This window comes from Salmo trutta, chromosome 27 (genome assembly GCF_901001165.1).
Source record: "Salmo trutta chromosome 27, fSalTru1.1, whole genome shotgun sequence".
In the NCBI taxonomy this organism is placed as follows: Eukaryota; Metazoa; Chordata; class Actinopteri; order Salmoniformes; family Salmonidae; genus Salmo; species Salmo trutta.
This window is the reverse complement of record NC_042983.1, coordinates 26,579,103-26,719,458: the sequence shown is the minus strand read 5'-3', so window position 1 is coordinate 26,719,458 and position 140,356 is coordinate 26,579,103. Positions and strand designations below refer to the sequence as shown.

General features: G+C 42.3%; 6 protein-coding genes and 2 pseudogenes across 10 annotated transcripts; 3 read left to right on the top strand and 5 right to left on the bottom strand.

Moving 5' to 3' along the window:
• The first annotated feature begins 13,539 nt into the window (after positions 1 to 13,539).
• On the top strand, positions 13,540 to 21,656 carry LOC115164085 (4-hydroxybenzoate polyprenyltransferase, mitochondrial-like; annotated as a pseudogene).
• Positions 21,657 to 33,157: 11,501 nt separating this feature from the next.
• Positions 33,158 to 50,476, top strand: LOC115164750 (glycine dehydrogenase (decarboxylating), mitochondrial). The gene is made up of 25 exons (XM_029717514.1): positions 33,158 to 33,551; positions 33,722 to 33,800; positions 35,996 to 36,131; positions 36,685 to 36,849; positions 37,337 to 37,414; positions 37,511 to 37,658; positions 37,863 to 38,059; positions 38,269 to 38,365; positions 39,325 to 39,430; positions 39,617 to 39,756; positions 40,124 to 40,204; positions 40,329 to 40,426; positions 42,229 to 42,313; positions 42,455 to 42,496; positions 42,830 to 42,972; positions 43,396 to 43,471; positions 44,444 to 44,569; positions 44,779 to 44,928; positions 46,539 to 46,651; positions 46,879 to 47,020; positions 47,482 to 47,593; positions 48,218 to 48,313; positions 48,469 to 48,641; positions 49,100 to 49,180; positions 49,341 to 50,476. Exons 1-25 carry the CDS (start codon positions 33,267 to 33,269, stop codon positions 49,479 to 49,481), a joined length of 3,090 nt encoding a protein of 1,029 aa, XP_029573374.1. The 5' UTR covers positions 33,158 to 33,266; the 3' UTR covers positions 49,482 to 50,476.
• On the bottom strand, positions 50,405 to 56,476 carry zgc:114041 (MFS_MCT7 domain-containing protein). 3 transcript variants are annotated; one of them, XM_029717515.1, is made up of 5 exons: positions 56,357 to 56,476; positions 53,637 to 53,861; positions 53,281 to 53,424; positions 52,102 to 52,890; positions 50,405 to 51,951 (listed from the first exon to the last, which is right to left on the bottom strand). In XM_029717515.1, the coding sequence occupies exons 2-5, from the start codon at positions 53,830 to 53,832 to the stop codon at positions 51,743 to 51,745; spliced, it is 1,338 nt and encodes a 445-aa protein (XP_029573375.1). In that variant the 5' UTR covers positions 53,833 to 53,861; positions 56,357 to 56,476; the 3' UTR covers positions 50,405 to 51,742. The 3 variants fall into 3 exon arrangements, with proteins under 3 accessions (XP_029573375.1, XP_029573376.1, XP_029573377.1); XM_029717516.1 differs by having other exon boundaries at positions 53,637 to 53,750; positions 56,357 to 56,472; XM_029717517.1 differs by having other exon boundaries at positions 53,637 to 53,717; positions 56,357 to 56,472.
• Positions 56,477 to 61,431: 4,955 nt separating this feature from the next.
• Positions 61,432 to 102,005, bottom strand: jak2b (Janus kinase 2b). Its single transcript, XM_029717509.1, has 24 exons — positions 100,415 to 102,005; positions 98,166 to 98,411; positions 92,689 to 92,812; positions 92,449 to 92,566; positions 84,732 to 84,877; positions 84,154 to 84,445; positions 83,298 to 83,417; positions 81,972 to 82,129; positions 81,752 to 81,863; positions 81,388 to 81,574; positions 80,607 to 80,731; positions 80,284 to 80,418; positions 79,948 to 80,035; positions 79,314 to 79,441; positions 78,961 to 79,099; positions 78,515 to 78,666; positions 78,227 to 78,377; positions 77,740 to 77,876; positions 77,324 to 77,513; positions 74,318 to 74,442; positions 73,917 to 74,089; positions 69,178 to 69,295; positions 62,367 to 62,480; positions 61,432 to 62,101 (listed from the first exon to the last, which is right to left on the bottom strand). Exons 2-24 carry the CDS (start codon positions 98,395 to 98,397, stop codon positions 61,994 to 61,996), a joined length of 3,372 nt encoding a protein of 1,123 aa, XP_029573369.1. The 5' UTR covers positions 98,398 to 98,411; positions 100,415 to 102,005; the 3' UTR covers positions 61,432 to 61,993.
• Positions 102,006 to 102,445: 440 nt separating this feature from the next.
• lcn15 (lipocalin 15) lies at positions 102,446 to 104,835 on the bottom strand. The gene is made up of 7 exons (XM_029717513.1): positions 104,672 to 104,835; positions 103,958 to 104,097; positions 103,587 to 103,663; positions 103,131 to 103,241; positions 102,910 to 103,011; positions 102,717 to 102,742; positions 102,446 to 102,608 (listed from the first exon to the last, which is right to left on the bottom strand). Exons 1-6 carry the CDS (start codon positions 104,762 to 104,764, stop codon positions 102,717 to 102,719), a joined length of 549 nt encoding a protein of 182 aa, XP_029573373.1. The 5' UTR covers positions 104,765 to 104,835; the 3' UTR covers positions 102,446 to 102,608.
• A 919-nt stretch (positions 104,836 to 105,754) lies between these two features.
• Positions 105,755 to 119,992, bottom strand: slc2a8 (solute carrier family 2 member 8). Of its 2 annotated transcripts, XM_029717511.1 has the most exons (10): positions 119,622 to 119,992; positions 119,263 to 119,425; positions 118,834 to 119,040; positions 118,489 to 118,588; positions 117,511 to 117,722; positions 116,954 to 117,103; positions 112,481 to 112,589; positions 111,815 to 111,982; positions 107,078 to 107,223; positions 105,755 to 106,732 (listed from the first exon to the last, which is right to left on the bottom strand). In XM_029717511.1, the coding sequence occupies exons 1-10, from the start codon at positions 119,708 to 119,710 to the stop codon at positions 106,589 to 106,591; spliced, it is 1,488 nt and encodes a 495-aa protein (XP_029573371.1). In that variant the 5' UTR covers positions 119,711 to 119,992; the 3' UTR covers positions 105,755 to 106,588. The 2 variants fall into 2 exon arrangements, with proteins under 2 accessions (XP_029573371.1, XP_029573372.1); XM_029717512.1 differs by lacking the exon at positions 116,954 to 117,103.
• Positions 119,993 to 121,044: 1,052 nt separating this feature from the next.
• LOC115164746 (tetratricopeptide repeat protein 16) lies at positions 121,045 to 129,035 on the top strand. Of its 2 annotated transcripts, none has more exons than XM_029717508.1 (12): positions 121,045 to 121,542; positions 123,230 to 123,320; positions 123,542 to 123,631; positions 123,824 to 123,924; positions 124,509 to 124,638; positions 124,872 to 125,086; positions 125,311 to 125,603; positions 126,202 to 126,343; positions 126,861 to 127,026; positions 127,380 to 127,516; positions 127,907 to 128,066; positions 128,314 to 129,035. In XM_029717508.1, the coding sequence occupies exons 1-12, from the start codon at positions 121,331 to 121,333 to the stop codon at positions 128,479 to 128,481; spliced, it is 1,905 nt and encodes a 634-aa protein (XP_029573368.1). In that variant the 5' UTR covers positions 121,045 to 121,330; the 3' UTR covers positions 128,482 to 129,035. The 2 variants fall into 2 exon arrangements, with proteins under 2 accessions (XP_029573368.1, XP_029573367.1); XM_029717507.1 differs by having other exon boundaries at positions 123,488 to 123,631.
• A 1,957-nt stretch (positions 129,036 to 130,992) lies between these two features.
• On the bottom strand, positions 130,993 to 138,445 carry LOC115164084 (protein myomaker-like; annotated as a pseudogene).
• Between the last annotated feature and the right edge of the window lie 1,911 nt (positions 138,446 to 140,356).

Below are 140,356 nucleotides of genomic sequence, written 5' to 3'. Positions count from 1 at the left end.
CACCACGCTGTCTGTGTGGGTGGACCATTTCAGTTTGTCCGTGATGTGTACGCCGAGGAACTTAAAACGTTCCACCTTCTCCACTACTGCCCCATCGATGTGGATGGGGGGGTGCTCCCTCTGCTGTTTCCTGAAGTCCACGATAATTTCCTTTGTTTTGTTGACGTTGAGTGAGAGGTTTTTTTCCTGACACCACACTCTGAGGGCCCTCACCTCCTCCCTGTAGGCTGTCTTGTCGTTTTTGGTAACCAGGCCTACCACTGTAGTGTCGTCTGCAAACTTGATGTTTGAGTTGGAAGCGTGCATGGCCACGCAGTCATGGGTGAACAGGGAGTACAGGAGAGGGCTGAGAGTGCACCCTTGTGGGGCCCCAGTGTTGAGGATCAGCGGGGTGGAGATGTTGTTTCCTACCTTCACCACCTGGGGGCGGGCCGTCAGAAAGTCCAGGACCCAGTTGCACAGGGCGAGGTCGAGACCCAAGGTCTTGAGCTTAATGACGAGTTTGGAAGGTACTATGGTGTTAAATGCTGAGCTGTAGTCAATAAACAGCATTCTTACATAGGTATTCCTCTTGTCCAGATGGGATAGGGCAGTGTGCAGTGTGGTTGGTTTTCTTTTTGTAATCCGTAATTGACTGTAGACCCTGCCACATACGTCTCGTGTTTGAGCCGTTGAATTGCGACTCTACTTTGTCTCTAATCTGATGCTTTGCTTGTTTGATTGCCTTGCGGAAGGAATAGCTGCACTGTTTGTATTCGGTCGTGTTTCCAATCACCTTGCCATGATTAAAAGCGGTGGTTCGCGCTTTCAGTTTTGCGCCAAAGCTGCCATCAATCCACGGTTTCTGGTTAGGGAAAGTTTTAATGGTCACAGAGGGTACGACATCTTCGATGCACTTGCTAATAAACTCGCTCACCGAGTCAGCGTATACATCAATGTTATTGTCTGAGGCTATCCTAAACATATCCCAGTCCATGTGACCGAAGGAATCTTGAAGCGTGGAATCCGATTGGTCAGACCAGCGTTGTATTGACCTGAGCACAGGCGTTTCCTGTTTAAGTTTCTGTCTAGGATCAACAAAATGGAGTCATGGTCAGATTTGCCAAAGGCAGAGCAGGGGAGGGCTTTGTATGCGTCGCGAAAGTTTGAGTAGCAATGAACCGGAAAGCTACCAGCTCTCTTTGCGCATTTGATATGCTGATAGAATTTAGGAAGTATGGTTCTTAGTTTAACTTTGTTAAAATCCACAGCTACAATAAATGCAGCCTCAGGATGTATGGTTTCCAGTTACATAGAGTCCAGTGAAGTTCTTTCAGGGCCGATGAGGGATCTGCTTGGGGGGGATATACATGGCTGTGACTATAATCGAAGAGAATTCTCCTGGAAGATAATGCGGTCGGCATTTGATTGTAAGGAATTCTAGGTCGGGTGAACAAAAGGACTTGAGTTCCTGTATGTTGTTGTGATTACACCATGAGTCATTAATCATAAGGCATACACCCTCGCCCTTCTTACCAGAGATGTTTGTTTCTGTCGGCGCGATGCATGAAGAAACCGGGTGGCTGTACCGACTCCGATAACATATCCCGAGTGAGCCATGTCTCTATGAAGCAGAGAATGTTACAATCTCTGATGTCTCTTGCTTCAATATATCCACATAATTTCCATTCCTCATGATGCCATCTATTTTGTGAAGTGCTCCAGTCCCTCCTGCAGCAAAGCACCCCCACAACATGATGCTGCCACCCCTGTCCTTCACGGTTGGGAGGGTGTTCTTCGGCTTGCAAGCGTCCCCCTTTTTTCTCCAAACATAACGAGGGTCATTATGGCCAAATATAATTATTTTTGTTTCATCAGACCAGAGGACATTTCCCCAAAAAGTACGTCCCCATGTGCAGTTTCAAAACCGTAGTCTGGCTTTTTTAAGGAGGTTTTGGAGCAGTGGCTTCTTCCTTGCTGAGCGGCCTTTCAGGTTATGTCGATATAGGACTCGTTTTTACTGTGGATATAGATACTTTGTACCTGTTTCCTCCAGCATCTTCACAAGGTCCTTTGCTGTTGTTCTGGGATTGATTTGCATTTTTCGCACCAAAGTACGTTCATCTCTAGGAGACAGAACACGTCTCCTTCCTGAGCGGTATGACGGCTGCGTGGTCCCATGGTGTTTATACTTGCGTACTATTGTTTGTACAGATGAACATGGTACCTTCAGGCATTTGGAAATTGCTCCCAAGGATGAACCAGACTTGTGGAGGTCTACAATTTTTTTTCTGGGGTCTTGGCTGATTTCTTTTGATTTTCCCATGATGTCAAGCAGAGGCACTGCGTTTGAAGGTAGACCTTGAAATACATCAACAGGTATACCTCCAGTTGACTCAAATGATGAAAATTTGCCTATCAGAAGCTTCTAAAGCCATGACATAATTTTCTGTAATTTTCCAAGCTGTTTAAAGGCACAGTCAAATTAGTGTATGTAAACTTCTAAACCACTGGAATTGTGATACAGTGAATTATAAGTGAAATAATCTGTCTGTAAACAATTATTGGAAAAATTACTTGTGTCATGCACAAAGTAGATGTCCTAACCAACTTGCAAAAACTATAGTTTGTTTACAATAAATTTGTGGAGTGGTTGAAAAACTAGTTTTAATGACTCCAACCTAAGTGTATTTGCATATGTTATGGTCTTGTGAAGGCTGGCTGAATTCTGGCAAAGAGTATGTTATTTTATCTCAGCATGTCTACAGATTGTCCCTTCTCCCGGTTTTTGTTTAGTTGGAAATGTTGATACTGGAGACTGTTGTCAGAAGAAACTGTAACCAAGCATTTATAGTGGCTTAGAAATGCATTGCAGATAATTGTAATGTTGGTTATCCTCCCACAATGTTACAATGGATGGCAGAAATGTCAAGTTATGTATCACCAGATTTGATTTATTACAAGATTAAGGGTAAACTGGGCAACTTTCATAACGTCTGGATGCCTTATATGGAATACAGGAAGACAAAAGGAGTCTGTATTGAAAACATGTCATTGTCAGGGGAGATATCTTTTTAGGCAATCCCTAGCTGCTGGGCTGCTCAGTCCTGGTCCTGGGGGTCAGCCATCCTGTGGGTTGTCCCTCTGCCCTTGGTCTAACACATCCGAAACCAATGTTTCACCAAGATCCTAAAGCTGAGTGGGGTGTGTTGGGTTGGGGCACTGGACCCCGAGGGACAGGACGGGGTGATCCAGCTAAATTGTGTGCAAGTTAAAAGAGCTACAGTACTATTAGGCCTGTGACATGAACTATACTGAAAAAATATATAAACACAACATGCAACAATTTGAAAGATTTTGCTGAGTTTCAGTTCATAAAAGGAAATAAGTCAATTTAAATAATTTCATTAGGCCCTAATCTATGGATTTCACATGACTGGGCAGGGGTGCAGCCATGGGTGGGCAATCAGAATGAGTTTTCCAGGCAATCAGAATGAGTTTTCCCCCACAAAAGGGCTTTATTACAGACAGAAATACTCCTCAGCGCCCACTCCCAACCTCAGATGATCCCGCAGGTGAAGAAACCGGATGTGGAGGTCCTGGTCTTGCGTGGTTACACGTGGTCTGCGATTGTGAATTGGACAGACTGCCAAATTCTTTAAAATGACGTTGGAGGTGGCTTATGGTAGACAAATAAAAATTGAATTATCTGGCAACAGCTCTGGTCGACATTCCTGCAGTCATCATGACAATTGCACGTTTCCTCAAAACTTGAGACATCTGTGGCATTGTGTTGTGTGACAAAACTGCACATTTTAAATGGTCTTTTTATTGATCCCAGCACAAGGTGCACCTGTGTAATGATCATACTGTTTAATCAGCTTCTTGATATGCCACACCTGGATGGATTATCTTGACAAAATGCTCACTAACAGGGATGTAAACAAATTTGTGCACAAAATTTGACAGAAATAAGCTTTTTGTGCATATGGAAAATGTATGTGATTTTGTATTTTAGCTCATGAAACATGGGACCATCACTTGTTACGTATTGCATTTATATTTTTGTTCAGTGTATATGGAGGATTTTTTGTTTCTGTGTGTTAATGTATTTGAGGTGTATGTGTCTTTGTTTTTTTTGTTTGTTTCTACTTTTGTTTCCAAACCTTTCCCTTGGGAAGGTGAGAAGGAAATTGTGTCGGGAGAGAGTTGAGTTATGTACTAGACTGGTGGGGGTCGGGCGTGCAGGCGGCTCGAGCTGGATGGGTGATCTGGCTAAAACTTGATATAGTGGATATCTTAATAAAGACAATCTAAAGTCTTAGTATTTTTTAAAGAGTTGTTCATTTGTTAGGTTATTACTCCCATTGATGGACTGGAAAACCAACTAAATATGGTCACAGGTCACAGTGCCGTCTCCAATGACCACACTGTTTTCTCCTAATGCTAGCTGCAATGCAGTCATCCACGACAGGTATCTGCCGACAGCACCCCTTGGGATAAAGACGTTTCGAAACCTCTTGGTGCAGAATCTGAACCAAGGAAATATTACGATATCTCGTCACATTCAATCAGCAAACCTGATTGACCATTCTTTTCATGATTTCAAGCCAGCAGTCTCTGTGAATGAGCAACTTCCCTCCTTCTTGGAGTCGTGCAATGCTGTAGTTGAGATGAATTTCTCTTGTCCTTCAGACACTTCCGCAAGCACTGCGGCCGTCTCAGCAATAAAAACATTGACGTACAGAGTGTACTCTGCTTCCGATGATACATTTCCCACTTTGTGGGGGACTGAAACCCCTTACAATGACACTAACGGTATCAGTCCCGCAACTGACCTGATGACTCCCACTGGTGAAACGCTGTGTGATATCGAAGACAGATATCCTTGTCTCAGTTCACAGGTACTGGAGAGGTTGCCACACAAGGATGCTGTGGTGACTGACAGGCCTCGACAGCCACTGAGTGTTTTGAAGCACAAACACCAGGAGATTTGGTTGAAAGGTTACAGCCAATCTAATAACAATGCGGCTGCTGACAACTCGTACAAAGGGTCCGACCTTTTCGTTTGTGCCTCTGATACCAACACCAACTGCTGGTGGGGGGGAATACTAGCCCAGACCCATGACGAGCCTCATCAAGACCGGTGGGGGGGTCGAGACTAGGTGCAACACTGTACGAGGCCGCCAGAGCAGGAAAAATGTAGTTGTAAACTTCCCCACGAGAACAGAGAGGAGCGGACAGGCCCCTCGACGGGGATAACCTTAGAACACATCTAAGATATCACTGAGGTGTACCACACTGGTCGTAAAAGAAGTCCAGTGGACTTTCCACCTCCAAAACAAATGGCAACAATAAGTATTGCTTGCCATGTGTAGTTTCAACTACAATGCAACTAGTAAAATGCTCTAATCATGTGTTCCAGTAGGATAACATTTCAGAATAAATAAGTAGGATAACTGGTCCCCTTGAGCACCAGTACCAATGCCAGCACAGTCAGTCCAGCCACAATCAGTAAGAAGGTAAGAGACCTCACAAGTCAAATTGCTATTGATGACAGCAACAGAGGAGTTAGTAGTCACTCAGATTGCAACACGTGGAAGGGAATCTCCAAATCTCCAAAACACTCTTCTGATGGTTAACACACATGCCTCTAATAAATAGAATCCCTGAATAGTCATGAACCATGATCACACCATGTACGACTGGTTGGTTCAGTGCTTATAGAGTACTTCCGTCGTGAGGTTAGCTTCCCGTGGATAACATAGCTATGAAATAGACTCCTTCATACCTATTGCCACTACAATGGTGTAAGACACATTGACGTGTAGTAAAACTACTACAGGTCCCATTAACCTGTTTGGGATAGGGGGCAGTATTTTCACGGCCGGATAAAAAACCTACCCGATTTAATCTGGTTACTACTCCTGCCCAGAAACGAGAATATGCATATAATTAGTAGATTTGGATAGAAAACACTCTAAAGTTTCTAAAACTGTTTGAACGGTGTCTGTGAGTATAACAGAACTCATATGGCAGGCCAAAACCTGAGAAGATTCTATACAGGATGTGCTCTGTCTGACAATTTGTTCTCCTTCTAGGGCATCTCTATCAAAAATACAGCATCTCTGCTGTAACGTGACATTTTCTAAGGCTTTCATTGGCTCTCAGAAGGCGCCAGAAAGTGGAATGAGAGCTCCAGTCTCTGGGCGAAAAACAGCAGGAGTTTTTGTGAGTGGTCCTGCTGAGAACAATGACACTGGAGCGCGCGTGCACGAGACGACTCCATGTTTTTCTTTCAGTGTTTGAACGAATACAACGTCGCCCGGTTGGAATATTATCGCTATTTTACGAGAAAAATAGCATAAAAATTTATTTTAAACAGCGTTTGACATGCTTCGAAGTACGGTAATGGAATATTTAGACATTTTTTTCACGAAATGCGCCCGCGCGTCACCCTTTGGATAGTGACCTCAACGCACGAACAAAACGGAGCTATTTGAATATAACTATGGATTATTTCGAACCAAAACAACATTTGTTGTTGAAGTAGAAGTCCTGGGAGTGCATTCTGAAGAAGAACAGCAAAGGTAATCCAATTTTTCTTATAGTAAATCTGAGTTTGGTGAGGGCCAAACTTGGTGGGTGTCAAATTAGCTAGCCATGATGGCCGGGCTACGTACTCAGAATATTGCAAAATGTGCTTTCACCGAAAAGCTATTTTAAAATCTGACACCGCGATTGCATAAAGGAGTTCTGTATCTATAATTCTTAAAATAATTGTTATGTTTTTTGTCAACGTTTATCATGAGTAATTTAGTAAATTCACCGGAAGTTTGCGGTGGGTAAGCTAGTTCTGAACATCACATGCTAATGTAAAAAGCAGTTTTTTTATATAAATATGAACTTGATTGAACAAAACATGCATGTATTGTATAACATAATGTCCTAGGAGTGTCATCTGATGAAGATCATCAAAGGTTAGTGCTGCATTTAGCTGTGGTTTTGGTTTTTGTGACATATATGCTTGCTTTGAAAATAGCAGTGTGATTATTTTTGGGAGGGTACTCTCCTGACATAATCTAATGTTTTGCTTTCGTTGTAAAGCCTTTTTGAAATCAGACAATGTGGTTAGATAAAGGAGAGTCTTGTCTTTAAAATGGTGTAAAATAGTCATATGTTTGAGAAATGTAAGTTTTTGAGGTATTTGTATTTCGCGCCACGCTATACCATTGGATATTGGTGAGGCGTCTGTCCCTAACAGGTTTTAACATAGGTCTTGAGGTTGACATCAATTCTTCCTAACCTCCAGGCATTGACATGGAAATGATCTAATGACGTCAGACTCATCCTGAACAGGTTGCAGCCTACCAGAATACTTGGTTTTCCTTCCCTTGGCATGTGCGCATATGTAAGGATAAACGCACAAGTACAACAGAACATTTAATGAGGGTTTATGCTAGGATCACTTAAGGAGTCCAAGCCAAATACCAGCCTTAGTAAAGTTGAACATTTACCCTGAGGCCTTTGACTCTACAGCTACAGTACTCACCAGTTTGTCCCCAGAGGTCCATAGGTTATCCCTTTAGACTGTCCGAAGCTAGATGCCTTACAGCTGTAGACTTATCATGTAGTTATCAACTTAGGATGGTGCCCTAAGCCACACACTACCAAGTAGGAACGCCCTAGATATGACATTAGACAATGCCATGATAGGGTCATTTTGCCAAGACTGTGGATGCATATGGAATACAGTCCCATTAGATGATTAAGGTGTTGTAACTATATTTTGTATATCTTTTCTTTATGCTTTTATTCATTTTTTTGTTCCATTGTCTTTGACACTTAGGAAGTGATAGAGCCATAAACACAATACAACCATCAGTTAGTGCCACAACGCATTTGGGGAAGAAACGTAATTATATATTTTGTGAGTGTGTGCGTTAACATCTTCCTAAGTTACTGCCCAGATCTACCAGCCTGGATGACCAGACGACGGGTCCGGAACGGTGATCCCCAACCCGGACATCCGCTGCCCATTCTTGTGGTGGAAGAAAGCCTACCAGGGTAAACCACCAGAGGGGGGCCGCAACGTCCCCCGGTTTTATGACTAAACAACCAGATCATAAATACCTTGCAGAAACTCCGCTTTTGGCTCTACAGTATTGTGAATGGAATGTCTGAGTGTTACACAGAGAGACTGTGTCGCCAAAACTTCAACATCAAAAGATTGGACATTAAATAAACATTAGTTTTGAAATCCAAACGTTTGGAATGGTTGGTGGGGATCCCAAACAATAATCGTGTCATATCATTTAGTATTTTGTGATGTCATTAAGGATGGTATTGTCACGACTGTTTAAATGATCGGACCAAAATGCAGCGTCTGTTTCGTTCCACATATTTATTAGACTGTGAAACTTAATGCAATACCAAAATAAACTGAAGGACAAAACAACAAACCGTGACGCAGGAGGAACAAACAATACTCACAAAATATATCACCCACAAAAACAGGTGGGACAAACATCAACTTAAATATGACCTCCAATTAGAGACAACGACAACCGGCTGCCTCTAATTGGAGGTCAAGCCAAACAAAAACCAACATAGAAATACAAAACTAGAAACTGAACATAGAAATACAAAAACAGACAAACACCCCCTGTCACGCCCTGACCTACTCTACCATAGAAAATAACAACTTACTATGGTCAGGACGTGACAGGTATATCATGATAACTGTAACTCAGAGTGTACACGTCCGAGTTACCAGGTTTGCATCGAAATGTTGTATAAAATAAATGATTAATAACCCTTTCATGCGTGAGTTCCAAATATCTCTAACAATCGAAACAGCGTGAGTTTTTTATGCACGTGATGTTAGAACGTTCTCTCCATTCCAGAATATGATTGCTACGCAACAGTACATTTAATCCGCGCTGGCCTCAAACCAAAGTACACAGCCTGTTTTTATTTTTAGGCTGTTTTCAACTTGTCAATTTCTAATTATTTTCTAACAAGTTTTTTATTTTCTAAGAACAGTTTGAATTGAGGTGTGTTCCGCCTCATTCATTCACATAAAAGTAGTCATTTTTACTTTTGCCAACCAATTAATTGCGGACCAAATCTCCCGTCCTGCACACACGTGTTTACATTTTCTGTCTGTTGCCTGCATCGCAGTCAAAGTTGTTTTTGATACCAATAATAACTTTGGAAATGTGTGCGTTTCTATCAAAGTAAGTGCCTTATTATGTTAAAATAGTTTCTGTATGTCGTGTTATACCGTTTCTACTGTAGCTCACAGTATGTAAGTCGCTCTGGATAAGAGCGTCTGCTAAATGACGTAAATGTAAATGTATGTATGGAGCATAATATATTTGTGTATATTCTTTATAACCGTGGACACGCGAGGTAACATTACTCATTTCATAACCTTTATGGTGTTATATTCAATCGTACTTATGTAGCTAGCTACATTATTCTATTAGCTCTGTAAAACAATGCTAATTGCGTCAGAAGTATTGACTTGTTGTATTTTGAAGCTACCCTGGAGAAATTAAAAAATATATTCTAATACTCTTGGTCATTTTCTGAGTGCATTCCACAAAGCTGTTTATCATGTCCGCCTTATCCACTGCCCCCATTTTGAGGTTATAGTCAAGCATGCAGTCTGGTTTGATTTTTCTCTCTCCCGTCAGGTGGTCCACCTTCCCTATGGCCAACATGGTTGCTGTATGGACAGTGGAGAGGACATGGATGTCTCGTTTGTCATGCCACTTTACTGCCAGCTGTTGACATTTCTTATTTTGAATAACGGGTCATTTAGGATGGCAGTAGCATTGTTGATGAAATGCAGTCATAGCAGCAGAACTAGGAAGCAGTCTTGGGAAAAGAGGGTGGCAAAGAAGGGAGTTGCAAACATAGGATCTGTGCTCCAGTATTCTCTTAGGGAGTTCTTCTTTACCCACCCCATGAGAAGGACTGTCACCAGGAAGGTATACATTTCACTAATTATGGTTGTCCCCCCCTGGCTCTCTCTTCTCCTGTAGCTCCAAGGCATAGCGATTGGTCTCTGCTATGTCTCCCACCAGCTCCTCTGTCCAGAAACAACTTGAAGCACTCTGCCTCAGATGGAAATGGAAAGGGCCATTGCAGTCCAGACTGGGACTCATCAAAGCAAACAGCGGGGCCAGGAGGGGTGAAATGGCTGGCAGCCTTCCAGCTACCACAGAACTCCTATACTTCCTCCACTATCGGTCTGCCTCCATCAGCACCAGCATCTTCAAAGGGAACTAGGACTTTGTCAGTGGACAATGGGTCCTCAGATTCAGGGTTCTCAATGGCTTGGGGCAGCTCCCCACTGTCACTGTCAGAATCTGATTCCTGACTTTCAGACTCATTGTCAGAATTTCTTTAAATCTCCAGAATTTCCACATTTGTGAGATGTCTCCTTTTGAAAGACATTGATAATGCTACAGCTTAGCTCACTCGCTACATACATAAAAAACAACACTGAATGGTTCAGAGTGGGAGTGAGAGGTTACGTGATTGACTGCCTGCACGCGCCATTTGTATCAATAAATCACTATCAGAAAATGTTTTGTGTGGCAATTATTGATATATTTACTGTTTTATTCATGTTTTCCAATTACCGGTGATAAATCATGCATTCCAATGATTAGATTGTAATGGGCACATAGTATGTGTGTAAAATACTTTTTTGAAGGTTGTACTGATTATGAGCTAAGCTAATTTCAGCTATGTGTGGAGCCATGTTTGTTGACATACAATGCATTCTGTGTTTCACGTAATCGTCTGTCGGACCAAAGATGCTATAACAAAATTAGGTGAGTGAATGGTGGAATGTGAACGATGGTAGATGACACACCCCTTCAACATGCATACTATAAACAGACCAAACTCATCTTGTCTTCTCTTATCTTTGGTTTCTGTGAGGGAAAAAAGCATAGCTGCGCGCTGAAACTAATCATCTCGGATTACTTTTTGGATTACTTTTGAAACTAATCATCTCGGATTACTTTCTAGAAAGTATTTTACTAAATTATTTTGATGAATGGTGAGCTCACCCGTGATGTGATTAATTATACATATTAATTGCTATTAGCTAATTCATATTGTAGTTTATGTCATCCGACAGTCAGAAAATATGACCGCTTGTGTTGCGTCAATCTTTCCTCAGTTAGCGCTAGGACAAATGTAGCCTACATTTTTCCGGTTTGGATGATAGTGTTATGCTATAGATACTTCTGTGAATATCTGAACATTGCATCCAAAAATAAACTGCTCACATTCTGGACATAACTTTGTAAGAACTGTGTTTGTGTAAATAGTTTCTGAAAAAAGTGTGGCCAGCTCAATTGCTGATTGTTGTGTCATTCGAAACTGGCCGTTCTAAATAAGCATTCTAAATAAGCGTTCTAATCACACGGGTGTGATCGTACGCTTCAGGGACCACTGTAGAACGATCACACCCGTGTGATGGTACGTGTGAAAGGGTTAAGTATAAGAATACTTTTGTGAAGATAACAATGTGATTTTAGCCTTCTATATGAGATTATTGTTGTCATATAAAGTTTTATCAAGTCAAGAAAAGAAGAACAGTTCCCTATCGCTACTGTGTGGTACACCTCTGATGTATCCATTCTAACAACAACTCTGAGACAAAGAAGCCTACAACTAAGGACATTGTGACCTCTTGTGGACAACCAGAGACTTACATTGAACCACTTCCCATAGACCAGTGGTTCCCAAACTTTTTATAGTCCCGTACCCCTTCAAACATTCAACCTCCAGCTGCGTACCCCCTCTAGCACCAGGGTCAGCGCACTCTCAAATGTCATTTTTTGCAATCATTGTAAGCCTGCCACACACACTATACAATACATTTATTAAACATAAGAATGAGTGTGAGTTTTTGCCGCAACCCGGCTCGTGGGAAGTGACAAAGAGCTCTTATAGGACCAGGGCACAAATAATATAATAATAATAATTAATACTTTTGATCTTTATTTAGCGATCTTACAAATAAAACCTTATTTGTTCAACAAACATGGTGAATAACTCACCACAGGTTAATGAGAAGGGTGTGCTTGAAAGGATGCACATAACTCTGCAATGTTGGGTTATATTGGAGAGTCTCAGTCTTAAATCATTTTCCACACACAGTCTGTGTCTGTATTTAGTTGTCATAATAGTGAGGGCAGAGAATCCACTCTCACATAGGTACGTGGTTGCAAAGGGCATCAGTGTCTTAACAGCGCAATTTGCCAAGGCAAGAAACTCTGAGCACAGCCCTAAATCTGGCAGTGGCTTCTGATTAAATTGCATTTTCACAGAACCGCTTGTTGCAATTTCGATGGACTGGAGGCAGGGCATAAAAAGGATAATGAATCCAGTTGTTTGTGTCGCCCATTTTGGGAAAGTACCTGCGTAATTGTGCACCCAGCTCACTCAGGTGCTTCGCTATATCACATTTGACATTGTCTGTAAGCTGAGTTTGTTGAGTTTATTTTATTTTTACAGGGACAGTGCACATTAATCAACGTTTCAGTAAAAGTGCCAGTTTTAGCCAGCCGGCTAATTTTCAACCGCAGTCCCTGGGCAGGTTATTAAAAACAATTACAATACAGACAATCATTCAGCAGTGAGCACATGCAGAGCAACATAGGACAAGCAAGACAGCATACAGACAGAGCAACATAGAACAAAAAGCAACAAGACAAAATCCATAAAAGCAACAAAGTGTTTCCACACCTCACAAGCTACAGACAACATGGAAAGCGGCATGGAAAGCTTGAGATCATTTGCACACAAAAAATCATACACTGATGGAAAGACATGTGTGTTGTCCTTGTTAATGCAGACAGAAAAGAGCTCCAACTTCTTAATCATAGCCTCAATTTTGTCCAGCACATTTAAGATAGTTGCGGAGAGTCCCCGTAATCCTAGATTCAGATCATTCAGGTGAGAAAAAACATCACCCAGATAGACCAGTTGTGTGAGAAACTCGTCATCATGCAAGCGGTCAGACATGTGAAAATTATGGTCAGTTAACACAACTTTAAGCTTGTCTCTCAATTAAAAAAAAATGTGTCAGTAATTTGCCCCTTGATAACCAGCGCACTTCTGTATGTTGTAAAAGCGTTACATGGTTGCTGCCCATATCATTGCATAATGCAGAAAATATATGAGAGTTCAGGGGCCTTGCTTTAACAAAGTTAACCATTTTTTCACTGTGGTGTCCAAAACGTCTTTCAAGCTGTCAGGCATTCCCTTGGCAGCAAGAGCATCTCGGTGGATGCTGTAGTGTACCCAAGTGGTGTCAGGAGCAACTGCTTAAATGCGCATTACCACTCCACTATGTCTCTTTGTCATGGCTTTTGTGCCATCAGTACAGATACCAACAAATCTTGACCACCAAAGTTAATTTGATGTCACAAAGCTGTCCAGTACTTTAAAAATATCCTCTCATGTTGTCCTGATTTCCAGTGGTTTGCAGAAGAGGATGTCTTCCTTAATTGACCCCCCATAAACGTAATGGACATATACCAGGAGCTGTACCAGGCCCACCAAGTCTGTTGACTCATCCAGTTAGCACGCATATAATTCACTGGCTTGTATGTGAAGCTGTAATTGTTTCAAAACATCTCCTGCCATGTCACTGATGCATTGTGAAACAGTGTTGTTTGATGAAGGCATTGTCTGTATAGTTTTTTGGCCTTTTACCCCAGCATTGTCCCAGCCATATCCGCGGCAGCAGGAAGAATTAAGTCCTCCACAATCGTATGGGGCTTGCCTATCCTAGCCACTCGGTAACTCACCATATAAGAAGCTTCTAGCTTCTCCTTATTAATGGCATCTGTTGCTTTTATACATGTATTACTACTCAAAAGTTGTCTGCCTGACCATACTGCCTGCCCCTGAGCCTGCCTGCCATCCTGTTCCTTTTCCCCACTACTTTGGATTATCAACCCCTGCCTGCCTTGACCTGTCGTTTGCCTGCCCCTGTTGCTGTAATAAACATTGTTACTTCGACACAGTCTGCATCTAGGTCTTACCTTCAAACCTGATACATATTCCTATGAGCATAGCTTCCACATGTATGTACAATAAGTCTACTCTCTTTGTCTCTCCCTCTCTTTCTTTCCTCACCCCCTTTCCATTGTGTAACAAGCCGTCATATCGGGTTAGTCCACTAGGGACCTTTCTTTGCATTATGTTAGTAATCAATATAACCTATACCGTGTGTGTGTGTTTATGTAATCCTGTGTGATTATTTAGTTAGTTAGTAAATAAATAATTAAGCCAATTTTTGTACCGCTGATTCATCACTTAGGCTAGGGTTTGTGCAGATTTACGAGGTCAACGACGTTCAGAATGAGACTGATATGAGGAAATGATTAATTGATGATTGGTATGATATCAATATTTTCGGATATATTCTTGAGTTAATTTGGGAAATGGTAACTCATTAAACAAACTTCTCCCATGGTGCCCCAGATTCCTAATGAGTTAATTGTTACATGATTAATTTAATTGGGTAATAATTAAACATAGGAGGTAACTATTTGATGAATAGCAGTCATCACATTAATGGTAGTCACGTCACGACAAAGGACAAAGATAATCCAATATTTTTGGTAAGAAGGAGCAAGCAAGCAGACAATGCCACACTTGCTAAGTGTTTTTTGACATTTGCAATCCACAATGAATGTCCTTTCCATACATCAATGGCCCTTTTGGGGGCCCTAAGCAAGATTTGGTCATCCCGTTACTAATTTGCCATGAGGTGGAGAGAAACCTTTTCAATTTTAAAGCAACTTTCCTGCAATTCAATACATTTTGCATTGACTTATGCCTTGTTTATATGATATCTGTGTGAGAGTGACTAATAAAATCAATGGGGGCCCCATGTAGGTCAGGGCCCCTGGGCACATGCCTTGTGTGCCTGATCGGCAGTGGTGTGGTGGGGGCATACCCTGTATCAATTATGTAGTACAATAGAAATATACAAAAATGTATATTCACGTGAGCCGCACGCAAAGCCTAGTTTCAACAGAATAGCATCTGCAGGCAGCAAAAACAGGCAGCTCTCAACTGGTTGTCGCATGGAGCAGCTCACAGAACAACATCAGTAGCCAGTAGGGTAGGTAGGAAAGCAACCTTGTCTCAGAGCATTTATGTACAGTGCATTCAGAAAGTATTCAGACCCCTTCCATTTTTCCACATTTTGTAAAATGTTTTCCTCATTAATCTATACACAATACCCCAAAATGACAAAGCGAAAACAGGTTTAAAGAACATTTTGGGAATTTATTACAATTAAAAAATAGATACCTTATTTACATAAGTATTCAGACCCTTTGCTATGAGACTCCAAATTGAGCTCAGGTACATCCTGTTTCCATTGATCATCCTTGAGATGTTTCTACAACTTGATTGGAGTCCACCTGTGGTAAATTCAATTGATTGGACATGATTTGGAAAGGCACACACCTGTCTAATTAAGGTCCCACAGTTGACAGTGCATGTCAGGGCAAAAACCAAGCCATGAGCAATCGGGGGAGAAGGGCCTTGGTCAGGGACGTGACCAAGAATCCGGTCACTCTGACAGAGTTCCAGTGTTCCACTGTGGAGATGGGAGAACCTTCCAGAAGAACAACCATCTCTGCAGCACTCCACCAATCAGGCCTTTATGGTAGAGTGGCCAGACGGAAGCCACTCCTCAGTAGAAGGCACATGACAGCCCGCTTGGAGTTTGCCAAAAGGCACCTAAAGGACTCTCAGACCATGAGAAACAAGATTCTCTGCTCTGATGAAACCTAGATTGAACTCTTTGGCCTGAATGCCAAACATCACGTCTGAAGGAAACCTGCCACCATCCCTACGGTGAAGCATGGTGGTAGCATCATGCTGTGGGGATGTTTTTTTAGCTGAGACTAGTCAGGATCGAGGCAAAGATGAACAGAGCAAAGTACAGAGAGGTCCTTGATGAAAACCTGCTCCAGAGCGCACAGACTGTGGCGAAGGTTCACCTTCCAACAGGACAATGACACTAAGCACACAGCCAAGACAACGCAGGAGTGGCTTCGAGACAAGTCTCTGAATGTCCTTCAGTGGCCCAGCCAGAGCCCGGACTTGAACACGATTGAACATCTCTGGAGAGACCTGAAAATAGCTGCGCAGCAATGCTCCCCATCCAACCTGACAGAACTTGAGAGGATCTGCAGAGAAGAATGGGTGAATCTCCCCAAATACAGATGTGCAGAGCTTGTAGCGTCACACCCAAGAAGACTCGAGGCTGTAATCGCTGCCAAATGTGCTTCAACAAAGTACTGCGCAAAGGGTCTGAATACTTATGTAAATGTGATATTTCCGTTTTTTATTATTATTATACATCAGAATGTTAAATGTGCAACCAGAGGGAAAACAATTCTAGACCACCTTTACTCCACACACCTTTACTCCGTACAAAGCTCTCCCTCACCCTCATTTGGGAAATCTGACCATAACTCTTTCCTCCTGATTCCTGCTTACAAGCAACAATTAAAGCAGGAAGCACCAGTGACTCAGTCTATAAAAAAGTGGTCAGATGAAGCAGATGATAAACTACAAGACTGTTTTGCTAGCACAGACTGGAATATGTTCCGGGATTCTTCCGATGGCATTGAGGAGTACACCACATCAGTCACTGGCTTAATCAATAAGTGCATCGAGGACGTCGTCCCCACAGTGACTGTATGTACATGGATTACAGGCAGCATTCACACTGAGCTAAAGGGTAGAGCTGCCACTTTCAAGGAGCGGGACTTTAACCCGGAAGCTTATAAGAAATCCCGCTATGCCCTCTGACGATCTATCAAACAGGCAAAGCATCAATACAGGACTAATATCGAATCGTACTACACCGGCTCCGACGCTCGTCAGATGTGGCAGGGCTTGCAAACTATTACAGACTACAAAGGGAAGCACTGCCGAGAGCTGCCCAGTGACACGAGCCTACCAGACGAGCTAAATAACTTCTATGCTCGCTTCGAGGCAAGTAACACTGAAACATGCATGAGAGCATCAACTGTTCCGGATGACTGTGTGATCACGCTCTCTGCAGCCGATGTGAGTAAGACCTTTAAATAGGTCAACATTCACAAGGCCGCTGGTCCAGATGGATTACCAGGACGTGTACTCCGAGCATGTGCTAATCAACTGGCAAGTGTCTTCACTGACATTTTCAACCTCTCCCTGTCGGAGTCTGTAATACCAACATGTTTCAAGCAGACCACCATAGTCCCTGTGCCCAAGAACACTAAGCAATCCTAAATGACTACCGACCCGTAGCACTCACATCTGTAGCCATGAAATGCTTTGAAAGGCTGGTCATGGCTCACATCAACACCATTATCCCAGAAACCCTAGACCCACTCCAATTTGCATACCGCACCAACAGATCCACAGATGATGCACTCTCTATTGCACTCCATACTGCCCTTTCCCACCTGGACATAAGGAACACCTATGTGAGAATGCTATTCATTGACTACAGCTCAGCGTTCAACACAATAGTGCCCTGGAAGCTCATCACTAAGCTAAGGACCCTGGGACTAAACACCTCCCTCTGCAACTGGATCCTGGACTTCCTGACAGGCCACCTCCAGGTGGTGAGGATAGGTAACAACACATCCGCCATGCTGATCCTCAACACGTGGGCCCCTCAGGGGTGCATCCGCAGTCCCCTCCTGTTCTCCCTGTTCACTCATGACTGCACGGCCAGGCACGACTCCAACACCATTAAGTTTGCCGGCGACACAACAGTGGTAAGTCTGATCACCGACAACGATGAGACAGCCTATAGGGAGGAGGTCAGAGACCTGACCATGTGGTACAAGGACAACAACCTCTCCCTCAACGTGATCAAGACAAAGGAGATGATTGTGGACTACAGGAAAAGGAGGACCGAGCATGCCCCCATTCTAATCGACAGGCTGTAGAGGAGCAGGTTGAGAGCTTCAAGTTCCTTGGCATCCACATCACCAACAAACTAACATGGTCCAACCACACCAAGACAGTTGTGAAGAGTGCACAACAAAACCTATTCTCCCTCAGGAGACTGAAAAACTTTGGCATGGGTTCTCAGATCCTCAAAAGGTTCTACAGCTGCACCATCGAAAGCATCCTGACTGGTTGCATCTCTGCCTGGTTGCATCTCTGCCTGGCATGGCAACTGTTCGGCCTCCGACCGCAAGGCACTCCAGAGGGTAGTGCGTACGGCCCAATACATCACCAGGGCCAAACTTCCTGCCATCTAGGAAGGCCCCAAAAAATTCAAAGACGGCAAGCGGTACCAGAGCGCCAAGTCTAAGTCCAAGAGGCTTCTAAACAGCTTCTACCCCCAAGCCATAAGACTCCTGAACAGCTCATAAAATGGCTACCCAGACTATTTTTATTGCCCCCCCCCCACGCCGCTGCTACTCTCTGTTATTATCTATGCATAGCCACTTTAATAACTCTACCTACATGTACAGAATTACCTCAATTACCTCGACACCGGTGCCCCCTGCACATTGACACATTGACTCTGTACTGGTACCCCCTGTATATAGCCCGCTATTGTTATTTACTGCTGCTCTTGAATTATTTGTTATTCTTTTCTCTTACTTTTTTAGGGATTTTATTAAAACTGCATTGTTGGTTAAGGGCTTGTAAGTAAGCATTTCACTGTGTGTAGATTGATGAGGAAAAATAACAATTTAATACATTTTAGAATAAGGCTGTAAAGTAACAAAATGTGGAAAAGTCAAGGGGTCGGAATACTTTCTGAATGCACTGTAAATGCGAGACCCTCCATTTAGTATGGAAAGGGAAAGGGGGATACCTAGTCAGTTGTACAACTGAATGCCTTCAACTCAAATGTGTCTTCTGCATTTAACCCTCTGAATCAGAGGTGCGGGGGGCTGCCTTAATCGACATCCACGTCGGGTATGTTATGTTTTGTATGTTATGTATTCATTTGTGGATAGCCATCACCCACTTCGTATAATATGTTATGAATTAGAATTCGTATTATATGTTATGCATTTGCAAAACGTACAATGTATTACAAAATTGCAAATTGTACAATATGGTATGAATTTGCAAAATGTATCATATGTTAGGAATTCTAGCTAGGTGGCTAAATTTAGCTAGGCTAGGGGTTAGGGTTAAGGTTGGGGTTAAGTTTAGGAGTTAGGTTAAAGGGTTAAGTTTAGGGTTAGCTTTAGGGGAAGGTTTATCTAAAAGGGTTAAGGTTAGGGTTAGGGGAGGGTTAACTAAAAGGGTTAAGGTTAGGGTTAAGAGAAGGGTTAGCTAACATGCTAAGTAGTTGCTAAGTAGCTAAAAAGTAGTAAGTAGTTGAAAATTGCTAATTGCAAAAGTTGTCTTCAATGAGATTCGAACTTGCAACATTTGGGTTGCTAGACGTTCACGTGATACGCGTGATACATTTACAATGTTACGTCTAGTTTATGAGACCAGGTTGGTTGATTGGGTGGACATGTCAGTTCATGCTGCAAGAGCTCTGTTAGGTTGGAGGACGTCCTCTGGAAGCTGTCATAATTACTGTGTATGTCTATGGAAGGGGGTGAGAACCATGAGCCTCCTAGGTTTTGTATTGAAGTCAATGTACCCAGAGGAGGACGGAAACTAGCCGTCCTCCGGGTACACCATTATGCTACCCCTGAGAGTGCTTTGAGGCTACTGTAGACCTTCATTGCAAAACAGTGTGTTTTAATAAATTATTTGTTGGCGTGAATATATTTAGTATAGTTTTATCAAAAAATAATTACTTTTTTATTGTTTCATTATTATTATTATTACTTTTATTCACTGAGGAGGATGGTCCACCCATTCCTCCACTGATGAGCCTCCACTGGTGTAAATACTTTCTGAAGGCACTGTAGGTATTACAGACTGGGTCAGGGAGAGGTTTAAAATATCAGTGAAGACATTTGCCAGCTGGTTAGCACATGCTCTGAGTATGTGTCCTGGTAAACTGTCTAAATGTTTAAAGAATAAACTGACATGGAAATGTACAAAATCAGAGGACTTAATTGAAAGACTTTGACTGTATATAAATGTTTTTGCTTCGTCTTTGTTTTGCAGGTTGCCAGGACAGCTACTCGGCCCCTTGCTGCAGAGAAAATATCTTAGATGCAGGCCCTATTCTTCTTGGGAGGTCAGCGTTTTCTGGTACTGGGGGTCCTACTTTGCCTCAATTATTACATGTACATTCCCCGTTGACACTGAAGAACATATTAGCCAGCTGTGAAAGACTTCTCTAGATTTAAATCTAGGCTAGATTGTGAAAGTGCACATCGTAATCGTGACTGGAGTGCTGTCTTGTCTAAGAGCAGAACACAGCAAATTAAAACCAGTTATGTGATGACATTTAATTTTCCTGTTCACAGCATAGCACTTGGAGCTGCTTCCCTATCTCAGGTAGTCACATATCCACTAATGAAGAGCATCACCTACTGGCCACAGCTTGTATTGGGTCTGTCTTTGAAAACATTAATCTGCATTGCTTCAATTGTCACAAATACTAGCATCGCCTTTGCAATAGAGAGTAAAATAAATGAGTAGCCTTGCCTTGTGCGAGCCAGAACGGCTCATAGGAGCAAGAGCGCATTTATAAGTACACCCTCTGGACAGGACGCTAGTCTATCGCAGGGCCATACCCTCAATCTATTCTCTTAATGCTGAGTGATAGAACTCCCATCTTTACAGTCTTTGGTATGACTCAGTCAGGGATCGAACTCACAACCTTCCAATCACAGGGTGGACACTGACCACAAGGCCACTGAAGACTGACCTTCAATTGGGGAGAACTGCTTGGTTGGTCAGCTGTCATTGGCTCCTGTAACTGGTCGGTGTGCCTACTATTGTATTTCTCGGGAGTGGTGTGGACATCCATTTATGACACCATCTATGCCCATCAGGTATTAGGTGTACACTTGTGCTATGACTGTCATGTTGTGCCTATTTAACATTGCTATTACAAATGTTTGTACTTCCTCAGTTCATGCGGTTTGTTGAAGAATATTCTAGATTGTTCTATGAATGACAACTTTTTATAATGTGTGCATTGCATTCCTTCCTACTGTCACCGGGACAAAGATGACGATATCAGAGTAGGGGTCAAGTCTACAGCATTGAGGTTCCAGGAGCACACCAACCCTCGGCTCAGTGGGTTCATGATGGCCATGATGTTAAGGCTGGTTGTGGCTGGGTTCAACGCAGAACAGACTCTGCCTTACTATGCAACACTGTCCACTGTGGCTATTCACCTCCCATATCAGGTGGGGGTATATTTGATATGCTATGTGCTAACATTTCAGTTTTTGGCCATGGTTATGTTGACATTTTACACAGAACCCTCAACTGAAATCAATCCACAATACCCGTTAGTGACAATGCATCCCAACAATTATTTTCATTTTATGTGACTAATTGTGATGCTTTTGTTTTTAATTGGGTATATTTACACATTGGACATCAACAAACCAGAGGACTGCTGAAAGAAATTTATTTCAATCAGAAACCTTGGACTACTCTCGTTCTTGGGAATAGTCTGTGTAAATGTGTGGAAAGAAAGAAGATACACTTTATTTCCAAGTGTTTGATACCACTCCATTCACTCCATTCCAGCCATTATGATGAGCCGTCCTCCCCTAACCAGCTTCCTGTGAGTAATACACCACCCATTATTTTGTCTTTACTCTATTAGGCGTTGTCTCTCAATAAAGCTCATATTGGGCAATACTTTTTGTGGCTTTAAGATCTCTTGCTTCTAGGAAAATCAAGGTCAAGAACAACCAATCAACCCTATAATTCTAACAGCCCTATAATAATTTATAATAAAATTATTATAAAATCAGTTTGTACAATCTGCTGACCCTCGGCTGGTAGATGCATTCAACAAGGTACAGCGCCTTCAGAAAGTATTCACACCCTTTGAAGCTGAAAAGTCTTGAGTCAGTAAGTATTCAACCCGTTTGTTACGGCAAGCCTAAACAAGTACAGGAGGAAACATTTTATTTATTTATTTATTTTCACCTTTATTTAACCAGGTAGGCAAGTTGAGAACAAGTTCTCATTTACAATTGCGACCTGGCCAAGATAAAGCAAAGCAGTTCGACAACATACAAAACACAGAGTTACACATGGAGTAAAACAACATACAGTCAATAATACAGTAGAAAAATAAGTCTATATACAATGTGAGCAAATGAGGGGAAATAAGGGAGGTAAAGGCAAAAAAAGGCCAGGGTGGCAAATTAAATACAATATCGCAAGTAAAACACTGGAATGGTAGATTTGTAGTGGAAGAAAGTGCAAAGTAGAAATAGAAATAATGGGGTGCAAAGGAGCTAAATAAATAAATAAATACAGTAGGGTAGTTGTTTGGGCTAAATTATAGATGGGCTATGTACAGGTGCAGTGATCTGTGAGCTGCTCTGACAGCTGGTGCTTAAAGCTGATGATGATTTTAAAACAGTTACAGAGTTTAATGGCTGCGATAGGAGATAACTGAGGATGGATCAACAACATTGTAGTTACTCCACAATACTATCCTAAATAACAAAGTGAAAAGAAGGAAGCCTGTACATAATACAAATATTTCAAAAGATGCATCCTGTTTGCTAAAAAGTAACACTGCAAAAAATGTGGCAAAGAAATTATTTAACTTTTATGTTTGTGGCAAATCACACAACATATCACTGAGTACCACTCTTCATATTTTCAAGCATGGTGTTGGCTGCATAATGCTATGGGTATGCTTGTCATTGGCAAGGACTAAGAAGTTATTTAGGATAAAAAATACACATAATAGAGCTAAGCACAGGTTCTGTGTGTAGATAATTTACAAAAAAATATATTTTAATTACACTTTGTAATATAACAAAACATGCAAAAAGTCAAGGGGTGTGAATACTTTCAAATAATATTTTATTGGTCACATATAGATGGTTAGCAGATGTTATTGCGAGTGTAGCAAAATGCTTGTGCTTCTAGTTCCGACACTGTAGCAATATCTAACAAGTAATATCTAACAATTCCACAACAAATACCTAATACACACAAATTTAAGTAAAGGAACAATAATATATAAATATAAATATATGGATGAGCAATGTCAGAGCGGAATAGGCTAAGATGCAATAGATAGTATAGATTACAGTATGTACATATGAGATGAGTAATGCAAGATATTTAAACATTATTAAAGTGACATTATTAAAGTATGATCTGAAGTATGATAACAACTGCTCCAAAATAATCAAATGTTTGCACTCTGCCAGAGCACAACACCTTCCCTTCAGTCCTAAAAACAAAGAAGCATTAGCACTGTTGAGCAAAAGTGGTGTGCTTTTAACATCAAGGACTACGAATAACATCAATCAAATAATTTTACAGCAACATTTTTAAACCCAGATGTTAGGATTATTCTTCATCTTGTCATAAACTGAAGATGAATAGAACATTAAGAAGAGGAAAAACACCAGTGTATGTCCGACCCAACATTCTCAAAGAGGAAGTACTTCGAAGCTCGACTGCAATAACAACACACGCCATGACCATCTGAGTACTTACCCAACCCAGATAGGTGCACACCAATATCCTCCTAGTAGACGTGAGCTTTGGCTTTAAGTACTTGTACAGTATCTTCGGAAAGTATTCAGACCCCTTGACTTTCCACATTTTGTTGGGTTACAGCCTTATTCTAAAATTGATTAAATAGTTTTCCCCCTCATCAATCTACACACAATACCCCATAATGACAAAGCAAAATCAGATTCAGATTTTTTAGCTAATTTATCAAAAATAAACTGAAATATCACATTTACATAAGTATTCAGACCCTTTACTTAGTACTTTGTTGAAGCACCTTTGGCAGCGATTACAGCGTTGAGTCTTCTTGGGTATGATGCTACAAGCTTGGCATAACTGTATTTGGGGAGTTTCTCCCATTCCTCTCTGCAGATCCTCTCAAGCTCTGTCATGTTGGATGGGGAGCTTTGCTGTACATCTATTTCATATCTCTCCAGAGATGGTCGATCGTGTTCAAGTCCGGGCTCTGGCTGGGCCACTCAAGGACATTCAGAGACTTGTCTCGAAGCCACTCCTACGTTGTCTTGGCTGTATGCTTACGGTCGTTGTCCTGTTGGAAAGTGAACCTTCGCCCCAGTCTGAGGTCCTGAGCGCTCTGGAGCAGGTTTTCATCTAGGATCTCTCTGTACTTTGCTCCGTTCATCTTTGCCTTGATCCTGACTAGTCTCCCTAGTCCCTGCCACTGAAAACATCCCCACAGCATGATGCTGCTACTACCATGCTTCACCGTAGGGATGGTGCCAGGTTTCCTCCAGACATGGAGCTTGGTATTCAGGCCAAAGAGTTCAATCTTGGTTTCATCAGACCAGAGAATCTTGTTTCTCATGGTCTGAGAGTCTTTAGAGTCTCATGTGCCTTTTACTGAGGAGTGGATTGCGTCTGGTCACTCTACCATAAAGGCCTGATTGGTGGAGTGCTGCAGAGATGGTTGTCCTTCTGGAAGTTTCTCCTATCTCCACAGAGAAACTAGAGCTCTGTCAGAGTGACCATCGGGTTCTTGGTCACCTCCCTGACCAAGACCCTTCTCCCCCGATTGCTCAGTTTGGCCGGGGCGACCAGCTCTAGGAAATGTCTTGGTGGTTCCAAACTTCTTCCATTTAAGAATGATGGAGGCCACTCTGTTCTTGGGACCTTCAATGCTGCAGAAATGTGTTGGTAGCCTTCCCCAGATCTGTGCCTCAACACAATCCTGTCTCTGCAATCTACGGTCAATTCCTTCGACCTCATGGCTTGGTTTGTGACATGCACTGTCAACTGTGGGACATTATTTAGACAGGCGTGTGACTTTCCAAATCATGTCCAATCAATTGAATTTACCACAGGTGGACTCCAATCATATTGTAGAAACATCTCAAGGATGATCAATGGAAACAGGATGCACCTGAGCTCAATTTGGAGTCTCATAGCAAAGGGTCTGGATACTTATGTAAATAAGGTATTTCTGTTTTTATTTTTAAGAAATGTGAAAACATTTCTAACAACTTGTTTTTGCTTTGTTATTATGGGGTATTGTGTGTAGATTGCTAAGGATTTTTTATTTTATTAAATCCATTTTAGAATAATGCTGTAACGTACACAAAATATAGAAAAAGTCAAGGGGTCTGAATACTTTCCAAAGGCACTGTATAACTGGTAGTCTGCTCTCGCAGTTTCAGTCCAGACAAGAATCCCCACAAACTGACCGATATGTAAGCCATGCCACCAGGTTGAAAACCCAAACGTCATTACCAGCAGAGCAGTTTTTCTTCTTTGGAAAACCAGCCTACGTAGCAATGTGGCTGTCGTACCATTCCACCGACAGGCAAATTCAGACACCTGGAAGGACATCTCTGTGGTCCAGAGATCTCCATCAGACAGGCCGCTCCAGTTTGTGCCATCCTCCCTGGCCCTCCCCATGAACCCAAGCCCAGCAGCATTATTCAGACTGATCCTCCAGTGGGAGTAATATCTGATCCTCAATACCACAGCACCTTAAATTACATTTTGGGGGAAAAAGCCAGCTCGGCTCCTTCACTCATTGAATCAGATGGCTCATTCATCACAAAGCCCACTGATATTGCAAACTACTTTAATAACTTTTACATTGGCAAGATAAGCAAACTTATGGATGACATGCCAGCAACAAACGCTGACACAACACATCCAAGTATATTGAACCAAATTATGAAAGACAAGAATTGTACTTTTGAATTCTGTAAAGTCAGTGTGGAGGAGGTGAAACAGTTATTGTTGTCTATCAACAATGACAAGCCACCGGGGTCTGACAATCTGGATGGAAAATAACTGAGGATAATAGCAGACGATATTGTCACATCTTCAATTTAAGCCTACTAAAAAGTGTGTGCCCTCAGGCCTGGAGGGAAGCTAAAGTCATTCTGCAACCTAAGAATAGTAAAGCCCCCTTTACTGGCTCAAATAGCCGACCAATCAGCATGTTATCAACCCTTAGTAAACTTCTGGCAAAAATTGTGTTTGACCAGATACAATGCTATTTCTGAGTAAACAAATTGACAACAGAATTTCAGCATGCTTATAGGGAAGGACACTCAACAAGCACAGCACTTACAAAAATGACTGATGATTGGCTGAGAGAAATTGATGATAAAATGATTGTGGGGGCTGTCTTGTTAGACTTCAGTTTAGCTTTTGACATTATCGATCATAGTCTGCTGCTGGAAAAACGTATGTGTTATGGCTTTGCACCCCCTGCTATAATGTGGATAAAGAGTTACTTGTCTAACAGAATACAGAGGATGTTCTTTAATGGAAGCTTCTCAAATATAATCCAGTTAGAATCAAGAAATCCCCAGGGTAGCTGTTTAGGCCCCTTGCTTTTTTCAATTTTTACTAACTGACTTTGAGTAAAGCCAGAGTGTCTATGTATGAGGATGACTCAACACTATACACATCAGCTACTACAGAGACTGTAATGACTGCAACACTCAACAAAGAGCTGCAGTTAGTTTCAGAGTGGGTGGCAAGGAATAAGTTAGCCCTAAATATTTCTAAAAATAAAAGCATTGTATTTGGAACAAAACACTCACTACACCCTAAATCTTAACTAAATCTTGTAATAAATAATTTGGAAATTGAGAAAGTTGAGATTACTAAACTGCTTGGAGTAACCCTAGATTGTAAACTGTCATGGTCAAAACATATTGATTCAGTAGTAGCTAAGATGGGGAGAAGTCTGTCTATAATAAAGCGATGCTCTGCCTTCTTAATAACTACACTATCAACAAGGCAGGTCCTACAGGCCCTAGTTTTGTTGCACCTTGACTACTGTTCAGTCATGTGGTCAGGTGCCACAAAAAAGGACTTAGAAAAATTGCAATTGGCTCAGAACAGGGCAGCACAGCTGGTCCTTGGATGTACACCAAGAGCTAATATTAATAATATGCATGTCAATCTCTCCTGGCTGAAAGTGGAGGAGAGATTGACTTCATCACTACTTTTATTTATGAGAGGTATTGGCATGTTGAATGCACCGAGCTGTCTGTCTAAACTACTGGCACACAGCTCGGACACCCATGCATACCCCACAAGACATGCCACAAGAGGTCTCTTCACAGTCCCCAAGTCCAGAACAGACTACAGGAGGCACGCAGTACTACATAGAGCCATGACTACATGGAACTCTATTCCACATCAAGTAACACACAATAACATACACACTATACATACACATGGATTTAGTACTGTACATATGTGGAAATGGTGGAGTAGGGGCCTGAGGGCACACAGTGTGTTGTGAAATCTGTGAATGTATTGTAATGTTTTTAAAATTGTATAAACTGCCTTAATTTTGCTGGACCCCAGGAAGAGTAGCTGCTGCTTTGTCAGCAAGGCCCCATATCCATAGGACATCAGTGAGGACATTTTTGGAGTTGGAGACAGACAAACTCGAGGCATTGTCTCTCAGGAGACGAGTGAGATAGTTCCTATCCCAGTCCAGATATAACACCTGAAAGACCTTGTAGGAGATAACGCCCAGAGGCTGGGGAGGAGGGCTGATGGCTATCTGCTCTACAAAATATACAAATTGGTCAAATGAGGACAGGGGCCGCCGAGCAAGGCAGTGAAGTTGAGGGCATAGCTGATAAGTGGTAGAAAGACCCGGCCCCAGCATTGTGACTGAGTCATTAATGCCACTCTGCCTGTAAGTCCTGTAGGTCCACTGACACGGAGGTTACTCACTGGGTGAGCAGCATCAAGAAAGACACTGATAGGAGAAGCCTGACTGAAAATCTAAGTAAAGCAGTTTGAGATAAAGTTTCCACATGTACAGTGCCTTGCAAAAGTATTCATCACACTTGGCGTTTTTCCTATTTTGTTGCATTACAACCTGTAATTTAAATGGATTTTTATTTGGCTTTCATGTAATGGACATACACAAAATAGTCTAAATTGATGAAGTGAAATGAAAAAAATATATATATATATATTTTAAAAAATTCAAAGAAATTCTAAACGGAAAAGTGGTGCGTGCATATGGATTCACCCCCTTTGCTATGAAGCCCTAAATAAGATCTGGTGCAACCAATTACCTTCAGAAGTCACATAATTAGTTAAATAAAGTCTATCTATGTGCAATCAAATCAAAGTTTATTTGTCACGTGCGCCGAATACAACAGGTGTTGTGCTTACAACAGTGAAATGCTTACTTACAGGCTCTAACCAATAGCGCAAAAAAGGTGTTAGGTGAACAATAGGTAAATAAAGAAATAAAACAACAGTAAAAAGACAGGCAATATACAGTAGCGAGGCTATAAAAGTAGCGAGGCTACATACAGACACCGGTTAGTCAAGCTGATTGAGGTAGTATGTACATGTAGATATGGTTAAATTGACTTTGCATATATGATGAACAGAGAGTAGCAGTAGCGTAAAAGAGGGGTTGGCGGGTGGTGGGTGGTGGGACACAATGCAGATAGCCCAGTTAGCCAATGTGCGGGAGCACTGGTTGGTCGGCACAATTGAGATAGTATGTACATGAATTTTTAGTTAAAGTGACTATGCATATATGATAAACAGAGAGTAGCATCAGCATAAAAAAAGGGATTGGGGGGGGCACACAATGCAAATAGTAGCCATTTGATTACCTGTTCAGGAGTCTTATGGCTTGGGGGTAAAAACTGTTGAGAAGCCTTTTTGTCCTAGACTTGGCACTCCGGTACCGCTTGCCATGCGGAAGTAGAGAGAACAGTCTATGACTGGGGTGGCTGGGGTCTTTGACAATTTTTAGGTCCTTCCTCTGACACCGCCTGGTGTAGAGGTCCTAGATGGCAGGCAGCTTTGCCCCAGTGATGTACTGGGCCGTACGCACTACCCTCTGTCGTGCCTTGCGGTCAGAGGCCGAGCAATTGCCGTACCAGGCAGTGATGCAACCAGTCAGGATGCTCTCGATGTTGCAGCTGTAGAACCTTTTGAGGATCTCAGGACCCATGCCAAATCTTTTTAGTTTCCTGAGGGGGAATAGGCTTTGTCGTGCCCTCTTCACGACTGTCTTGGTGTGTTTGGACCATTCTAGTTTGTTGTTGATGTGGACACCAAGGAACTTGAAGCTCTCAACCTGCTCCACTACAGCCCCGTCGATGAGAATGGGGGCATGCTCGGTCCTCCTTTTCCTGTAGTCCACAATCATGTCCTTAGTCTTAGTTACGTTGAGGGATAGGTTGTTATTCTGGCACCACCACCTCCTCCCTATAGGCTGTCTCGTCGTTGTCGGTGATTAGGCCTACAACTGTTGTGTCATCTGCAAACTTAATGATGGTGTTGGAGTCGTGTCTGGCCATGCAGTCGTGGGTGAACAGGGAGTACAAGAGGGGACTGAGCATGCACCCCTGTGGAGCTCCAGTGTTGAGGATCAGCGTGGCAGATGTGTTGCTACTTACCCTCACCACCTGGGGGGGGGGTCAGGAAGTCCAGGATCCAGTTGCAGAGGGAGGTGGTTAGTCCCAGGATCCTTAGCTTAGTGATGAGCTTTGAGGGCACTATGGTGTTGAACGCTGAGCTGTAGTCAATGAATAACATTCTCACATAAGTGTTCCTTTTGTCCAGGTGGGAAAGGGCAGTGTGGAGTGCAATAGAGATTGCATCATCTGTGGATCTGTTTGGGCGGTATGCAAATTGGAGTGGGTCTAGGGTTTCTAGGATAATGGTGTTGATGTGAGCCATTATCAACCTTTCAAAGCATTTCATGGCTACGGACGTGAGTGCTACGGGTTGGTAGTCATTTAGGCAGGTTGCCTTTGTGTTCTTGGGCACAGGAACTATGGTGGTCTGCTTGAAACATGTTGGTATTACAGACTCAATCAGGGACATGTTGAAAATGTCAGTGAAGACACCTGCCAGTTGGTCAGCACATGCTCGGAGCACATGTCCTGGTAATCCATCTGGCCACGTAGCCTTGTGTATGTTGACCTGTTTAAAGGTCTTACGTCGGCTACGGAGAGCGTGATCACACAGTCGCCCGGAACAGCTGATGCTCTCATGCATGCATCAGTGTTGCTTGCCTCGAAGCAAGCATAGAAGTGATTTAGCTCGTCTGGCAGTCACTGGGCACCTGTTCTGAAAGGCCCCAGAGTCTGCAACACCACTAAGCAAGGGGCACAACCAAGCAAGCTGCACCATGAAGACCAAGGAGCTCTCCAAACAGGTCAGGGACAAAGTTGTGGAGAAGTACAGATCAGGGTTGGGTTATAAAAAAATATCTGAAACTGAACATCCCATAGAGCACCATTAAATCCATTATTAAAAAATTGTAAGAATATGGCACCACAAACCAAACCTGCCAAGAGAGAGCCGCCCACCAAAACTCACGGACCAGGCAAGGAGGACATTAATCAGAGGCAACAAAGAGACCAAAGATAACCCTGAAGGAGCTGCAAAGCTCCACAGCAGAGATTGGAGTATCTGTCCATAGGACCACTTTAATCTGTACACTCCACAGAGCTGGGCATTACGGAAGAGTGGCCAGAAAAAAAGCCATTGCTTCGAGAAAAAAATCAGCAAACACGTTTGGTGTTCGCCAAGAGGCATGTGGGATACTACCCAAACATATGGAAGAAGGTACTCTGGTCAGATGAGACAAAAATGTAGCTTTTTGGCCATCAAGGAAAACGCTGTCTGGCGCAAACCCAACACCTCTCATCACCCCCAGAACACCCTCCCCACAGTGAAGCATGGTGGTGGCAGCATCGTGTTGTGGGGATGTTTTTCATCGGCAGGGACTGGAAAACGGGCCAGAATTGAAGGAATCATGGATGCCGCTAAATACAGATAAATTCTTGAGGGAAACCTGGCGTATCTACAAAGTATTGACTTTGGGGGGGGGGTGAATAGTTATGCACGCTCAAGTTTTCAGTTTTTTTGTCTTATTTCGTGTTTGTTCACAACAACAAAAAATATTTTCCATCTTCAAAGTGGTAGGCATGTTGTGTAAATCAAATGACACAAACCCCACAAAAATCAATTTTAATTCCAGGTTGTAAGGCAACAAAATAGGAAAAATGCCAAGGGGGGTGAATACTTTTGAGGGACCATATATATGGTTTCTTGGGTTGACTGTCTCTTGATGGACATTCTACCTGTGTCTGGCATGAAAATAATTCTCATTGTTTACTGATAAGCAAGCAGTATATTTGAGCCAAGGGCACCTGAGTGGCACAGCGGTCTAAGGCACTGCATCTCAGTGCAAGAGGTGTCACTACAGTCCTTGGTTCAAATCCAGGCTGTATCAGGCCAGCATCCCGGAGTTGCCTCTTCACTGTTGACATTGAGACTGGTGTTTTGCAGGTACTATTTAATGAAGCTGCTAGTTGAGGACTTGTGAGGAATCTGTTTCTCAAACTAGACATTCTAATGTACTTGTCCTCTTGCTCAGTTGTGCACCGGGGCCTCCCACTCCTCTTTCTATTCTGGTTAGAGACAGTTTGCGCTGTTTTGTGAAGGGAGTAGTACACAACTTTGTACGAGATCTTCAGTTTCTTGGCAATTTCTCGCATGGAATAGCCTTCATTTCTCAGAACAAGAATAGACTGACAAGTTTCAGGAGAAAGTTCTTTGTTTTTGGCCATTTTGAGCCTATAATCGAACCCACAAATGCTGATGCTCCAGATACTCAACTAGTCTAAAGCCCAGTTTTATTGCTTCTTTAAATCAGAACAACAGTTTTCAGCTGTGCTAACATAATTGCAAAAGGGTTTTCTAATTATCAATTAGCCTTTTAAAATGATAAACTTGGATTAGCTAACACAACGTGCCATTGGAACACAGGAGTGATGGTTGCTGATAATGGGCCTCTGTACGCCTATGTCGACATTCCATAAAAAATCTGCCGTTTCCAGCTACAATAGTCATTTACAACATTAACAATGTCTACACTGTATTTCTGATCAATTTGTTGTTATTTTAATGGACAAAATAATTAGCTTTTCTTTCAAAAACAAAGACATTTCTAAGTGACCCCAAACTTTTGAACGGTACTGTATATTTTAGGCTATTTATATCGAAAATTGGTATAAACTGTATGTATAATTATATGATAATATTTTAAGCTGACTATAATTCACTTACAACATTTCTGATACATCACATGCCATACTTTTATTTTCCTGCATAAGTACAAGCAGGGAATGCATCCCCTATGGCTCTAATGCCATTGATTCCAATTAGACTGGTTTTGGATTTCTCCCTGACAAAGATTTTCACCCATTCGGGATGATATAACCCCTCTAGTAATTTAATAGGATCTCTATGGTGCAAGCAGCCTCCATTCTCAGTTAATCTGTGCTCAAAGTATTTTATAATTGCTTAATTTAGAAACATTATTGCAAAGATGTCAACAATACTGAATATGGTCCAGATTGCCAAAAAGGCAGTAAGAGGCTTGGCTTCAATGTGACCTCCATTCTAAAACAACATTCGATGTTACCTTTCTTACCCCTTCACAATTTCTGTCATGGCAGGCACTATCCATCAGGCAAGATAGTTCCATCATTTTATTGCTTTCAACAAATATTGAAAATAACTGGATAATTAAGGTACCCTACATCAACCAGCATAATAAAACATGCCTCCTGGTGGCCCTGTGAATATTACCCAAGGATGGCACATTACAAAATAATGGAAATAAAATAATTGAGATAAAGATGTAAAACACACATTTTGTACCTAATGGGATTGCACTGTTTACTTACTTAGACGATTCCCCTACACATGCACAAGCATACTGCATTGGCATGTCGTTTCGAGCGCTCTTGCTATGGTCGTAAGCATGTAATACATTTGAATTAATACAAAACACAGCATCTTCGCTCCAACTGACAGCTAACTGGCGGGAGATGATGGTCGCCGGATACAAACAGCGGATTCGTTTTATTTACAGTGGGCGGGCACGTGAGAAAGTTCACTGCAGCTGTTTGACTGGGGCTCGTCAGCGCGTCAGCGACCTTTCTCTTATCGATTGGTTCGTTCTTTTTTAAGGGGCAGGCGTATAAACTAAGCAGTTTGAAGTAGATGGCAGAGACTTTTGGTGAAATCACATCTCTGAGGGTTTCAGTTGAGGTCGGAAGCGTGAAGGATTTCTTTGAATAGCTTTTTGTTTTAGTGAGTTAAAAATGCAAAGCTGTGCAAAGTCTTGGGGGATCCTATTCGCCAAATCGGTGAATTCACATGCACCTTGCAGACATATATCTGGTAAAAGCCGAATCTTTGGGAAACTACAGACTAGAATCCAAAACCGCAATGCTTTTGTAACTGTCCGCGGTCTTCGGACGTCTGCAGTCTATGCTTCTTCCAGACAGATAGACAGAATACTGCCGAGACACGATGATTTTGCAGAGAGACATATTGGTCCAGGCGAAAGGGAGAAAAGGGAGATGCTGGATGTTCTTGGACTTGAGGTAAGATTGATAAACATTTGGATAGAGAATTGATAGGACAGAAAGTAGGCTAATGTGTCGATCTAATGAATTGCAGGCGCTCTTGCATGTTTCTTGTCATAAACAGCTGAACTTTCAACAATGTATATAGTTTTAGTGCGTTTTTTTGTGATCTATACATTGTTTTTCAGTCAATCGCCCAGTTGATAGAAGATACAGTTCCAGAATCCATCCGTATTCAAAGAAGTATGAAAATGGATGATCCTCTCTGTAAGTTTATCTTCTTTCCATCATCTTTAACAGCACATGTTATTGTTGAGTCTGCCTATTTTGCTGGTCTGAGTTTTCTTTTAACATTGTAAATCAAGCCAAGCAAGCGACTGGCTGAAATGTAGGTTGCACTCCTATTGTGAAGCCCTCTTCACCGTTAAGTCTTCCTTTGAACATATTTGGAGTTGTTTTTGCGGAACTCAACGAGCAGCACCAATCTCCTGTTCGGAAGCCGATGCTAATAGGATGGCAATTGGAGTGTAAAGTTCAGCCTTGAGCTCCTGTCCCAAGTCCAGTTCAATCTGGTTATAGCCGTTAACATTACATCACAGACGAATGACATGTGCAAACGTGCTTCATGGAATTCCTAATATGGTTAATTTGATGGGTTTTGGTATTCTTACTTTAATACATATTTTTTTTTTACATTTAATAATAGATAGACGGATTTTCAATCGATTAAGAGAATTAGGAGACTTTTTAAATGTCTTACTATCAATAATAGTTTATTGTCTACAAAACACTTACTAGGCACATTTCCCTGGCAAACCCCTGCATAATTCCACCAGAGACAGACATCTCATACTGTTATCACTTGAGATTTACAAGGCTATAAACATATGACTAATGTCAGTACATTGTATTACTAATTTACCTTGTTCTGTGTAATGGATTGCATTTATTAAAATCATTGTTCTAAAGAAACTGACAATATTGACATAATATACGATATTTAATTAAGCAAAGTAATTTGAAAACAGACAAAAGTATTGCTGATGACAATTTTCATCGAAGGCACATCAAAGATGATTCTTATTTTGCCAATATTCTCACCAGTCCACATTGATGCATTCTTACCAGTGATCCATCTCTACAATAATCAATGTAATACAAACTACTCGTTTTGGGGTGTCAATGTCATGTATTGAAACTCTCAGCTGTCAAAATCCCTAGTATTATTGCTGCAGAATTTTCTGTTTTGCATCAGTTACATGAGTCATTGTTTTCACTATCCTGATATTCCAGCAGTGCTCAACATGGTGAGAGGAATAAGTAATTCAATTGCTAATGAAGGCTTGGCCTAGTGTACTCAAATACCACTGTACTACTTACTGATCAGATGCTATAAAATAACACTTATCTGTTATTTGGGGAGTTTCCAACATTATTGTTATGCAAAATGATTGACTTAATATTCACAATGCTTAATAAGAAGGTCGAGGGGGGTTCTAAGACCACCCTCGGTCACTCCTTTCTGTCTTGTTCCATTATGTAGCTAACCATGCTGAAGGAACAAACTGGAGGCCATACTGCTTTTTGCTTGTTCAGCTTTTAGGAGGGGGGGGGCTTGGTTTGCAAAGCCAGCAAGGGATTCTCTTCACAACAATAGATGTGCTGGATGGTTCTGAATCAGGCTTTTCTGATGCTTTGAGGAACTTTGGGACCATGGGAAAGCTGTCCTCTCTAACGAAATGTTTAGCTCCACAGTAGCCCCCCCCCACACTAAACCACTGGCCTCCACTACTGATAATGCTTTCACTTGTTTTGTTATTAGTTGTCAGATTTCCAAACAGCCTTCTCTTGTGCAGCGGAGTCATAAAGCAGTACATTTAAAAAAATGGATTTACAGTTAAATTCTTTGTGCCACCTAAACTCAAACTGCAAATGTTCACCGTTTTCTGATCGTGTGGTGGTATACCCCATTAGAAATCACCAGAGAAATGCTCATCCTGATTATGAGAGTACTTTTGGGCACTTGATTCAGAGGGGTAGTATTGTCTATTCCTTGCTGAGGGCGTTGCTAAGCAGTGACGGAATGCCTGAGGAATTCCAGTGTCTAGGTGTGTATTGGCTGATCTCCCCTACAGCACTGGAGAATTAGGCTAGATTACTAACCTTTGGGAAAGGGCCCATATGGTACAATAGATAGAAATATGATGCACAAATGGAAGTGCATTCTACACGCACAGAAATGTTGTATACAGTTCACACAGAACACGACACAGTGACGTGGAGTACACAAAGCTGTTTACTGTAATTTCCTTTCCACTCCATTTTGACAGTGAATCTGATGCTATATGATGTTACTGCCCATTTTGTTTGAGTGGTTTGTTCAGAAAATGTATGGGTATAATTGTTTAATGCACTTTTTCCTCAAATATATGTGATGCCAATTGTGATTTCTCTTTCTGCAGGTGAGAATGAAGTCTTGGAGCATCTCCAAAAGATTGCATCAAAGAACAAGGTGTGGAGGTCTTATATTGGAATGGGCTACTACAACTGCTCAGTGCCTCCAGTTATACAGAGAAACCTTCTGGAGAATTCAGGATGGTAATGGTCACTTTGGTACAAATACACAAAAACAAAAGAGTTGTGATGTGTTCTGCATCTAGCCAAGTTGTCTCCATCAGTAGGGCAAGATGCTGTATATTTGATTGTGCACTCAAGGTGCATATATGTATGGGCTTCTGCTTGTCATTAAAGCACTAATTGCTACATTGCAGAAAAACGTGCCGCTAATCAAATACATCTTTTGACTTGAGGCTCAAGTTTCCAGTTTAGGTTTGCACTGCATTAAATGACATCCTCACATGTGGGATCTTGGGATATGTTTTTTGTCCGACTTAAAACAAGACAGCACTGACTTTTTCTTTATTTTCATAAACTTCCACCCACTTCACCCTAGTATCTTGATTCCTTGAAAAACTGTTTGGTTTTTCTGTGTATTGTAATACATTCTTACATTTAAACAAATATTTTTGTCATTTACCCAGAGCGATTAGTGCATTCATCTTAAGATGGCTAGGTGAGACAACCACATATCACAGTCGTAGCAGGTACATGTAATCTGTAATCATTTCTCTGTGTCTCCTGTTCTCCTCAGGGTGACACAGTACACCCCCTATCAGCCTGAGGTGGCTCAGGGTCGCCTGGAGAGTCTGCTCAACTACCAGACCATGATCTGTGACATCACGGGCATGGCTGTGGCCAACGCCTCTCTGCTGGATGAGGCGACAGCCGCCGCTGAGGCCATGCAGCTCTGCCATAGGTGAGGGGAGAATAAACATAAGAGAAATAGTGGCTGACCATTAAAGGGTAGTTACTTTAGTATAGTTAATGTAAAGGATCTAGTTATAGTCTATAAATAAGGCCCAGAGTTTCTCCTGGTGAGGTTACTTTTTCAGGAAAAACTCCTGGCCCTACACATGTTAAAGTTGCACTATGATTCCTAAAATTGTAATAATTTGCAGAATTTGTGACAAAACAAGCAAGTATAGTGTAGAGAATCATCGTTCCATCTAAACCGCTGTGAAATGTTTTCCATAACCAAAAGGATTGTTTGAAGCTGGTGTACAAAACTTAGTTAAAGACGCTAAAACAAAACGTAAGAACGGGAAGCATAGAAATAGTTCGCATTGAACAGATCTACGGCTTCTTAGACTTGCTTTCAATGAGACTGACAGATATATAACTCAATTTCTATGTGGATTTGGTCAGGCTGCCCAAAAAGTTGTTTGTTGTTATGTTCCCTACAGACAGAACAAGAGAAGGACGTTCTACATCGACTCACGATGCCACCCTCAGACGATTGCTGTGGTGCAGACCAGAGCCAAGTACGGACATCCTTCAAAGCTTCACTCGGACCAAGGTTAGAACTGTGTACTAAAAGCAGCATCCTCATTATGGGTGCTCTGATTGTTGACCAACAGCTACATCGGGGTCAAGACGGTGCTGAAGCTGCCTCATGAGATGGACTTCAGTGGGAAGGATGTGAGCGGTGTGCTGTTCCAGTATCCAGACACCGACGGCAGAGTGGAGGATTTCACTGCGCTGGTGGACCGTGCTCACAAGGGAGGGGTAAGAGAGCTGCCACAGCTGACATTGGTAGTAATGGTTTATTAACCTAGGATGCTATCTGAAAGTAAATTGTGGGTTGGGGTTTGGTTGTTATTTTGGATTTGTTGCTCCTCGTTTGGTAGGAAAGGACCCTTTATTATGTGGTGATTCCAGTTTGGTACCGAAGTGACTTGTTTGAAGACTCCCCGTCTCTCATCCCTGTAGGCTCTGGCTTGCTGTGCCACCGACCTGCTGGCCCTGTGTGTGCTGCGCCCCCCTGGAGAGTTTGGGGTGGACATCGCCCTTGGCAGCTCCCAGAGGTTCGGAGTACCACTCTGCTACGGTGGTCCCCACGCTGCCTTCTTCTCTGTCAAAGAAAACCTGGTCAGGATGATGCCTGGCAGGATGGTGGGAGTGACCAGGTGAGGGCCCTTAAGATTCACATTGGCCCTTTTCAGAATGGAAGTCAGGTCTCTTGAGATTGTAAAATGTTGGGCTTTATAAACAACATGTTGATTGACTTTATATAATTCTTGCTCACAGTGGAAAAGACTGAATTATACAGAATGCACATGTACATAAAGACTATCTCGATGCACATTGGTTTGAAATGTCCCTTGTTCGTCTGCAGGGATGCAGCTGGTAAGGAGGTGTACCGTCTGGCTCTGCAGACCAGAGAGCAGCACATACGTAGAGACAAGGCCACCAGCAACATCTGTACTGCACAGGTACTGTACACCCCCCTGCTGTACACCCCCCCCCCCAATACCGACACGCTGTACACCCCCCCCAATACCGACACGCTGTACACCCCCCCCCCCAATACCGACACGCTGTACACCCCCCCCTAATACCGACACGCTGTACACCCCCACCCCCCAATTCCGACACGCTGTACACCCCCACCCCCCAATTCCGACACGCTGTACACCCCCACCCCCCAATTCCGACACGCTGTACACCCCCACCCCCCAATTCCGACACGCTGTACACCCCCCCCCAATACCGACACGCTGTACACCCCCCCCCCCAATACCGACACGCTGTACACCCCCCCCCCCAATACCGACACGCCGTACAGCCCCCCCCCCCCCAATACCGACACGCTGTACACCCCGCCCCAATACCGACACGCTGTACACCCCCCCCCCAATACCGACACGCTGTACACCCCCCCAATACCGACACGCTGTACACCCCCCCCAATACCGACACGCTGTACACCCCCGCCCCCAATACCGACACGCTGTACACCCCCGCCCCCAATACCGACACGCTGTACACACCCCCCCCAATACCGACACGCTGTACACCCCCGCCCCCAATACCGACACGCTGTACACCCCCGCCCCCAATACCGACACGCTGTACACACCCCCCCCAATACCGACACGCCGTACACACCCCCGCCCCCAATACCGACACGCCGTACACCCCCGCCCCCAATACCGACACGCCGTACACCCCCCCCCCCCCCCCCCCAATACCGACACGCTGTACACACCCCAATACCGACACGCTGTACACCCCCCCCCCCAGAACAGGATTGTTACCTTAGTGTATTCAACTCTTATGAAAGTTTGTTTGTGTAAAAAAAAATGTCAATGTAGTGGTTGTCTTCATTAATATTTTTAAAACATTTTATTTAAAGGAAAGTTTCTCACCTTCAAATGTATCTGTCTTTCAGGCTCTGCTGGCCAACATGGCAGCCATGTTTGGGGTGTATCATGGACCCCAGGGCTTAAAGCACATTGCTGAGAGGACACACAATGCTGCACTGATACTGGCTGAAGGTATGTCCTCCGACACCCTGACTGCACAGGTCCATTTTTACGATCAATCAATGGTTAGCAAATTTCAACCAAAAGTGTGCATTGAGAAAGACAATGGTAACATTGCTTATTTTCAGATGATTTACAAATGTGTTCTTAGATTTTTTTATTTTTTTTGAAATGCCTCTCTCCCTCCTTTTGTATCAGGTCTGAAGCGGGCCGGACACAGGCTGCACAGTGAGATGTTCTTCGACACGCTGAAGGTTGGCTGCAGTGTGGCAGCCAAGGACATCCTGGAGAGGGCTGTCCAAAGGGAGATCAATCTGCGTGTCTACAGTGATGGAGTGGTGAGTAGTAACAGATACAGTTTGGGAACAAATTACATACACATCCACCCAGAGTTATTACATGTGCTTTATTGACAACATTTGACCCTTAGAATACATTGTCATTAAAGCACACAGAAGCATAGATACACTCATATTAAGACTCCCTCCATAGAGCTCCACAGTGGCGGTGTCATAACCTAGCAGTCAAACAGGGAAATGGTTCCAATTGTTTTTGTAACATTCATTTTTCCCATAGGGGATTTTAGAAACACTTAAAATAAGGGCTGTGTTTCATTTAGGCTTACCCTGGCGGGATGTTTTGATAACCATGTAAATCTCTCGGACAAGGTGACTTTTGGTTGAAATGATTTATTTCTTTACCTAGTTAGGTGTGTCTCTGGATGAGACCGTGACGGAGAGAGACTTGGACGATCTGCTCTGGGTCTTTGGATGTGAATCCTCAGCGGTACGATTGCTTTCAATGGAAAAATATTATGCATATATTCAGCATTGCTTTCTTAAGCGAGTGCAAAGGTCCATCTTGAAGCCATAGGACAAATATCAAATTTCATTTAAATCTCAATTTACAGGAGCTGATTGCTGAGAAGATGGGTGAAAGGGTGAAAGGCATTATGGGTAGTCCTTTCAAGAGGACCAGCAAGTACCTCATTCACACAGTCTTCAACAGGTTGGTCTGTTTGTATCTGCCACATATTACAATATTTACCGTAATAAGGATGAGCTTGTTATGCCATAACTGTTGATGACTTGTGTTCTTAGTGATCATCGTATTATCAGTATAATGACACCAGACTGGTGAGAGACATTAGCTGATGTTCCGTGATTATTAATTGTCTTTGTTGTCCCAAACTCCAATTGATGCTTGGTAGAATAATTCCTTGCACTGATAGCATAAGGTTGTTACGCATACAGTACCAGTAGAAAGTTTGGACGCACCTACTCATTCAAGGGTTTTTCTTTATTTGACTATTTCCTACATTGTAGAATAATAGTGAAGACATCAAAACTATGAAATAACACATATGGAATCATGTAAACAAAAAAGTGTTAAACAAAAATATATTTTAGATTCTTCAAAGTAGCCACCCTTTGCTTTGACAGCTTTGCACACTCTTGGCATTCTCTCAACCAGCTTCACCTGGAATGCTTTTCCAACAGTTCCCATATATACTGAGCACTTGTTGGCTACTTTTCCTTCAGTCTGCGGTCCAACTCATCCCAAACCATCTCAATTGGGTTGAGGTCAGCTGATTGTTGTGGCCAGGTCATCTGATGCAGCACTCACTCTCCTTCTTGGTCAATGCTGTGGGAGCCATGCTGGTTAAGTGTGCCTTGAATTCTAAATAAATCACAGACAGTGTCACCAGCAAAGCACCATCACACCTCCTCCTCCATGCTTCACGGTGGGAACTACACATGCAGAGATCATCTGTTCACTTACTCTGCTTCTCACCAAGACAAGGCGGTTGAAACCAAAAATCTTGGACTCATCAGCAAATTTGGACTCATCAGACCAAAGGACAGATTTCCACCGGTCTAATGTCCATTGCTCATCTTTCTTGGCCCAAGCAAGTATCTTCTTCTTATTGGTGTCCTTTAGTAGGGGTTTCTTTGCAGCAGTTTGGCCATGAAGGCCTGATTTCACGCAGTTTCCTCTGAACAGTTGCTGTTGAAATGTGTCTGTTACTTGAACTCTGAAGAATTTATTTGGGCTGCAATTTCTGAGGCCGGTAACTCTAATGAACGTATCCTCTGCAGCAGAGGTAACTCTGGGTCTTCCTTTCCTGTGGCGGGCCTCATGAGAGCCAGTTTTATCTTAGCGCTTGATGGTTTGTGCGACTGCACTTGAAGAAACTTTCAAAGTTCTTGACATTTTCCAGATTGACTGACTGTGTCTTAAAGTAATGATTTACTGTCGTTTCTCTTTGCTTATTTGAGCTGTTCTTACCATAATATGGACTTGGTCTTTTACCAAATAGGGCTATCTTCTGTATACCACCCCTACCTTGTCACAACACAACTGATTGGCTCAAACGCATTAAGAAGGAAAGAAATTCCACAAATGAACAAGGCACACCTGTTAATTGAAATGCATTCCAGGTGACTACCTCATGAAGCTGGTTGAGAGAATGCCAAGAGGGTGCAAAGTTGTCATCAAGACAAAGGGTGGCTACTTTGAAGAATCTCAAATATAAAATATTTTAATTTGTTTCACACTTTTTTTTTTTTTTTGGTTACTACATGATTCCATGTGTTATTTCACAGTTTTGATGTCTTCACTATTATTCTACAATGTAGAAAATAGTAAAAATAAAGAAACCCTGGATTTGGTAGGTGCCAACTTTTGACTGGTACTGTATACGGGACAATACAGGGTTTAAGCACTAAGGTTTTTAAAGTAAAATAACACATTAGGCCTAAAACGTATCTTTATAATCTTGATTCACTCCTATTCTTCATCCCATGCAGTTACCATTCGGAGACCAACATTGTGCGCTACATGAAACGCTTGGAGAACAAGGACATCTCTCTGGTTCACAGCATGATCCCACTGGTGAGTTATGGGAAAGCAAAGAAGAAATGTTTTACTTTGGAGCTTTTTTTTTACATGGTCTGAATTCTAAAAACCTACGAACTACTGAAAAGATTTCTCAGCCATCGGCATTTGTAATATCCATTTTGTTTTCCATGTCAGGGTTCCTGCACAATGAAGCTAAACAGTTCTTCAGAGCTCATGGTGAGTGAATATCAGGGTTGGGGTCAATTCGGTTAGAAGGCAGTCAATTCAGGAAGTACTGAGATTGAACCAATAATTAAAGGGCTTTAGCTTGCAATGGTTTCCCAATAAACTTAAAAGCTATTTATTCTAAAAGTTTCCATTTTTAAATTCAAATCAGTTCCTGAATTGACTCTTCGATTTGAATTGACCCCAACCCTGATTAATGAATCTTTTCTTTCACCTCCTTGTGGTGGAGTGAAAAACACTAGCTTACCTTATGACTTGTAAGGACATCGCTGACTGTCATTTCCCATATTTCTCCCTTTGTTCTCTCTTTCCCAATGTTTTTAGCCCATCACCTGGAAGGAGTTTGCCAACCTTCACCCCTTCTGCCCCCTGGACCAGGCTGAGGGTTATCAGCAGCTCTTCAGGCAGCTGGAGAAGGACCTCTGTGAGGTGACTGGCTATGACAAGATCTCCTTCCAACCCAACAGGTAAGCCCCTCACCGACAGCAATATTCAGTCTGGGGTATTCATGACCAACTGGGATTTCAGTTTCCCAGACTCCTCATCCGAGCGTGATTTCCCTGTCGCCCTCTGTTACACATATCACATTGTCCAGTTGATTAATTTTACTCGATCATATAACTGTCAGTTTGTGGCTGATAACTATGGTTCCAAGTCCCCCACTTATCAGTATAAATGGGGTTGATGAATAGCACGTCGTGCTACATTGGCCTGGAAAGATAGCGGCCTGGTTGTTCAACTCTTATTCCATGCTTTTCCTTTACAGTTACTATGACGCTCATATAGACTAACCTTTGAACTCGGCACGTTTGCTTATGCTGAGACTTCACTTGGAGCATGTGTCTGTGAGCATGTCTGGTACATTAAGACTGTATAACCTCGTCTTTCAGTGGCGCTCAGGGAGAATACGCTGGCCTCGCGGCCATCAAAGCCTACCTGAACTCTAAAGGAGAGGCCCATAGAACAGTAAGTATGGTTCTGATTAAACTAAACACATCTTTGCTAGCACACATGCTAGGCCCTGTAGAGTCAAAATAACCCACCCTTGGTTAATTGTTATAACATTATATCAAAGTATATGTTGGGGTTTGCGTACTACAAATGACCATAATTCATTTTCAGTCTGAATGATTTCTGCCGTCACCCATTTCCATGTAAACAACCTGTATGTAATACATGATACTTAGACCCACCTACAATCATTTATCACATGTAAGGCCATAAAGGGACTTGTTTTAAGTACAATCACTTGTTTGTCAACAGACAGAGCTTTTCCAATACAATGTCTGAAGAAGAGGGTTGTTGGATACTTCTACAGGAACTTTGAAAGGCCCCAAGTGTCACAATGTGCTGGGTTGAAGTGGCTTGAGTACATCCGGTGATGGGAATATGATAGAATAGTGACCGAAGATAAGACTGCCGTTAATCTCCATAAGTAGCTTTCCAGTTTTATAATTTAGCCTTTATTTTTGAACTGTCATAAGCACTTCTTTGATAGTGACATGAGCTCTTGAAACAGTCAAGGTCCACAGTTGTGCAAATAAGGGACAGAAAATACCACACTGTCTGGAAGTTACTTGATTCCAAGATCCCATATTTGGTGTTTTTTGTGAACTGCAAGTCATGGGCAAAATAGATTGAGCTCGGTTTGTTTTTCCTGTTGGGGGGGGGGGGGAATGTAAACGTTACCCAACAAACACACAGGTCTTGGTGACCTTGTGTGACAATATTGCAAAATGTCAAAATAAGTCTCCTTAATAAAGGGATAAAATAAATTGAAGACCTATTTTCAATCATGTTTGATGTCAATTGGAGATTTGCGCTTCGAAATCTTAAGACTGTGATTGCATATCTAATGGTTGACTTGTTTAGGCCTAATTCTCTCTTTTACTTTGATGGTCTGAGTGTAACTGTTTCTGATATTTTCCTTTTGCTCAGGTTTGTCTGATTCCCAAGTCAGCCCATGGTACCAACCCGGCCAGTGCCCAGATGGCTGGCATGAAGGTGCAGGTGGTGGAGGTGGACAAGGATGGCAACATTGACATGGCAAATCTCAAGGCACTGGTAAGAGCTGGTTGGAGTGATTCTGCTAAGCTTACTGTTAGAGTAGCCTTTCAGTCTAACCAGCCACACTAAAATATCATTGTGAACATGATGGCCCGACAGTCAGGTCACTCACTATGTACTGGTAGTGTAATTGGCGGTCAATTACCCCCACTTAAAAGTGGACGGTTATGTTGCAGACACAGACTAACACATTATTCCCCTCTCAGGTGGACAAACACAAGACTAACCTGGCAGCCATGATGATCACGTACCCCTCCACCTTCGGTGTGTTTGAGGAGAGCATTGATGATGTCTGCAATCTCATCCACCAGAACGGAGGACAGGTCTACCTGGACGGTGCTAATATGAACGCACAGGTGCGAGAAGAGTATAAACTGTTGAAAGACCTTTTTTGGGGGGAAAAAAACAAATTGGGTTGCTTATCCAGATGTTAATTGAATCATGGACCCATTATTTTAATATTGAGTCATATTACAGAAGTGTATTTGAAAGACCCTTATGAAAGTATATATATTTTTGTTTTACAAGTGTCTCAGGGATTACACTATTCTACAGCGTACGGTTGAATATTTTCAGTATTTTACAAATGTTCCGTCCTGAGAATAAATCACTTTTCTCTCCGGGTAAGCCAGTATTTCCCGCCAAAACAGGAAGTGCCATTCTAAAGCATAAATACACTACATGGCCAAAAGTATGTGGACATCCCTTCAAATTAGTGGATTTGGCTATTTCAGCCACATCTGTTGCTGACCGGTGTATAAAATTGAGCACACAGCCATGTAATCTCCATAGACAAACATTGGCAGTAGAATGGCCATACTGAAGAGCTCTGTGACTTTCAACATGGCACCATCATTGGATGCCACCTTTCCAACAAGTCAGTTCGTCCAACTTCTGCCCTGCTAGAGCTGCTCCGGTCAACTGTAAGTGCTGTTATTGTGAAGTGGAAACGTCTAAGAGGAACAACGGCTCAGCTGCAAAGTGGTAAACCAAACAAGCTCCCAGAACGGGACCACCGAGTGTGAGTGTGTGTGTGTGTGTGTGTGTGTGTGTGTGTAGAGTGTAAAACAAATGTCTGTCCTCGGTTGCAACATTCGGTACTTAGTTACAAACTGCCTCTGGAAGCAATGTGAGCAGAAGAACTGTTCGTCGGGTGCTTCATGGAATGGGTTTCCATGGCCGAGCAGCCACACAAGCCTAAGATCACCATGTGCAATGCCAAGAGTCTGCTGGAGTGGTGTAAAGCTCGCTGCCATTGGACTCTGGTTTGGCGGATGCCAGGAGAACGCTACCTGATGCATAGTGCCAACTGTAAAGTTCGGAGGAATAATGGCCTGGGGCTGTTTTTCATGGTTCGGGCTAGGCCCCTTAGTTCCAGTGAAGGGAAATCTTAATGCTACGTTAAACAATGACATTCTAGTGAATTCTGTGCTTCCAACTTTGTGGCAACAGTTTGGGGTAGGACGTTTCAGCATGACAATGCCCACGTGCACAAAGTGAAGTCCATACAGAAATGGTTTGTCAATCGGCGTGGAAGAACTTGACTGACCTGCACAGAGCCCTGACCTCAACCCCATCGAACATCTTTGGGATGAATTGGACCTCAAATGCCCGACCTCAAATGCTCTTGTGGCTGAATGGAAGCAAGTCCCTGCATGTTCCAACATCTTGTGGAAAGCCTTCCCAGAAGAGTGGAGGCTGTTATATCAGCAAAGGTGGGACCAACTCCATATTAATGCCTATGATTTTTGGAATGGGATGTTCCATGAGCAGGTGTCCACATCATTTTGGTCGTGTAGTGTATTTGAGCTATTCAATTTGATTATTTTTTTAACACAGGTCTAATGCATTTTACCCCCAGAGTACAGTAGCGCCCTCTTCTGCAGATGAGTAACTTTGGAGAATTGCCTTTCTACCACATTGTCATCACCGCTCTCTCCTACCTGCTCTGCTCTCTACTCTACAGGTGGGCCTGTGTCGTCCTGGTGACTATGGATCTGACGTCTCTCACTTGAACCTCCACAAGACTTTCTGTATCCCCCACGGAGGCGGAGGACCAGGGATGGGACCTATTGGAGTGTAAGTGACAAACTGGATAGTTTCCCTCAAATGCACATTGGTGGGCAAAGCACAAACTCAAACTGCCCAAAGCAAATCTAGAACTGGCAAAATCCATTATAAATGTGGAGTTTTTATCCTGATCAGGAAACACTACTCTCAGTAAGTATTAGTGCAAAAAAAACACAATTTAAAAAGTGGATAAGTAATTACTTTTGACTTTAAATCGAGTTGTGTATGATAAACAGGAAGGAGCACCTCGCCCCATTCCTGCCTAGCCACCCAGTGGTCTTAATGTCAGCTGGCAACATGTCCAGCTCCCTGGGCACCATCAGTGCTGCCCCCTGGGGCTCCAGTGCCATCCTGCCCATCTCCTGGGCTTACATCAAGGTCAGTACTACATCTATCCTATGAGCAGGTTGACGTTTGTCATGAATATTGGCTTGGAGGAAGAACTGAGTGGTATCTGCTAGATTGGCCAGATGCAAAGTCAATATTGGCTATATTGTGAAAATGTAATGGAAACCAAAATGTGTTTTTTGGTCTTAATTTAAGGTTAGGCATCAGGATTAGCATGGTGGTTAATGTTAGGTTTAAAATCAGACTCTATGACTTTGTGGCTATGCTAGCTTGTGACCACTGCAGAGCTGCCTCCAGTACACAAGACATTACATGCATCCTATGGTTCAGTGCCATGGAATTTCAATAATGATAGATTTGTTAGAATAGTGTTATTCAGGATACTCAAATTGTCTTTCTAGGCAAATGCAGAGAGAAAACATGCAACTAAAGCAGCGACATCAGTTGAGTACATGTCGATATAGACCCTGACCTTGTATCCTACTGTGTAGATGATGGGAGCCAAGGGGCTGGTTCACGCCACAGAGGTGGCTATCCTGAATGCCAACTATATGGCCAAGAGACTGGAGAGCCACTACAAAATCCTCTTCAAAGGCAGGAAAGGTGAGTGGTAATTCCTATTCACCCCGTTTTACAGCGTTTTCCAAACTAGGGGTCATGACCTTGTCGGATTTCCTGATTTGAAGATGGGGTCACGAGAAACTAATGCGCCATTTAGTTCATAGAACCACGGGTACATGAGTGACCTTTGATATCCGGTAAAAGCGGTCGGGACAAACCGAGCGGTCTGTTTTACTTCCTACAAATGTGGCTCACATTTTTGAACAGTTGGAGCTATAAGCTATTATGACCCCATTCCTGAAAGCTAAGACTCGCAGGAACACGTACGTGTCTTTTTCCCTCTAAGACGAGCACAAGCTGCACAGGACTTAAAACAAGAGTGGACAGGACCAGTCACTAAATCTGACTGGAGGGAAAAAGAACACCATCACTGAAAGCAATGATCTTTTCTACACAGAAGATCATACAATTATTGCCAGATGCTTTTCTTAGATTTTGTTCCTGAACTTCAATACCTTTGCATCTGTCACTTGGAACCATATTCCATTTGTAATGGACGGTCACACTCCCAAATTTTGCTTTTGATTACATCACTTTGTAAAGTCCTTCAGTAATTAGCCAACACTAGCAAAATGTTGCTTTAACACTGATTGTTTTGGTCCACAGGCTTTTGTGCTCATGAATTTATTTTGGATGTGAGGCCATTCAAGAAGTCCGCAAACATTGAAGCGGTGGATGTGGCGAAAAGGCTACAGGATTACGGTGAGCTGGAACATACTGCATTAACAGATAGTTGGGCACTGCTGAAAAGTCAACATGGTCCACTTGTCTCTTACTCTAAGTAAAAAAATGAGAAGTTTTATTATTGAATTTCCTCGTGAGCCTTCTCATCCCCCTGTGTTTCTAACCTTGGTCAGGTTTCCATGCCCCCACCATGTCGTGGCCCGTGGCAGGAACCCTGATGATCGAGCCCACTGAGTCGGAGGACAAGGCAGAGATGGACCGCTTCTGTGACTCGCTGATGGGAATCAGACAGGAAATAGCAGATATTGAGGAAGGCAGGATGGATGCCCGCATTAACCCATTGAAGGTACGCCACTGGCCTGACTCAGACAACTAACAAATTGTGTCAAGCCATGCAATCAGCTACATACAGTGGTCATTAAACTCATTGCAATTTTACTAAGTCAAATCGGTGTTAGTTTCAACTTAACTGTTTTGTGTTGTTGACATCCTCTGAGGAAAAGGCAAGCATTTTTTAAACTGTCTGTTTGAGATGGGGTTTCTGAAGTGTAATTATTTTTTAATGTATGCTTTGGCCACATACGAGAATAGGATGAGTCAACATTATTTGGAGTGGAGTATGAACTTTAAAAGCAAGATTTTCACTAGACGGTTTAAGAAATACCACTGTGATATGGACAACCTTTTATTATAGTGTTATTGAGCATAAATCTGTTTTTAGTGGTAGCACCTAAAATGTAGCACGAGTTGCTGTATGTCACCAGAACAGCTAAAATAGGTGTTCACTGGGGTCTGTGTCCACAGATGGCACCTCACTCCCTGGCAAGCATCACCTCCTCTACCTGGGACAGGCCCTACTCCAGGGAGTATGCTGCTTTCCCCCTGGTGAGTCTTCCCTCTGGAAAACATCACACTACCAACTCCATTAAAAATGTATTTTCATGCAAATGTCAACATGTTTACATCAGCGTTAGCAAAATCTTTACACATTACTCTTTCTAATAACAAATTGTAAGCAAGGTAAACTCGCTTTCCCCATTTCCAGCCATTCGTGAGGCCTGAGACCAAATTCTGGCCATCCATCTCCAGGATTGACGACATCTACGGTGACCAGCACCTGGTCTGCACCTGCCCCCCCATGGACGTGTATGAGTCACCATACGAGGAGAAGAGAGCTTCCTCATGACAAACGCCTCCGTTATACCAGTCATCACACTTCCAAATTCAGAAAATCCATTGAGTTGTATCGTACACTGTAGTTTCTGTATTTCAATGTGCCTCGACTCTTTTCTGTTGTACAAATAGTTGCCTTGACTTCCTTCATGTTTTTATGCTCTAAAGTAGCGGATCGGACTGACACGTAGATCAAGTTGTAGGGTTTTGTTAATATTTGCTCTGTTCTGTGCATGAAAGTGTATTTTGACACATTTGCCTAATCACTTATGCTAGTCTTGATAAGAATTATGGATAGTTTTAATCTTAAGGAAAATAGTTGTATTAAACATTGTCAATCTTTTCCACATAAGGAAATACTGCCATCTAGATGTGAATGTTAAACACCAATAACTTTCTCACATGATTTGTTTTGAGACACTAATACATTGACATTTATCTCCAAAACAGAGACTAAAGTGATGTTCATCGAACTAAATTGGGCTTTAAGTATTAGTTCAAAGAATGACTTCAGTTCTCTGCCTATGGACATGGCATGAGAACCCCGTTCCTTTTAATCCTATTAGGTGATCATCTTTGCTTAGCCTCACTGTACAACTGGAACAGTTGTGGGTGCATGACTTAAGTGCTGTGGTGAATATCAATGTAAAGATTGTTAGACCCAAAATAGACAACTTGTAAGATCTACAGCCTGTATGCGTGATTAAATTACACATCGACTTGTGGTTTTTGCAGCTCGATATGAAGAGCATCAGTTCTGGTCACACACCATTGTTCTCACAAATGACTAGCATCTGCCTTGGTCTGGTTAGTGTAATTATGGTAGCAAATCAACTTAAGGAGCAGGGGAGAGCGATTGTTCCCTAGACAATTGACTTGTGCCCATTGGGATGAAAGGTGCAGGTTTGTGCCATTGTATAGCCACCACACATTCAATGCCTTAATTTTTTATTCATTCAATAAATTGCAAAAATAAACATGTAATGCACTTTGATGGGTGCAAAATTACCCTTTTTGTCTTACATTTGGATGGGGGGGGAATTTAGTCTAGACAATGTAACGCAGCTGCGTGGGATGTTGGATTTTAAAGTCTGGTGGTTTCATTGCAGCCAATGGCAGAGTCCTTGATAACACAAGGAGCCAGTTGTGGATTGGATAGCTCTAGAACTCAGAAAATGCCAAAAAACACTGGAAGGTGTCAGCTAGCACACATCTGCCCCTAGTAATGCTACTCAAGTAGAAAGAATGGTACCGGAGAGAGCAGGGCTTGGGTACTGCCAGAGTTCTAAACAAAATAAATGCTGTGCCTGTAGTCTCACTAATTATGTGCCATCTTCAGAGGAGCTAGAGGTTGTAATGGACTAAATGGAACGGTATCAAACATGGTAGCTGTTCAATTTATTCCAGTCATTACAATGAGCCCGTCCTCTAACTCCTACCAGCCACCTCTGCTCTGCCGTTGACCCATTTTGGTGAAGGAAGATTTAAAAGCTACAGAAGACATTCAGCTTTTGAAACAGACTGATCATTATTTCAGAAACATCATTATCAGGGGAGGACTAAATGGTGTGGCAACAGCTGACAACCTTTGATGTGGATGGGAGGAACTTGCACAGCCATTAAGCTTAACATATTTGAATAGTCTTTATTGAAAAAAAAAGGGAAAAAAAAGTAATATAGATAAGGCACTGGTGACATGTAAAGTGCTGAGCCACAGCTCCAGTACTAGATTGCCATGGGTAATATTCTATTGTGTAAAAGGGGGATAAATAACATTGATTTATCATTAACCCTATAGCACATGACATTCGAGTTAATGTATGGGTAAAGCGGTACATCGAAATACTTAACTTTACTCACATTATGTGCCTAAGCATAGGTGTTAGCATGTCTAACCAAAAAAACATTTAAAATATAGGTAAAATACATGCATTGCACCAGAGATTAAAACAAAATACCTGTATGAACATTAGTTATACTGTATGCCAAGTATATAAGACAATTGCAAGACAAATCAGTGACCATTCAAATACATAATGGTAGGCATTAAAAGTGATAAAAACTACTGTACAACCTAGTCAAACATATGTAAACCGGGAACTTTACAAATGGTGAATGACCAGGTATAATGTCAACACCCTCCATTACTTACTCCTGTGACGCAGCTTAATATAGATAAAACCCTGACTAGGCGATACAAGCTCAGAATGAAGCCATCCCAAGAGCTCATGAACTGCAAACATTTACTGCCATATCCCCTGAAACAGAGTAACATTATTTGCAGTTGCTCTCACTAACAACCAGCTTCACTCCCATCTTGTAGGCAAAGGCCTGAGTGGCCTCTAGCTTGGTGTCACTGGGAGAGGCCTTCTTCCGCTCGACAAGTCGATCCACCAGCACCACAAACACACCAGATATGATGAGAACCAATCCAGACAGGTAGAAGCATGCACCAAAGTCTTTGTCCAGGTCAACCAGCCAACCTGTGCAAAGAGAAGAAATTTGAGCCCACAAACTGCTGCCCTGGATGAATAAACCAGTAGCTTCACTGATTAAAAGCTTAGTTCATTCAAAGTGAAAATGGGTGCAATTCAGTTAGTGCATGTCAACATTGTAATTTCACCCCATCTCACCTGCAGCAGGTGGACCAATGAATCCCCCGATACTTCTAAAAAGCATGAAGAGTCCCAGGCCGCTGTCGAACCCCTCCAGGCCCACTATGTCCACAATAGACATCACATGGATGGCTACAACGCAGCCAAACAGAAAACCGTAGAGCGAGGAGAAGACCAGAAGGACCGAGTAGTCCTTGCCAATGGGCAGCAGCAGTAGCACTACTCCCAACATGGTGACCACCATTGTCAGCAGCTGTAGGTTCCTCACCAGCCTCAGATTGGCCAGCCAACCACAGGCCAGCCGACCAAGCAAGTCAGCCAATGCCAGCACAGACAGGATGGATGCCGCCCAGTAGTTCTTCAATCCCAGGCTGGTGGCATAGGGAACCACGAATAGAGGTGGGATGAAAAATCCTGCAGCAGCGAAAATGGCAAACAGGATGTAGAGCAGAAATTCTGGTTTCCTTAGCAACGTCCACTGGAAGCTTAGCTTCTTTGGTATCGGGTCATCAGCAGCTTTGGAGTCCTGGTGGTTGTCCTTATTTGGCTTGGTGGGATTATGGGGTTTGGATTCAAGAGGTCTCATGAGGGCTCCACAGACGCAGATGTTGAGCTGAAGGCTCCCTATGACGAGCAGAGCTCCCTGCCAGGTGTAGACCTCGATGAGCCACTGGAAGAAAGGACTGAACACCATGGCGAAAACACACTCCCCAGAGCTGGCTATGGCGTACGCTATGGGACGCCACTTCAGGAAGTAGTGGCTCACTATGCTGTTGGCTGGTAACCAGGAAAATGAAAGTCCCAAACCTAAAAATAAAGTGAAGATAAATCTTGGCTCTGTGTTGGTCTGTTACTAAATGTAATACATTATACATGTGTATGTGCTCAAATTTAATGAGCCAATATAGCTAATCAATAACTACACCAAGTTGTTCAGTTACAATGTGTTCTGGTTGGGGTCACAAGGTAAAATTCATCAGGATTGTTTACCCTCAGTGATGACCATTTCAGTTCTATTTCTCAAACTTCCGAAATAGAAAATCACTCGAGGTAATGCCTTTTGTTCTCCTCTGATTATTTTAACTGTACTGGTACAGTAGGTTTTATGGGCTGGTGATCGTTGTCTCCTGTGATTGGTCATTGACAACAAAAAATACATAAACTTATTTTTTCCACTTGGGGAGCCCTCAACCCTACCTTGCAGTACACCTATGCTGAGGTACATCCATGGAAGACTGAGGTCGAGAGAAGCCAGGATCATCCCTGAAGCAGTGAGGAGCCCTCCCATCATGATGACTGCCCTCTGGGTACAGTGCATGCTCAGGACACTGGCGACTGGGGCTGAGGTGAGGAGACAAATCATTACAGGAATCAGAGTGGATTCTAGTGGTTACTACAACAAAATGTCAACCTTGTCTCTAGTTGCTTGAGCATGAAACCCATGTTTGTTTTTGGCCAACTTATAACGCTCTATAACCATGCAACACATTTCAGTTGAATAATGAAATGGAAGTTAAACTGCAATGTAAACAAGACAAGTTGCCCTCACTTACCTCCCAAGTGAAACATGACTATCATAGTGGAGGTGACCCATGAGGTGGTGCTGGTGAGGACTCCAAAGTGCTTCTGGATCTCTAGGAAGAATAGGCCGAAGTTCTTAAGGACGCCTGTAGTGAGGCCCATGATAAAGAAGGCTGAGGTGACCACCACCCATCCATAGCCCCCATCAGGGGGGCCACCTGCCTTCATACCAGGGTTCTGCGTCACAGCTCTACAGCCTTCGAAGAACATATGTACAGTAGGCACATGTTCACTGCTGCAATGTGGTCAGTAAATGGGTGGTTCTACCACTTTATTTTGACATGGTCATAAAGAGCACATGTTCAACTTAATAAAAAACAAATATTGCACCCCCCCCCAAAAAAACACTATAGATATTAAATGAAGTGCCTTTTTTAATATAAACAGGCTTTCAAAATGCAATATTTGTGGACAATTTCTACTTAATGTCAAAGGCAAGCAAAAGGCACTCATTTCGTGGACCCAAATACACTTAGTTGCAACCTGGTCTCAGAGCATTTTGTATTATTCTGTATGTAAATCCAAGATGCTCCATTAACCTCTCTCTTGGGGAGGTGGGACGTTAGCTAATTCAAAGTTGTCAAACATACGACTATTTTACACCATTTTAAAGATACACCTCTCCTTAATGTAACCACATTGTCCGATTTCAAAAAGGCTTTACGGCGAAAGCATAAAGTTAGATCATGTTAGGACAGTTCCAACACAAGAAAAACCAAACAGCCATTTTCCTAGCAAGGACAGGCATCACAAAAACCAGAAAACCAGCTAAAATTATGCACTAACCTTTGACGATGATCTTCAGATGACACTCCTAGGACATCATGTTACACAATACATGCATTTTTTGTTCGATCAAGTTGATATTTATATCCAAAAATAGCATTTTACATTGGCACGTGATGTTCAGAAAATATTTTGCCTCCAATACTGCTGGTGAATCAGCACAACAATTTACAAAAATACTCATCATAAACGTTGATAAAATATTAAACTGTTATTCAAAGAATTATAGATGAACATCTCCTTTATGCAACCGCTGTGACAGATTTAAAAAAAGCTTCACGGGGAAAGCACACTTTGCAATAATCTGAGTACTGCGCTCAGAAAAAGACATCAAGCAATACAGATACCCGCCATTTTGGAGTCATCTAAAATCATAAATAGCATTACAAATATTCACTTACCTTTGATGATCTTCATCAGAAGGCACTTTCCAGGAATCCCAGGTCCACAATAAATGTTGTTTTGTTCGATAAAGTCCATAATTTATGTCCAAATACCTCGTTGTTTGCGCGTTCAGTAAGCTATTCCAAGTGTAGGAAGCGCAGCCAAAATGTCACGACAAAAAGTAAAAAAATATATATATTTACGTTGGTTCAAACATGTCAAACGTTGTATAGCATCAATCTTTAGGGCCTTTTTAACTTAAAACTTCAATAATATTCCAACCGGACGATTTCAATGTCTTGAAAAACGTTTTGGAACACAGCTACCCCTTACGTGAACACGCGCCAATGAACTCATGTGCTTTCCTGAGTCAACAACTTCCAACTTCCTTTGTTCGCTCTCTGTTCACCATAGACGCCTCAAACAACTTTCTAAAGACTGTTGACATCTAGTGGAAGCCTTAGGAAGTGCAAAATGAACCCTAAGTCACTGTGTTAGCTAGGCTAGGATTTAGGGTTAAGTTTAAGAAATGGGTGACGGGTTAGCTAAAAGGGTTAAAGTTAAGGGAAGGGTTAGCTAACATGCTAAGTAGTTGAAAAGTTGCTAATTTGCTCAAATGCTAAAGTTGTATGTCATGTGCTTCGAACTCGCAACCTTTGGGTAGCTAGACTTTTTCGTATATGTCCAACCCTCCTTTTGTTTATGCCTTAAGTAACCATCTGTCTTAAAACCTCTCTTGGGTAGGGGGCAGTATTTTCACAGCTGGATGAAAAACGTACCCAAATTAAACGGCCTACTACTCGGGCCCAGGAACTAGAATATGCATATTATTAGTAGATTTGGATAGAAAACACTCTGAAGTTTCTAAAACTGTTTGAATGATGTCTGTGAGTATAACAGAACTCATATGGCAGGCAAAAACCTGAGAAAAATCCAACCAGGAAGTGGGAAATCTGGTTCTTGTAGTCTTTTCAAGTCATTGCCTATCTAACATTAGGGAGGTTGCTAACGTTAGTCCCCTAACTAGAATTAGTAACATATGTTTAGCAAATTCCTAACATATTGTACGTTTTGCAAATTCCTAACATGTTGACTGTCTGATTTACGTACAGAATCATACGAAATGCTCCGAGACCAGGTTGACAGCGAGTAGGTAACACTTTCTTAGAGCCTCAGCTTGTCTGCCTTAATGTATTTCTGAGCATGATGACAGTTTCTGAATTTCTGACTAGAAAGTCGTGTCTATTGGCGCTCTAAACTCAGCTTCTCGGTCGTTCAAGCGAATGACCGCACGTAGTGGACCTGCACTGCAAACAATGCAATGACAATCCGCACCACATGTGATACAATGCATCGATCGACAATATCTATTCTTCTTCGCAATGAGATAACAGCAGTTACTGCACTTGCATCATGTCTAGTCATTCTGACTTTTTTTATGTCTAAATTGACAGTATTTATCCTGCTAACTGTTCTGAGAACTCAACGCAAGGATGGAATAAAGAAATGGAGTATCACTCACGACTGGATCGTAGCCTTCTCACTTCGTGCTCTTCTCCTCCTGGTTTATTGGGAGATATTGCTGTTCTCTTCTACTGGCCATATCGTAATTTCTATTTCAGCGCGGGGAGGTCTTCTATATATACATGTCGGAGTTGGACACTCCTCTTCTAGCTCATGCTCATTATGTAAGTCGCGACCAATCATGTATATAAACCCTGGATCGCTGATGCTTTGTATTGGCCAATGAGAGGCTTTGGTCACAACTAATTTATTTGTATTTAACATGTATTTAACTAGGCAAGTCAGTTTAGAACAAATTCTTATTTTACAGCCTACCCCAGCCAAACCCTCCCCTAAAGTGGATGACGCTGGGACAATTGTGCTTTGCCTTATGGGTCTCCCAATCACGGCTGGGATCGAACCAGGGTCTGTAGTGACGCCTCTAGCACAGAGATGCAGTGTCGTTGACAATATGTTAGGTTGGTTGTATCCTACAACATAACCATCGTAGACCACTAAAATGTGCAGTCAAAATTAAGCATGACTGTCAATACTGGAATGGAATGGACCAAGACCCCCAATTGATTAAATCATGCGTGTATGCTTAGTCAATGGTGTATGCCAACATGGAGAGAACCCCATCATTAATGGTGTAATATGCCCTTGCCTTGCGAATCGGGCATGTTCATCATTACATAATTGGCTGAAGGAAATTAATGATGAATATTAGGGCAAACTAGTCCATTTACAACATCTGACAGCCCTTTTCAACTGTCCATGCCCCATCTGTTTGGTATCTCAACAGGTTTCCTGCTCTCTGCACAGGAGAAGGAACCATTGAAGAGTGTAGACGGTACTACTACATAGTAATGTTTGATTCACTGTTTTCACGACGTATGCCAACTCCCACTTCTTCCTCTCACTAGGGTGCATGTGCTCTGAAAGGGATTGGTTTTCCCCTGAGCTGATCCTTTAAAAACAGAGAACATGGTTGAGTGTGAGAATGCAAGTCAATGTAACACATTTTCCAGAGTTGGATAGTAATAAAATGCATTTCCACAGCAGAAGCAAATACACTCCATACATTTTTGGACAGTGAGCACTTCTAAAAAATGTGGCTCTATACTCCAGCATTTTGTATTTAAGATAATGTTTCATATAGGCGACAGTATAGAATGTCAGGTTTTATTTGAGAGTACTTTGAGACATACAGTGGGTATAGAAAGAATGTTCACCTTTAGTTGCCTTACAGCCTGAAATGAAAACTCATAAAATCAGACTTTTTCCAGCTTTATTTTCACATGAACCATCTTCCCATTTTCAACTTCCTGACAGAGGGCTGCAGGTTCTCCTCAAGAATCTGTGGGTATTTTGCACTGTCCATTTTACACTGTCCATCACCCTGACAAGTGCTCCAGTTCCTGCTAAAGAGAAACACCCCCATAACAGGATACTGCCACCGTCTGGCTTTACTGTAGGCATGATGTTCTTTGGGTGTAAAGACCTATTGGGATTTTGCCAGAAAGTTCAATTTTGAACCCTTTGCCACAGCCTCAGAATCTACAATGTGTTTTTTGGCAAAGCTCAAATGAGACTTGATATGGCTTTTTCTGAGTGTTTTTTTTCTTGCCACCCTCCCATAGAAGCCAGATTTGTGGAGCTTGTGATATTGTGGTCACATGCACACATTGACTAGTGTTTGCCAAACAGGCCTGAAGCTCCTTCAAAGTCGACATTGACTTCTTGGCAGCCTCTCTGATCAGTTTCCTTCTTTCCCAGTCATCCAGTTTGTAGGGACGGCCTGATCTATGCAGGGTCTGGGTGGTGCCATATACCTTCCACTTCTTAATAATGGTCGTAACTGTGCTCTGAGGGATAGACAAAGCCTTCAAAATCTTTTCATATCCATCCCGACTCGTGCCTTTCACAACTTTATCTCGTAGATCTTTTGAAAGTACCTTTCCACCCATAGTGGATTCTTTGCTTTGAATTGCACTACTAAGCAATGGAGTCCTCTATGAACACTCTGCTTTTATTCTGAACGAATCAAAGTCACTACAATTGGTCACAGATGGAAGCCAATTAGCTTGATTTGTGATCTGGAAGGTGGTTGGTTATACCTCAGCATGTTTGCAATTACAATTCTAAGGGGGGGTCACCTATCCAAATAGAGTATTTTACTATTTTACTTTTAATTATTTTTCATTTTTTAGAAAGAAAAATGTACTTGGATATTGTGGGCTACTGTCTGTAAATAATTGTATGTGTTTTCATTTCAGGCTGTAAGGCTACAACAAAAGGTGAACATTTTGAAAGGGGGTGGTGACTTTCTATACCCATTGTATTCGTTTTACTGTTTAGAAATGAAAACACTATGTATCTAGTCCCCCCATCTGGACAAATTCCCTTAGTGTATTAAAGTAGTCAAAAGTGTAGTATTTCTTGCACGCAAGAACTACATCAAGCTTGTGACTCTACAAACTTTTTGGATGAATTTGCAGTTGTTTTGGATTATGTTTTTCCCAACAGGAACTGAATGGTGAATAATGTCTTGCGCCATTTTGTAGTCTACATTCATCCTAATTAGAAAAATCATGAATGAATCATTCAGTCATATCCTTGAAGAAACATTAAGTGGATGCTACCATGATTATGGATAATCATAAATCAATCGTGAATGTATGAGTGAGAAGGTTACAGAGGCACAAAGATCATACTCCCCAAAAAATGCTTATCTCCCGTTATTGGTAATTGTGAGAGGGTAGCATTTTGTTGTAGCCTCTGAATGGCATCATTAGTCATGATTTTTCTTATCAGGATTAATTTAGAAGTGTTCAGAAACATCTTATCAACTCAATTAGAAATAAAATTACTCTAGTCATCATTCAGTTGGGCAAAACATAATCCAAAACACAACCAAAACAAACTGCTTGATTAGATAAGCGTTCAACCACCTGAGTCAATACATGTTAGATTCACATTTGGAAGAGATTACAGCTGTGAGTCTGTCTCTAAGAGCTTTGCACGTCTGGATTGTACAATATTTTGCCCATTATTAATTTTTAAATACTTCAAGCTCTGTCAAGTTGGTTGTTGATCATTGCTAGACAGCCATTTTCAAGTCTTACCATACATTTTCAAGCCAATTTAAGTCAAAACTGTAACTAGGCCACTCAGGAACATTCAACATCGTCTTGGTAAGCAACTCCAGTGTATATTTGGCATTGTGCTTTAGGTTATTTTCCTGCTGAAAGTTGAATGTCTCCAAGTGTCTGTTGGAAAGCAGACTGAACCAGTTTTCCTCTAGGATTTTGCCTGTGCTTAGGTCAATTCCATTTATTTTTATCCTAAACAACCTACCTTGTCCTTTCAAATGACAAGCATACCCATAACATGATACAGCCACCATCATGTTTGGAAATACTGAGCGGTACTCAGTGATGTTGTGTTGGATTTGCCCCAAAATAATGCTTTTTATTCAAGAACAAGTGTATTTCTTTCCCACAGTTTTTGCAGTATTACTTTAGTACCTTATTGAAAACAGGATGCATGCTTTGAATGTTTTTTATTCTGTACATGCTTTCTTCTTTTCACCCTGTCATTTAAATTAGTATTGTGGAGTAACTACAATGTTGTTGATCCATCTTCAGTTTTATATCACAGCCATTTAAGTTTTTAACGGTTTTAAAATCACCATTGGCCTCATCCCTGAGTGGTTTCCTTCCTCTCCGGCAACTGAGTTAGGAAGGACGCTTGTATCTTTGTAGTGACTGGGTGTATTGATACACCATGCAAAGTGTAATTAATAACTTCCCCATGCTCAAATGGGTATTCAATGTCTGCTTTTTATTTTAACCGATCTACCAATAGGTGACCTTTGTAAGGCATTGGAAAACCTCCCTGGTCTTCTTGGTTGAATGCGTGCTTGGGACCAACAGATAATTGTATGTGTGGGGTAGAGAGATGGGGTAGTCATTCAAAAATCATGTTAAACACTATTATTGCACACAGAGTGGGTCCATGCAAATTATGTAACTTGCTATGCACATTTTTATTCCTGAACTTATTTTGGCTTGCCATAACAAAGAGGTTGAATACTAATTGACTCAAGACATTCCAGCTTTTCATTTTTAATTAATTTGTAAAAATGTCTAAAAACATAATTCCACTTTGACATTATGGGGTATTGTGTGTAGATTAGTGACACACAATCTCAATTTAATCATCCATTTAAATTCAGGCTGTAACAAAATGTTGAAAAAGTCAAGGTGTGTGAATACTTTCTGAAGGCACTGTATGTATGAAAATACCCTCAAATAAGATCTGACATTCTGTACTGTCGCTTCATATGAAACATTTGATCTCAAATCCAAAGTATAAAGTATGGAGTATAAAGCCAAATAAAAAAAAAGTTATTCAATGTCCAAATACATATGGAGGGGAATGCATGTAGACACATTTTAACAAATAGAAGAATCTGTCATAATCTTTGAAAATGTCAGTAAACTTGTACCTGGGTTTATTCACTGACCAGTTGTGACCCCTGGATTTGATACACTAGTTTGTAACACTCCCATTTTGTAATGACGTGGGGAGAAAATGCATGAGATGTTGCAATAATAAAGTAGCTCTAGGAAAAAGAAAGTATCTCTAGGAACTTAAAGGCAAGTAGTGTCAAATATTTGAAAGGGATTGTGTAGGACTATGCACCATAATGTCTTGATAGAGTTCAATGTTAGCTGACAAACCCAACTAGTGAAATTGAAGAGCTCATGTCACACTAAGATTATACTGATAGTGTGACCAAATACAAATGAAAGAGATTAGTCTTGTGATTTGAGGAGTGATATGATATGAGTGGCCTGTTTGGTTGAAGGGATATTTTTAGAATGGACATGGGATATGGAAGGAATGAGTGTCACACACACTCTCAACTACTGTTGAACTATCCTCAAGCATAGTTCTGCCTGTGTACAAAATATCAGAACAGTCCTATAATCTGTACTGACCTTGAACATAATATTATTGACTGTAAGGCCAGCAGAAAAAGTTACTGACCCCACTAATGGGTTTTTGAAAGACATTCTACAACCCTTTTTCATATGTCATTAATATATATTTTAATCTTACAACACCTGCTTCACAATGGAATTTTAAATCAATGGATTTTTAAATCTCTAAATGTACTTCATTTACACTGACTTCTTGTCTAACATTTCAAATACAGACTGCAGTGTATTCATTTCATTTTATAAAATTATAAAATCCTCTTGACATATGTACACCAATATATGTATATACATACATAAAACGACACAAATAAAAAGAAGAAACATTCCGTTCCATCAGTCCAGCATACTTTCATTTTTCAGATGGGGGGACAGAAAGGTGAAGGCTAGCCCTGCTAGCTTAGAAAACAAAGGGCTGGAGAAGAAAAAAACACACACTCAAGAAAAATGAGACCTTGTTTGATACAAGTGTCTCTATAGTGTCCTGGTAGAAGATCTTGTTCTCAGTCCAATCTATTGCCACACTGCAAAACGACAGGGCCGGGGGGGGGCGGTCACACACACACACACACACACACACACACACACGGCAACCAAGTGAATGCAGAAAAACAGTCTCTTAGCAGAGGGGCACTTAGGGTGTTTGTCTACGTCTCCTTGCTGTCACGGAACAGGTCGACACGCAGGGCCAGCTCCTTGAAGGAGGGCCGCAAGCATGGGTCTTTGTCCCAGCATTCCTGCATTATCTCATGCATCTGAGAGAAAGAACCAAAGATATGTTTATTTGGGATGGTCACAACAGGTAGCCTTCCTATGGTATATATTAATTGAAATCTGATTGTAACATAAACATGTTACCATTCACTCACATTGCTCAGTTAAGGTACTACGTTAACTGTGGAAACCGCAACCCCTCTTTTATACATGTTATGACACTGTATCATTAAGGAAGGCAAACACACTATAAAGACTGAACAATGCAATACAAAATGGACATAATGACTAGAACCCAGCCCTTACCTCCATGGGACAGCCCACAGGTTGAGGCAGCCTGCTGCCTGACTTGAGGAGCTCAATGAGATGATAGACAATCAGCTGGCCCTTCTTGTCATTACCCATCATGCCCATGAACATCTGAGGATGTGGAGAAAGGATGGTTGGTCAGGTGTGAAGTACAAATGATCAAACACGTATATGTAAACTAGGTCAGTGTAATGCAAGAAGTGCAGGGATGTTTGCAGTTTTTTTAGGTCTCTATTGCACACATACAGTATACTTTCCTTTATGTGCAGGCTCATGTGTATACAAGTAGACTCAAGTAGAGTCTGTGACAATGTGCCTTAACATACAGTGCCTTCAGAAAGTATTCACACTCCTTACATTTTTTCTTATTTGATGGTGTTACAAATTAGGATTAAAATGGATTTCATTGTAATTTTTGGTCAATGATCTACACAAAATACTCTAATGCCAAAATAAAAAAAAATGCTAATATTTATAAAAAATGTATGAAAAATAAACACTTATATATCTTGATTAGATAAGTATACACCCCCCTGAGACAATACATGTTAGAATCCCCTTTGGCAGTAATTACAGCTGTGAGTTTTTTGGGGGTAAATCTCTTAAGAGCTTTGCACACCTGGATTGTACAATATTAAAATTATTTAAGCTCTGTCAAGTTGGTTGATAATCATACCTTGACAGCCATTTTCAAGTATTGCTATAGAGTTTCAAGCCGATTTCGGTCAAAACTGTAGCTTGGTCACTCAGGAACATTCAATATCGTCTCGGTAAGCAACCAGTGTAGATTTGGACTTGTGCTTTAGGTTATTGTCCCGCAGAAAGGTGTAATTTTCTCCAAATGTTGTCACGTCCTGACCAGTAATAGGGGTTATTTGTTATTGTAGTTTGGTCAGGACATGGCAGAGGGTATTTGTTTTATGTGGTTCGGGGTGGTGGTGTGTTTAGTAGGGTATTTGATTTATGTATTCCGGGGGTTTTTGGGCACTGTTATATGTTAGTGTATTTCTATGTTTTGTTAATTGGGGTTGGACTCTCAATTGGAGGCAGGTGTTTTCTAGTTGGCTCTGATTGAGAGTCCTATATATAGGTGTGTGTTTGAGTACTTTGTGGGAGATTGTTCTGTGTATAGCCTTGTGCCTTACCAGCCTGTGAATAGTCGTTGTGTTTTCTTTGTATACGTGTTTATTTTGGTTCTCCTTCTTGTACGATTATAATAAAGAAGATGAGTGCACATTTCCTGGCTGCATTTTGGTCTAAATCCGACGACAGCCGTTACAAATGTGTTGGAATTAATTAGACGGAACCAGGTTTTCCTCTAGGATTTTGCCCGTGCTTAGCTGTATTCCATTTCTTTCTATCCTAAAAAACTCCCTAGTCCTTGCCATGACGAGCATACCCTTAACATGATGCAGCCACCACCATGCTTGAAAATATGAAGAGTGGTACTCAGTGATGTGTTGGATTTTCCCCAAATATAACGCTTTGTATTCAGGACCAAAATAATTTTGTTGCCACAATTTTTGCAGTATTACTTAAGTGCCTTGTTGCAAACAGGATGCATGTTTTGGAAAATGTGTATTCTGTGCAGGCATCCTTCTCTTCACTCTGTCATTTAAGTTAGTATTGAAGCACCTTTTTTTGGGGGGGGGGGCTTTATACTCTATACTTTGGATTTGAGATCAAATGTTTCATATGAAGCGACAGTATAGAATGTCAGATCTTATTGAGAAATCAATGTATATCCATCCTTTTTTTTGTTGTTGGTGGATCAGCTTTAATATTGCGGAAAGATTGTAGCTTCCATCAATGTAATTGTCTGCATCATTTCCAATCCCTGATATATTTTGGGGGTAAATACATACATAACATACAGTTGAAGTCGTAAGTTTACATACACTTAGGTTGGAGTCATTAAAACTCATTTTTCAACCACTCCACAAATTTCTTGTTAACAAACTATAGTTTTGGCAAGTTGGATAGGACATCTACTTTGTGCATGACACAAGTCATTTTTCCAACAATTGTTTACAGACAGATTATTTCACTTATAATTCACTGTATCACAATTCCAGTGGGTCAGTACTGAACCTTTGTGCCAAGGGGAATGAATACTTTTGAAGGCACTGTATATGTATGTACAGTTGAAGTTGGAAGTTTACATACACCCTAGCCAAATGCATTTAAAACTCAGTTTTTCACAATCCTTGAAATGTAATCCTACTAAAAATTCCCTGTTTTAGGTCCGTTAGGATCACTACTTTATTTTAAGAATGTGAAATGTCAGAATAATAGTAGAGAAAATGAATTATTTCAGCTTTTATTTCTTTCATCACATTCCCAGTGGGTCATAAGTTTACATACACTCAATTAGTATTTGGTAGCATTGCCTTTAAATTGTTTAACTTGGGTCAAACGTTTTGGGTAGCCTTGCACAAGCTTCCCACAATAAGTTTGAATTTTGGCCCATTCCTCCTGACAGAGCTGGTGTAACTGACTCAGGTTTGTAGGCGTCCTTGCTCGCACACGCTTTTTCAGTTCTGCCCACAAATTCTCTATGGGATTCAGGTCAGGGCTTTGTGATGGCCACTCCAACACCTTGACTTTGTTGTCCTTTAGCCATTTTGCCACAACTTTTAGGTTATGCTTGGGGTCATTGTCCATTGACCCATTTGCGACCAAGCTTTAACTGCCTGACTGATGTCTTGAGATGTTGCTTCAATATATCCACTTAATTGTCCTTCCTCATGAAGCCATCTATTTTGTGAAGTGCACCAGTCCCTCCTGCAGCCACCCCCATGCTTCACGGTTGGGAGGGTGTTCTTCGGCTTGCAAGCCTCCCCCTTTTTCCTCCAAACATAACAATGGTCATTATGGCCCAACAGTTCTATTTTTGTTTCATCAGACCAGAGGACATTTCTCCAAAAAGTACGATCTTTGTCTCCATGTGCAGTTGCAAACCGTAGTCTGGCTTTTTATGGCAGTTTTGGAGCAGTGGCTTCTTCCTTGCTGAGCGGCCTTTCAGGTTATGTCGACATAGGACTCGTTTTACTGTGGATATAGATACTTCATCCCAAGGATGAACCAGACGTGTGGAGGTCCACAATGTTTTTTCTGAGGTCTTGGCTGATTTCTTTTGATTTTCCCATGATGTCAAGCAAAGAGGCACTGAGTTTGAAGGTAGGCCTTGAAATACATCCACAGGTACATCTCCAGTTGACTCAAATGATGTCAATTAGCCTATCAGAAGCTTCTAAAGCCATTACATAATTTTCTGGAATTTTCCAAGCTGTTTAAAGGCACAGTCAACTTGGTGTATGTAAACTTCTGACCCACTGGAATTGTGATACAGTGAATTATAAGTGAAATAATCTGTCTGTAAACAATTATTGGAAAAATTACTTGTGTCATGCACAAAGTAGATGTCCTAACCAACTTGCAAAAACTGTAGTTTGTTAACGATACATTTGTGGAGTGGTTGAAAAACGAGTTGTAATGACTCCAACCTAAGTGTATGTAAACTTCCGACTTCAACTGTGTGTGTGTGTGTGTGTGTGTGTGTGTGTGTATATATATTTATATATATATATATATATATATATATATATATATATATATATATATATATATATATATATATATATATATATAAAAAAAACACATTCTATTGGTTGCAAGAATTTTGTATAATTTAAATTGAAAAATCTGAAGTTTTGAATCCGGCATGGTTTTGCGTGTAAATTCATAAACCATGTGCCATGGAATCGGTACATTGAAAATCACTTCCCAACTATTTTGCAATGTATATGGCACAGCTGTTTTTTGGTCCTGAAATGAAACTGGTATATATTTTTATTTATCACAATTTTCTTTAACCATTTTTGGTCTTTAATGCAGGGCCGACAGACAGGTTTAACTTTTCCCCCACTCCACTTGCTGCTTCCATTTTTGCGGTAATGCTGCTATTAGTTGGTTGTAATTTTGGGTAGAGCAGACATTTCCTATATGTCTGTGTTAGCTGCATGTGTGACATAACTCCACCAGTTGTATTTATGATATAATTTATTATCCTTTTTTAAAATCTAAAAATACTTTTAAATGTTTTTTTATCAAATAGTATATTTGAGTTTAACCACAATATTTGTTGTATTATTTGTTCTGTCTTTTCAGGTGGATTTAAACTGAAATTGAAAACAACTTTCTAAGGCTTGTTTAAAAAAATAACGATATTTTGGATATTATTTTGTTTTCAAATAACTGAAAGTGAGCAGCTGTAATCTGAATAAAGTGAAAAAGGCCATTTTTGAACATGGGGTGAGACATTCTTACTAATTTACTAGAGAACCATTTCATATTTAAGTATAACTTTTGTATGACTGATGCCTTCAGTGAGATATCTAATGCTTTAATATTTAATGATTTCTGCCCTCCGAATTCATATTCATTATATAAATAGGCCCCTTTAATTTTGTCTGGCTTGCCATTCCAAATAAAATTGAATATTCTTTGTTCATATAATTTAAAAAGCAGGTCACTAGGTGTAGGCAAAACCATAAGGAAATAGGTAAACTGTGAAATGACTAGAGTTAATCAGGATGATTTTTTCCCCACAAATAAACAGGCATTTTCCTTTCCATGGTAGCAAGATCTTATCTATTTTTTCTAACTTTCTATAAAAATGTATTGGAGTGAGAATTTCTTTCTTTCGGGATATGTATACCGAGTATGTCCACGTCCCCATCAGACCATTTTATTGGTAAACTACACGGTAATGTAAAAGTTAATTTTTTTTTGTGATCCAATACGTAATATTCACTTATCATAATTCACTTATCATTATTTGGTTTTAATCCAGAGAGGTTAGAAAAGGTATCTAGATCCTCTATGAGGCTGTGGAGGGATTCTAATGGTGGTTTTAAAAGAAAACATGAATCTTCAGCATACAATGACACCTTTGTTTTTAAGCCATGGATTTATAATCCCTTAAAATTAGATCCAACAATAATATTAACAGCTAACATTTCGATGGCAATAATAAATAGATATGCCGATAGTGGACAACCTTGTTTAACCCCTCTTGACAGTTAAACTTTCTGAGATGTAGTCATTATTTACTATTTTACACCTAGGGTTACTATATACATATACTAGAAACTTTAACCCATTTTATAAAGATATTCTCTTTATATTCCAGGCATTTACATATAAACTCCCGTCCTACTTTATAAAAATACTTTTCATAGTCAGCTATGAAAACCAGGCCTGGTTTCCCCGATATTTCATAGTGTTCTATTGTTTCCAGTGCTTGTCTTATATTATCTCCAATGTATCGTCCATGTAAAAAAACTGTCTGATTTGCATGAATAATATCTGACAAAACCTTTTAAATTCTATGCGCCAAGCATTTAGTTAGAATTTTTGTATCACAACACTGAAGTGTAAGAGGCCTCCAATATTTTAAATGGACTGGATCTTTATATATATACACCACTTGGATCCTGTTTCAGTAATAATGAAATCAGACCTTCCTGTTGCGTGTCCGATAATCTACCGTTTATATAGGACTGGTTAAAACATGCTAATAATGGTCCTCTGAGTATATCAAAAAAAGTTTGGTATACTTCAACTGGTGTGCCATCCAGCCCTGGAGTTTTCCCAGACTTAAAGGCTTTAATTGCATCAAGAAGTTCCTCTGTAATTCGGCCTTCACATGAGTCTTTCTGTACAGATGTTAATTTTACATTATTAATAGGAAAAAAATACATACAATTAGCATCGGTTTGTGGAGATGGAGGAGACTGAAATGGAAACATATTCCTAAAGTACTTTACTTCCTCTTTCAAAATATAGTCCGGTGAATCATCTTTTTTCTCACCACCATCATTAAACTCTGTAACTGTTTCAAAATCACCATTGGCCTCATGGTGAAATCCCTGAGAAGTTTCCTTCCTCTCCGGCAACTGCGGTAGGAAGGATGCCTGTATCTTTGTGGTGACTGGGTGTATTGATACACCACCCAAAACCCAATTAACTTCACAATGCTCAAAGGGATATTCAGCATCTGCTTTTGACATTTTTTACACATCTACCAATCGGTGCCCTTCTTTGCAAGGCATTGAAAAACCTCCCTGGTCTTTGTGGTTTAATCTGTGCTTGAAATTCACTACTCGATTGAAGGACCTTACAGATAATTGCATGTGTGGGGTTCAAAAATCCTGTTAACCACTATTATTGAACACAGTGAGTCCATGCAACATATGTGATTTGTTAAGCACATTTCTACTCCTGAACTTGCAATAACAAAGGGGTTGAATACTTATTGACTCAAGACATTTCAGATTTTCATTTTTTATGAATTTCTAAAATGTTCTACAAATATAATTCAAATTTGACATTATAGGGTATTGTGTGTAGATCAGTGGCACAAATCTCAAATTAATACATTTTAATTCAGGCTGTAACAACAAAATATGGAAAAGTAAAACGGTGTGAATACTTTCCGAAGGCACTATAGCTCCAACCTTGGTTCATAGCATGTTTATACTGTGTGAGCAACTTATTCTTATTTTTCTGTCCCTTTCTAGCTTTTGGGCATCAGTTTGTTTTAACAGGCTATGTGATCTTAACGTAGCCTGTTAAAATTACCCTGATGTTCCCCTTGACACCATGGGGCCTTATGCTGTAACATATACCATCTTTGCCTGAGGTCAGCAGGCTTGGCGTATACAAGTAGCAAGTATTTAATGAGACAACATATTAGATGTATTTGAAGAAGAAAAAAAATCAGAAGGGAGAGAGATGAACTCACTGCAGGAGGGCTGCAGTTCTTGTCGCTGTGGGTGAACAGTTCATAGAGCACTACGCCAAAGCTCCAGATGTCAGAAGCCACAGAAAACTTGCTTTCCGTCAGAGACTCTGGGGCATACCTGCACAACAACACAAAAAAGTGTCCCAAATCTCTCTCTTATTTTTCTCTCAAAAAAAGGATGACTATGAATTACACCGCATAGGAAGCCAAGGAAATGGGTGAAAATAAACAGCCAAAGCACAAATCTAACACAGGAACTAACAATTAAGTCAGGAACAAGATTGCACAGTTCATAGAACTTTTAACTAGGGCTGGACGATATGTACAGTATTTTATCACAATATTATCCAAATATTTTTACAGAATGATGGCATTTGACAGTTGTTTTTGAATAATAAGTTCTAAATAAGCTTTGAGTAGTGCATGACCCTAGGGTGGCAACACAAATTCTAAGTGGATTTAACAGGGCCTTCTCTATTCTGACTGTTTTAAAACAGGGGTGTCAAACTCATTCCATGGCCAAGTGTCACACTCCGGCGCCGACAGAGATGGCCGCCTCGCTTTGCGTTCCTAGGAAACTATGCAGTATTTCGTTTTTTTGTGTTATTTCTTACATTGTTACCCCAGGTAATCTTAGGTTTTATTACATTCAGTCGGGAGAAACTATTGGATATAAGAGCAACGTCAACTCACCAACATTACGACCAGGAATACGACTTTCCCGAAGCGGATCCTCTGTTTTGCCCACCACCCAGGACAATGGATCGGATCCCAGCCGGCAACCCAAAACAACGACGCCGTAGAAGGGGCAGACGGAGCGGTCTTCTGGTCAGGTTCCGTAGACGGGCACATCGCGCACCACTCCCGAGCATACTACTCGCCAATGTCCAGTCTCTTGACAACAAGGTAGACGAAATCCGTGCAAGGGTAGCCTTCCAGAGAGACATCAGAGACTGTAACGTTCTTTGTTTCACGGAAACATGGCTCACTCGAAACACGCTATTGGAGTCGGTACAGCCAGCTGGTTTCTTCACGCATCGCGCCGACAGAAACAAACATCTTTCTGGTAAGAAGAAGGGCGGGGGTGTATGCCTTATGATTAACGAGACGTGGTGTGATTATAACAACATACAGGAACTCAAGTCCTTCTGTTCACCTGACTTAGAATTCCTCACAATCAAATGCCGACCGCATTATCTACCTAGAGAATTCTCTTCGATTATAATCACAGCCGCATATATCCCCCCAAGCAGACACATCGATGGCCCTGAACGAACTTCATTTGACTCTATGTAAACTGGAAACCACATATCCTGAGGCTGCATTTATTGTAGCTGGGGATTTTAACAAGGCTAATCTGAAAACAAGGCTCCCTAAATTCTATCAGCATATCGATTGCGCTACCAGGGCTGGCAAAACCCTAGATCATTGTTATTCTAACTTCCGCGACGCATATAAGGCCCTCCCCCGCCCTCCTTTTGGAAAAGCTGACCACGACTCCATTTTGTTGCTTCCAGCCTATAGACAGAAACTAAAACGGGAAGCTCCCGCGCTCAGGCCTGTTCAACGCTGGTCCGACCAATCGGATTCCACGCTTCAAGATTGCTTCGATCACGTGGATTGGGATATGTTCCGCATTGCGGCGAACAACATTGATGAATACACTGATTCGGTGAGCGGGTTTATTAGCAAGTGCGTCGGTGATGTCGTACCCACAGCGTCTATTAAAACATTCCCAAACCAGAAATCGTGGATTGATGGCAGCATTCGCGCAAAACTGAAAGCACGAACCACTGCTTTTTAAACAGGGCAAGGTGACCGGAAACATGACCGAATACAAACTGTGTAGCTATTCCCTCCGCAAGGCAATCAAACAAGCTAAGCGTCAGTATAGAGACAAAGTAGAGTCGCAATTCAACGGCTCAGACATGAGAGATATGTGGCAGGGACTACAGTCAATCATGGACTATAAAAGGAAAACCAGCCCCGTCGCGGACCAGGATGTCTTGCTCCCAGACAGACTAAACAACTTCTTTGCTCGCTTTGAGGACAATACAGTGCCACTGACACGGCCCGCTACCAAAACCTGCGGGCTCTCCTTCACTGCAGCTGACGTGAGCAAAACATTTAAACTTGTCAACCCTCGCAAGGCTGCAGGCCCAGACGGCATCCCCAGTCGCGTCCTCAGAGCATGCGCAGACCAGCTGGCTGGTGTGTTTACGGACATATTTAATCAACCCTTATCCCAGTCTGCTGTCCCCACATGCTTCAAGAGGGCCACCATTGTTCCTGTTCCCAAGAAAGCTAAGGTAACTGAGGTAAATGACTACCGCCCGTAGCACTCACTTCCGTCATCATGAAGTGCTTTGAGAGACTAGTCAAGGACCATATCACCTCCACCCTACCTGACACCCTAGACCCACTCCAATTTGCTTACCGCCCCAATAGGTCCACAGACGACGCAATCGCAATCACACTGCCCTAACCCATCTGGACAAGAGGAATACCTATCTGAGAATGCTGTTCATCGACTACAGCTCAGCATTTAACACCATAGTACCCTCCAAACTCGTCATCAAGTTCGAGACCCTGGGTCTCGACCCCGCCCTGTGCAACTGGGTCCTGGACTTCCTGACGGGCCACCCCCAGATGGTGAGGGTAGGTAACAACATCTCCACCCCGCTGATCCTCAACACTGGGGCCCCACAAGGGTGCGTTCTCAGCCCTCTCCTGTACTCCCTGTTCACCCTTGACTGCGTGGCCATGCACGCCTCCAACTCAATCATCAAGTTTGCAGACGACACTACAGTGATAGGATTGATTACCAACAACGACGAGACGGCCTACAGGGAGGAGGTGAGGGCCCTCGGAGTATGGTGTCTGGAAAATAACCTCACACTCAACGTCAACAAAACAAAGGAGATGATCAAGGACTTCAGGAAACAGCAGAGGGAGCACCCCCCAATCCACATTGACGGGACAGTAGTGGAGAGGGTAGAAAGTTTTAAGTTCCTTGGCGTACACATCACGGACAAACTGAAATGGTCCAACCACACAGACAGCGTGGTGAAGAAGGCACAGCAGCGCCTCTTCAACCTCAAACACTCAAACTTTTGCAGATGCACAATCGAGAGCATCCTGTATCACCGCCTGGTACGGCAACTGCGCCGCCCATAACCGTAAGGCTCTCCAGAGGGTAGTGAGGTCTGCACAACGCATCACCGGGGGCAAACTACCTGCCCTCCAGGACACCTACACCACCCGATGTCACAAGAAGGCCAAAAAGATCATTAAGGACAACAACCACCCGAGCCACTGCGTGTTCACCCCGCTATCATCCAGAAGGCGAGGTCAGTACAGGTGCATCAAATCAGGGACCGAGAGACAGAAGCTGTTTTTCAATCTCAAGGCCATCAGACTGTTAAACAGCCATCACTAACATTGAGTGGCTGCTGCCAACATACTGACTAAACTCCAGCCACTTTAATAATGGAAATATTGATGTAATAAATGTATCACTAGCCACTTTAAACAATGCCACTTCATATAATGTTTACATACCCTACATTACTCATCTCATATGTATATACTGTACTCTATACCATCTACTGCATCTTGCCATCTTGAAGTAATGTATCACTAGCCACTTTAAACAATGCCACTTTTATGTTTACATATCCTACCTTACTCATCTCATATGTATATACAGTACTCTATACCATCTACTGCATCTTGCCTATGCCGTTCTATACCATCACTCATTCATATATTTTTTTTTATGTACACATTCTTATTCATTCCTTTACACTTGTGTGTATAAGGTAATTGTTAGGTCAGATTACTCGTTGGATATTACTGCATTGTTGGAACTAGATGCACAAGCATTTCGCTATACTTGCATTAACATCTGCTAACCATGTGTATGTGACAAATTAAATTTGATTTGAAGTGTCTGCTGGTTTTTGGTTTCACCTTTCAATTTGTGTCCAATTAAGATCTAGACAACCAGGTGAGGGGAGTTCTTAACTAATCAGTGACCCTAATTAATCTATTGCGAACATGGAAGGAGCGAAAACCTGCAGACACTCGGCCCTCCATGGAATGCGTTTTGACACGTGTTTTAAACTGGTTTAGTCAACTTCAACCCAAAATCATTTTCAGCATTAATCCATTTTTGCATTTACTGCACTCGTTTGCTATCATTTCCACACTGTGGCTTGTTTGTTCTGTCTTTATCATCAAAAAGTCACTTTTCCCTTATTTTTCTCTGTAACCATGTTTCCATCCACAGTTTTTATGCGAGTAAAGGCATACTGTATAAATAATCATCACGACAGCTTTGTTAGAAACAGGAAGTTTCGGTACAATTTTATAAATGCTGGCAGATGATTTCTTCATTCGACATGTTGCAATCCTTTAGTGTCTATAAAATCGTGCGAGAAATGGCGGTGGAAATGCCTCAATACCGGTATGTAGTAAATATAAGTAAACCGCCTAGTCCTACTTTAAATTATTATGTTGGTTGAATTCAAAAAATATCATTGGTCACTACGAAAATAAAAACTGTTCTTTCTGTCAGTGACCGAATAAAACTGTCCCTCCAGGATTTGCAGCGTTTTTTAAAATGATTTTCACATTTTGCAATATCCAATGATTTCAATGATGATAATAAGCAGGGAATTGTTAATTTTTCTAAAAAAGATAGCAGAATCCTGGAGGGACTGCTAAAGGTGTCTAACCAGAAGATGGGGCTCTCTCCAGGCTCCTTGACCATATAGTACTCCTTGTCCTGGGGCAGGACCTTGCTCAGGCCAAAGTCCCCTATCTTCACCCTCAGCTCACTCTCTACCAGGATGTTCCGGGTTGCCAGATCTCTGTGGATGTAGCGCTTGGTTGCCAGGTACTCCATACCCTGCACACACAAAAGAACAAAGACAAAAACGTTCAGATCTCATACATGCTTTACCTTAACTTCCCACTAGACTGCAGTCTGTATTAGTGTGTATTAGAATGTTATGAACTATCACCATATGGTATCAACATCAGGCATTTAGCTGAGGGTAGATATCTGGATATGGAAGAGTAAAACCATTATAATCAAAAGGTTCATGTTAATTTCATATCTGGTCACTATCAGTACCTTGCATATCTGAGCGGTATAATGCACCAGTTTCATGTGGTCTATTCTCTGCTTGTTCTTTATGAGGTAATCTCTCAGACTCCCATAGGGCAGGTATTCCATGATCAGTCGCAGGTTTCTCCGGCCTGCAGACAACAAACAAATAGAGAAACATTCACCTCTGCACTGACTTAGGAATCTATGAATAACTTGCTGAACTTGTCTTGTCTTGTCTTGTCTTGTGACTGAATTAAAAGGATCTGTTGGAGTTACAAGGCAAATACTATTCACCTTCTGTGACTTCCAGAGAACATAAAAACACTGCCAAATGTCCTTCTGACTCAGAGTTCCCACATCAATAGTGTATTCTAGACTTATCTTTTCAGAAGCAAACAGGTTACTAATGATCGGATCCTGGACTAACAGGTTACTGGAATTTCGACTTCCTGACGGGTGGAGCCGAGGTGGTGAGGGTAGGCAACAACACCACCACGCTGACCCTTAACACAGGGGCCCCACAGGGGTGTGTGCTTAGTCCCCTCCTGTGCTCCCTGTTCACCCATGACTGTGTGGCCATGCACGACTAACACCATTATCAAGTTCGCTGACGACACAACGGTGGTAGGCCTGATCACAGGCAACGATGAGTCAGCCTACAGGGAGGAGGTCAGTGACGTGGCAGCGTGGTGCCGGAGCAACAACCTCTCTCTCAATGTCAGCAAAACGAAGGAGCTGATCATGGAATACAGGAAACGGGGGGGGCACACCCCCATCCACATCGACGGGGCAGCAGTGTAGCAGGTTAAGAGCGTCATGTTCCACGGTATCCAAATCCTTAAAGACTCAAATGGTCCAAACACACACGGAGTCGTGAAGAAGGCGTGACAGTGCCGCTTCCCCCTCAGGGAGGTTGAAAAAGTTTGCCATGGCCCCTCAAATCCTGAAAAGGTTCTACAGCTGTACCATTGAGAGCATATTGACTGGCTGCATCACTGCTTGGTATGGCAATAGACCCACCCTCGATCGCATGGTGCTACAGAGGGTTGTGAGGATAGCCCAGTACATCACTGGGGCCGAGCTCCCTGCCATCCAGGACCTCTGTATCAGGCGGTGTGAAAAGAAGGCCCGGAAAAGCATCAAAGACCCCAACCACCCAGGTCATAGACCATTTTCTCTGCTGCCACATCGCAAGAGGTACTGGTGCATCAAGTCTGACAACAACAGGCTCTTGAACAGCTTCTATCCCCAAGAAATACGACTGATAAATAGCTGCACGGACCGAGTTTACCTTGTATCTTATTGACCTTAGTGCAAAATACTGAAATATGTTTCGATGCACACTTACAGGGCCCTACACACTCACACCATCATTTGCTCACTCACACAAAACATGAACACACATTTATACAGACTCTACACACCTGCACACCCACTCACATGCAAGCTGCTGCTACTCTGTTTATTTTATCCTGTTGCCTAGTCACCTTACCCCTATACATATCTACCTCCAACACTCCAGTATCACTGCACATTGTAAATATGGTATTGGACCTGACCATGTATATAGTATGCTTACTTATTTATTGTGTTCTTCATATTTCGTCTTATTTCTCATGTTTTTTTTTCTAGTATTACATTGTTATTGATTATTGCATTGTTGGGTTTTGAGTTTGCAAGAAAGGCATTTCACTGTACTTGTGCATGTGACATTAAAACTTTAAACTTGAGCCTTAAAAGGGATACTTCAGGGTTTTGGCAATGAAGCGTTAGCGCAATGGCTGGAAGTTTATGGGTATCTGCTAGCATGCTAGTACATTGAACAAAAATATTAACGCAACATGTAAAGTGTTGGTCCCGTGTTTCATGAGCTGAAATAAAAGATCCCAGAAATGTTCCATTTGCACAATAAGCTTCTTTCGCTCAAATTTTGTGCACAAATTTGTTTACATTCCTGTTAGTGGGAATTTCTCCTTTGACAAGATAATCCATCCACCTGACAGGTGTGGCATATCAAGAAGCTGATTAAACAGCATGATCATTACACAGGTGCACCTTGTGCTGGGGACAATAAAAGGACAGTCTAAAATGTGCAGCTTTGTCACACAACCCAATGACACATATGTCTCAAGTTTTGAGGGAGCGTGAAATTAGCATGCTGACTGCAGGAATGTCCACCAGAGCTGTTGCCAGATAATGGAATGTTCATTTCTCCACCATAAGCTACCTCCAACTTCGTTTTAGAGAATTTGGCATTACGTCCAACCGGCCTCACAACCGCAGACCATGGGTAGCTGTCCACCAGGACAGCTGATTAAACTGAGTATTTCCGTCTGTAATAAAGCCCTTTTGTCGGGAAAAAATGATTCTGATTGACTGGGGCTGGCTCCCCAGTGGGTGGCCCTATGCCCTCCCAGCCCACCCATGGCTGCGCCCCTGCCCAGTCATGTGACTTCCATAGATTAGGGCCTAATTAATTTATTTCAACTGATTGATTTACTCAGTAATATCATTGAAATTGTTGCATGTTGAGTTAATAGTTTTGTTCAGTATAAATACACATAGATTTCCAGTCATTGCGTTAATGCTATTTAGCATTGTCTCGCATAACTACTGTACCTCTAACTTCCTTCATACTGGACACAGAGATATAAGTTGTTGCCATATGTAGGACAGTGACTTGTAAAGTGAACTGAGGAGTTTGCTCCTCTCCTCGATTGCCTCCTCTGGCCAAAGATACTCAGGTGTATCCTATTGCAGAATTGTTTTGAAATCCACCACACCCCCTTTGAATCACCTGTTGTTTTCTCGGAGGAGAAAATCATGCACATGTAAAATGGTATGCTACTTATCCATGTATAGAGCTATACGTGGATGTACCCTACCACTTTACATACGTATTTTGGGATTCCTCCTCTGTAAACGTAATTTGCCTGATGACGCACTAGTGGAGAGTCATTTCAATTTGACCTTTTTCGAAAGGAGGAGAGGACACGAGGAATCAAGCCAATCCCACACGTCACACTGTACCTGCGCTGTAACACACTCCTTTGTATTTGACGATATTCTCATGCTGAAGAGACTTGAGGATCTCGATCTCCCGCTCAAAGTCCCGCATGTGCTCTGCCGTGCTGTGCTGAAGCTTCTTCACAGCCACGACCTCCCCCGTGTTGTCCTGGAGTGGGTCGTACCGGCACATCTCCACACTGCCAAAGTTACCCTGAATGAAGAAACCAACATGATTAAGTAGGGCGGAAGAGATGACATTAAAATCAGCTGATTACTTAATGAAGCGCTTTGGGATGGAATCAGAAACATCCACAAACGAGAACAGTGTGTGGTGTTCAAAGACCATGAATGATCATCTGTGGTCATCATTGTTCATGACAATGAGTGTGATTCCTTAGCTTGTGGCCATCATTGGCTGTGATACTGTGGATCCTTACCTTGCCTAACTGCTGTAGGAAGATGAGGTGTCTTTCCTCAAACTGGACTGGCTCCTGGTTCTCAAACGCCCCAGTGACCCACGGTGACGCTGATGTTCTGTTTGGCAGGAGGTCACTCTCCACAATCAGCTCATATTCTGTGGGCAAAAACAGCACAATGTCAAATCACACAGACATGTTCAATAATGACAGTATTTTTTTCAGAGACTTGTATTTGTTCCATGTCTGCTTGGATTCTCCCCATCTCTTTTAAGCCCCTAGCAGCACTTGGTCCACCTAAAACACAAACACCAGTAACAGCCTGGATATAATATAGGCTGGTAATATGGCCACCATTACACCCATAATTTCCTCTTCCTATAACAACATGATGTGTGACAATTATAATAATCATGACCTCCTTGAGACAATCAACTCAATGAAGAGACCCTAGGACCCATCAGTATGACCCAGTTTAAATCTGCAATGACTGTAGCAATGCACTGACCAGGCGTGAACAGGCTGTTGAGGTCCCTGATGATGACCCTGAAAGAGGGTCTGAACGTGGGCTCATAGTCCATGCAGCTGGTGATCAGGTTAGCAAGCTCAGTCCACTTAGGAGCAGGCAGCTGGTGGCGGTCCTCGTAAAATAGGTTTTTCTGAACCAAAGAATCATTAAAGGTACGTTAGTTTGAGACTCTTTGTAGTAGGACTGCATATCAAATTGCATTAGTGTAAACATACTGCTATATATTTCTAAAACATAACCTACTGGTATAGCTGATGTGATCCTCACCTTAGAGTTGTCCAGTGTCACCAGTGGTTTCTCCCCTCCACTGCAGATCTCCCACAGCGTTGTGCCAAAGCTCCACTTGTCTGCTGCAAGGCTCAGGTTGGTAGAATCCTCAATACATTCAGGAGGCACCCAGGGGATTCGCTCAACCAAAACTGGACCAGACCACAATATGTAATTAATGACAATCAATTCACACAGCATTTAGTGTTCAATAATCATAACTCTGAAATAGTACAATATGTTTTGAATATAATATCTAGGTTGTAATATTTTAAGATGTGAAAGGTTGTAAAAACTGAGGTATTCAAGGATTTTTGGAGGTGTGGCTCAGGTCATAGCTGGGGTAACTTCGTGCACACAACTGAGTTTTGATGGATAAATGTTGCCTCCTTCTGGCAGCCTAGTGGTAACACCGGTGTATCAGAGGAAGAGAGAGGAGAACTCACTATCTTTGGGCAGGACAGTGATGCTGACACCAGGGTCACTCAGCTTGATGAAGGGTGGATTCCCAGTTTTCCGGTCCTCTTCCCGGATCAGCAGGACGTTCTTGGCACAGACGTTCCCATGAGCAAGGTTCTTTTCCTCCTGCGGGATTGAGGGGAGGGGACAGTCAGGAGGGGACGGGACAGTGAGGAGCAGAGGTGCATCAAACCAACTAACTAAACATTCACAAACTTCCTGCAGGCACTGATGGACTGGTGCAGTCTGTGGCGTGTAACGCTGAGAATGTATAATTATCCATAGAGTCCCTTTATCAATGAGCAGCCATGTCTGTAGCACAGGTTGGGTTCAGCCTTACCAGGAAGTGCATGGCCCAGGCAAGCTGCTTGGCCACTTCAAGCTTCCACAAGATGTTGACTGAGTTTTTGTTCTTTTTCAGGTATGTGTCCAGGGAGCCAAACTTCACATACTCCTGCACCATGATATCTGTAAGAGTTAACAGCATTTTTACAAGGGTTAAAACACAATACATTTTCCCAAAGGATTAATCAAATGCCACTATTAATGAACCTTTTTGCAATAAAGCATAAATATCGCTATATCAGCTTTCATTGAATCCAGCCCTCCAGTAATGTAGCACTACATTACATACCAGAGACAACATGGGCCAATCTAAAAGCAGCAGAGGAACACTCATAGGGCACAGAGGCTGGCAGATTAAGAATGGTCAGGTAAGAGGGTTTTGATGAAACAGCTCGGTATTGTAATCCCCCTAAGAATAGCCCACCTTGACTCTGCTGTGGTCTCTTCTTCAGGTTACACAGATTATTACAGCGGGTCAGAGGATCAGCAGTCACAGTAGGGTAGTGGACATTAAAGGATAATAACCTAAGCTTAAAAAGCAGGCAGGTAGTATGGATGGAGGGACACACTCATTCACTTGCTTAATCTGTTATATACATTTCCCAACTGGGACAGACTGATTGACTCACTCTCCTCCCCGCACACACACACGCCGTAGTTCAGCACCAGGTGCTTGTGGGATAGCTGGCTCATCATGCTGGCCGCCTCAAAGAAAGACTGTAGAGAAGGAGAGACATAATCATCATTAATAAACACTGTCACCATTTATTATAGCCCACCATAGACAACGGCTGATTTAAGACAATAATGCCAATAAACATGACCACAGGCAATTGGTCACCTGCTCTTACTTTTTTTGTAGAAAGATTAAGTACTTTATTTTTTGCCAATCAACTCAGGAAAACAATTTAATGTCTGATATGTATATATATATAATCTGTGTATATATAATCTTAGTTTCTTACCTCCGAGTAGTTCCTGTGGGCCTTGTCCAGGACTTTCATGATGACGTCTGTTTGGTGCATCTCCCCGTAGTCTCCCAGCTCCTTGCGGACCCCTTTGAAGATCTTTGTGAATGTCCCTTGGCCTTGACTCTCAGTCTAAAAAACACACAAACAAGACAATGTCTACAATAAAAAGATGCATTCCTGAATCTTTCATTGATAAGAAACAGACACTGCATGCTGGTTATCCAAAACTGTACTAAACAGTGAGATGATGACATCTACAATTTTGCTGTATGAATGAAAATAAGACTGTGTGTCTGTGTTGAACGTGAAATGCTTACATATTCCAGGTCCTCTTTCCTGATCTTGTGGAACACCATTTGGTTGATGTTGCGTCTCTGTAGGGAGGGAGAGAGCGGCACGTCTGAGCCCTTGTTACTCCTGGATACCAGTAAACTGGACTTGTCTGTCAAGAAAGACAAGAGGACCGTATAAATCAGCCTTAACCATTGACAGTATATTGAGTTTAAGTGGAGCAACGCCTCAACATGTCAAAGAACTCTGCCGATTTAGAGGCAATAAATCAAGATTTAAGGTGGCACTCCAGTCTCCTTTTCACCTCATTTATCACCAGATTTACTTAACAGAAGGCACATCTCAATAGCTGGTCTTGGTATGACATGACATGGCACAAGTGGGCAAGCAAGGGGGAGCCCGGTGACATCACATCAGACAAAACACTTGCATGGCCTACACCTTGAAGTTTCCTGTTTTTATTTCGTATTTTTTTATTTAACTAGGCAAGTCAGTTAAGAACAAATTCTTATTTACAATGACGGCCTAGGAACAGTGGGTTGAACTGCCTTGTTCAAGGGCAGAACGACAGACATTTACCTTATCAGCTCGAGGATTCGATCTAGCAACCTTTCGGTTACTGGCCCAATGCTCTAACCACTAGGCTACTTGCCGCCCCAGTTGTGTCTAGAAAAATTATATTTTGCAAAACATATATTTTTACCATTAAGTGTGTGTACATTACTGTATTTATGCTTGTGATATTGTTTTTGTTTTTTAACAGGAACAATTCCAACATAGCTGGAGTGAGTCTTTAAACTCAGTTACCTTTGGATTTGGGTGGGCAACACTTGCTGAACTGGAAAATGATGCCATCAGAGCGCACAGTCTCCTTCTGATAGCAGCTCAGCAATTCCTGGAGGTTGCTGAAGTTCCTTTTGGTTCCACTCAGATTGAACTCTCCATTAGCAGCCTTAGTGATCTGGCAGTGCTTGTACTCAATGCCATCGTATACCTAAAGGAAAGCACAGGAGCAAGAAATTATAATCAAATCAGTGTTCCTGTGACATGATAGTTAAATATGTTCCAAACTGCTTATATTCTACACAAAGGTTTTCCAATATGGCAAAATTCATTCATTTATTTTTTAATCTGTTATGTACTAAAATTATAACTTAAAAACAGTACATACCCCCACGGTGAAAGTCAAAAAGTATTTGTTAAAGTCCTTAGGGCTGCATCGCAGGATGTACAGACCCCGCTTGTTCCCAGATTTTTGTAGTCTATTAATTGCAAAATCCATTCTGTGGAGAAGAACAGAGTGTATGTATGTGTGTGTCTCTGCAAGTTATTGATTCACAATCAGATGATGCATAGTGCTCTATAAGGGTAGGATTCCAAACTTCACTTACGAAATGGGACCATGACAGTGGCTTGTAATGGCCTCCACCAGTGCAGGAGGTGCCACTTCTTTGCAGAGGTAGTGGTGTGCATCTGTCGTCAAACGATAGTAGCCATCAATCAGCGATATAAAGGACAGAGCTTCAGAGAGGCAATTGAACTCCAGTTCCTGAGACAGTGCAAAAAGGATGAGAATACAACTGTCAAGATATTTATCCAATCCAAGAAAAACTGGAGTTGATGGAATGAGGTTTCAATACTGTGGCTGTTTCAATGTGAATATTAAAACTTCTTAGGGATAGGGGGGCAGTATTTTCACGTCCGGATGAAAAGCGTGCCCAAAGTAAACTGCCTGTTACTCAGGTCCAGAAGCTAGGATATGCATATAATTAGTAGATTTGGATAGAAAACACTATGAAGTTTCGAAAACTGTTAGAATAATGTCTGTGAGTATAACAGAACTGATTTGGCAGGCGAAACCCCGAGCACAATCCATCCAGGGATTTTGTTTTTTGAGGTCATTGTGTTTTCCAATGCTTTTCTATGGGAACCATGATTTATTAGGGCCCAGATTGCAGTTCCTATGACTTCCACTAGATGTCAACAGTCTTTAGAAATTGGTCGATGTTTTTCTTTTGAGAAATGAGGAAGTAGTGCTGTTCTTTGTACGTGTCACTCTGAAGGCCTCTAGTATTTTGGTGCGCGGGAACAGGAGCGCGCTCCGTGTTATTTTTCTTCGGTATTGGAAACAGATTATCCCGTCTTAAATTTGATCGATTATTTACATTTTAGAATACCTGAGGTTGGATTAGGAACATTGTTTGAAATGTTTGGACCAAGTTTACAGGTAACTTATTAGATATTTTGTAGTCATGTTGGGCGAGTTGGAACCGGTGTATTTCTGAATCAAACGCGCCAAATAAATTGACATTTTGGTGATATAAAGAAGGAATTTATCAAACAAAACAACCATTCATTGTGTCACTGAGACATTTGGGATTGCAAAAAGAAGATTTTCAAAGGTAAGGCATTTATTATATCATTATTTCTGACTTTTGTGTCACACCTGCCTGGTCGAAAAATAATTTTCATGTGTTTGTATGCGGGGCGCTGTCCTCAGATAGTCACATGGTATGCTTATTTTTAAGCTTTATTTTGATGTATTACACTTATATTTTCGTGAATGTTGAATATTGATATTTCTGTAGTTTGAATTTGGCGCTCTGCAATTTCACCGGATGTTGTCAAATCTATCCCGTTAACGGGATTGGCGCGTTAAGGGATCACTAAGAGGTTAAGAAAGGCTGGTGGAGGTGAAAGGCTGACGTCAGTCTTACCAGAGTCTTGCCGTCTTGTTTATTGATGGTAACCACTCGACTCTCCATCGAGCCCTCCTTATTGGCCTGTTTAATACTGATGTCAGTAACGTCTGGGAAATCACAGTAGGTCTGCAAGTCCTGCTCAGAAAAAGGTGGGAAAACAAGATGTCATTTGACTCAATCTAGAGGATATCATTCTTCTGAAACAAAGTAAAATGTGTTGATTGAATAACCTTTAGTGCCAAGAAGCAGAAAATTGCATGACACGATTAGTTCTAAGCCAGCAATGAGCCAAGTACAGTATTTGGTTTTGCCCATCTTCACTGGAGAAAATTAAGTCCTTGAATATTTTAAATTGTTAAACACCACAGACTGATCTGATGCAATCCATTGGCATTAGATTCAATTAGCAATGTAAGCCACTGTTGACCTACTGTAACAGCTCTTAAACCCATTAATTACTCAATTATACATTAACACCTCTAACCGTGGATTAGGAAAGAATAAAACGGCAAGGCCAAAGCTACACAATAGCATGACTTTACCACCCTAAATATAAACTTCACAGTAAAACCCTCCTGACAACAGCATGAAACCATCTAAATAATATTGGATACATTTTGCAGGTAGCTAGCTAAATCACTGGGATTACTGTATGAAATTATTTCATAGGCTATACGAGGCAACCAGGAGTTCAGTCATGTTTCCACTAAGTAAGAGATTGCACTCAAATCATAGTGTACTCATTTACTGTATTGATCCTTCCACTTTCAAGGAAATATAGTCAGTGATAAGTCTGATAATTTATGACATTTCAGCAAATTCCCCTTAGACAAGTGAACATGAACAACCTGGACAACACTGCTGTGAGTACCTGCTCAGAGTCTTTGTGCCCGTCTCTGCACCACTGGATGCCATGATCAGCCGTCACGATGATGGTGACCTGCCCTGCCGAGGATTCCCTGACCTGGAAGCGTTCGGTGTAGAAGGCCTGCTCGAGAGACTCCATGTTGATGAGGTATTTGAGCTTCAGGTCGCGTGCCGTAGCCCGGCACTGGCTGAACTGCTGGATGAACTTCTTGAAGCGGTAGCGGATCCTCTTCCTGGTCACGAAGTTGCAGTCCTGGATGTGAGCCCTCATGTCCTTGGGCAAGAAGGACTTGTAGCTGAGGTGACAGCGGAGAAGAATAGGATAAGTCAAGCCATATAGAATAGGTTAGTATAATAGGTACCTGTAGAATACCAAGAAACACAATAGACCATAAATAATTTACATTGCCAATTCAAGTCATACTGTTGGCCATACTACTTACAGTATTGTTTTAGGTATGGCCTTATGGCATTGTTGTAGATATCCAGCGGAGACATTTGTCTCTAGCTACAACTGACCCCCAGTACTACCAGGTTAAAACCACTTAAGTGGTTGGACATGTATTTATCTTTCCTCTGCACCTTATGGAATTGTAGATATCCAGCGGAGACATTTGTCTTTCCTTGGCTATCCTCATCATGTCCAATACAGCCATGCCAAGGCACTCCTCCTGAGTCTCATGTGTGTTGGCGATCTTCACCCAGCCATTCACAAAGTCACTCCTCCACTAAACACAGAGACAGAGGAGGGCTGGTTAATATATTGTAGTTGTCATGACTCTCCTGTGAGGATGCAAAGATCAGGTTACAATGGATCAACGTCTACAGATCCCTCTCACCCGCAGAGGGGAGGAGGGATTGGTGCAGGGGTTTTATGACACCTCACGACAATCGTAAATTGTATGCAGCAGACGACTCCTTTTGGTCTCTAGTATTGGGATTGGAATGTCCCTTTGTCTCCAGAAGATTTTGCCGCCCAGAAACTCTAAGTCCAAAAGTGAACACTGGGACAATATTTCTAGCATCTGGATGTGGGGAATGATGAGATGGGAAATTAATGTCTATTTTGTCTTGTCATTAAATATGGTATAAAAATATATTTTTTTTAAAGTAACTTCTCCAACCAATCTCCTGATTCTGTCTCCTCAACCCTCCTCTCCTCCCTTTCTGCATCCTTGGACTCTCTATATCCTCTATCCTCCCGGCCGGCTCGGTCCTCCCCTCCTGCTCCGTGGCTTGACGACTCATTGCGAGCTCACAGAAACAGGGCTCCGGGCAGCCGAGCGGAAATGGAGGAAAACTAGCCTCCCTGCAAACCTGGCATCTTTTCACTCCCTCCTCTCTACATTTTCTTCCTCTGTCTCTGCTGCTAAAGCCACTTTCTACCACTCTAAATTCCAAGCATCTGTCTCTAACCCTAGGAAGCTCTTTGCCACCTTTTCCTCCCTCCTGAATCCTCCTTCCCCCCCCCCCTCCTCCCTCTCTGCGGATGACTTCGTCAACCATTTTGAAAAGAAGGTTGATGACATCCGATCCTCGTTTGTTAAGTCAAACGACACCGCTGGTCCTGCTCACATTGCCCTACCCTATGCTTTGACTTCCTTCTCCCCTCTCTCTCCAGATGAAATCTTGCGACTTGTGACAGCCGGCCGCCCAACAACCTGCCCGCTTGACCGTATCCCCTCCTCTCTTCTCCAGACCATTTCCGGAGACCTTCTCCCTTACCTCACCTCGCTCATCAACTCATCCTTGACCGCTGGCTACGTCCCTTCCGTCTTCAAGAGAGCGAGAGTCGCACCCCTTCTCAAAAAACCTACACTCGATCCCTCCGATGTCAACAACTACAGACCAGTATCCCTTCTTTCTTTTCTCTCCAAAACTCTTGAGCGTGCCGTCCTTGGCCAGCTCTCTTGCTATCTCTCTCAGAATTACCTTCTTGATCCAAATCAGTCAGGTTTCAAGACTGGTCATTCAACTGAGACTGCTCTTCTCTGTGTCACGGAGGCTCTACGCACTGCTAAAGCTAACTCTCTCTCCTCTGCTCTCATCCTTCTAGACCCATCTGCTGCCTTTGATACTGTGAACCATCAGATCCTCCTCTCCACCCTCTCCGAGTTGGGCATCTCCGGCGCGGCTCACTCTTGGATTGCGTCCTACCTGACAGGTTGCTCCTACCAGGTGGCATGGCGAGAATCTGTTTCCGCACCACGTGCTCTCACCACTGGTGACTGCTACGTGACTGTGACTGCTCACTACACCACAGAGGAGTGGACCTCCAGGGCAACGGAAAGCTACGTGACTGTGACTGCTCACTACACCACAGAGGAGTGGACCTCCAGGGCAACGAAAAGCTACGTGACTGTGACTGCTCACTACACCACAGAGGAGTGGACCTCCAGGGCAACGGAAAGCTACGTGACTGTGACTGTTCACTACACCACAGAGGAGTGGACCTCCAGGGCAACGGAAAGCTACGTGACTGTGACTGTTCACTACACCACAGAGGAGTGGACCTCCAGGGTAACAGAAAGCTACGTGACTGTGACTGCTCACTACACCACAGAGGAGTGGACCTCCAGGGTAACAGAAAGCTACGTGACTGTGACTGTTCACTACACCACAGAGGAGTGGTCCTCCAGGGTAACAGAAAGCTACGTGACTGTGACTGTTCACTACACCACAGAGGAGTGGACCTCCAGGGTAACGGAAAGCTACGTGACTGTGACTGTTCACTACACCACAGAGGAGTGGTCCTCCAGGGTAACGGAAAGCTACGTGACTGTGACTGTTCACTACACCACAGAGGAGTGGACCTCCAGGGCAACGGAAAGCTACGTGACTGTGACTGCTCACTACACCACAGAGGAGTGGACCTCCAGGGCAACGGAAAGCTACGTGACTGTGACTGCTCACTACACCACAGAGGAGTGGACCTCCAGGGTAACGGAAAGCTACGTGACTGTGACTGCTCACTACACCACAGCGGAGTGGACCTCCAGGGTAACGGAAAGCTACGTGACTGTGACTGCTCACTACACCACAGAGGAGTGGACCTCCAGGGCAACGGAAAGCTACGTGACTGTGACTGTTCACTACACCACAGAGGAGTGGACCTCCAGGGTAACAGAAAGCTACGTGACTGTGACTGTTCACTACACCACAGAGGAGTGGACCTCCAGGGTAACAGAAAGCTACATGACTGTGACCGCTCACTACACCACAGAGGAGTGGACCTCCAGGGTAACAGAAAGCTACATGACTGTGACTGCCCACTACACCACAGAGGAGTGGACCTCCAGGGTAACAGAAAGCTACATGACTGTGACTGCTCACTACACCACAGAGGAGTGGGAGATGTGAACTCTGGTGCTACAGACACGCCCCTCTACGAGAGTCACACAGGCACAAATCTGGCGCAGGTACTGCTAGGAGCAGTAGCAGAGTGGAAGGTAGAGAGGCCCAATAGCAATATCTCAGTCACCACAGATAATGCCAAGAACCAAGTAAATTCAGTGATTGAAGCTGGACTGAGCCACAGATAGCTTGCTTTGCAAGTGATCAATTTAGCATCCCAAAGGGGAATCTCAGTGAACCAGATGGACCGCCTTCTTGGGAGGATCAGGAAGCACAACAGCCGCTCATGTGCTTAAGACCAACCAAGAAATGCTACAGCTACTGACCCACAAGCTCATACACCATGTCACAACAAGATGGAACTCCACTTATGACATGTTGGCGCGCCATCTTGAGCAGCAGGCAGCTGTATACTCTGCACTGACAGACAAGACCCTGAAAAAAAATAAAGACATCGTCACCTTGTCTGATGATGACGTGAAAGTGGCAGAGGAGGTCCTCCAGCTGCCCAAACCCCTCAAAATGGTTACAACCCTACTGAGCGCTGAAACTGCACCGTCTGTGTCCATGATCCTACCTCTGAAAACAAGGATTCTACAATCCATGGACCCAAGTGAGGAAGACAGCACCATCACTAGAGATGTCAAGGCTTCCATTAGAGAGGACCTGAACCCCAGATACCCCCCTAATGTACAGGACTACCTTCATAGATCTACTGCACTGGATCCAAGGTTAAAGTCCCTGTCTCACCTAGACCCTGCCCTACACCGGAGGATATACAGTGATCTCACCACTGAGATTGTGGCCACTGAAGACGTAAAAAAATAAAAGAGTGAATTACTTAAATAATAAACATAGACTAAGATTAGACTGCACTATGCTATTGCTATTAGAATCCTCCATTTTTTATTTGGAATAATAATGGATTTTATTAAATGTTATTGCCACAATTCTAGTTCTATGAAATATGGAAATATATAATTAGTTAGTTTAATAGATCAAGTCATTTCTTTCTGCAGGGTCAAGCCACAGAGCCGACAGAAGCAGGCTCAGAGGCATCTCCACAAAATCATTCGGCCATGAAGGAGCTTTTCGGGGAGACTTTTGCGAGCAAGGACACAGGCAAGACGTTTGCCAATACCATCAAAGAGGAGGTGGCATCAAGTGTCATTCCACTGGATGGTGATCCACTGGCATGGTGGAAAAGCAATGAGTGTAAATACCCTCACATTGCCATGATGGCAAGATGCTACCTGGCTGTGCCTGGCACTTCAGATCCTAGCGAGAGGGTGTTCTCCACGGCAGAGGACATAGTGACTGCAAAGAGGTCTTCCCTCTCCCCAGACAATGTAGACATCCTCATCTTTTTGAAAAATTATTTCAAGTTTCAGCTCAGGTCTGCTTTGCTTCTTTCTTTACTTTTTTTTATGATGTAGACACAGGCTATTGTTTTGTTCACTATTGTTCAAAGGAAGACGGTATCATGCCTCATATTACACTTTAATTTAACAATTGAGTATTGAATATTTTATTTAAACATTGAAAAGTTCCTTGCTTTAAGTAATAAATGGAAAGCAAAGTTATATTTATCTCCCTTTTATTTTTGCTGATCAGAAAAAAAATTTGTGATCCGTTGCACCACTAAGCACCAAAATACACATCAAAATATAAAAAACACAAACTACACATTCATACACACAATAAAATGCACAACAACACACGAAAAGCAAAACAATCATAAAAACAGACACATTCTTCAGTAGAAAATTCCCCTAACAACCATCTGAAATGCCCTAGAGGCACCAATTCCTCCCATTTTAAAGTGTATTGTAGATCATTCCACACGAGGTGCAAGGATATTAAAGGCTGATTTAACTATTTCTCTAGAAACCAAAGGAGTGAACGGGTTTGATAACTTGTCATTTTAAATCTTAAGCCCCAGTCATATCGCAGTCTCAATGTACCTGGGTTCACCTCTCCTCTTTTCCATCGAAGCACATGGGAAGTTGCATTGGAGAATCTCCAATCTAATTTGACCCCTGACCTAAAATTAGCTTGGCAAATTTAAGGTGTTAGTCGGTTTATCTCAATGTTATATCCTCTTAAAAATAAACTATTTATTAAATTGTGGCTTAATAGATCATTCATGTTTTACAGAATGGGTAGACAGTATGGGCACCTCTAAATGTATTCACTGACTGGACAAATTATATCAAAGGCCTAAAGAAAAGAACAAACAGATCAGGCTACATGAAGAGGTGGTAAATAAATCAAAAATAGCTTTGTGTATGTGTGATCATCTTGAAATGGTCTCTAATAAGAAAAGACAAATCTATAGATTACAGTAAATCTGTGTCATCGGTGATTAAAATAGTCTTCCTCTCTACTTCCGTGATAAAGACATGTTCCAATCAGCACTAAACCATACACTGTAGACGTCATTCAACTGTAAACATCCCAAACAAAAATATTGATGGCCAAACATGCATCGCCCATCAGCAATGTCAGGCAGGTGTAGAAATTCTTCATTTATCATGCAACTTTCCTAATAGGGGGCCCTTATCAAACGCAGTTGGAAGGTGCTCACATTCCACGGCTGATGTCTCGATATATACAGCGCATTTGGAAAGTATTCAGACCCCTTGACTTTACCCACATTTTGTTACGTTACAGCCCTATTCTAAAATGGATGAAACTGTTTTTTCCCCCCTCAATCTTCACACAATACCCCATAATGACAAAGAAAATAAAGGTTGCAAATTCTTTTTGCAAAAAAAACAAGAAAAATTACATTTACATATGTATTCAGACATTTGACTTAGTATTTTGTTTTAGCATCTTTGGCAGCAATTACAGCCTCGAGTCGTCTTGGGTGTGACGGTACAAGCTTGGCGCACCTGTATTTGGGGAGTTACTCCCATTCCTCTCAGCAGATCCTCTCAAGCTCTGTCAGGTTGGATGGGGAGCGTCACCGCACAGCTATTTTTAGGTCTCTTCAGAGATGTTTGATCCGGTTCAAGTCCAAGCTCTGGCTGGGTCACTCAAGGACATTCAGAGACTTGTCCCGAAGCCACTCCTGCATTCTCTTGGCTGTGTGCTTAGTGTCGCTGTCCTGTTGGAAGAAGAACCTGGAGCAGGTTTTCATCAAGCATCTCTCTGTACTTTGTTCCATTCATCTTTCCCTTGATCCTGACTAGTCTCCCAGTCCCTGCCACTGAAAAACATTATTACAGCATGACGCTGCCACCACCATGCTTCACCGTAGGGATGGTGCCAGGTTTCCTCCAGATGTGATGCTTGGCATTCAGGCCAGAGTTCAATCTTGGTTTCATCAGACCAGGGAATCTCGTTTCTCATGGTCTGAGCGTCCTTTAGATGTCTTTTGGCAAACTCCAAGCTGGCTGTCATGTGCCTTTTACTGAGTGGCTTCCGTCTGGTCACTCTACCATAAAGGCCTGATTGGTGGAGTGCTGCAGAGATGGTTGTCTTCTGGAAGGTTCCTCCATCTCCACAGAGGAACTCTGTCAGTGACCATTGGGTTCTTGGTCACCTCCCTGACCAAGGCCCTTCTCCCCCAACTGCTCTGTTTGGACGTTGGCCAGCTCTAGGAAGAGTCTTGGTGGTTTCAAACTTCTTCCATTTAAGAATGATGGAGGCCACTGGGTTCTTGGTGACCTTCAATGCTACAGATATTTTTTGGTACAAAATCCCTCCTGAGATGTGTGCAAACCTGGTGGCCAACTACAAGAAACGTCTGACCTTTGTGATTGCCAACAAGGGTTTTGCCACCAAGTACTAAGTCATGTTTTGCAGAGGGGTCAAATACTTATTTCCCTCATTAAAATGGAAATCAATTTATAACATTTTTGACATGCGTTTTTCTGGATTTTTTTGTTGTTATTCTGTCTCACACTGTTCAAATAAACCTACCATTAAAATTATAGACTGATAATTACTTTGTCAGTGGGCAAATGTACAAAATCAGCAGGGGTCAAATACTTTTTTCCCCTCACTGTATATTGGTTCCTTACTTCCCTGAAAAGTTGCATATCGCGGGGGCTATTCGATGCTAATGCAGTACACCACAGGATGTTTTTGTGCTGGTCAAGGGCAGTCAGGTCTGGAGTGAACCAAGGGCTATATGTGTTCTTAGTTTTACATTTTTTGAATGGGGCATGTTTATTTAAGATGGTGAGGAAAGCACTTTTAAAGAATAACCAGGCATCCGCTACTGACGGAATGAGGTCAATATCCTTCCAGGATACCCGGGCCAGGTCGATTAGAAAGGCCTGCTCGCTTAAGTGTTTTAGGGAGCGTTTGACAGTGATGAGGGGTGGTCGTTTGACAGCGGACCCATTACGGACACAGGCAATAAAGGGCAGTGATCGCTGGTTGAAGACAGCAGATGTGTATTTAGAGGGCAGGTTGGTCAGGATGATATCTATGAGGGTGCCAGTGTTTACGGATTTAGGGTTGTACCTGGTAGGTTCCATGATAATTTGTGTGAGATTGAGGGCATCTAGCTTAGATTGTAGGAAGGCCGGGGTGTTAAGCATATCCCAGTTTAGGTCACCTAACAGTACAAACTCTGAAGATAAATAGGGCGTAACAAAATGTTGTGACGTAACAAAATGTAGAAAAAAGTGAAGGGGTCTGAAAACTTTCTGAAAGCACAATACATACAGTACAACAGTCTGACAGCAATATTGATACTTCCTCAAGGATATAGCTAGTCAATGTTCTTATCTCAGATACCGCTTGGCTACAGTAAATGCCAGCCAATCAACCACCATTGTTTTTTCACAGCATTGTTGAAGGAAGGCCACATGTGCACCAATGGACAAACGTGTGCTTTAATGATCAAATCTTAACAAACATCATCACAGTGAATAGTGAGACAATTTGCTAGTTTGCTAGGTTCCGCATGTTACAGACTGACTCTTACCTGGGCAAAGAGGTATGCCATGACAAAGTCATCGAGGACAGGACTCTCAGAGCCCTTGGTGACTCCATACCGATATGCCCTCGTAGCCCCACTGCTGTACCAGCCAGGGAAATAGTACCTGAGAGACAGAGAGCGAGAGAGAGAGAGACAGACAGAGAAATTAATAGTTTATTATTAGAGAGAGTGAGATCTAGCGAACAAAAATGCAGAAACTATGAGCACAGAAAACACTACACATACCTTATTCTGAAGACCATGTCCTCATTGGCATATTCATCTAGCTGGAAGACATGGTTCGGGGAGAACCACATGCCGTCTCTCTCTCTGAAGAGCCCAAACAGGCTGCAGTACAGAGGCGACACACCTAAAGAAGAGTGGAGACAGAGGATACATCATGAGATAGCATTCATTGTAGAACTGTCTTCATAAATACAGTGCTTATGAAGCACTTCCACGGTACACATTTTTAGTTTCAATAACTAGGTTCCATCCAATTGGCGACAGAATTTCATGTGAATATCCTAAAATCCTCATTAGAAAATATGCACATTTTTCCACCAGTGGTGTTTCCACCAAACAGACTTGTTGCGAATAAAAATCAGTGTGTGAAGACCAATGCTCCGTCAAATTTTTTTCTGGCACTGAGCAAATTTCAGGTCTGCTCTACGCAAAATTTTACATTGTGAAATTTCTGTGCAACTTCCAGCATTTACTGTGAACACTGAGGCTGTACCCGCTTTAAGTTACCGTTTTAATAGTGGCTATTTGATCATCATGTAGGCCTACCTCCATAAAAAAACTATGGAAAATGCACCCCATAACATCTTAACATGGAAATAACTGTTCTATCATTCAGCCTACAGTAGCAGCCAATGTGTGGTGTTCAATCTAGGTCTACATTTCAAAACATACAGGGCTTGACTGTTTATCCACTTGTCCTTCAGACAAGGTGACTGACAATGCTGTTGTGTTGTTTGATGCAAGAAACCCCTTTACAAAATAAAATGCATTATTATTGTCATACCATTATTACAGAGAATCAGAAAAATTATGCTACCCTCTGCCTATTGGCTACTTAGCCTGTCTCAAAATACAATACTGCCCCTTTAAGACAAAAAAAAGCTCTTTACCTGTGTCCCTTTTCAAAGGTGTCTAGAAATGTACACGTTTTGTGCTCTTGTAGGAAGCAATCACTCCCCTTTTGCTGACTACAAATTATCTATAACTGGGCTAATAGCTCTCACTAGTAAAGGATATTAACTAAATTTGCACGTGGCTACATGCAGCTCTCGCTTTGCTCTCAAAACAAGCGCATCTACTCACGAACTCCCATGCTGTAAACAATCCAGTTCCAAGTAAATGGCACAGATCCATATATGGCAATGGTCTATTTGCATATAAGCTTACTGCAACTCTGATTGTTTATACCGCAATATTGCGTTGATTCGATCACAATTGCCACATTAAAGGGAAACGTTGATAGCGCTAACAGGGCAAACTCTAGAACTGTGGTCACCAACCTTTTCTGACTCGAGATCACTTTCTGAGACAAAATGCAACCCGAGATCTACCTCTCAGATTTTTTTTTAACATGACTTAAAAAACGTAAGCCTATGCAACATTAACCAATTAAAAACAGTACTGTAGCAATGAGGTTTGTGCAGTAAGCTATAGGCCCAACACATTAACACTGCATATTAGCTTTGCTTGAACTGCCCTGTCAATGCATTTTTGTTCTTGTTCGGGACACTTTTTAAATTATATTTCAAAATTTGAGGTAGGCTATATGATCACACCGGTACTAGATCTGTTGTTGTATTACTTGTGAGGCACAGCTGAGGGAGCATACATTTAAATAATTTGCTTTTTATTTTACTGGGCTGAGGGTCCTCGATATTAAAAAATACCCAAGCCGCTAAAAATGTTGAATACAAAGTGTTGTAAGAACTTAAACATTACCTAATTCATAAAAACAGCAACACTTTTCTGTATTCGTTGAGTGTCTCTCTCTAGTCACGGTTTTAAACGTTTTGAAATCTCACAGTATCAATTTTGCTGTAGCCTGTAACATTACTGTAGACACGGTAATCTGAGCCATCCAATTGGCCAACGGTAAACCTATAGTGCACTTGATTTGCTCTTTGGGCCCACCGGGAAGAAAGAGTTTGTACCTTCAGATACATGAAATGGTTAAAAATTGCAACAGTTTGCCTACCCGGCACGCAGCACAGCTGAATCAGGTGCACATACCGCCAACTGCCCGAGACTAATACAAAAAAATAGAAACACAAGTCTTTATCATTGGGTTTTTTACAGAAATTTTGGGCTTGACTAGGAATGCATTGGATCAACCACTGCTCTAGAAAGTTGAGAGAAATTCAATCTCAGTGCTTCTTCTCTCTGTGAGCTGATATTTCTGCAAGGGCAGTCTCGGGGCACGTGCCCAGTTTAGAGGGAACATTGGTGATGACGTAGTGCACACAATTTAATTTTTTTGCTAAAAATCTAAAGTTAAAAGTGTTTCCATTGCATTTTCAACTCTACCGATAGGTTAGTCACAAAAACAGTTATGTTAAATAGCAAATGTGCCAACTCTGGTCTTGGCATGTGTACGCCAGCAAACGGCTCGCAGACACAGTGCGGGTAGGCTGTGCAGGTACTGGATAGGATGGTCTACATGATGAGATTATTATGGATAAGAGTGACAATATTTTATTTGTCAAACGGCAGTCAAGCATCGATCACCATGTCACCAGAAAAAGACCCTTAATATTTATTGGAAAGGAGCATCACGCTCATCACCGTGAACTTTCAACACCCTGTGAAGTTCTTCATAATTTATATAGCCTAATAAACTGCATGGTTTCCAATTTCAAGACGTAGTGGGAGGACCACACTAGAGGTCGACCGATTATGATTTTTCAACGCTGATACTGATTATTGGAGGACCAAAAAAAGCCGATACGGATTAATCGGATGATTTTTATAAATATATTTGTAATAATGACAATTACAGCAATACTGAATGAACACTTTTATTTTAACTTAATATAATACATAAATAAAAATCTATTTAGTCTCAAATAAATAATGAAACATGTTCAATTTGGTTTAAATAATGCAAAAACATAGTGTTGGAGAAGAAAGTAAAAAGTGCAATATGTGCCATGTAAAAAAGCTAACGTTTAGGTTCCTTGCTCAGAACATGAGAACATACGAAAGCTGGTGGTTCCTTTCAACACGAGTCTTCAATATTCCCAGTTAAGAAGTTTTAGGTTGTAGTTATAATAGGAATTACAGGACAATTTCTCTCTATATCATTTGTATTTCATATACTTTTGACTATTGGATGTTCTTATAGGCACTATAGTATTGCCAGCCTAATCTCGGGAGTTGATAGGCTGAAGTCATAAACAGCGCTGTGCATCAAGCATTGCAAAGAGCTGCGGGCAAACGCAGGAAAGTGCTGTTTCAATGAATGCTTACGAGCCTGCTGCTGCCTTCCACCGCTCAGTCAGACTACTCTATCAAATATCAAATCCTAGACTTAATTATAATAAACACACATAAATACGAGCCTTAGGTCATTAATATGGTCAAGTCCGGAAACGATCATTTTGAAAACAAAATGTTTATTCTTTCAGTGAAATACAGAACTGTTCCGTATTTTATTGAACGGGTGGCATCTATAAGTCTAAATATTCCTGTTACATTGCACAACCTTCAATGTTATGTCATAATTATGTAAAATTCTGGCAAATTAATTACGGACTTTGTTAGAAAGAAATGGTCTTCACACAGTTTGCAACGAGCCAGGCGGCCCAAACTGCTGCATATACCCTGACTCTGCTTGCACAGAACGCAAGAGAAATGACACAATTTCCCTAGTTAATATTGCCTGCTAACATGAATTTCTTTTAACTAAATATGCAGGTTTAAAAAACTATACTTGTGTATTGATTTTAGAAAAGGCATTGATGTTTATGGTTAGGTACATTGGTGCAACGACAGTGCTTTTTTCGAGAATGCACTTGTTAAATCATCACCCGTTTGGCGAAGTAGGCTGTGATTCGATGATAAGGCACCGCAACAGGCACCGCATTGATTATTTGCAACGCAGGACAAGCTAGTTAAACTAGTAATATCGTCAACCATGTGTAGTTAACTAGTGATTATGTTAAGATTGATTGTTTTTTATAAGATAAGTTTAATGCTAGCTACGTACCTTGGCTCCTTGCTGCACTCGCGTAACAGGTGGTCAGCCTGCCACGCAGTCTCCTCGTGGAGTGCAATGTAATTGGCCATAATCGGCGTCCAAAAATGCTGATTACCGATTGTTAATCGGCCATGCCGATTAATCGGTCGACCTCTAGACCACACAACATATCAAAGTAAACTTGGAGTCCTGCGATGAGATGATGGTTATTATACAATGGTTTCCACCACCCTTTCTCGCAAAATTAATTTTACCAACACAAAAAGATCTGACCATGTCGAACGAACAAATTATCTTTCGGCATTTATATAATTGTACCGATATGTCCTGTTTACATCACAGCTGTCGTGATTTTTTTAATGTACTGTATGACTTTACTCGCATAAAAACTGTGGATGGAAACATGATTAATTTCACAACAACACGAAAATATTGTATCTATCATCAACATTTAGGAGACCAGATAATGCACTGTGCCTTGAGTCTTACTAAAAAACTTGAAAAGGATTCGAATGTTACGATTATAAAATGTTCTACCTACAGGGTCACCAAAAGGTCATTAAACACAAGACCTGTATTTGAGCCGTTGGAACTTGGGACATATTCCAACAAACGTACCTGTTGCCGTTTGCTTAAAGGGCAATTGTGAAATGTTTCAACCTCATATTCATTATCTCCTGCACCATGTGTCCACATATGTTAAAACAGCATGTTTGTATGATCTGTGATTAAAAAGATGAGAAGGTTGGTCTTAAAGATATGCTTCTCTGTGACATCACAGGGTAGGATTAAACGTTTTTTTAAACTTAGAAATGTGCAGTTTTCACATACTGTATGTAGACACTTATTTCCAGCACACTGTTATTGTGCTGGAGATAATGAAAATGAGGTTGAAAAGTGGTTGAATTGTCCTTTAAAATGTCCCTCATGTTTTGCTTTTCAACAAATCTCTTGCGGGCATTTAAAAACATGCGGGTTTAGTTTCTCCTCGCTGACATTTTTATTGACCATTGGGAGTGCAGCTTATGTCACAACTCACTCAACCTTAGTTATTATACTTTTACGTGTCCATGGCAACAGCACATAAAGGTAGACAGGCTGGAACAAAGTGTATAATATAGTTTATTTTTGCAATCAACCAAGACCATAATCTCTGTGTCTAGTCCCCTATGTCTGAGCTAGTACGGAGTACATTAACTCAATGAGCATGTAAGTTACGTGGGGATCCTAATAAATGGGGATCCTAATAAAATATTGTACCAAAATACCATTCAAACCCAATTCCCTCTATCCCTTTTCAAAGGAAATGTAACGAAGCATTTTGGTGCAGAAAGGACACCTCATGCCAAACCCACAGGACCTAACCAAAAACTATGGTTTTAAGTTATTAAAGTTACAAGTCTATAACTAGAGTCCAGAGGTCTTCTTGGCCAGGTCACTAAGTGAGGACAAACTCATGACCGTTATCATGCTGTTTTGAAAGAATTCGACTGGTACTCACTGCACTCCTTCGCTGCATTGACACACAGTTGCTCGACTACGTAGTCCCCCGGTGGGTAGCTGAGGGGGGTGGAGTCTACCCCAGCCAGGCTGCTGTGGTAGAGGTGGACCCGCAGCACCGGAGCAGCGGCTGGCCTGGGCACCCGAGGCTCCCGGTGAGCAGTTCCATTCTGGTGCACAGGGACCGGAGGGCATGAAGGCATCTCCATGTCCAATACAGAGACACCGGCCATCCGCAATCAGCTGCCTGCATTGAACAGCAGATGGGGAAAGAAGAAGAAAAGGGAAGGTGATGAGTTCTTTTGTCAGACAATATAAGACAGGTTAGTTAGAGCATTTTGAAAGCAGTACAGCCCAGTGTTGTTCCACCATACTGCAGAGCATCTCATGTTGTGATTAGCTTAGCAGGGAAACCGTGAAACAAATGTCTGCAGAGAGCTACAATACAGAGGGGCCCAAGAGAGGAGTTTCATAACAAACAAACATATAACCTTGAAACAAAGATGCCTTAGAGCAGAGGAGTGCCTTCTTCTGTTGATGACTGGATGTTTTGGCCTATTGACTACTGTAAATCCTCCACCAGTACCACCGGAGTTCACACACACTGTACACACACAACCTCCTGACACTGCCTGTGGGCCCGGAGATGAGCAGCTGCCCTACTCAATTAACACAAACACTTCGACCAAAGCAGGAGTTAAGCCCTTGGCAAAGTTTTGAGCCGAGATGAAAAACTTCTGATCGGAAGAAGTAAATGACAAAAGCTGCCTCTGGGCAAAAGCTTGTAATATGATTACAGAGAGGAGCACAAGACCTTATAATGGGGCTGAATCAAAATCACAGAAGACTGGTGTATAACACCATCAAGAGTTTGTATAAGGCTATTACTTAGCAACTCATCAAAGAAAAACCTTTGTTAGCAGCTTGGAGAAACTGTTGTGAAGATGCAGGCCTTATCATTCCTTTACACAATATTACAACTTTCCACAGTATATCTGTGCTGGCTTGGAAGCAATCTGAACTGGCTACAGCCTACAGCCCATCACAGACACATAAACAAGAAGCAAATGTTCACCACACTGCAAAGTGAGTGCATGTAATGTGAGCTAAAGGGAGGTTGAAATAACTGCCAATTAGATTTTAAAAACATGGGCAAACCCAAATCCTTATGAGTGCCTATGTTGCATGAGTACATGCAGAATAGGTAATGTCATTGACTCATGGTCTCTTGGATCTTCATGGTGACAGGGTGGTGTATTGAGTGATTTCAGTGCCAACAGAAACTGTATTTGAATTAAATATGTTCAATGTGTACAAGATATTGCACTTCAATTCAATACATCGAATTTGTAATGCATAAATGTAATCATTGAATTCATAAAATTAACTTGTATTTCCTGTTTTGAAAATGAATTGAATGAATATTGCATTCAGTTTTGATGAAGTGCAAATTATGTTTGAGTGAATTGTAGGCTGTGGCAGTGTGGGTGACCAAGAGACATCACCCAGGCCGACACTGCAAAGAATGTGTGAGTGACTCAAGGTGTCCAGATATATATGAATTACCTAATGTTCCACCTATTCATTACTAGATGTAAAAAACGAAGCAGTCCATACTTTACTGGGTATATACGTAGCTAGCTAGTTATCGCGCAAGAGTTACGCCCCACTTCCGGTAGAAATGGGAGCAATAACCTCTACATCAGCACAGAAAACTTGTGTAGAAACTGTTAACCACCATACAATTCAAACAGAAAACACATTATGCATAAAAACCAAATGAGAAATGTGTGCCTGACAACTTGCTTTCAAGCTTATTTAGTTGGCTAATGTTAGCGAAACAATTAGCTAGCTAACGTTAACTTAGCGCGTTAGCTAGTAGCTAAGTAACCTGTTGACGTCAGCTAGTTAACTACACAAACTGGGCCTTGATTGCTAGCTACTCGCAAGTATATGCTATTGTAATTACAAATTAGCTACTTTTCTTAAGATATATAGCTAGTGGAACAAATGTCGTCTTGCAATTCAACTTGAATATGGTAACAATATTCGCTTCGACTTTATCGTAACAACGTTAGTCAGCTAGCTTAATGTAGCTTTCTAGCTCGGGTCAACTCAATCTTACGGGCTGCACCTACAACTTCAGAAAACACAAATCCATACCATGTAAAGTTACTGTACAGTGCGTGACATTTCTACAGCAACGAGCGTTAAAAGTGTTGAGTTAGCATAACGCGTTATAGAACTTACTCTGTTGTTGACGCCAGTCAGCTACCGTTAGCCCACTTAGCTAGCTAGCAGGGCGAGTTTACAGCTTGCTTGTCAACGCCAGGTCCGATCCAATTCTTGTAACTCAATATTTGCCAGATGAAAATTCATTTATCAATGTATCTCAAAATAGTATCCCTCTCCATTCTTCCCCTTCACGAAACAAAAAAAACTACAGAAGCTAAAATGTTATGTTCTTGTCGTCAGGCTAACTAGCTATCGATTCCATGTTGCTACACCACAGTTTACCTGAAACGATTTATCTAGCATTAACAGTTAGCTAGCGATTATAGCTATCTAGGTAACCTGCATTGTTACAGTACCGTTAGCTAGTAAACGTGACCAATAACATTAGCTAGCTGACTGGTAGTAAGTGGCTAGCAAGCCAGCTGGTCAGCTCTCCGAGTCTGATCCCCAGTGCCCATCCCCAACTAGCTAACAGGCTAAGTTTTCAAAAGCAGGCACAACTTGTCAAGCTCCCACAACGCTATCAACCTCGTTAATAAAGACAACGTTATGTCGAAAACAGTTTATAAACTACAATTTAGTTATATCAGAAAAAAATAAAAATACGGCATAAGGTAACGTTAATAGCTATCCCAGCAAGTCAGCTAGCAATATTATGTCAGTTGTAGCTACCACCCTTATGGAGATCTGCATAACAGTAACACCAGCCAATTGTAGCTTTAAACTAAACTAGCCAGAGAGGACGAAATTGACGAGCTGTGAGTGAAGGCCATCTATGTCAGTTATTTGCCCTGCTTTGAATACTTCTATTTCGTAAGTTTTACTTTGTTTCGATTATAAACCCTTACCATTCAATTTCTATATCAATTTCAATGTAGTTTTTTTCTGAGGCTGGCCAAATGTTGGAACACATTTTGTCCAAAATGACCATTCAATGGAACTGATACCCATGGGAAGGAAACACCATTTTTCTAAATTGACAAATATTTTATAAAACAGTTTTGTTTTCATTAGCGTTCTGTGCCCTATATTACTGTGTTATATGTGTTATCCAATGACTAACGTTGTAATTGTTTAGTTCGGGATATAAAGGGATAGCTAAATGGCCTAATTGAGTTTCACAGTGTACAGTTACTGGCCTCTGACATCTAGCATCAACCAAGGTGTCTGGAGTCTAGACCTTTATAGTGTAAACGCAGTCATGCTCTATAACCTCAGATGAACTGTTATCCCATTCCCAGCTGTTCCCCATCATTTGGTGGAAAGTGCAACATGAGTGTCATCACAGTCACTCTGGCCTTGTTGGAAGCAAGACCCGTTTTGTGTTGGCATTTTCAGCATACCACCTAAAAAGTGAAATAGTTATAAGTGTATTAGCCCATTAGTGCACTTGGTATACCTATGGATTTATTGGTTCAAGCCCCAGAACCAAGTTGTTTCCCTTCTACAGATACACTCGTTTTCACACAGTGTCTATGGATCTATTATGGTAGGACATTTCTTAAAAAACTAAAATCATGGGCTATACTGACATTGAATGAACACTGACAAAATTCTTAAATGGCTTTGTTAAGACCCACTAGAGGGAGCTGAAATGGTTTGGTAAAATGTGGGGCAGATCTGCTCAAGTACAATTAGACAAATACACAAGTTCCTTTTTTTTTTGTTTTCACCAGGCAAGAAGTTCCCTCAAGGGAAAAATAAAGTTATTCTATTCAAAATCTTGTTTATTGTTGATTTCTGGACCTGTTTATACAGTATAAATTGTGTATATTTGCTTACAGAAAACCTGAGATTTAAATAGAACGGTTTAATGATGTAAAGCGATGTTGAGTGGTCCAGCAATAATGTTAAGCAGGCCTCTGTTTTCCCTCAGGTAATAGGGTTATATTGATAGCTTCCAATTTCAACCTTCAAGACATTTCAACCCACTATCCCATATTAAATACGTTTGTTGTATTAACAATCATAACCTCTGGTTTTAAAACAGATTCTTCATGTACAACACGTTAGGCAGTGGCGTATATGAGTAATATGACTCAGACCTGTATGGCAACAGTTCTCTGTGTATTCAATAGTGTTATTGTACAATACATGTATGTAAAGCAGAGAGCGAAACAGAAGACACAGGATATGTAAGGGTGATGCGCTCTTATCTTGGTCCATTATGATGGTGTGGAGTTCTTTAACCAATGTTTGCTGTTAGGTCCTTAAAAAGTGAGCAGATTGTATTATATAAAAAGCAGCACATAGAAACGCTCAGAAAAAAACCATTACTATAGAAATGTTATTCTCATTTAATGTAATTTCTACTCACTTAATGTCCGCAATCAGAGCAGGGATCTGTATAAGTAGTAGAATAAAAACATGAAAACAATAAAAGGTGACATTTTAAAGCATAACATTTTTTGAAACTGGGACAAAGTTTATATACAGTTCAATGGCACCAGTCCAAGTCCTACGCTACTTTCATCTGACAGTTTATGCTGTGTTTGATCAGTCATATTTACCTACGAACAATGGGGTCAGAATGGAGTCTGCAGAGAAGCCCAGAGACAGAGAATAGTTTCTAAATCTCTCCACCAATTCTTTTCTCAGTGTTGGTGAGCGACCTTAAGAAAAACAGTGGGAAATAGTGAGAAAAACATACTTTTTTGATAATGACTAGAATAAATGTAGGAGTAAGGGGATCCACATGAAAGAGACAATTCTGTATGTAAATTATCTTTACCATAAAGAGACACCTGGGAGAATTCTTTCACAATCTTCTTGTATTTCACCACCAGACCATATTCAGTGTAATTGCTCTCCACCACGGTGATGTCCTTCAATATCTGATGACCTGTCAATTAGGTAACTTGTTAGTTAGAATACTTTATGGTTTGAAATTGTTTATCTTTACAGGCTCAGGACATGATACCATAAGGACACAAATGAAACTGCACAGCAACAAAAATAGCACAGATAATAGTGGATCAGCAACCTTCATCATACATTGAAACACAAATGGATTATGGGAAGGGTTGGGGTTAGAATCTAACATACATAGGAAATGGATGTCTGTACTCCCCCTCCCACTGCAGTGTCAACATCGGCGTGTCTATTTCTACATTTACCCCATGCTTTACTGTGTCTCCACCCTCATACCATCTACTCTAACCAGCTCGAGGCAGGAAGCATAACTTACGGTCACTAAAGTAGTTGAACTGGCCTGGGAGGTCAGTCTTCTGGTAGTAGTACACACGGCACATGCAACCTTTTAACCTCACAACAGGAAATTGAGAAAGGGGTTATGGGTTTATGTGTGCTGCAAGTATTTATAACATGTATTAATAAGTATGAATACACATAAATAGTGTGTACCTTTACTACTTGAGTATTTAAGCATTTATAAACATCGATAAGCATTTACAATGGCCTATTACTGAAAGTCAAAGTCAGTATAAAGTTTATCCCAGTGTTAACTTATTGACTGGTATGTGTAATGTTCCTAAAATCTACAATGTTTTTATTTGTTGGAGTGTAGATCTCATTTAAAAGACAAAATAGGGTAAATACCCTGTCCCCCATACGGTTAGGTTGGCATTGCCATCCATATCAGCGGTTATATTCCCATTGGAGACCTGCACATAACTTCTCCATGGCACAAATTCTGGCGAGTCATATGCCAGGCCAACACGATACCACTGTCCTGAGAACTGAGCAAATCACTGTAAGAATTTTAATAAAGACAATACATTATTCCCTACGACATTATTAAATAGGAAATAAAATCCTTCCATCAAAATCCACCAAGTGTAGTAATAACACAATTCAATAACACAATTGTGTTTTTATACATAGTGACGATAGGAACAGGATTGTTTAAAATGAAGAACAAATCTTAATAATTGCTTTAAAATAATATTTCAGGGTACACGTTACAATAAATGTTCACAAAACAGGATTCAAAACACAAAAAGACCAATCTTATGTAATGGTCTAAACAAACAACAACAAAGTTGAAATTCCGCTGTTCTTTGACCTCGCTACTGTTTGTTTTTCAATTCAGTAACTTTTCTGTTTCAAACAAGGTTTTCCATATACTATGGTTAGACACAGATATTTACCACAGATACATTTCGTTAATCAGATTTCAGAGCATAAATAAAATGGTCTAAAGCAGGCATTTAACAAAGAGTAAAACACGTAAAAATGATCAAAGAACCACAGTGCTTTTATCAGAAAAAACAGCCTACCACAGCACATTGACAAATATACCATTGTTCTCACCCTTTGTAGATCAAAGTCCTGTTGTGGCTGAATATCAGCATTGATACACTGAGTCCATAGCATCACGCTGAAGACGGTCACCACTAAAAACATGACGAACAAATAGAGAAACACAGACCCTGCTGTGAGACCAAGCAGGTAGAATCAAATAGATAAGAGTGGGAGGTCTCCTGGACGTGGACCTTTATATCTTCCTCTAAGTACTTGGAAATGTTCCTAATGCCGCCTTCACATTCACCAATTAGGTAATTGCACATTCCTGTACCCTGTGGGTAATGCATAATCACTTTTCAAAGGATAAAGTAGTGATGGGAATACTGAAACATACCAGATTGTCCAAAAAAAAAAGAAACCTTATCAGAATGTAACTTCACATTGTAATGATGCATCTGTCTTAACAGAGGTGATCAAATATGCTTAACATAATGGAGACTCATTCCTAACGCGAGAGGCCAGGAAACAAAGCTGACATTTCCATTCAAAGTTGAAAGGATTTAAAACATGATAGACATACTGTATAATCTCAGAAAATGTTAATGACATTAAGTGTAGAAGTCAAACGGTCTTACAAGTTTATACAAATTTAAGATGGGAAATAAGGCAGATAATTGCAGGTGTAGGCAATCAAAAGAAGACCCACCACAAGTTTGAGAAATTACTCAAGGGTTAGTCACTCACACTCCTCATGTTATTGCAATAGTAATTTCATGTAGACTTATTAAAAATCATCACTTTATTCATCAATTATACACAAAGTCGACTTCTGCTTTTATCCCAACCCCTCCGACAGACACACAGGTTGGAGGGGGATGCACACTGGGCGCCCATGGAGCAGTTGTTGTACTCAAGGGCACAACAGCAGGCAATGGCATCTAGGATTTGATACCAGCAAATCTCCGGTTGCCAGCTCACTTCCCGCCAGAATTTTCTCGTCAGACCTGGGTTTCCAACTGGAAACCCCTCTCACCGCTTCCATACAGTTGAGTGCCCACTGAACAGACCCCATAACCCCTAGAACTAGTCAGAGTAAAAAAAAAAAAAGAATGTCTATGGAGAAAAAAAAATAAAAATGGACAGTGCTAGTATGGATGAAATAGACAAGTCTTTATTTAACATGATTTTATGACCATTCACTACTGTAGCACATTTAGTTTCCATGTTTTGGCACCGGTAATAGTATACCACATTATATTAGTGTGCATTGATACTTCATGTGTAGTCACACAGCCATTCGTACCAAAATTACATACATTTTAGAAAGGGGGAGAAAAGTTTCAGTAAAAACCATTTAGTGATTTCAGAAGAAAAACATGACAAATAATTCCAACAGGACATTTGTGCACACTTACAAATGTAGACCCCCATGGTACAAAGAGAACATTAAATCAGTAAACTATCTAATAATCATTATGGGCCAAATTCTTACTTACATGCACAGAGCCTTATTTGTTCTCACATTTGAAAATGTAAACTGTTCTTGTACTGTAAACAAAAAAAATACATAAACATAATGAAATGCAAGCATTGTAAGTAGAATTGACAAATATTTCTGGAGCACACATATTTTGTGAATCTTCAAGTGTGACCTGAACTACTCCAGCAATTTTGTTGTAAAAGTACCCTTAAAAAGGGGGCTTAAGTGGTCCAGCATTCATTCAGGATGGCCAAAAGGCCAATGGCTCAGAATGCAAGGCCCACTTAAGTCTGAGAGTATCAAATAGGCATAAGTCAGCCACAACCATTTATACCTTTTCAAGTCACAGAAAGCGATAGATTATCTCATCTTAAAGGACCATCCAGATAGGACTACCCAGAAAACGATTGACCACAAAGTATCATGAGACGCTTGAAACTGTAGTTCTGTCCTTGTTGATGTTATATTTGGGGTTGGCATTAAGTTTGTCTATTGTAGCTTAATTATTCTGGAGTCCCTTTGAATTGTGCCTGGATCTGCTCCAGACTTTTGCCTTTGGTCTCCGGGACGAAGAGGATGGTGAAGACTATGTTGAGCGCACAACATCCAGAAAACAGCCAGAAGGTCCCAGCACTGGTTAGAAGGTCCTGAAATACATTTATCATGGATTGTTATTACAATTCCCAAATTCATCCTTACAGTTACCAGTATTACCTCTGACATCTTAGCTGATCCTCTAAACTGTTTTGTCTTGACACTGCAGCGTAAACTACCTTGTTCGACACGTTTAGTGTCTAACTGTATACATTGCAATTTTTGTGTATCTGTAATAAAACATTATGTTGAAGTTTGCATATAGACATTTGTCTCAGCTAGGCTAAGAACATGCAAACCATAACTGCAAAATGGCTTCCTGCCAAGCCCTCTGCCTGCTCAAGATCCCTTTATCCCCCACGTCTGCCACACGATGCCCCAAATCAGCACCAGCTCACCATCAGGTCCTGGAAGGTCTTGGTGATGATGAAGGCAGAGCCCCAGTTGGTGAGGACACAAACAGAGCTGGCAAACCCCTTTACTCGCGAAGGAAAGATCTCTGACATCACCAGCCAGGGGATGGGACCCCAACCAAGAGAAAAACCTGAACAGACAACAGGGTATGCCGATGAGAAAACATACCACGAGGCATAAATGTCAGATCTGAACTTTTACTCACATTTTATGGTTAATAGTAATTTCAATTTTATAGACAAAAGACATGGAAAAACTTATAGGTGACTAAACCCACTATACTAAAAACACGCCTACAGTGCATTCGAAAAGTATTCAAAACCCTCAACTTTCTCCGGATTTTGTTACTCTACAGCCTTATTCTAAAATGTATTAAGTCGTTTTACCCCACAATCTACACACAATAATTAAAAATGCAAACAGGTTATACATTTTAGCAAAACTGAAATATCACACATTTACATAAGTATTCAAAGCGAAATGCTTGTGTTTCTAGCGCCGACAGTGCAGTAATATCTAACAATTACACAACATATACCCAATACACAAATGTAAGTAAAGGAATAGAATTAAGAATATATAAATATATGGACGAGCAATGTCAGAGCAGCATAGACTAAGATACAGTAGAATACAGTCATGGCCAAAAGTTGAGAATGACACAAATATTAATTTTCAAAGTCTGCTGCCTCAGTTTGTATGATGGCAATTTGCATATACTCCAGAATGTTATGAAGAGTGATCAGATGAATTGCAATTAATTGCAAAGTCCCTATTTGCCATGCAAATGAACTGAATCCTAAAAAAAAAAAAAACATTCACTGCATTTCAGCCCTGCCACAAAAAGGACCAGCTGACATGTCAGTGATTCTCTCGTTAACACAGGTGTGAATGTTGACGAGGACAAGGCTGGAGATCACTGTCATGCTCATTGAGTTCGAATAACAGCCTGGAAGCTTCAAAATGAGGGTGGTGCTTGGAATCATTGTTCTCCCTCTCAACCATGGTTACCTGCAAGGAAATACATGCCGTCATCATTGCTTTGCACAAAAAGGGCTTCACAGGCAGTAAGATTGCACCTAAATCAACCATTTATCGGATCATCAAGAACTTCCAAGGAGAGCGGTTCAATTGTTGTGAAGACGGCTTCAGGGCACCCAAGAAAATCCAGCAAGCGCCAGGACCGTCTCCTAAAGTTTATTCAGCTGCGGGATCGGGGCACCACCAGTACAGAGCTTGCTCAGGCAGGTGTGAGTGCATCTGCACGCACAGTGAGGCGAAGACTTTGAGGATGGCCTGGTGTCGAGAAGGGCAGCAAAGAAGCCACTTCTCTCCAGGAAAAACATCAGGGACAGACTGATATTCTGCAAAAGGTACAGGGAATGGACTGCTGAAGACGGGGTAGTCATTTTCTCTGATGAATCCCCTTTTCGATTGTTTGGGGCCTCTGGAAAAAAGCTTGTCCGGAGAAGACAAGGTGAGCTCTACCATCAGTCCTGTGTCATGCCAACAGTAAAGCATCCTGAGATCATTCATGTGTGGGGTTGCTTCTCAGCCAAGGGAGTGGGCTCACTCACAATTTTGCCTAAGAACACAGCCATGAATAAAGAATGGTACCAACACATCCTCCGACAGCAACTTCTCCCAACCATCCTGGAACAGTTTGGTGACGAACAATGCATTTTCCAGCATGATGGAGCGCCTTGCCATAAGGCAAAAGTGATAACTAAGTGGCTCAGGGAACAAAACATCGATATTTTGGGTCCATGGCCAGGAAACTCCCCAGACCTTAATCCCATTGAGAACTTGTGGTCAATCCTCAAGAGGCGGGTGGACAAACAAAAGCCCACAAATTCTGACAAACTCCAAGCATTGATTATGCAAGAATGGGTTGTCAGTCAGGATGTGGCCCAGAAGTTAATTGACAGCATGCCAGGGCAGATTGCAGAGGTCTTGAAAAAGGGTCAACACTGCAAATATTGACTCTTTGCATCACCTTCATGTAATTGTCAATAAATGCCTTTGACACTTATGAAATGCTTGTAATTATACTTCAGTATTCCTTAGTAACATCTGACAAAAATATCTAAAGACACTGAAGCAGCAAACTTTGTGAAAATGAATTTGTCATTCAACTTTTGGCCACAACAGTATATACATAGATGAGTAATGCAAAATATGTAAACATTATTAAAGTGACTAGTGTTCCATTTATTAAAGTGGCCAGTGATTAAGTAGCCTCTAATGTGCTAGTGATGGCTATTTAAACAGTCTGATGGCCTTGATAGTTGTTTTTCAGTCGGTCCCAGCGTTGATGCACCTGTACTGACCTCGCCTTCTGAATGACAGCGGGGTGAACGGGCAGTGGCTCAGGTGGTTGTCCTTGACTATCTTTTTGGCACTCCTGTGACATCGGGTGCTGTAGGTGTCCGGGAGGGCAGGTAGTTTGCCCCCGGTAATGCGTTGTGCAGACTGCACCACCCTCTGGAGAGCCCTGTGGTTGCAGGTGGTGCAGTTCCCGTACCAGGCGGCGATACAGCCCGACAGGATGCTCTCAATTGTGCATCTGTAAAAGTTGGAGGGTGCCAAGCCAAATTTCTTCAGCCTCCTGAGGTTGAAGAGGTGCTGTTGTGCCTTCACACTGTCTGTGTGGGTGGACCATTTCAGTTTGTCAGTGATTGTGTACGCCGAGGAACTTGAAGCTTTCCACCTTCACTGCGGTCTCGATGTGGACAGGGGGGTGCTCCCTCTGCCGTTTCCTGAAGTCCACGATCATCTTTGTTTTGTTAACTTTGAGTGAGGTTATTTTCCTGGCACCACACTCCGAGCCCTCACCACCTCCCTGTAGGCTGTCTCGTCATTGTTGGTAATCAAGCCTACTGTTGTGTCATCTGCAAACTTGATGATTGAGTTCGAGGTGTGCTTGGCCACACAGTCATGGGTGAACAGGAAGTAGAGGATGGGCTGAGCACGCACCCTTGTGGGGCCCCAGTGTCAAGGATCAGCGAAGTGGAGGTGTTGTTCTCTACCGTCACCACATGGGGACAGCCCGTCAGGAAGCCCAGGACCCAGTTGCACAGGGCGGGGTGCAGACCCAGGGCCTCAAGCTTAATAATGAGCATGGAGGGTACTACGGTGTTGAATGCTGAGCTATAGTCAATGAACAGCATTCTTACATACGTATTCCTCATCCAGATGGGATAGGGCAGTGTGATGGCATTGTCTGTGGATCTATTGGGGTGGTAAGCAAATTTAAGTGAGTCTAGGATGACAGGTAAGGTTGAGGTGATATGATCCTGGACTAGTCTCTCAAAGCACTTCATGATGACAGAAGTGAGTGCTACGGTGCGATAGTCATTTAGTTCAGATAGAGAGAGATTGAATATGTCCGTAAACACACCAGCCAGCTGGTCGGCGCATGCGCCGAGTACACGGCTAGGGATGCCGTCTGGGCCGGCGGCCTTGGGAGGGTTAACACACTTAAAATGTCTTACTCACGTAGGCCACGGAGGAGAGCCCAGTCATTGGTAGCAGGCCGTGTCGGTGGCACTGTGTTATCCTCAAGGTGTTTAGCTTGTCTGGTAGCAAGACGGTGTCAACGAGTCTTCTTGGGTATGAAGCTACAAGCTTGGCACCCCTATATTTGGTGAGTTTCTCCCATTCTTCTCTGCAGATCCTCTCAAGCGCTGTCAGGTTGGATGGGGAGTGTTGCTGCACAGCTATTTTCAGGTCTCTCCAGAGATGTTTCATCGTGTTCAAGTCCGGGCCACTCAAGGACATTGAGACTTGTCCCAAAGCCACTTCTGTATTCTCTTGTTTCATCAGACCAGAGAAGCTTGTTTCTCATGGTCAGAGTCCTTTAGGTGCCTTTTGGCAAACTCCAAGCAGGCTGTCATGTGCATTTTACTGAGGAGTGGCTTCTGTGAAACCACTACCATAAAGGCCTGATTGGTGAGGTGCTGCAGAGATGGTTGTCCTTCTGGAAGGTTCTCCCATCTCCACAGAGGAACTCTGGAGATCTGTCAGACTGACCATCAGGTTCTTGGTCACCTCCCTAACCAAGGCCCTTCTCTCCTGATTGCTCATTTTGGCCAGGTGGACAGCTCTAGAGTCTTGGTGGTTCCAAACTTCTTCCATTTAAGAATGAGGCCACTGTGTTCTTAGGGTACCTTCAATTCCATAGAAATGTTTTGGTACCCTTCCTCCAGATCTGTGCCACGACAATCCTACAGCAATTCCTTCAACCTCATGGCTTGGTTTTTGCTCTGACATGCACTGTCAACTGTGGGACCTTAGACAGGTGTGTGCCTTTCCAAATCATATCCAAACAATTGAATTTGCCACAGGTGGACTCCATATCAAGTTGTAGAAACATCTGAAGGATAATCAATGGAAACACGATGTACCTGAGCTCAATTTCGAGTCTCATTGCAAAGGGTCCGAATACATTTACATAAATGTACAAAAAAAATGTTAAACCAGTTTTCGTTTTGTCATTATGGGGTAGTGTGTGTACATTGATGAGGGATAAAACAAAAAGTAATACATTTTAGAATAAGGCTGTATGTGGATAGAGGGAAGGGGTCTGAATTCTTTCCAAATGCACTGTACATTGCTGACAATTTGTTTTAAATGTGTTTATATAGTCAGGATAGTTTGCTGGGTAACAATAGTCACTGTTTTCTAGACTAGACAGAGCCCAATCTAAGTGTGGAGCTCACCTGTGATGAAGAAGCCCATACTGGCCAGTGCGAGCCAGGACAGCCCAGCCGCAGGGTCCTCTGCTAGGGGACTCTCTACTAGGAAAAGTCCTGAGGAGTTACCATGGGTTTCACTGGACAACTTGAAGTAGACACCAAAGGCAGCAGTGCTTAGGCACATAGAAACTCCTTTATATAGAAAAGGGAGGGAGGGAGAAATTGAAATTTTTCACAATGGTGAACGTGCATAACAATGGCAGAGTACAGACATGTCATAGTTCTAAAAACAGAGTTTTTAAAACTATGGCATGCGACATGGCTCGATCTACTTTTTTCCCTCTCTTCTTTTTGAATGTCTTTGGAGATTTGGATCGTGTACTGTGCTAATGCCGATGCAAAAAAAATTAAGTGTAACGGAGAGCAATCTACAATACAGCAAACAAGGCATTTGTGGTAAGTGCATAAGGCCTCCATATTTATGCATGTCCGCCATCGAACAATTATTTTTAGGGTGTTGGGGCCCAGTTTGGGTGAGATAATCTGATGTCAAGCTTGACACTGCCTTACTTCCGCCCCCTACATTTTGAGTGGGATTGTCACAAAGGACTCAATTGATGCATCATAATCAGTGGTGGAGGAAAGTTAAGTCTCTGATATTACACAGACACGCTTGTGAGACATATGCACCTGAGAGGATGAGGAGAAGCTTTCTTCCAGCGCGGTCCATGACCAATGCTGCTACTGCAGTGAACACTACCTGGATTGCTGCTACTACTACCGTAGCAACATTGCTGTTCTGAAAAACAAAATCACCATCTGCCATTTAATACATTTAACCCCACTGGCATGTCAATATCCATAGTATCGATATTTAGATAATCACATTACAGCTTATGAATAATAATGTGAAAAGACTAATAAATTGAACAAATAAATCTACACTGAACAAAAATAAACACATGTAAAGTTTTGGTCCCATGTTTAATGAGCTGAAATAAAAGATGCCCAAAAAGCTGATCAAATTTTGTGCACAAATTTGTTTACATCCCTGTTAGTGAGCATTTCTCCATTTGCCAAGATAATCCATCCAGCTGACAGGTGTGGCATACCAAGAAGCTGGTTAAACTGCATAACCATTACACAGGTGCACTTTGTGGGGACAATAAAAGGCCACTTAAATTAGCAGTTGTCACACAACACAATGCCACAAATGTCTCAAGTTTAGGGAGCGTGCAATTGGCATGCTGACTGCAGGAATGTCCACCAAAGCTGTTGCCAGAGAATTGAATGTTCATTTCTCTACCATAAACTGACTCCAACATCGTTTTAGAGAATTTGGCAGTACGTCCAACCGACCTCAAAAACCATGCCAGCACAGGACCTCCACATCCGGCTATTTCACCTGCGGGATCATCTGAGACCAGCCACCCAGACAGCGGATTAAACTGTGGATTTGCACAACCAAAGAAGTTCTGCACAAACTATCAGAAACCGTCTCAGGGAAGCTCATCTGCGTACTCGTCGTCCTCACCCGACTGCAGTTCGGCGTCGTTACCGACTTCAGAGGGCAAATGCTCATCTTTGATGGTGTCATGACTGTCCTGTGAGGATCAGAATGGGTCAGATAAGCTTGGCAATGGCTGACAGTAACCAGGCCCGCTCTCACCCACAGAGGGTGGGGTGGAGCGGAGCTGCTGGATGGTTGACAGTTCACACCCTGTTGTAAGTTACAGGAGAAGGGGACTCTTTATTCCCCTCCAGTATGAACAAAAGGAATGTCTTTGTAAACAGGCTTTTCCCACTGAAACTCTAAACACAGTCAAACGTGAATACTGGAACAATAATTCTAACGTAAGGTGGGGAATGGTCTGTCAGGAGCTATAGAAAACTAATGTCATGTTTTTGTGATGTCATTAACCTGTTGGGGATAGGGGGCAGCATTTACACGGCCGGATAAAAAAACGTACCGATTTAATCTGGTTACTACTCCTGCCCAGTAACTAGAATATGCATATAATTATTGGCTTTGGATAGAAAACACCCTAAAGTTTCTAAAACTGTTTGAATGGTGTCTGTGTATAACAGAACTCATATGGCAGGCAAAAACCTGAGAAGATTCTGACCAGGAAGTGGCCTGTCTGACAAGTTGTTGTCCATCTTGGCTCTTTTTATTGAAGACTGAGGATCTTTGCTGTAACGTGACACTTCCTACGGCTCCCATAGGCTCTCGGAACCCGGGAAAAAGCTGAATGACGTAATTCAAGGCCCAGGCTGAAACACACAAGCGCGTTTGGCAAGTGCTCTATCAGAGGGCCTTTAGAATGAGGCTCGTGCATGCTTTTACTTTCTCTCTCGTTGAATGTAAACAGGCTTTGCCGGTCAGAATATTCTCGCTTTTTTACGAGAAAAGTGGCATAAAAATTGATTTTAAACAGCGGTTGACATGCTTCGAAGTACGGTAATGGAATATTTAGACATTTTGGTCACGAAATGCGCCATGCTCGTAACCCTTATTTACCCTTCGGATAGTGTCTTGAACGCACGAACAAAACGCCGCTGTTTGAACATAACTATGGATTGTTTGGGACCAAACCAACATTTGTTATTGAAGTAGAAGTCCTGGGAGTGTATTCTGACGAAGAACAGCAAAGGTAATACATTTTTTCTTATAGTTAATCTGACTTTGGTGAATGCTAAACTTGCTGGGTGTCTAAATAGCTAGCCCTGTGATGCCGGGCTATCTACTTAGAATATTGCAAAATGTGCTTTCACCGAAAAGCTATTTTAAAAATCGGACATAGAGTGCATAGAGGAGTTCAGTAGCTATAATTCTTAAAATAATTATCTTTTTTGTGAACGTTTATCATTAGTAATTTAGTAAATTCACCGGAAGTGTTCGGTGGGAATGCTAGTCACATGCTAGTCACCTGCTAATGTAAAAAGCTGGTTTTTGATATAAATATGAACTTGATTGAACAGACATGCATGTATTGTATAACATAATGTCCTAAGATTGTCATCTGATGAAGATCAAAGGTTAGTGCTGCATTTAGCTGTGGTTTGGGTTTATGTGACATTATATGCTAGCTTGAAAAATGGGTGTCTGATTATTTCTGGCTGGGTACTCTGCTGACATAATCTAATGTTTTGCTTTCGTTGTAAAGCCTTTTTGAAATCGGACAGTGTGGTTAGATTAACGAGAGTCTTGTCTTTAAAATGCTGTAAAATAGTCATATGTTTGAGAAATTGAAGTAATAGCATTTCTAAGGTATTTGAATAACGCGCCACGGGATTCAACTGGCTGTTGAGTAGGACGATGGATCGGAGTGTGAGGGCTAGGGCCATTCCCTCCAGAAATGTCCGGGAACTTGCAGGTGCCTTTGTGGAAGAGTGGGGTATCATCTCACAGCAAGAACTTGCAAATCTGGTACAGTCCATGAGGAGGAGATGCACTGCAGTGCTTAATGCCGCTGGTGGCCACACCAGATACTGACTGTTCGTTTTGATTTTGACCCCCCCTTTGTTCAGGGACACATTCAATTTCTGTGGCACTTGTTCAGTTTATGTCTTAGTTGTTGAATCTTATGTTCATACAACTATTTACACATGTTAAGTTTGCTGAAAATAAACAGTTAACAGTGAGGACATTTCCTTTTTTGCTGAGTTTATAAGAGTATCTCTCCCCTATAAACTGCATAAGTAAGTAGCCAGAGAGCATATCAGACTAACGGAACCTTCCCCTTTGGCCAGAGTGCATAAAAGGATTGCCAACAGAAATTAAAATTAGACCAGGAAATGTTAGGAGGGAGTTACACGTTTGAAACTTTAAACCTCAACACGAGGTGAAGAAAATACCTCACCTCCCAGACGATACCAGAACATTGCCAGGTTGCAGCTGTGCATCAAAGTGGTCTGAATCCTGAACCCCGAGTATCAGCACAAGGTGTTGGCGAGAATTTCACCTTCCAGACAATCACTGTACGCTCTCATCACCCAGTGGGAACCACAGACACGGCTGGCTAGCTAGCAATCTCCCAGAGTGAATAACAGTAGAAGACGGGAAAGGGGAGACCCCTTTCAGACAATCAGAGCCATACAGCTTGCCGCTGAAAGGACAACAACCTTCCTAAGGAGGGCTGGTTCTGACAGATAAATGGCAAACTAAGGCACTCACATAAATACGTTCATGATTTCTTATTCCAAACGGGCGGTGGTTCGTGTGCAAACTATATGATTACGGAGAATAGTTTTGAAATGTATCCACGATAAGTATCTTTTGCTCCCCCTCCATGTCGTCGTGTAAAAAGCCACCATATTGTAAAAGTCCGCTAGGGACTTTTGTCTCATGTATTAAGTGTGTATGTTATCCTGCTATTATTTAGTTAGCTAGTAAATAAATAAACCAATTTGTGTAGTACTGAATCATGAGTAAGGCTGGGGTTTTTGCAGATGCATGAGATTACAACTGTTCAGAATGATGATATGAGGTAATAATTAATAAGATGACTATCTTCCGTGGTGTACCAAATTCCTTCTGAGTTAATTGTGACATGATAATTTCAAATCAGGTAACAATTAAACATAGTTAGTGGATTAAATAAATAAATCATCAGATTAATGAAAGTAAAGTCACAATGGCCACTGGTAAGCTGGAGAAGACTGCTCTTCACAGATGAATGCCGGTTCCAATTGTACCGGGCAGATGGCATCATGTGGGCGAGGGGTTTGCTGAAGTTAACGTTGTGAACAGAATTCCCCATGGTGGCGGTGGGGTTATGGTATGGTCAGGCATAAGCTATGGACAATGAACACAATAGCATTTTATCAAATGGAGATTTGAATGCACAGAGATACCATAACGAGAACCTGAGGCCCATTGTTGTACCATTCATTCGCCACCATCACCTCATGTTTCAGCATGATAATGCACAGCCCCACATCGCAAGAATCTGTACACAATTCCTGGAAGCTGAAAATGTCAGTTTTAATTTATTTAAATTGACTGATTTCCTTATACGAACTGTAACTGAGTAGATTCTTTGAAATTGTTGCATTTATATTTTTGATCAGTGTATTAAAACCTTTTTATTTTTTATGATTACAAATAAAGAATTGCTCATTCCAGCAGCCAAAATACCTCAAATAACACTTAATTCTAACCTTAAAATGGGCTTCCTCGAAGATAGTCTCAGCATAGAACATGATGGCGTTGATACCGGTGAGCTGTTGGAAGAGCATCAACATGATGCCCACTCCAAGGGGCTTGTATACTCCAGGGTCCTTAAGATCAGACATCCCCAAACTACCTCCCTGGGTTTAACAAAGTACACAGTCATCACACCCTCTTATTCCCATTAACATGAGTCAGATGTGTTAGCATGCTTCTTTGTTCCTGATTTTCCTCAGACTATATCCACAGAATGGATGACAACCGTTTCTCAGCTCTGCCAAGTTTCTCTGCTCTGCTTCCCTATAGTAGTGGGGCTGACCAGAATATGCTCACTCAGATACAAAACCATGCAAGTAAAGACCGAGTTCTTTCAGCTAAAAGTTTTGGATTTTTCCCTCATGTTCTTATTGATTTGGTTAAGTGCAACACAGAGGTGACTCAATATTTCACAATCCATACCTTTGTCCCTTGTATTATGCCATTGCACAATGTCTTTTTCAAAGCAAGTCTCATACCTCATGATTATTAGGGAATACACAAAGCTCACCTGGTTGTCAGAAGCATCCTCAATGCGGGCACACTCCCACTCTGCAGGGGCATCTGGCCCCCTCAGAAAGCGCACTGCCTCCTCGGCTTCCCTCCGTTTACCCTGAGACAGCAGGAACCTGGGGGTCTCGGGCATGAAACACATGAACACCATCATCATGGTGGGTGGGATGGAGCAGCAGATTGCCAGCCAGCGCCAGTCCAGAAACATTCCTGGGATGTTAGTAGAGTAGAGAATGAGAGAGGACAGTAGTGGGATGACCCTAGTTGGATCCTTCCCTTTGAAAATGAACCCCTACTGACGTTCTTGATTGCACAGACAGTGGTGTTGTTGATATTATGTAACTCCAGAAAATAAACAATGAAAATCTATAATGTTGAGTATTAGTATCCATCACCCCTCTTCACTAAATTGAAATAAATGCATAATTAGAAGACCATATACAGACTATGGGATAATGAAAAGCCTCTGCCTTAGAACATTCCTCAGCTAAAGACCATTCCTTCTAAACATAAGACAAAACTGCCTACCACGCCTGAAATAGTACTGTCTATTGAGGAAAGTATATTGACAAACAAGCATGTCATGTCAGTAACTTGATTAGGCATAGCGGTGGCTTGGGAGCCTGGCACAAATGAGAGCTCTCAGTTAGCAGGGTAGAATCTTGATCATTCCTGGTGATGATGATGATGATCACATGACTATCAAGGTTCGGTTGCCAATACTGATTGGGATTGGAAAAACCTTGCACCACATCATTAAAACATGAACCTCATTAAAACATGAATACAACAGTATGACTACTGTTGTAACCTCTCAAAGTTGTACAATACTGAGAAATCCTTAGTGACAGGGTCAGAAATCCTCTCCACTGACCAGATACAGTATTAAAAAAAAATGCAAGACTTTCTCATGAGATTGAAAACAATAAAGTCATAACATCCAAATACCGCTAACGAATGGACATCTGTTGCATACCTGCTATATATGCCCCCATGATTCCTGTGACCACCATGAGTTGAACACAGGAGCCCATTGTCCCACGGACACGCTCATGGGCAATCTCTGAGATGTACAGCTAGAGCACAGAGGAAGAGAAAAGTGAAAAACAATTACACAGGAAGAGTATGCAGCATGGCATATCAATAGAAATAATTCAACATTTGAGGTGCCATGTAAAATAGGAATGTATGGTGAAATAAGATCATTAGAATGCAGGCATTCACATAGTACACTTAACGTCATGCATCTTGGTCAATTGTAACACCCTCTGACCTTCAACTTAAGCTGATAGCATAAGAGTAGACATTCCATATTACTTACTGGCACCACGAGTGATGTAACCCCACTTGCCAGTCCTGTGAGTACCCTCCCAAGATACAGCATCCAGACATTCTGAGCAGCAATGACGATAGTAAAACCAAAGATATAAGGTAGGGCGCAGAACATAAGACTCAGCTTCCTCCCGATCTTGTCCACCATCCAACCACCGAGTAGACCTCCTATAGCAGCTCCTATCGTCACGATAGACTACAAAACAAAAAAACAGTCTAATAAGTGGCTCATGTCCACTTTCATCCACTCAGGAATGATTAGGGCCCTGAGTCCCCCCCTACGCAAGAGTGGCGTGGCCTGACCAAGAAAAACTCTGGGTCCTTGTTATAGCATGACAAGGATTCAAAGCATATCCTGGTGGGGTTATGAGAGAGGGAAAAAAAACATTCTTGTCATGGGGCCCAGAATTTATCTTACCCCAAACCACGAAGCCTCGTCATCATCTAGTCGTAATCTTGGGTCAGTGATTGTGCTTAGTTCAGGGATGGCAGGGGAACTGTACCCCAATACAAACCCAAAACTCAACGGACCAAGGACAGCTGCAAGAGAGGCCAGGAACAACTTTCCATTCTTCACCTTGCTGTTGAAAGACAGAACAGGTGGGGTTACACATCAGCATCTATTGTAACAATAACATTACATATAAGACTTCTACATCTCAACAAAACGAGACCATGTTTTTAGTAAAGAACATGTTAGGTGGTATAGAGCCACCAAAGACATTGGGTTAAAACTTGTCTTGCAGACACGTTTCTAACAATCAATAACAAACTTACTCAAGATATGCGTCCTGTTCTGATCTCACTCCTGTGTCTTCATCTTCTGTATCAAGCAATCGTCTTGACTCATTTTGGATTTCAATCATGGTTTGTCCTGTTCGCAGTCACTTGACAACCATGAATGTTTGACATGCAGAGCCAGCGACAGATAATTTAGCAAACCTGTGCAAAAAAATATACGCGAAGGGAAAACTACCAACGCGCGTGAGACTAGAACCCCTTAATTCAAAACGACAATGATCAGGAAATAACAAAAATCATAATTATATTACAATTTTTAAAGCAATATATCCGTTTCAATGTTGTCAACTGACCGACAGACCGACCAGCGGATTGGCAAATCTGGTTTTATGTTTTCATATAATCAGCTGATGCGCATGCTAGCAATTAATTGCAATTTCCGGTTTCGTTTTTCAAAATAAAAGTGCAGTTCGTTTCACAGGGAAGGCGTTCCCTAACGGAAATATGGAAATAACTGCTACAACGCGCCAATAGGATCTCGCTAGCTCGTACATGGCTTTGCCCACATGCTTAATTTGCTCCAATTGTAAACGACACAGATTAACTATCTTGGGCTAGTTATAAATATTTTTGGCGTATACCACTGGTATGACAAAACATGTATTTTTACTGATCTAATTACGTTGGTAACCAGTTTATAATTGCGATAAGGAACCTCAGGGGTTTGTGATATATGGCCAATATACCACACTCGCGCCTTATTGTTTAAAGATCCTCTATCTAGCTCTAACAGGCACACTTCTCATTTAAAGTAATTGTTTTTTATTGCCGAAATGCCACTTATATCAGTGCATTTGTAACAACCTAACTATTACGAAACGTATATTCGATCAAATATCATGTAGGAAATTAGCAAATAATAATTGTTGTTGACCAAATTCACTGTGGGGATTCGATTAATCTGACCCGGGTGAAAGTTGATTGTATTCGTTTCGAACCGGGCTGCCTCCTGGGCGTGTGCCAGGAGCCCCGTTCAAAGACCACGGCGAAAACGCTTCAAAACAAAATGTCCGTAATTAACCACGAGGAGTAATGATAAGGATGCTATTTTCACATGATTGCCTTTGAAAAAAACGCATTATTTGCCTTCCAATGAAAACTAGTTTGAAAATTCAAACATTTATTTAGAAAATAGTGTGTTTATGAGCGGAGCAGATTACTGTTCGATTTGAGAAGGGCGCGACTCCCGCTTTTGCACGTCAGGAGCAATATACAGGGGTCCCGGGGCTCAGCATAATCGAATCAGCCCACTCTCTCCTTGACTGCCATACAAAAATTCTTCAGTTCGTGTGGCTATTTTCATGGACCGATTTTGGGCAGAGTAAAACAAATCGCTTCTCCTTTTGCCTTTCAGATTAAAGTTCGAAAGACTTCTCAAAACATAACATTTGTAATTATTTATGCAACAAAAGCTTGTGATCAGACAGAATGGGCGTGGTAAAATCCACTAGCCGCTCATCCACATGTTGTTCGCTCCCTTGGTTACATGGCGCTATCAATAGTGACTGAAAGCAAAGAGAAAAACAACTGTGCAGAAACTTTTCGCACTAATAGCTAAGTAGCTAGCCTGTTATATGCAAATACTTTGGTACGTTAGAATTATGAAGTAGGCAATTTTGCGATCCCCTACATTAGCTATGAATGCCAACAAATTACTAGCTAACGTTAAATTATGCAGCTAAGGCATGGCTGTTCCTGCTCTGAAGATGGACCAACAGGTCGACGACGACAGGGTTTTGTTCCCCACTGCTGTGTCGGAGGAAGTGCTCGTTGAGGCTCGGCGTAAACAGGCCATCTGCCGGCTCTTTGGGTCCAGCAGCATTTTCCTATCATCTGAAAGCCGGAGAGGGGACCGGCCTGATCTTATTAACATTTTAACAAACAAAGCCATTGAACAGTGAGTTTGACATGGCAACAGGTTGATGCAGCTTCGTTGACAATGTACAGTCGTGGCCAAAATTTTTGAGAATGACACAAATATTAATTTTTTCACAAAGTTTGCTGCTTCAGTGTCTTCAGGTATGTTTGTCAGATGTTACTATGCAATACTGAAGTATAATTACAAGCATTTCATAAGTGTCAAAGGCTTTTATTGACAATTACATGAAGTTGATATGAGTCAATATTTGCAGTGTTGACCCTTCTTTTTCAAGACCTCTGCAATCTGCCCTGGCATGCTGTCAATTAACTTCTGGGCCACATCCTGACTGATGGCAGCCCATTCTTACATAATCAATGCTTGGAGTTTGTCAGAATTTGTGGGCTTTTGTTTGTCCACCCGCCTCTTGAGGATTGACCACAAGTTCTCAATGGGATTAAGGTCTGTGGAGTTTGCTGGCCATGGACCCAAAATATCAATGTTTTGTTCCCCGAGCCACTTAGTTATCACTTTTGTCTTATGGCAAGGTGCTCCATCATGCTGGAAAAGGCATTGTTCGTCACCAAACTGTTCCTGGATGGTTGGGAGAAGTTGCTCTCGGAGGATGTGTTGGTACCATTCTTTATTCATGGCTGTGTTCTTAGGCAAAATTGTGAGTGAGCCCACTCCCTTGGCTGAGAAGCAACCCCACACATGAATGGTCTCAGGATGCTTTACTGTTGGCATGACACAGGACTGATGGTAGCACTCACCTTGTCTTCTCCGGACAAGCTTTTTTCTGGAGGCCCCAAACAATCGGAAAGGGGATTCATCAGAGAAAATTACTTTACCCCAGTCCTCAGCAGTCCATTCCCTGTACCTTTTGCAGAATATCAGTCTGTCCCTGATGTTTTTCCTGGAGAGAAGTGGCTTCTTTGCTGCCCTTCTTGACACCAGGCCATCCTCCAGAAGTCTTCACTGTGCGTGCAGATGCACTCACACCTGCCTGCTGTCATTCCTGAGCAAGCTCTGTACTGGTGGTGCCCCGATCCCGCAGCTGAATCAACTTTAGGAGACGGTCCTGGCGCTTGCTGGACATTCTTGGGCGCCCTGAAGCCGTCTTCACAACAATTGAACCGCTCTCCTTGGAAGTTCTTGATGATCCGATAAATGGTTGATTTAGGTGTAATCTTACTGGCAGCAATATCCTTGTCTGTGAAGCCCTTTTTGTGCAAAGCAATGATGACAGCACGTGTTTCCTTGCAGGTAACCATGGCTGACAGAGGAAGAACATTGATTCCAAGCACCACACTCCTTTTGAAGCTTCCAGTCTGTTATTCAAACGCAATCAGCATGACAGAGTGATCTCCAGCCTTGTTCTTGTCAACACTCACACCTGTGTTAACGAGAGAATCACTGACATGATGTCAGCTGGTCCTTTTGTGGCAGGGCTGAAATGCAGTATAATTTTTTTGGGGGGGATTCAGTTCATTTGCATGGCAAAGAGGGACTTTGCAATTAATTGCAATTCATCTGATCACTCTACATAACATTCTGGAGTATATGCAAATTGCCATCTTACAAACTGAGGCAGCAGACTTTGAAAATGTATATTTGTATCATTCTCAAAACTTTTGGCCACGACTGTTTTACTTTGATCACATGTCAATAGGATCTCTGAAGATGAGTTTGCCAAGGGACACTCACCTTATTTATCAATTTGCAGCTATGAGAATGGAGAAGAGGCAATGGCAGAGTCCCAATTTTCAAAGGCTGTGACATGCTTTGCAAAAGCTATCAATCTTCAGCCAAAACAGGTACAGAACCACATAAATTGACATCAAGTACCAAATAATTCTGAATGTCTACAGTAACTGCTGTTGGAAGGAGAACAGATGGGAGTGAGATTGATTGTTTAACTGAAATATAGTCTGATTTGTCTGAAAGAATTGTTTGAAGTTGTCATACGTGTCCTGACATCCAGACCCAGCTCTATGTGAGCCAGGCGGAGGCCTATTTACAGTTATGTGACTTCCAGTCTGCAGTCGTCAGCTACAGGCATGCCTGCCTCCTGGAGCCTCAGGCTAAGACCTTACACACACGTCTGGCCTTCATCTATTACCTACAGGTGAGAGTGAGGAGGGAGGTTGTCCCCCAAAGCGGCCGGCTGTGTGATGCTGTGAACTTCTTATAATAGTCTCAGATTCAAACAGGATGATCATTCCTACACAGTCAAGCAAGCATCCAGCACTATTGAAATACCTCTTGCTTTCACTTGAAAACAGTTTGTAATATATATAAAATATTGTCCACTCCACAGGGCCAATGTTTGTATGATAAGGGCATGTTCCTGGATGCTCTGGAGTCGTTTGCCAAGGCTGCCGAGCTAAAGCCTAGCTGCAGATCATATCACATGAGGAGGTCGGTGTGAAATACGAGTTATTCACGTGGAGAGCTATGTGCATAAAAATAATAGATGTGTTACTGTTTCCTCTATTTACAAACACTTTCTTTGGCTGTATCCATATGTTATCTGCCCAACGCGTCATGCATACAGGTTACGTCAAACTGTAACCATTCCGGCAGACGTCCATTAATTTAATTTGGAGACAATCTGCACCTCTGCAGCTCATCTGCGGGACTAGGTTGCGGTTCGTGGCACTGCGTGCAGTGTGTCGCATGCGTTGGATTTTTTTAACTTGTGTGTTGCTTTGCCGTGCGGTGTCAGTAGTTAGCAACCACAGAAGTTAGCAACCACAGAAGAAGTTGCTAATGTGTAGTGTGAATCTTTTTGTTGTGATGCGGCACATGGATTGTGAAGACTACGTAAAATGTACCGTACGGCAATAACCTGTGTGGACGCGGCGTAAGGAGGTCATGTGAGATCCTTCGACCTCAGCCGTCTCTACAGATAGACAGACGCCTTGTACAGCCATGTGATGGTGCTATTCGCCTAAGATTTAAAGTGTGAACCACTGAAGTGTCCCCCTTTGTTGCTGTTGTAGCCTGGCATGTCTGACGGCCCTGGGCCGTTATGCTGACTGTCTGAGGCTGGTCAGTAACTGGCTGGAGGCAGACTCTCAGACCGCAGATCTGTTCACCCTCAGAGCACGGCTCCACAAACAGCTCAACCAGGTCAGTAGTACACTCTCACACTCCGTTAACTCTGTGTTAAACACTGGGCAATATCTGACAATACCATGCCAGAAAGAACAAAGGTGTGGCGATTTCTAGTTTTAACCCTAGGGATAAATGGCTTATGTACTAGCTCAACACGTGTGACGTCATTGCCACTTTTATCTATATAAATGATCAAAAGTCTCATTTACATGCATTCTAATGTAATGACAGCACAATTCTCTATACAGGTAAAAATGTGCTACCATGATCTGAGGTCAGCTTTGACTCTCAGTCCGTCGTGCCCAGAGGCAGGTGCCCTGCTGGGCCAGCTAGAGGAGGCCAGTGAAAGGGCCAGGCAGCAGGCCGTAAGCAGGGCCCTGGCAGGGGAGCTCACAGAGGCCCTGTCCAAGATCAACACAGCCCTGGAGCATTGCCCTGAGACTGGGCGGCACTACCTCTTCAGGTGTTGATGGCAGAGTATTTATCAGGTTCTGATACACCAAGCAAGGGGGTTGATTAGGCCTGTTTATCTGATACATACCTGACCCCATTTTACCATACCATTCTCCGCTACCACTGAAGAGATATACATCTACATGTACTTGTTAGAAGCTTCTCTACCAATCTGTAGTAAATGAGGATACATACTGTCTATTATCCACTAATATGTAGTATTTTGCACCATAGGGGTATTCTGTACCGCAGGCTGAAAGAGTTTACTGCTGCCATTGAGGACTTGGTCCTGGCTGTGGAGCTGAGTGAGGCTGGAGACGAGGGAGACCAGGGGTCGGAGCTGAGCGGACACACCCAGGAAGACTGGAGGGCCGTGCAGGGGGAGGCCCAGGTCCAGCTGGTGCTCACCTACAACGACTTTGCTGTGCAGTGCTTCTCCCGTAGCTTCTACACAGAGGCAGTCCTGCTGCTCAACAAGGCCATCCAGGAGCAGAAGGAGGAGAGTGGCCTCTACATCAACAGAGGAGGTGAGAAGAGATGAGGGGAGGGGATAATAGAGGAGGGGAAGATCACCGAAGTGAGGTATGTCTGAGGGGGTGGAGGCGAAGGAGGTGAGTTTGGCTGAGGTGAAATTAGGTGAGGAAGGTTGTGGGCTCCCTCTTGAAAAAGGTGCAATTGAAGTCTGGCCCAGTGAAATAACAATATTGTGTGACTATAGATGGTGGGCAGGAGTCTCTGAGATCAAAAGAGAATGTGTTTGAAGTGACTGGTGATGTGATTTTTATATCTCCTCATACAACTTGAATACGTTAATGCATAAAGTCAGTACCTATATCCATGGGAAGATGTTTAGGGGTCGGGGTGCTGAGAATTGTTTTTCTCCCTGCTCTGCTGAAGGCTATTTTTGTTCGCTCATACCGGAGTAATAAAGGGCCAGGGCACTAATTTTGTGGATTAAAAAAAAAAAATGTATTCGGATTTATCAGGGGGCGCTGCAGCACCCTCAGCACCCCTTCTTTCTGTGGCTATGCCACATCCATAACATCCAATTTCAGGAATGAGTGCATCTGGGTAGACCGCACACATCACCTCTTATATTTATAAAGGTGGTTGTGGTTTCTGCAGACTGTTTCTTCAAGCAGGACGAGTGGGAGTTTGCCCTGGCTGACTACCAGCAGGCGAAGGAGATGTCTCCTGATGACCAGGTCATCTGGATCCGCCTCGCTGTCATCCACAACACCCTGGGAACACAGTGCTACCAGGACCGGTGAGTCTCATCCACAACACCCTGGGAACACACTGCTACCAGGACCGGTGAGTCTCATCCACCACACCCTGGGAACACACTGCTACCAGGACCGGTGAGTCTCATCCACAACACCCTGGGAACACGCTGCTACCAGGACCGGTGAGTCTCATCCACAACATCCTGGGAACACACTGCTACCAGGACCGGTGAGTCTCATCCACCACACCCTGGGAACACACTGCTACCAGGACCGGTGAGTCTCATCCACAACACCCTGGGAACACACTGCTACCAGGACCTGTGAGTCTCATCCACAACACCCTGGGAACACACTGCTACCAGGACCGGTGAGTCTCAGCCACAACACCCTGGGAACACGCTGCTACCAGGACCGGTGAGTCTCATCCACCACACCCTGGGAACACACTGCTACCAGGACCGGTGAGTCTCATCCACAACACCCTGGGAACACACTGCTACCAGGACCGGTGAGTCTGTCTATCATCCACGCCACTGTTTCTTGTCTTCACCGCAGGAAGTACCAGGAGGCAGCTGACAAGTTCTCTGAGGCTATCAATTATAACCCTGGAGTTAGCCGGTACTATGAGAACCGAGCCAAAGCCCACAGTAAACTGCCCAATGTTGAGGGGGCCAAGCAGGATGCCATCAGTACCCTCATCCTGGACCCCACTAATGATCAGGCAAGACCCTCAACACCTATATGTCTCATCCACTCTATCCATAAAACTAACCTTGGCCTGTACAAAACTATGGACCAGATATTCTGAGCTTTTATGGCAAGTGCTTAACGTGACTTTGTCAGGAAATACAAAGGGCCCTAGTTATGCAAGTACAAAGTTCTCACTACTTGTTTCCTATGCAGATTGGGGGGGAAACCAAACATTTTTTTATAAATATATGAATGGTTGATTCTTTCTTTTAACCAACGTTTCATTTTATGTAATAAATGTTTCATAAAGTGGTGCGGAACTCCCACGGTGCAGAACTGACTGCTGTAGTAAATCTGTCCGTGTGTGTGTGTGTGTGTGTGTAGGTGGTCCCTCTGCTGCTGAGTCTATTCCCAGGCTGCTCTGTGTCAGATGTTCTGTCCAGTGAAACGGCCAGGACGGTCAAAGCCCAGCTGATGGACAGCATCCAGGCCTGCAAACAATCTGCATCCTCCGTGCTAAGGTTAGGCTAGCACTGTTTGTCTGCAACCCCTCCCTGTTACTGCTAAAACAGGTCAGACCTGAGTCAGAAAGATATATGTCCAAGACTTAATCTTCACTTGGTTTAGTTTGCCAGGTACAATAGAACCAGTGGAATAGTTCCCAAAGTGCAGAAACCAAGCTAAATTAAGCACACTTCAAGTACTTTTTTGACATATTTTGTTTAAAGGGCAGTTGCACAGGTCCAGATGAAGCCTTTTCCTGGACTACAAATAAGCTTTTTCAACAGTCTCAATTGGAAGTGATTTGTATTCCTTTCATAGGCTAAATATGGGTGTGTTCACCAGTCCCAAAGTGTACAAACTAACTGTGGTGGATGCTAATTACAGATCTCCTTAACTTGTTTCCCCAGAATGTGCACTGGGCTTGACAAGATAACCCTGTCGCATGATGCAGACAGCCAGTCTGACAGCCAATCCTCAGAGGACCAGTTCGACCAGGGGGCGGAGCCTCTTAAAGCCTGTGTGGCCCCGCAGGAGGAATACCAGCAGATTGTCAGGATCAATCAGCAGGTACAAGACCAGGAAGACATCCAGACACTGGGACAGACAAACTCATCTAACCTCATCTAATGAGGTCACTCAATAAAGCCCTTCAATTCAAACTCTTTTCCATACCTTATTCACCAAATCACATAAAATGCTCATGCTTTCCAGTCACATTCACCATTGATCAATATTTGTTTTAGTTGGATCTTCCACCTGTTGAGAGCATCTCTCATACTGACCTAAGGTGCACTTCCTGTGTTGGCTGTGCCAGGTGAAGCGAGCAGTGCGATTGGCCCTCGAATGGCGGCAGCCTCTACAGTATGACGGGCCCCGTCTGGCCCCCGCCCGCACAGTGGAACAGAAGCAGTCTTCACTGGGCTCAAAGGACAGGCCATACCACTGGAGGAAGTTTGGGGGGTTTGGAGTGAATTCCAAATGAGCAGCAACACTATGGCATTTACTACTGTTCGGTTGACATGGTGGAACTGTTGATCCACTGTTGCTTTTCAACCCTCTGAGCTTAAAAGTAAAGCCATAGTAATGTAGAGGTTGTGATGGTACCGTATTGTTCTTAATCCAATAGGTGTCAGTAGAGGCACAATTTTCCATAGTTCCACCTCACCTGTTTGGATTTAATTGATCCATTAATCTAGATTGTCAGGGCACAAGGATTTTGTTATGGTATTTTCCTCAAGTTTTTGTATTGTTTATGTCCATAGATTAACAGGCATATGTAGACGTGACGGGCGTGAATGACAAAAGGGAATAGGTGGGGCAGTTCAGTGATATGACAGACATAAAGGACGGAGATACTGTACTGTAGCTCTATTGTGTCGATTCTATAAGCTTGAGAATTTAGTTGAATGGTAATGCCATTGTCTGTTTAGCAATTTTTTTTAACAGTATACAGTAAATCTTTATTTTTAACAGATTGTTTTGCGTTGGAAATTTGTCTGAAAAGTATGTTTTGCCAAATTAAAAGATATTTATCCAGATTATAGACAATTGTATAGATTGAATTCATACTGGTCCTGTAAATAGATCTAGAGTTTAAAATATTTTATGCGTGGCAATAAAGTGGTTTACAGTGTGTAATAGTTGGGGATTGTAGCATATTGTACATGGGAGACTGGAGAGAAGTTGTCGTTTTGAGAGCGAAGCAGCTGCCCCCTCCCTGAACTGTAGTAACATCTGAGGAGAAAGAAGTTGTGACACTCAACCCTGGAGAAAACACCCCAGCAGTAGCTGATCACATGCACTCCATCTATCCATACCAGCTATTTCAATTGCTGAACAAACAATACTTTATTTGTGACCAGAATGAACGAACAGTACAAACAAGCTCCCCTTGCAGGTATAAGAATTTGAGAGCAGTGGCATAGTCACATGCGGAGTGGAACAGCGGAGAAAGTAGTATAAAAGTACATGTTCATACACCGTATGCCAGGTACCACCCAAATCTTCTCAATGGTGTTCGTCCAATGTTGGTGCAGACGACCACGGAGCCCATGCCCAGACTGATGTCAATCCTCAGATGTAGTGTTGACTTTCAGTCGCTCCATTTGGAGAGCGTGGTCGGGCCGCCGCCTTACAATGTGGTGTCTCAGTGGGGATGGTGCTTGGTGCCTGGTTCAGCTCCCTCAGACAGTGTGTGTGTGGGCTGCAGCCCCTGAACAAAGTGGTCTGGGACAGACGGTGGTCGTAACGGAGCTGAAAGTGTTTCACACCCGCGTAATAAAAGTTTCAGGTTACTGTCCTGTCAGGAATGGGAAATGCGTCCAGGAGATCCCAGTGGCCGTCAGGTTTTACCCCAGACAAAAACGCCTTTCTCTGGGCACAGGAGCTGGTGGCTTGGCACCCTGTCAAATAATTCATGGTGAACCGGAGAAGTTTCATTCACGTTTGGCTGGAAACTGTTTTGTCTAAGACATTCAGAACACGTTTGAACTCTGGGTAGTGTTCGGAGCAGGTGACGTGCAGCTAATGCACGCCACTATGTCATCCTGAAAGGGAAATGTAGCAGTCTTGCCGTTTTATGATGTGTAGGGCTTTAAGTGGATTAGCGCTGCTTCATTTATTTGCCAGTTATGGTGTATATCAATGGTGATACAAAATTACTCAGATACAGGTAGTCATTTTCCATTCACATGAGGTGTCTCTGCTCAAGGATGCAGAATCAGATCAAATGAAGCAAACAGTTTATTTTCAAATATTTCTTACAAAAAATATTTACGTACATGATAGTGAAACACAGTTAGATACAAACCTTCCCATTACAATAAATAAGCATTATATAAAGTATAGTTCATCATGGTTAAAGAGAGTGAGGCTGCAAAGTAAGGAAATAAAGTGAAAGTTTGTTCACTCACTTTACTGGAATAAATACCTGCCTCCTCAAAAACATTCTAAAGCATTGCAGTTGGTTTACAGCCTAGTGTCTGGACCGGATTCCGCTACACTCAAAAGTCTGATGCACCAGATGACATGTTTGGCACCTAGGGGATATATTAAAGCGAGTAAAATGTGCTTTCACAATCTTGTAATTTTCATAACCGTATTTAACTGCATATTTCCTTTCTCAGAGAGAGAGGAGCAGACATTAGGTCCTTCTGAGAAACGTTTGAAAGACAATTTATTCATCTTGGAGAGAGAAAATGTCTGCCGGTTTGTGCTACTCACAAATTTTCCAGTCAGTTTTACTGGTTTGCCTCAGGAACCCTCTCCCTGTCAGTCTCCCTGTGTTTTGAAGTAGAGGGCTGATCGCCTGTTTTCTGTACAGGGGGAAGAGACAGCCATACTCTTCAGGTCCTTGAGGGCACAGTACAGGGCTTGACCTTTGTAGATGTCTGTTTTCCCTGTAACCCTTAATTGTATGACATCTTTGTCCATTTGTTCTCTCTGGACATCACCAAGACCAATTGACTTATAAAAGTGTATCTGTCTTGTGGGGTCACTTCCAGCCATTCTGTTCTTTGAGCATGCTGATGTCCAGTCCTTTATGAACAGGTTTAGTGCTGCTGAAGTCCAGTCCTTTCTTAACAGGTGTACTAGGTGAGTTGTACAGAGAGAGTTGGTGAGCTGCAGGCCCGTGTCCAAGGCTTGTTCAGTGGGAATGGTCCAAATGGTTAGAGACGGGGTCTTCTTGTCCTCCTTCGTAGAAGCAGGAAAGGGTGGCTGATAGTAAATGACAGAGTGTGAAAAGTTAGCGCATTGTTTCCCAAACTCGGTCCTGGTGACCCCTAGGGGTGAACATTTTGTTTTTGCCCTAGCACTGCAAAGCTGATTTGAATACTCAAAGCTTAATGATGTGTTATTTGAATCTGCTGTGTAGTGCTAGAGCAAAAACTAAAACGTGCCCCTCTTGGGGTCCCCGGGACCGAGTTTGTGAAACACTGAGAGAAGGGAATAAGAGACAAGTAATATTTTTCAGTGCTGAGTTTAGAAACAAAGGTGTCTATTGGAGCTTACAGCACATTATATCTGACTAGCAATTTAGCAAGTATGTTTGTTCAACTGTAGAGATGGCAGCTCTGGTACAAGCACCATTGAAGTCACTGTGAATTATTATCTAAGTCAGGGCTCTCCAACCCTGTTCCTGGAGAGCTACACTCCTGTAGGTTTTCACTCCAAACCCAGTTGTAACTCACCTGATTCAGCTTATCAACCAGCTAATTATTAGAATCAGGTGCACTAGATTAGATTTGTGTGTATTAGGTAGTTGTTGTGGAATTGTTAGATTAGATGTTAGATATTGCTGCACTGTTGAAACTAGAAACACAAGCATTTCGCTACACTCACAATAACATCTGCTAACCATGCGTATGTGACTAATACAATTTGATTTAGATTAAGGTTGGAGTGAAAACCTACTGGACGGTAGCTCTCTAGGAACAGGGTTGGAGAGAACTGATCTAAGTGCAGTATAGGCACAATTCAACTACTCATTGAACAAGCTGAAATCAACTTGTTCTGTGCTTCCTGCAATATGTTTCCAGCACTGAAACCATGTGCATTGTTGAGGTAAAAAGTGTGTAGCAGCTGAGCTTGGCAGGGTCGTCTGTCCCTGCATAGCGTTTCATCTTGGGTAGCAGCAATACGAAGGACACAGCCACAGACAGGTGGTAGAAACTGTGGACATAGGCATATTCCCACTCGTGTAAAACGAATTGAAATCAGTAATAAAAAAAAAACTTTTTGATGTCAATGTGTTCACACTTGTGCAAGCCGAACACATCTCAACTAGGTTTCACATTTAGTATTGCCTTCATTGTGAATGGAACGGGGAAGGAGGGAGATTGCGTTGTGATGATACCTGAAAGTAGAAGCGGAGCATCAGAGCCAGGGCACCGAAGCAGCATCCTGCTCCGACCAGTTGGGTGTATACACGTCTCTGGTAGAGGTCCTTTATCTCTTTCATTTTCTGTAACTGAAATATGATACAGTACACAGGATCAGTTTAGAATAACAGGTTCAGTTGAAGAGATAATCAATGCAATGTTGCTAGGCAGTACCTAAAAAACCAAGTATGAACTTTGGTATACATTTTACATTGACAAGATTATGAGATATCTATTAAATTACTGTAAATATGACCATTTTAGGGCATATTGTTATCAGTGTTTGTCATAGTCATATTGTAAGTTGTCCTCACACAACCCTGACAGTGATTATGAATACTGCTGATCCTATTGGTCCAGAGTAAATCCCATCGGCCCAGCGGTCCTGGTAGATCCCCACAGCAGAGGTCAACACCCCAAACATGGTCATAGTAGAACTTTGGCTCATCAAAATCCCTTGAAACTAATATAAAAATATATAGAGGGTGTGAACGTGTGTGTCCGCACATGCATGCAAGTGTTAATGTGTGTGTGTGCAGTAGAGAATGAGAGACAGACACAGCACATTCTTCCAAACAATTGTTCAGTGATACTGCATTGCAGAGCTCACTTGCCCTCTGAACATAGTTTTATGCCACTTAACAACGCACCCTGAGGATGGGCCATTACAGTGTCACGATACAATGCTGTTTACATTCACCTATCAGTGTGACCCAGATAGAGATGGCTGTTCCGTACACGATGAAGTACTCCAGGACACTTAATGAAACATGATGGAGAGGCCTGGCCGTCACATGCATGGTAAATCTAGGTGTGTCGTGGTAAATCTAGGTGCATTGTGGTAAATCTAGGTAGGTCATGGTAAATCTAGGTGTGTCGTGGTAAATCTAGGTGCATTGTGGTAAATCTAGGTAGGTCGTGGTAAATCTAGGTGCGTCGTGGTAAATCTAGGTGTGTCGTGGTAAATCTAGGTGCGTCGTGGTAAATCTAGGTGCGTCGTGGTAAATCTAGGTGTGTCGTGGTAAATCTAGGTGCATCATGGTAAATCTAGGTAGGTCGGGGTAAATCTAGGTGCATCGTGGTACATTTAGGTAGGTCATGGTAAATCTAGGTAGGTCGGGGTAAATCTAGGTGCATCGTGGTACATTTAGGTAGGTCATGGTAAATCTAGGTGCGTCGTGGTAAATCTATGTGTGTCGTGGTAAATCTAGGTGCATCGTGGTAAATCTAGGTGCATCGTGGTAAATCTAGGTGCATCGTGGTAAATCTAGGTGCATCGGGGCAAATCTAGGTGCGTCGTGGTAAATCTAGGTGCGTCGTGGTACATTTAGGTGCATCGTGGTGAATCTAGGTAGGTCGTGGTAAATCTAGGTAGGTCGTGGTAAATCTAGGTAGGTCGTGGTAAATCTAGGTGCGTTGTGGTAAATCTAGGTAGGTCGTGGTAAATCTAGGTAGGTCGTGGTAAATCTAGGTAGGTCGTGGTAAATCTAGGTGCGTCGGGGTAAATCTAGGTGCATCGTGGTAAATCTAGGTAGGTCGTGGTAAATCTAGGTAGGTCGTGGTAAATCTAGGTAGGTCGTGGTAAATCTAGGTAGGTCGTGGTAAATCTAGGTGCGTCGTGGTAAATCTAGGTGCGTCGTGGTAAATCTAGGTGCATCGTGGTAAATCTAGGTGCGTCGTGGTACATTTAGGTAGGTCGTGGTAAATTTAGGTGCGTCGTGGTAAATCTAGTATTAAACAGATCCCATAAATTTTAAGTACCATTGTATTACATGGTAACTTAATTTCTGTCCATTTCAATTCTGACAGGACACAGTGCCATCAACAAATACTGTCTCTGGTAGGTTAGCAGTGATAGAAACGCAACATAAAGGTAGACCTACACTTCAAGTTGTAAACATATGTGCCCCTAATAAATGACACACATGACTGTACAATGCATTTTCTTCAGTATTAATATGATAATCATAACCTTTTCTTAGTTTGTATTGTATGGACAATGTTTTTCCAGAGGCAGTTGTGAAGTAGTGAATATAAATAGTGCATGGATCTAACTGAGTTAATAGAAAGAGTGGTAGAGAGGGTGAGCCCTTTAATTACTGCAGGGTGCTAAATCAGGTTCACAGTGTTTCTTGGTAGTCTTACACAAATCTACTTTAAAACAAAAGTATACACCTCACACACATGATTATGGGCTTAAAAAAATAAGACACCTGTACCATGTCAGATATAGTTTAAACGTATTCAATTTTGAGTTTACATCCGAATATTACACTTTAAATATATCATAGAACACTGAAATATAACCAAAACGTTTGACATAGAAACACTAGATTTTTGGCTGTTTTTTTAAATAATGTTTATTAATTATGAAATGATAAAAAATATTAAACACACTCCCCCCGTGAGGCCACTCGAGGGCAATTTGGTCATTTGACTGCAGGAAAGGGCTACGTCCTCATCTCTCCTCAATGGTTGCACTTGCCCTGTGGGGCTGATGAGAGAACACAAAGGGGTGCAGTGTAGTTGGGAACACACGCTCATGCCTCAGATTCCAGGAGGGGATGTGACATTAGCACTCGGCACACGACCAAAACGCCACTCAGGCTTAGCTTGGGGACCCCAGTGGGCGGGTCTCTGTCCTCCCCATACCAGCTCTTTGTACAGCCTTTGGAATTTGTAATGGCCCCTGGAAAGGGGCTGACCCCCAGAATTCTGAGGTTAAAGGTCATGGATTGAGCATGTTGAGAGTGCAATGTGAGAGGAGGGGGAAAGTAAACAAAATGAAAGTGTATCATGCTTACTTTCACCTCAACAGGCCCATACCCCTGCTCTGCCCCTGTCTAAACATAGTCATGGATAGTAGTGTGGGAATGTGGCTGCCAGGGACTTCCTGTAAGCATCTGAGAAAACACTGGGCTTCCTTTTGATTAGCTCATAAATAGTTCTGCCTTCTGCCCTCCAGTTCTTTTACAAATAATAAAGAAGATGTTTTAGTTAGTCAACTCTGTGAACGCATAATACAACAAAAAAATGTTTTAAAGCTGTGGGAATATATCCAAATTATATTTGGAAAGTGACTTGGAGATACATTGAGTATACAAAACATTGAGTTGAACCCCCTTTTGCCCTCAGAACAGCCTCAATATGTTGGGGCATGGACTCTACAAGGTGTCGAAAGCGTTCCACAGGGATGCTGGCCCATGTTGACTCCAATGCTTTCCACAGTTTTGTCAAGTTGGCTGGATGTCCTTTGGTTGGTGGACCATTCTTGATACACACAGGAAACTGCTGAGTGTGAAAAACCCAGCAACGTTGCAGTTCTTGACACACTCAAACCAGTGGGCCTGGCACCTACTACCATACCCAGTTCAAAGGCACTTAAATCTTTTGTCTTGACCATTCACCCTCTGAGTGAACGAATGGCACACATACACAATCCATGTCTCAATTGTCTCAAGGCCTCAAAATCCTTCTTTAACCTGTCTCCTCCCCTTCATCTACACGGATTGAAGTAGATTTAACAGGTTACATCAATAAGGGATCATAGCTTTCACCTGAATTCACCTGGTCAGTCTATCTCATGGAAAGAGCAGGTGTTCCTAATGTTTTGTACACTCAGTGTACATACTGTATGAGTATAGAATAGTTATCTGTTAAACTCCCATGTAGAAAATATATCCAGGGCACATGCATGCTTTGTGTGTGTGTGTAGGTATGTAGTTATATTTTGTGTGTGTGCCTGTCTGTCTATGTGCTTGATGATGTGTAGGTCTGCAAATCTGTCTGGCTGTCTGTCTGTGAGCATGAATGTGTCTGTCTAAAGAGCCGTACCAGCCTGAATAAACGTGGGCTGTGAGCCAAGAGGACATCAGAGAATGTTATGACAGCTCCTCTCCTCTCCTGCTGAAGAGGAGCAGTCACTGTGCTTCTGAGCTCAGAGGAAGTAGGTGAGAATTTAAAAATATAAAACTATAACCATTGAAATAGACTAAAATGAATTTATCAAGTACCTCAATAGCTTACATAATTTTAAGAGAAGTGAGGCAGTTTAAAATAAACTGTTAAAGACACCTCAGAAATAAATAGAGCTTAACAATTCAGATAAAATGTGTTATAATTCAGATTTCAGACATGTAAATGATGACTAAAATGAATGTAAATAAAACCTAAAAAAAAGCCAGTATTGTTTATATCTCAGTTTTGGAATACACCTTTTTATTCTAGAATCTCTCTCTCACTGAAAGAGCGTCATTGACTGAAACAGTATATATTTATTTTCCAACATCTGTGGAGGGGAAAAAAACTCTGTTTCCTCTTGTCTGTGTGTACTAACCATACTGTCTCCAGACCGTTTCTCCACACAACACCAAACCTCAGGAGTATTGTTAGCCCTCCACAACACATTTCCTCTGTTTGCTGCCTCATACTTTACACTTTTATAGGAGACAGAGAGAGAGAGAGAGAGAGAGAGAGGGGGGGGGGGGAGGGAGGGAGACAATATCACTCAACTTGCAGTATGTGCAGTTCTCTCTGAACTATGTCTATCACCATATATACACTACGTGACCAAAAGTAAATGGACACCTTCTTGTTGAACATCTCCTTCCAAAATCATGGACATTAATATGGAGTTGGTCCCCCTTCGCTGCTATAACAACCTCCACTCTTCTGGGAAGGCTTTCCACTAGATGTTGGAACATTGCTGCAGGGACTTGCTTCCATTCAGCCACAAGAGCATTAGTGAGGTCAGGCACTGATGTTGGGCAATTAGACCTGGCTCGCAGTCGGCTTTCCATTTCATCCCAAAGGTGTTCGATGGGGTTGAGGTCAGCAGGGCTCTGTGCAGGCCAGAGCCCTGACTGATCTCAACAAACCATTTCTGTATGGACGTTGCTTTGTGCATGGAGGCATTGTCATGCTGAAACAGGAAAGGGCCTTCCCCAAAATGTTGCCACAAAGTTGAAGCACAGAATCATCTAGAATGTCATTGTATGCTGTAGCATTAAGATTTTCCTTCACTGGAACTAAAGGGCCTAGCCCGAACCATGAAAAACAGCCCCAGACCCTTATTCCTCATCCACCAAACTTTACATTTGGCACTATGCATTGGGGCAAGTAGTGTTGTCCTGGCATCCACCAAACCCAGATTTGTCCGTCGGACTGCCAGATGGTAATGCGCGATTCATCCCTCCACAGAATGCGTTTCCACTGCTCTAGAGTCCAATGGTGGCAAGCACTCCAGCCGACGCTTGGCATTGCGTATGGTGAACTTAGGCTTGTGTGCAGCTGCTCGGCCATGGAAACCCATTTCATGAAGCTCCCGACGAACAGTTCTTGTGCTGACGTTGCTTCCAGAGGCAGTTTGAAACTCGGTAGTGAGTGTAGCAAACGAGGACAGATGATTTTTACACACTACGCGCTTCAGCATTCGGTGGTCCCGTTCTGGGAGCTTGTTTGGTTTACCACTTTGCAGCTGAGCCGTTGTTCCTCTTAGACGTTTCCACTTCACAATAACAGCTTGACCGGAGCAGCTCTAGCAGGGCAGAAGTTGGACGAACTGACTTGTTGGAAAGGTGGCATCCAATGATGGTGCCATGTTGAAAGTCACAGAGCTCTTTAGTAAGGCCATTCTACTGCCAATGATTGTCGATGGAGATTGCATGTCTGTGTGCTCGATTTTATACACCGGTCAGCAACGGGTGTGGCTGAAATAGCCAAATCCACTAATTTGAAGGGTTGTCCACATACTTTTGTATATGTAGATTATCTGTGTGATTGCATGGAGCATGTGATTGAAGCCTAGCAGTGTAGTGTAGTAGAGGAATCCTAATGCACGTAGCAGACACAGAGGCAGCGTAGCAGAGAGAACATGTGGCTGCTGGGTGCAGACGTTGTGGGCAGGCATGGTGGTCCTCCCAGTCTCTCACTCTCTCTCTGCTGCTCGAGATATTCTAGAGATTCAACCTCTCTCACTTTCGCCTTTTTGTCTCTCTCTCTCTCTCTCTCTCTCTCTCTGTGCTGCTCAAGACATTCTAGAGACTCAACCTCTCTTACTTTCTCCATCGTCTTTCTCTTTTTCGTTCACTCTCTTCGTATCTGTAACTTTGATATGCATAATGCTTTCTAATTGAAATGTTTGTTCATGTATAGGGCCTTAGATATTCTGGATTCACCTCAGTGATATGTAGGGTCCTGCTCTGAAACTCATCACAAACTACTTCCTGGTGTGTTCTCTCCACATGGAAACAAGCACACAGGGCAAGATATCAGCACCTGAAGAGGAAATGGGAGAAAGGATGTTCAGGGGACTGAGAAGATGAGGGGAAGGGGTGATGGGAGGGGAGGTTGGGGGTTTAGGGGAGGGGGGTGTCCCACTGTTGGAAATAGCAACATCCTCCTCTGTCTGACCTACGAGTGGAGTGGAGCGAAGTGAGAGCAGAGAGAGAGTTGAGCTGCCAGGCTTACGCTGGCCTGTCAATAGGACAGAGTCCCCACCACATACAACAGCAGCAGAGGCAAGAGAGGCAGACCCCAGTGCTTGGCACCGTTCGGGAGCCTCCTGTTTGTAGGCGTTCCTCAATCCCTACTGCCACTCTCTTCCTGCTGCTGGGAGGAGAAGGGGGTGGAGGGGAGGAGAGGGGGTGAGGGAGCGAGGGAGGGAGGGGAAGAGGGATGCAAGGCACACACCTTACCTCTCTCCCTCTCTCTCCCTCTGCGCACACATCTCCACAGCAGCACCACCACCACACCACCCACTCTGACACAGCATCACACAACTCGGCGGCCCCTGGACTGCAAGCTAGGTGAGTGGGTAAATATTTACACTCCTCTAGCCTGTCTGTGTGTAAAAGTGTGCATGTATGTGTGTGTGTGTGTGTGTGTGTGTGTGTGTGTGTGTGTGTGTGTGTGTGTGTGTGTGTGTGTATATATATAATGTGTGTGTGTGTTCATAAGTGATTCTGTGTGTGTGTCTACCGTGAAGTATGTTTTGTGATGTGGTAGTCGAGCCAATGAGACTTGTCTCCTGTTCCTGGCCAAAACAAATATGTGTGTGTGTGGTTGTGGATGCATGTGTGGTTGTGAATGCGTGTGTGGTTGTGAATGTGTGTGTGGTTGTGAATGTGTGTGTGGTTGTGAATGCGTGTGTGGTTGTGAATACGTGTGTGGTTGTGAATACGTGTGTGGTTGTGAATGCGTGTGTGGTTGTGAATGCGTGTGTGGTTGTGAATGCGTGTGTGGTTGTGAATGTGTGTGTGGTTGTGAATGTGTGTGTGGTTGTGAATTTGTGTGTGATTGTGAATGTGAATGTGTGGTTGTGAATGTGAATGTGTGGTTGTGAATGTGCGTGTGGTTGTGAATGTGTGTGTGCTGATGGAGAGCTCTCTACTGCTGTGGGAGAGACTGATGAGGGGGAGGCTCTTTTTCATGCTAATTCAAGTTCTGAAACTGCACAATGGAAAAGTGATTTGAACAATAAACTATATAATGTGTTATAGCATTCTAAATGCATTAGTTTTGAAGATGTCATAGGTATTCTGTTAAACGTGTGAAGACGATCAAATCTAGTTCTCATCAACTGCAGCAGAATTAGGATCTTGAGTAGAAATCTACACAAATTATTACTCAATGATTGTGGATCAATATTGTGAAAAGCACCAGTCTAGGATAGTCAGTGTACAATCTGTAATTATTATTTCTTAAACAATAGTGAAATTAAGTCAATTGCTTGGCGTTAAGAGTGGTGATTGTAGAGATTGCATAATTTTGCACTTTCTTACATTAAAAATGTTAGTCATTTAGCAGACGCTCTTGTCGCATTCATCTTAAGCTAGCTAGTGACACAAAGTTTACCTGGTAAAGGAGAAATCCCCACCAGCTGCTCTGAGGATGGTAGGCTCAGCTGTTTGAAAGTGCCTCAGTGTGAAGGAGAAGGATTTGGTAGCTAGACCCTTACTCACGAAGAACACATCAATT

What these genes read in the sequence shown, in the direction of transcription:
- LOC115164750 (XM_029717514.1), top strand. Translation starts at nt 33,267, where the DNA reads ATGCAAAGCTGTGCAAAGTCTTGGGGGATCCTATTCGCCAAATCGGTG. An exon ending in TGGATGTTCTTGGACTTGAG is followed by an intron (nt 33,552 to 33,721) that starts GTAAGATTGATA and finishes ATTGTTTTTCAG; the next exon opens with TCAATCGCCCAGTTGATAGA. An exon ending in TTCACAGCATGATCCCACTG is followed by an intron (nt 42,314 to 42,454) that starts GTGAGTTATGGG and finishes TTTCCATGTCAG; the next exon opens with GGTTCCTGCACAATGAAGCT.
- zgc:114041 (XM_029717515.1), bottom strand. Translation starts at nt 53,832, where the DNA reads ATGAAGGCAGGTGGCCCCCCTGATGGGGGCTATGGATGGGTGGTGGTC. An exon ending in AGTCATGTTTCACTTGGGAG is followed by an intron (nt 53,425 to 53,636) that starts GTAAGTGAGGGC and finishes TCCTCACCTCAG; the next exon opens with CCCCAGTCGCCAGTGTCCTG. An exon ending in CATTGGTCCACCTGCTGCAG is followed by an intron (nt 51,952 to 52,101) that starts GTGAGATGGGGT and finishes CTCTTTGCACAG; the next exon opens with GTTGGCTGGTTGACCTGGAC.
- jak2b (XM_029717509.1), bottom strand. Translation starts at nt 98,397, where the DNA reads ATGGCCGGTGTCTCTGTATTGGACATGGAGATGCCTTCATGCCCTCCG. An exon ending in CAACAGCCTGTTCACGCCTG is followed by an intron (nt 77,877 to 78,226) that starts GTCAGTGCATTG and finishes TTTTGCCCACAG; the next exon opens with AATATGAGCTGATTGTGGAG. An exon ending in TCCTACAGCAGTTAGGCAAG is followed by an intron (nt 77,514 to 77,739) that starts GTAAGGATCCAC and finishes TTCTTCATTCAG; the next exon opens with GGTAACTTTGGCAGTGTGGA.
- lcn15 (XM_029717513.1), bottom strand. Translation starts at nt 104,764, where the DNA reads ATGTTTTTAGTGGTGACCGTCTTCAGCGTGATGCTATGGACTCAGTGT. An exon ending in GTTCAACTACTTTAGTGACC is followed by an intron (nt 103,242 to 103,586) that starts GTAAGTTATGCT and finishes CCTAATTGACAG; the next exon opens with GTCATCAGATATTGAAGGAC. An exon ending in CTCCCAGGTGTCTCTTTATG is followed by an intron (nt 103,012 to 103,130) that starts GTAAAGATAATT and finishes GTTTTTCTTAAG; the next exon opens with GTCGCTCACCAACACTGAGA.
- slc2a8 (XM_029717511.1), bottom strand. Translation starts at nt 119,710, where the DNA reads ATGATTGAAATCCAAAATGAGTCAAGACGATTGCTTGATACAGAAGAT. An exon ending in CATGGGGGCATATATAGCAG is followed by an intron (nt 117,723 to 118,488) that starts GTATGCAACAGA and finishes CTAACATCCCAG; the next exon opens with GAATGTTTCTGGACTGGCGC. An exon ending in AGACCTTCCAGGACCTGATG is followed by an intron (nt 106,733 to 107,077) that starts GTGAGCTGGTGC and finishes AATGTATTTCAG; the next exon opens with GACCTTCTAACCAGTGCTGG.
- LOC115164746 (XM_029717507.1), top strand. Translation starts at nt 121,331, where the DNA reads ATGGCTGTTCCTGCTCTGAAGATGGACCAACAGGTCGACGACGACAGG. An exon ending in TCCACAAACAGCTCAACCAG is followed by an intron (nt 124,639 to 124,871) that starts GTCAGTAGTACA and finishes TTCTCTATACAG; the next exon opens with GTAAAAATGTGCTACCATGA. An exon ending in TTGTCAGGATCAATCAGCAG is followed by an intron (nt 128,067 to 128,313) that starts GTACAAGACCAG and finishes TGGCTGTGCCAG; the next exon opens with GTGAAGCGAGCAGTGCGATT.